Source organism: Ochotona curzoniae, unplaced genomic scaffold (assembly GCF_017591425.1).
Source record: "Ochotona curzoniae isolate NIBS_2020 unplaced genomic scaffold, NIBS_Ocur_1.0 contig_4093, whole genome shotgun sequence".
Classification (NCBI taxonomy): Eukaryota; Metazoa; Chordata; class Mammalia; order Lagomorpha; family Ochotonidae; genus Ochotona; species Ochotona curzoniae.
Window position 1 is genome coordinate 266,406 of NW_024466124.1, and position 144,179 is coordinate 410,584.

General features: G+C 42.1%; 3 protein-coding genes across 3 annotated transcripts; 1 reads left to right on the forward strand and 2 right to left on the reverse strand.

Moving 5' to 3' along the window:
- The first annotated feature begins 1,009 nt into the window (after positions 1–1,009).
- B4GALT4 (beta-1,4-galactosyltransferase 4) lies at positions 1,010–37,561 on the forward strand. The gene is made up of 7 exons (XM_040984198.1): positions 1,010–1,066; positions 14,638–14,995; positions 24,563–24,795; positions 27,085–27,272; positions 34,048–34,170; positions 35,668–35,772; positions 36,559–37,561. The coding sequence occupies exons 2-7, from the start codon at positions 14,755–14,757 to the stop codon at positions 36,689–36,691; spliced, it is 1,023 nt and encodes a 340-aa protein (XP_040840132.1). The 5' UTR covers positions 1,010–1,066; positions 14,638–14,754; the 3' UTR covers positions 36,692–37,561.
- Positions 37,562–46,650: 9,089 nt separating this feature from the next.
- On the reverse strand, positions 46,651–64,160 carry UPK1B (uroplakin 1B). The gene is made up of 7 exons (XM_040984183.1): positions 64,065–64,160; positions 62,629–62,829; positions 57,092–57,166; positions 56,005–56,127; positions 51,978–52,157; positions 48,750–48,833; positions 46,651–46,865 (listed from the first exon to the last, which is right to left on the reverse strand). Exons 1-7 carry the CDS (start codon positions 64,131–64,133, stop codon positions 46,815–46,817), a joined length of 783 nt encoding a protein of 260 aa, XP_040840117.1. The 5' UTR covers positions 64,134–64,160; the 3' UTR covers positions 46,651–46,814.
- A 24,354-nt stretch (positions 64,161–88,514) lies between these two features.
- On the reverse strand, positions 88,515–101,241 carry TEX55 (testis expressed 55). Its single transcript, XM_040984188.1, has 4 exons — positions 99,754–101,241; positions 99,101–99,217; positions 97,412–97,474; positions 88,515–88,645 (listed from the first exon to the last, which is right to left on the reverse strand). Exons 1-4 carry the CDS (start codon positions 101,221–101,223, stop codon positions 88,610–88,612), a joined length of 1,686 nt encoding a protein of 561 aa, XP_040840122.1. The 5' UTR covers positions 101,224–101,241; the 3' UTR covers positions 88,515–88,609.
- Between the last annotated feature and the right edge of the window lie 42,938 nt (positions 101,242–144,179).

Here is a 144,179-nt window from a genome sequence, read left to right on the forward strand (position 1 = left end):
GTCTCCCACGCGGGTGCAGGGTCCCAAAGCAACTTTCTCTTACTTTTTAAGTGAGTTCCTACAATGCCTCCCACAGGTCAAAATGGTCAACAACCAAAATTGGCACTAATCTTGAAATAGACCCAAATAAGCTGTTTTCCACCAGGGGAAAATTCCACTGGAGCTCCGCGGGCTCACTTTTGGCAGCAGTGGGTGCCAGTGACAGTTGCCATAATTGAGAACCTCTGGTACTTGTGGCCAACCAGACCTCTCCAGGGTTTAGGCAGGTGGAAGTCGCCTTGTGAAAGGTGGGTGATAAAACATGTTCAACAAAACACGCAGCTTCTGATGGCTGTTTCGCCTTTGGGTGTGGTGCTCAGTTGAACCGAATGCTGTACGCAGTTTTCGACTGACTTTACTACCACAGAAAGCTTAATTTAAAAAGTGGTCAAAGGAGCCGGTGGGGAGGGGGGGGATTGGTCAAGTCTACCTTTTATTTAGACACTGCCACCAAACGGATTAAGGCAATTTCTCAAGTGAGAGAATACGTGATGCTTTAGTTGGGGCAGCTAACAGTTGTCTTTGCAGTCATCCTAAATGGTGAATGGCATGCTTTGTTCTCTTAGGTTTTCTAAGCTTTTCCTATAGTAGCTCTACACATTATTATGATTTGTATTGCCTGGCTGATAAACTTGGATACCCCATTCTGTGTGAATGATGATCCCTTATTGTGGAGTGCCCAGTACCTAGCCCACCCCCTCCAGGGTCCCTGCACCTTCCAGCCCCGCCTGGGGTCTACCCAGCCAGGGGTGGAGCCAGGCCCACGGAGAGCTGGCAGGCCCGCCCCGACGGCCCCGGAGGAGCGGGAGGCGGAGCCCGCAGTCCGGAGCCTCCTCCCCGGCGGCTGGGGCGGTCTCCGGGGCCGCTTCACACAGACACCGGGTTTCCCTCGGCGGTGTTCGATCGCCGCCGCCGCTGCGTCTGGGCTGAGTTGAGTACGCGCACCGCCTCGGCTCCACCGGCTCCGGGGAGCGACGTTCCTGGGATGCGCAAGGTCTTATCGGGGAGCGCCGGCAGGCTGGCCGAGGTGGGTCGTGGGCCGGGACTGGTCGGCCTGGGGTTGGCGCGGCCTGGTCGTGCTGGCGCCGTCCTGCACAGCCGGAGCGGCGGCCGGGCCGGGGGCCTGCGGAGGCCGAGGCTGGAGGGAGGCACCGGCTCAGGTGCGGGCGTCCACCGCGGTGCTGCCACTGCTGGGAGCCCCGGGACTCTGGCAAGATGCTGCCAGGTGGGAAGGAGTCACGGCTTATTTCGCAAGGTCGCCCCCCGAATGCCTCCCCAGCAGAGCGCATCACCCCTCCCCGAAAAAGCCCCTTTCTCCTGGGAGCTTTCTTTCCCAGCGTTACACCTACTAGTGGGAAACGTATCAGCGCAGACACCTGCGGGTTCTAATGCTCAACGAAAGGGTTAGTCACTTGAATTTTAAAGCTTGTGGTAAAGAGATGCCCCTGGTCGGCCCCTGAGGCCATCCAGTGTCTGTTGGTCCTGTTTCTTGATATTCTTTTATTAAGCGAAAGGTATTACTTCTTGGCCTTAGGGGGAAAGTCCTGGGGGACATGGACCGAGAAAACGCCCTTGAGGGTGGTAGCTTAATAGAGAAAACTATTAGCGCAGTGGGTGTGCACCAGCTGCAAAGTGTTCCGGAGTGGATAAGGGAAAAGGATCTGGAGGCGGCCAGGTCACAGGTGGACTCCAACCCGCTGAGGAGAGAAAAAGGAAGAAGTTGGTAGGTTGGGGGTTGAGACAAGGAGGATTTTTTTTTTTTCAAACCCTTAAAGGAAAGGGTGGGCGTTGTGGCTCAACAGGTTAAGCCACCACGTGGGACACCCTTTGCTTCTCATATTCTTGAGGCTGAGTTGCTGGTCCCAGCTACTCTGGGGTTCCTATCCAGCTCCCTGCTAATCTCGCTGGAGAGGTAGTAGTGGATGGCCCAAGTACTGGGTCTCTGCCATCCATGTGGGGGACCCAAGTTCCTGGTTTGGGGCTGGCCCAACCCGAACTGAGGGGTGTATTTGGGGAGTGAACTAGCTGACCAAATAAGTCTTTTTTAATTTTTTTAAAGATTCATTTATCAGTCAGATAAATATATAAACATATATACATTGAGAGAAAGGAGGATAGACACAGAGCAATATCTTCCCTCTGATGATTCACTTCCCAAGTGACATTCACAACGGCCGGTGCTGCACCAATCCGAAGCCGGGTTCTATCCGGGTCTCCCGTGTTGGTGCAGGGACCCAAGGCTTTGGGCCATCCTCCACTTCTTTCCCAGGCCACAAGCAGGGATTAGAAGTGGCCCCCATATGGGATGCCGGAGCTTTAAAGGACTTTAGCTGCTAGGTCACCGTTCCAGTCCCCCAATATAAATCTTTTAAAAAACTAAGTAAGTTAAGGATGAATGGGATTCAAGCTGGGTTGGAAACTTGGGATTTAAGGAAGGGCTGGGCTGGAAATCCTGGAATGGCCTCAGGAGTGGAGATAATGTTTAGCTAGAATTTATGTTTCCGGAATTTTATCAATAGAGCCAGTATGATCTTTATGGAGTTCATAACTCCCAGGAAATTGAAAACGCTTTCCTAGACCTGTATTTTTGAGAGAGAAGGTCCTTAGTTTTAATGAGGTTACAAAGCACCTGTTAAAAAGTGTGCAGCCCATCAACCTCATCTGCAAATACCTGCAAAATAGGTCTTGCCTTCAGGTGTGTCCGTATGAGCAGGTGATCATGCGAATAGAGGACTGCATCATTGGCTTTGATGAATTCATGAGGTGCAGAAGATTCATTCTAAAAGTCAAGAAAACTGAGTTGATCATGTTAAAAGGAGATAATGTTTGCTACAAAGTGTCTCCAACTAGAAATGGCCAATGAAGTGAGAAATTATTGAGAGGGCAATGCAGTGTTTTCTGTTAATTCTGAAACACTTGTTCAATGTTTTGATTGCTCTTACGTTATTATCAGAAGCCAATAAATACTGTGGGATTTTATTAAAAATTTTATGCCATGGGGTGGGGGGAGCAGCAGCATTTGTGGGACTTGCTGTGGCTTGATGGGCCAATCCTCCCCTTGCAGGTGCTGGCAACCCATATGGATGCCGGTTTGTGTTTGGCTGCCCCACTTCCCATCCAGTTACATGCTTGTGTCCTGGGAAGGCAGTGGAGGATGGCCCAGGACCTTGGGACCCTGCGTATGCATGGGAGGCCTGGAGGAGCCTCCTGGCTTCTGGCTGCGGATTGGGTCAACTCAGGGCATTGCAGCCGTTTGGGAAGTGAACCAGCGAGCAATGATCTGTCTCTCTCTGTAGATCTGCTTTTCCATTAAAGATAAATGATTAACTTTTTTTAAGGAAGAGAGAAATGCCTAAGTGTAGGAGCACTTATGTTTGGCAACATAATGTGAGGGCATGTGGGTAGGAGGGTAACAAGATCGGCTATGTTACTATATTGTATGCTACTTCATGTATGTATTGGGTATGTATCTTAGCTGAGTTAAATAATCTGTGTTTTATCCAGAGATGCATTGAAATGATTTGAGGGTTTATCCATGTGTTTGAGTATGGTTTTTAAAATGTGCATTTATTTAAAAGGGATAGAGTGAGAAGCACATGCACCATGGCTTGCTGCCTCTCAGCCTGTTTGTTAGCGTGAAGCTGGCTGGGAAGGGAGCAACCAGGACTGAAACTTCCACTTTCGTATGGGATGCAGGTGTGGCAAGCTGAAGCTGCTGGGCCATAGCACAAGCCTCTGAAGCTCTTTCAGTGATCAGAGGTGACTCCCTTTCTTCCTTTCTCTTTCTCCTTTCCTTTGGTGTAGATGAATAATGACTTTTTTTTTTTTAAGTCTGGTTGTGTTGCTCAAAATTATCTGTGTTCTATTTAAAAATATGGATTTCTTACTGTCTTTCCCTTCAAATAAAAATGTTTCTACATGGAGCCTAGAAATGTATATTTCAAGCAAAGAGCACAGGATTCAGTTTCTGACAGCGCCTGAGATTTTTCTTCTTGTGATTTAAAAAAAATATTATTTTATTTGGAAGTCAGAGTTAGAGATGGAAAGTCTTTCATCTGTTGGTTCACTCCCCAGATAGCTACAGTGACCGACTCAGGTGGAATCCAGGAGCTTGGGCTTTTAGGTGTCCTGTGTAGATGGCAGGTGCCTAAGCACTTGGGTCATCGCTTGCTTTCTTAGGCCATTAACAGGGAGCTGGATCAGAAGTGAAGAAGCTGGGACTAGAACCAGCATCCACATGTGATACCTTTAGTTGCTGCACCACAACATCAGCCCCCTTTTTATTTTTAAGGTTTAGTTGTATTCATTTGAAAGGCAGAGAGACAGAAGTAGAGATCTTCCATGGAGCAGGAGCTTGAACCCAGGCCCTCATGTGAGATGTGGGTGTTGTAGCATTACACCCAAATTTTGCCACAAATGCATCATTTTTAAACTTTAACATATTTTTAAGAGATTTGTTTTATTTTTATTGGAAAGGCAGATATACAGAGAGGAGAAGAGACAGAGAGGAAGATCTTCCACCCGATGGTTCACTCCCCAAGTGGCTACAATGGCCAGAGCTGAGGCAATCTGAAGCCAGGAGCATCTTCCAGGTTTTCCACGTGGGTACAGGGTCCCAAGGCTTTGGGCCATCCTCGACTGCTTTCCCAGGCCACAAGCAGGGAGCTGGATGGGAAACAGGGTTGCTGGGATTAGAACTGGCGCCCATATGGGATCCTGGCAGCATTTTCAAGGTGAGGACTTTGGCTACTAGGCTACTGTGAAGGGTCTACTTTAATATATTAAAAAAAAAAAAAACTGTGTAATTATCTAATCAGAAAACAAACATGATCATAAAATGCTTATTTGTGCGTTCGTGTGTTCATTTGTTGTGTGTGCCGATTGCAGTGGCAGTTCCCGTTTTTCTAGGCCCTTGAGATTCCTCGTCATTTTAGTGTTGCTACAGGGCGGCAACAGGTGCCGGTTCTAATCCTGGCAGCCCTTCTTCCCATCCAGCTCCCTGAATGTGGCCTGGGAAAGCAGTCTAGGATGGCCCAAAGCCTTGGGACCCTGAACCTATGTGGGAGATCCGGAAGAAGCTCCTGGCTCCTGGTTTTAAATTCCTCAGTTCAGCTGTTACAGCCACTTGGAGAGTAAACCAGTGGATTGAAGATTGTTGTCTCTCCTCCTCTCTCTCTGACCTTCCATTAAAAAAAAAATAATAAATCTTGAAAGATACAAGAAAGAGAGATCGATGTTCTGTTTGCTGGTTCATTCTCCAAGGGCCAGGATGAAGCCCACCTGCGGCCTGGAACTCAATCTTGGTCTTGTATGGTTGGTGGCAGGACGGAAGTACGTTAGCCATCATTGCTCTTCCCATCTTCTGTGTTAGTAGGAAGCTCGGTTCAAAGTGGAGCTGGGACCTCAAACTAGGTACTTAGAAACGGCATGCAGAGGTCCTGGGTGATGTCTTCATTGCTGTGCAAAATATCTGCACCTATATATCTTACTGATTTTTTAATAGAAGGAAAATGATGATTTCTAAAAGATACATGCTATTCTATGATTTTAATGGTTCTCAAACTGGTTTTTTTTTTTTTAATTGGCAAGTTAGATATAAAGAGGAGGAGATACAGAGAGGAAGATCTTCTGTCCTTTGATTCATTCCCCAAGCAGCTACTATGGCCAGAGCCACACTGATCTGAAACCAGGAACCTTTTCAAGATCTCTCACATGGGTGCAGGGTTCTAAGGCTTTGGGCTATCCTCGGCTGCTTTCCAAAGCTACAGGCAGGGAGCTGGATGGGAAGCGGGGTCGTCTGAATTAGAACCCATATGGGATTCTTGTGCATGCAAGGCAAGGACTTTAGCTACTAAGCTAATGCACTGAGCATGATTCTCAAACTTTTAATCACTATAAAAAATACCCACTGGTAACCCCAAAGTCTATGGAACTATATCATAAAACAAGTTAAAAATTATCCTTGCGGGTATGTTAAAATTTCATATTTCAGGATCAGTGTGGTAGCCTAGTGCTATATGGGTATTGGTTCCAATCCTGGCTGCACCATTTTTCATCCAGCTCCCTGCTTGTGGCCTGGGGTAGCAGTCAAGGACAGGCCAAAGCATTGGGCCCTTGCACTCACATGGGAGACCCGGAAGAGGCTCCTGGCTTCAGATTGCCTCAGCTCTGACCATTGAGGCCACTTGGGGAGTGAATCAACGGATGGAGGATCTTTCTCTCTGTTTCTCCTCCTCTCTGTATATCTGAATTTCCAATAAAAAAAATCTTAACAAATCCATATTTCTTTTTTTTAAAGATTTATTTTTATTGAAAAGGCGGATATACAGAGAGGAGAGACAGAGAGGAAGATCTTCCGTCCAACAATTCACTCCCCAGGTGAGCGCAACAGTTGATGCTATGCTGATCCAAAGCCAGGAGCCTCTTCTGGGTCTCCCATGCGGGTGCAGGGTCCCAAAGCTTTGGGCCGTCATCGACTGCTTTCCCGGACCACAGGCAGGGAGCTGGATGGGAAGTGGAGCTGCCGGGATTAGAACTGGCGCCCATATGGGATCCCGGGCGTGCAAGGCAAGGACTTTAGCCACTACGCCATCGGGCCAGGCCCACAAATCCATATTTCTAAGTTGTAGACCCAGCTGTTTGAACCCACTAATTCTGGAGTGAGACCTTCAAATTTACAGTTTTTGTGCACTTCTCTTTGTATTTGATAAAGACATTGTTGTGATCACACTTTGAGAAATGCTTTTTAAAATCAACGATAAATAGAAAGTTTAGATTACTTGTCCAAAAAGTATTCATAAGTCTGACAAGATTTTGAAATTAGCTCTTTGTGTCTTCTGGGTCCTTGTTTTCTTTATTATTTCAGAACTTCTCAAATTTCTCATTGATGTGTCCCTGATGGTGGTAGGAAGTGAATCCTGCTTACTTGACTGCAAGCTTTTCATGAGTGGCTGAGAATAACACGGAGAACTTCTTTTTAAGCATCCCATCAGATATTATGAATGACATTGCACAACATGTATGATCCATGACAACTTCAATCGTTTTCTAGCTCAATTTGCTTCTTTGTTTCCTGACATTCTTGCTGTGAGATGGGTATCCCAGGGCCATCTGAGGTATTGGCATTCTGCTGCTCTCTGGTGTATTGCTCACATAGGGGTACTCTTTGGGGTCCTGGAAAATGGGACTGGCCATGTATAACTGCTTTTTTGAGTCTCGGAGGAGAAGCATCACTTTGAATACTCAGTGTGAAGGAGCAAGTGAGCATGACCAAAATACAATACCATTGAGTCTCACTGTTCTGAGAAAAGTATTGGAATTGGTTTTAGTGTGAGCCTTTACCTCAGATACGTGAAGGAAACAATGTGGAGATGATGGTCTTACCCACTTTCCTGTACCCTAATTAACTATGTAAAGATTGTCAAAAATATAATAAAAAATAGAAAAATAAAAAAAAATCCCTATTAAATGAAATTTAATGCCCATTTAATTTTTTTCTCTACTAATCCTTATCCCTCCCCCCTTTTTCCTGTCACGTCCCTTTTTAGTAGTGGCATATCTTTATGGGGTGCTCCTAATGTGTTTGAATTGTAGATAATAAAAAGCTTTTCATTACTTACCAAACTGAACACCTGCTATGTGTCAGGCTGGTATAAGGCATTAGGTATACAAAGCAAGAGGTAATTTTTTTGAGAATTAATTTACTGCCACATATTTGTTTGGATTATATTCTGTCTGTTTTTAAAAGTTTTATTATTTGTTTGAAAGGCCAACTGACAGAGTGGGACAGAGATAAAGAGACATCTCCCATCTCCGGATTACTTCTCAAATGCCCACAATAGCTGCAGCTGGGCCGGGGCAAACTCGGCAGCCTGGATCTCCATCTGGCCTCTCATGGGTTGCAAGGACCCAACTACTTGGACAATCCTCTGCTGCCTCCTGAGTGCATTAGCAAAAATACCTAATGAGAAAACAGGTAGCTGGGACTCCATTCCCCAGCATTCTAGTAGTGCATATAGGTACCGCAAATAACAGGTTGGCCTAATGCATCACAATACTACCTCCTGACTTTTTTTTTTTTTAATTAAACTGATTTTAGGTTGATAGGAAAGTTATAAACATGTTAGCGAGTCAATTGGCTTTCCTTAAGTTGCATTTTGTACAGCATGAGCTGGGTTGGAGAAGGAGGTAATGTGCAGTTGGGAAAATGAGAGATGCAGTAGACACAAGATAAAGATTATAAAAGCACGGGGAGGGGAGATAGATAGATGATAGAAACATAGATAAATCTTGCTACCATTGGTTCACTACCCAGGTGGCCAATTTAAAGTCAAGAACCAGAATCTTCTGCTCTGTCTTCTATAAGGGTCAAGGGCCCAAGCACTTGGTTGATCTGCTGCTGATTTCTCAGGTACTTATTTCTCATTAGCTGGAAACGGGATTGGAAGTGGGGCAATCAGGACTTGATGCAGGTGCTATACTACCATCTGGTGCCCAAACTGTCCTTTGATTCCCATTCATGTTTTTTTTTTTCCTTGATGATTTATGTCAGTGCAGACGCATGGATATTCATTTTAATTATAGATTACTATACAATGCCAGCATTATTTGCTTAGTTGCTCAAATGTTCTTGTTTGGGCTATTAGATTAGTTTTTTAGTTTAAATGACTTACACATGTAAAAGGCAGACATATTTCTTTTCTTTTAAAGAAATCATATAGGGCCTGGTACAATAGCATAGTGGCTAAAACCTTGTCTTTCATCCCCTGGGCTCCCATATGGGTGCTGGTTCATGTCCTGGCTGTTCCACTTCCTGTCAAGCTCCCTGCTTGTGGCCCGGTAAAGCAGTGGAGGATGGCCCAAAGTTTTTTTTTTTTTTTTTTGTTAATATTTATTGTATTATGTGACACAGTTCAATATAGGCACTGGGATTCCCCTCACCCCTCTCCCAACCCTCCCCCATGGTGGGTGCCTCCCCCTGCCCCCATTGCATAACCACAGTTCAGGTTTAGTTGAGATTCCTTCATTGTAAGCATATACCAAGCAAAGAGTCCAGCATCTCATTGTCCGGTCAAGTTCTAATCCCAGAAGCTCAACTTCCCATCCAGCTCCCTGCTTGTAGCTTAGGAAAGCAGTCGAAGATGGCCCAAAGCCCTGGGACCCTATACCCATGTGAGAGACCTGGAGAGGGTTCCTGGCTCCTGGCTTTGGATCAGCATGGTATTGGCCGTCACAGTCACTTGGGAAGTGAACCATCAGGTGGAAGATCTTCCTCTCTATCCTCCAATCTGTATATCTGCCTTTCCAATAAAAATAAATAAATCTTTATGTATGTGTGTGTGTGTGTGTGTGTGTGTGTGTATTAACTTGAAAGGCAGAGTGATGGAAGAGACAGAACAGAGAGAGAAAAGAGGGTGAGAACAATTGTCTGTTTAATGGTTCATTCTCCAAATGGCCTCATCAGCTAGGTCGGCCAGACTGATGCCAGTAGCCAGCCAGGAACTCCAACTGGGTCTCCTGTTTGGGTTCCGGGGCTCAGTACTTGGATCATCCGCTGATTTCCCAGGCACATGAGCAGGCTGGATCTAAAGTGGAGTAATCTGATCTTGAAACAGTACTCAGAGGATGCCTTAACCTGCTGCCATATAGCTGGCTCTTCCCCTCGTACTTTAAGGAAATCTTGTTAGAAAAGAAGTAACGCTGGAACTGTTGTGAGAGTGCAGGGTCTCTAAACTATTTAAATGTTAATATAAGTAAGTCCAAAGCCAGGAGACAGGTGCTTCCTCTGGGTTTTCCATGAGGGTGTAGGAGCTGGAGCCATCCCTTTCCCTAGCCCTAGTAACCACTGTTTTATTCTTTACTCATGTAAGATCAACTTTTTTAGATTCCCCATGTGAGAAGTGAGATTATAAGGTACCGTTTTATGTTTGTCTTCTTTCGCTTAACATAATCACCTCCAGTTTCAACCACATTGTTGCCAATGACAAAATTTCATCTTTTTTTTTAATGACTGAACAGACTTCCACTGTGTATTGGTACACATTTTCTTAATGTGTGCTTCAGTAAATGGACACTTCGATTATTTTCACTTCTTGGCTGTTGTGCATAGAGGTGCATTAAATATAGGAGTACAGATAACTGCTTCAGCCGACTGATTTCAGTTCCCTGGGAAATAAACCCAGTAGTAGGACTTCTGGATCAATGGGAATTCTGTTTTGAAAATTTCTGAAGAACTCTGATGCTGGTTTCCCCAATGGCTATAGTAATTCACATTCTCATTGTGTCGGTTTTGAAATCTCTAGCTGGATGTGTGTTCGTTAAGGTCTTTGTCCTTCCTTAAATTGTTTGTAGAAAAGCAAAGTCCCCAGTATCATTTTTTAAAGATTTATTTTTATTGGAAAGACAGTTTTACAGAGAGAAAGAGACCTAGAGAGAAAGATCTTCTGTCCATTGGCTCACTCCCTAAGTGGTTACAACAGCTGGAGCTGAGCTGATCTGAAGCCAAGAGCCAAGGAGCCTTTTCTGGGTCTCCCACCTAGGTGTAGGGTTCTAAGGCCCTGGGCAGTTCTCTACTGCTTCCCCAGGCCACAAGCAGAGAGCTGGATGGGAAATGGAGTGGTCTAGACATGAACTGATACCCACTTGTGATCTTGGCACTTGAAAGGTGAGGATTTAGTTACTGGGCTATTGGGCTAGACTCAATATGAATTCAAGAGAAATTTATTTTAAAAAATCAGCATTTAAGTCTCTTGTGTTAAATCCATAAGAGCTGGTGGGAATGGTCCTCGGAAACTGATGCCTCTGTCACCCTGAAGGAAGAGACCAGACCTACAGGTTGACATTTGAATGCAACAAAGCAGGAGCCTCCTAAAGGGAACCTGCACAGTTTAGGGGATCATGCTGGGCGTATCCAGGCACCACGGAAGGTAAAGAGAAAGTGTCCTGGGGAAGATTGTGGAGCTGGCTGCCTGAGGCTCAGACCCTAGCTGTTTCACTTACTGGTAGATGCAGGGTGTTGGGCAAGGATAGTCACTGTTAGGGTAGAGATGAGAAATCAGTTCATAGAAGTGACTTAAGATCAGTGCATGATACATAGTAAATCCCCAAATAAATTGCTTTCCTTCATGGCTAGTGTTAACTGTATCAGCATCTACTTCCAGTAGCCCTTCCTAGGAGTCCAACATAGGCCATCCTGTTGGATTGCATTTTGGGTCAACATTCTTTTCTGTGGTCTAACCCAAGGACATAACCTCCATTGAGATTTGTATCATTGAGCTTAGAGAGAAATGTGTTCTAGATTTCCTTCAAATTAACCTAAAATACGTGTTTAAAAAAATATATTTTATAGGACCTGGTGGGGTGGCCTAGCGGCTAAAGTCCTCGCCTTGAACACGTCGGGATCCTATATGGGCACCAGTTCTAATCCTGGCAGCTCATCTTCCCATCCAGCTCCCTGCTTGTGGCCTGGAAAGCAGTCGAGAATGGCCCAGTGCTTTGGGACCTTGCACCCATGTGGGAGACCTGGAAGAAGTTCCTGGATCCTGGCTTCAGATCGGCATAGCATCGGCCATTGCACTCACTTGGGGAGTGAATCTTCGGACGGAAGATCATCCTCTCTATCTCTCCTCCTATCTGTATAACTGACTTTGTAGTAAAAATAAATAAATTCAAAAACATATATATATTTTAAAGTACAGCTCCATAGGCTCTGGGAATTTCCCTCCTCACTCCAAATCCTTTTCTTCCACAGATTCCCTATATTATTACAATAGTATAGTCCTCAGGCAATTGGAGTGCCTTCGTAGGCCGAGAACTCCAAGGTCAACCATTCCCTTTCGGATCTCCAACACGGAATGGAAGAAGCCCATATTCTTTCTCACAGGATCTGATGACATTGGAACAACAGCCAGGAGCCCAGAACAGTCTGAAGAAATAGAACAGTAAACTCCCCTCGGGACTAGGGAGAGAAACTTTCTCTGATCCTAACTTAGTTCCAACTTTGGCTCCCCACCCTCTCTTGCAGTGACCATCAGGGTTGCTCCAGAGCCACCAAAGAAAAAAAAAAAAGAAAAAAGAAACAAAAATAGATAAAATAGACAGAGACCAATAAGGAAGGGGAAAGGTTAGAACAGACAGAAAACAGCTTGGACTCTCATATGCCTTACTAGGTAGGACACAAAGTTACTCCTCACTAAGGAGTTGAAGATTTCTCTGCACACCCCTCCTAAAACTGTTCTGCTCCCCAATTGTTAACATATGACTTGTTAGAGTTATAAGCCTGTTTGGACTATCCAAAATTCGTGTAGTTCTGTAGAAATCACGCTTGAATACTCTAAGCTCCTAAATATAAAAATGAAAATAGACATGAGACAGCTGAATGGTACCCTATAGCCATTTTAAGGTATATATCAGCCAGTTGTGTATAAACTAAAATCGAGATGTCAATGAAGTAGTCACAGGATGTGGTTAAGAACTTGCATACTCTAACATATTGGTCACTCAATACCATGTTAATTAACTTCATGGTGTTGTAAATTGTTGTTGAAGTTGTGTAGTGACTTTTCATTGGAGGGGATGATACACTGCCAGCTCTACTTTCAGACCAGGGATGGTTTCCCAATGAAACTGTTGAATATATCTGGACAATGAGATGCTGGACTCTCTGCATGGTCCATGCCCGCAATGAAGGAATCATGACTGGTTATGATCTGTACTACTGTAACAGTATGGAGGAATTCAATATGGGGGGGGGGGAGGGTTTGGGGAGGAGTTGGGGGAATCCCAGAGCCTATGAAACTGTGTCATAAAATGAAAAAAAAAAAAACATCAAAAAAGCAAAGCAAACAAACCAACAAAAACAACAGTATATTCCTTCCAAAGCAGTCGTAAGTTTATCATTCTGTTGTTTAAGAGTATCCTGACGCTGTAGGTATGGACAGTGGCAGAGTCCAGCATCCTATTGTCAAGATGTAGTTAACAGTTCCATTGGGAGTCCATCTTTGATTTGGAAGTAGAGATGTATACTGCATTACATCTCCTAGAAGTACATTTTTGAAATAGAACTTGTGAGTGATGCTGAAACTCTTGAGAGCTGCCAAATTGTTTTGGTGTTCTTTGTTACACCTCCCCGCTTTTTCATTTAAAAAGCAACTTTTTTTTTCACTATAAAATGTTTATATTACAGGGCCTGGCACAGTAACCTAGTGGCTAAAATCCTCACATTGCATGTGCCGGGATCCCATATGGGTGCCAGTTCTAATCCTGGCAGCCCTGCTTCCCATTCAGCTCCCTGAATGTGGCCTGGGAAAGCAGTGGAGGACAGCCCAAAGCCTTGGGACCCTGCACCACATGGGAGACCTGGAAGAAGCTCCTGGCTTCGAATTGGCACAGCTACGGCCATTGTAGCTGCTTGGGGAGTGAGTCAGCGGGTAGAGGATCTTCCTATCTCTCCTCTTCTCTGTGTATCTGACTTTCCAATAAAAATAAACCTTTAAAAATGTTTATATTACAAACTATATATGTAAAACTGTACATAAATATCAAACTGTATAAGTAAGTACCACAGTATTATAAACTGTAATCAGATTTCAATGTTTTAAATTATAAATAGGTTCTACTTGCTACTCCTATCTTTAGACTGTCAATCTCTTTTGTTGGGATTTTCTTGACCTCTCCAACACCCTCCCACTGTTCTCCCAATGCTCAGATGTGCCCGTGGCATTGTCTCTTGGAGAATGTCTTATTAATTCCTGCTGTCCAGGGCTGTTCGTTTTAGCTCTTGGAGAACAAGAGCATTTAGCTCTTCCCTTTTCTTTTCTTTAGGTCAAAATATACTTCCATGAAAGGTTTCACATTTTGCTAACCTTCTCTTCAAGCTATTCCCAAAAGGAACAAAAGGAAAGAGAAGTATAAGGGGTGTTTTACGGTTCACCAAGTTCACTCTTGGGACATTGATCATGCCTCTTCCACACACAATGATTTTTACTTAATTTTACTTTGTTTTTTTTTTTTAAAGATTTATTTTTATTATTTTTTCATTGGAAAGGCAGATATACAGAGAGGAGAGACAGAGAGGAAGATCTTCCGTCCGATGATTCACTCCCCAAGTGAGCGCAACAGGCTGATACTATGCCGATCCAAAGCCAGGAGCCTCTTCCAGGTCTCCCACGCGGGTGCAGAGTCCCAAAGCTTTGGGCCGTCCTCGACTGCTCTCCCAGGCCACAGGCAGGGAGCTGGAAGGGAAGCAGGGCTGCCGGGATTAGAACTGGCGCCCATATGGGATCCCGGGCGTGCAAGGAGAGGACCTTTAACCACTGTGCCACCGCGCCGGGCCCAATTTTACTTTGTTTTTGTGCATCTGGGAAATGACTTTCATTCTTGGGTGACAGACAGCCTGGATGATAACACACAGGAAGTTTCTGTGATGTGGCAGTGACTGGAAGCTTCTACCTGTGAAGTCATCTTTTTCTGATCTTGGAGGTGGGAAAATGGCCGTTACTGCTAGTCAAAGTTTGATAGGGATAGGTTTTCAGTTTGTGCTAAAGTGAATTATTTCATGTTTCTGTTTGAAGCAACATGTCTTTTGTAATTGCCTTTTAGAGATCATTGGAGCAGAACTGCTGAAGGAAGGCAAACATTGCACCCTCAGTTGGCATCAAGTTTGCAGCCAGATTGGAAAAGTTGAACTGGAAGCTTCCTTTCTCTGTACTGGAAAACATGGGCTTCAACTTGACTTTCCACCTTTCCTACAGATTGAGATTGCTGCTGCTTTTCATCTTGTGCCTCATGGTGGTTGGGTGGGCCACCAGTAACTACTTCGTGGGTGCCTTTCAAGAGATTCCCAAAGCAGTGGATTTCACTATTGCCAAAGCTTTGGGGAAACAAAAAACTCTGACTACTGAAGCATCTGTGAAAAAAGTTGAACTTGAAAACTGTCCTTCTGTGTCACCATACCTCAGTAAGTATTTCCTTCTTTTAAGTCCTGTATACATTTTCTTTCTTTCTTTTTTTTTTTTTTATTTTGGACAATCTTTACATAGTTAATTAGGGTAAAAAGGTTTAAGGGCTATGGGAAAGTGGGTAAGACTATTTTTTCCATATTGTTTCCTTCATGTTTAAAGGGGGATATTAAGGAAGAAGCCCCACCCAGTTTTCTACCCCAGGTTCTGGATGTGGGCCATGCTCTGAGGTTCTTGCTCAAGTGGTTTTGATAGTTCAACATTTATGAATTGCTGCCAGTCTTGCCACTCCAAGCACAATGAGGTCACTGAAGAATCCACTGATTGACATAGTCCATCATACAGTCTCTGTTTGCCCTGTATTTCGCTGCAAACATATAGCTGGGATGGTTGATTGGCCTGTTCTGTCTTCTCTCTTTTCTTGGTTAGGGTTCTGAGTCCAGCATTTTGATGGAGAGATCTCCAAAGAAACTTTGTCTGAGGTGTTCTCAGACCGAGGTGTTCTCAGACCAGATTCTTGTATGTACTAGCAAGAACAGGTCCTGGCACAGTCCATCGCCCTGACCAGCTGGTGGTTGTAATTGCTGGGTTGGTTCTGTTTTCAGCCTGACTTCCACTGGAACCAATGGGTGTTGCAGTCCAGCCTGGTGCTGCCCAGCACATTCTCGGCCCTCACATAAACCAGTGGGAGCTTCAGCCTAGTCAGAGTGACCCACAATAACCCCCACCAGGCCCGCCCCCTACCCTGGTTTGCCAGTATGTGTAGCAGTAGTCTAGTCTATCCCACACCCCATTCGGCTCTCATACATGTCAATGGGTATTAATACTTTGTTCCCTCTAACCAGTTCCACTATGCAGCCCACACAGATGCTATTGGGTGTCTGTCTAGCCACCCCAGCCCCTGTCCTAGTTTTCGTACCCTCCCGTGGAATGGTAACCCAAGAGGGAGGAGCCCATTATTTCCCTCCCATGCCTCTCCCACTCCCAGATTATGCACTCTCCAGGTAGTTCTGTGGTTTAACTTGACAGACTTCAGTGCCAACTTCTGCCAGCTGATGCTGTGGCTAAGCCCCAACAACCCTCACCCACTCTAATTTTGTTTGCACCAGTAGGAATAGTCAATCCAGCCTGGCTTTTCCCTGATCAAGTCCACATGAGGTGCACAGGTGCTGTAACGCTGCTTAGTCTGGTCTGCCCCCATCCCAGCTCATGCTCTCCAGTGGGAGTAGCTATCCAGCAGGGAACACCCCCATATTCCCCCTGCTGGTTACACCCTCTCCCTTCCTGGTTCACACGTGTGCTGGTTGGGTGCTGTGGTCACATCCGGTACAGGCAACCTCACTTTGGCATTCCGTATTGTGCACAAGTTTTTGTTTCTACCGAACCCGGCTCAACCTACACTCTGTTCTGGTGCTTGGATTTGTCAGTGCATGACGTGAACTGATATAGCCTGGTCTTCCCAGGACCCCTGCCAAATGTATGCCAGTGGGTAATTTTCCATGGCCTGTTCTGGGCTGTTTTATATCATGTTTCTTGTGCTTACCTGCCAGGTCTGTGTCTTGCCAGAGGAGTTGCCCAGACTCCTCCATCAGAACCTCTCCCAATGGCAGATTTTGTGCATACCCCGGGGTCCATGAGCCAGCCCTACTCAGTTGACCTCCTGTCCTAGCAGGAACAGTGGCTTTTCCTGACTGGCCTTCAACCCAAACTGGTCCTTGCAGTTGGATCTTTCAGCCCAGCCATGTCTTGTCCATACCCACATATTGCTCACACATGGATCAGTAGGGGTTGAGACCTTGCGTAGTCCATCCCTCATCTACCCTGGTCCTCCAGGATACCAGAAGGTGTTAGAGTCTGGCCTGTCTCGGTGCATCAAATCCCAGTCCACACTTGTGCCAAGGGAGACTACAACTGTTTCCTTGATCAGAACACAGCCCTCATTCCAGCTCCTGTGCCCCTGGTAGGAACCTCTACCCAGCTAGGGTCGTCGCCTTAGCTCCCCAACCGGGCCTGTTCCCAGCCATAGATCATGTGCGTGCCAGTGGTTGCTCTGACTCAGCTTGGCTCAGCCCCTCACCTGTCCCCACCTCTGCCTTAGACACTGTGGCTTAGCGTTCCTGGCTTACACAGACCAGTAGATACAAGAGCCTTGCTCAGCATGACCTGTGCTCCTTGCTGGTTACTAGTTTTGCTTGTGGGCTAAGGTTTGCTCAGTCCTGCCCAGTCTACCCTATTCCATTACCAGTTGACACATTAGCCAGCTGTTGGAGCTACTTTGCCCAGCTTGTTCGACCCCCAGGTCTGGACCACATGTTCACCAGCAGGAGCTATGACTAGCCAGGGGAGTTTCCCAAGTTCTTCCACTTAATCCACTCCCAGACCCAGTTCTAATACATGCCATTGGGTTTTATGCCAGGTTTCGGTAAAGTCTGGCCTTCCATTTGGCCTTATATGAGCTGGTGAACCTTGCAGCCCGGCCCACCCCACACCCTATTCAGGATGCACAGTTGGGTGCTGCTGCCTTGATCAGTCCAGACTGTTGCGGTTCCTTTACTTGTGATTGATGGCAGGCTCCTTGGTCACACCTAGCTTAGTCCATCACCATCCCAACTTTTGAGCTAACCAGTGGGGCTAGAATTTCTACAATGTTTGCCCCACACATCCCCCACAGAATCTACTCCTGGATACGGATCTTGAGTGCTAGTTAATGTAGTGGCCCTGCTTAATGTGACCCTTCTCCTGATCCATCATCATGTCAGGTAACAAGATAAGATTCTGCTGGACAAGCCCCGCGCTATAGCTTTAGCATGGAGTGGTGTTTGATGGTCAACATTGTTCAGTGATTACAAGTTCTTCAAAGGAAGTGTTACTGTCATTGGGAATCTTTAGGATAGATTCACGTCCTAGAAACAGAGCGAGTGCAACCTGGAGCTCCCTAAGCAGCGATTCAAAGGAGCAATACCGCAGATGTCCAGGCTGGGCAGCCAGCAGGCAGAGCCTGGCACCAAAAGGCACACTGGCCACCTTGGGACAGCATGCCACGTGCACGTGGTGGCCAGCATCTGGGATCCAGGCATGAGACGCCCCGTCCTGAGACCCACCAGCAGCTGGGAGGCTGCTGGAAGTTTAAACTCCCAGGCCCAAGGTCGCACCCCTCCCCAATCCCATTCACTACCCAATGAATTTGGCGGGTGGGTCCTGGACCTGCCCAGTCACAGAGACCTACCCCCTCGGTGTACTCACCCTGAAGGGAGCAGCCCTGGAGCCCAGACAGGCCCGGGGACAGCTCACCACGTGCACCCTCATTTTCAATTTTTTTTTATAAAAGATTTATTTATTTTTATTGGAAAATCAGATATACAGAGAGGAGGAGAGACAGTGAGACAGATCTTCCGTCTGATGATTCACTCCCCAAGTGAGTGCAACGGCCAGTGCTGTGCCAATCCGAAGACAGGAACCAGGAACTTCTTCCAGGTCTCCCACATGGGTGCAGGGTCCCAAGGCTTTGGGCCGTCCTCAACGGCTTTCCCAGGCCACAGGCAGGGAGCTGGATGGGTTGTGGAGCTGCTGGGAATAGAACTGGCACCCATATGGGATCCCGGGTGTGTTCAAGGCGAGGACTTTAGCCGCTAGGCCACGCCGCTGGCCCCCTCAATTTCAATTCAAAGTAACATTTTTTATAGAAAAGCAAAAACGTCAGAAGTATATAGCTTACTTAAGTTTCACAAAAACATGGCCCATAACTAGCATGTCATTGAAGAAATGGAATCCTTTTAAGTTCCCATTTATCTTTCTGGTACCACCATCTCTTCAAGATTATAACACCAAGGGCCCATGTTGTGATTCAGTGAGTTCAACTTCTGCCTCCAATGTTGGCATCCTGTATGGTACAAGTTCTGGTCTCAGCTGCACCTCTTCTCATCTAGCTTCTTGCTATTGTGCTTGGGAAAGCAGTGGAACATGGCCTAAGTGCCTAGCCTCCAGCCACTCATGTGGGAGACTAGAATGGAGCTCTTGAATCCTGGCTTTAGCTTCATTCAGCCCTGGCTATTATGGCCATCTGGGGAATGAACAAGCTGATGGAAGATCTCTGTCTCTCTCTCTCTCTCTCTTACACACTCCTCCCTCCCTCCTTCTCTTATTCTCATTCTGTTGTTTCTCTCGGTCTCTAGATCTCTATTACTCTGCCTTTCAAATAAAAAAATAAACAGATTAGTACAGCTTTAAAAAAGATTGCAACACCAGGAGTAGCAGTGATTCAGGAGCAGCTATTGCATTCCATATTGGATTGTGTTGTTTGAATTCTAGCTTCTCTGCTTCCTGTTCTGTGTGCTGATTATCCATAGCTTGGAAGCAGCAGATGATGGCTGAAGCAGTTGGGTCCTCACTGTCTATGTACAGAACCCAAATTGGGTTCTAGGATCTTGGTTTCAGTGGTTTCAGGGCCAGCCTTGGCCCTGGGGAATGAATCAATGAATGTGAGACCTTACCATCTGTTTTCGTCTTTTGAATACAATCAAAAGAAAGATAAAGCAGAATTTAATTATGTATTGTTTCTGTTGAAGATTGTTAATACTGTAAAATAGATTCTTCCTGTCTTGGAACTTCATAAATGGGAAACATTACCATGTCTTCTATTTTGTGTTTAACGTTGGTGGTTCAGCAGTTTTGTGACGTGTTCACATGACTATATGTGGTTATGATTTGTTGCTGTTCATGTGTAATATTCTATTACGTGAATGTATCTATGTAACAGTATCAGGAAGAAGTCTCAGCATCATACAGTAGCTGAATGGTTGATGCTGGCTCTGTTTTATGTGTCTCTTGTCCTGGGACAAGTGGGTAAAAGAGCACAAGTGGAGAAATTCGAGTGTGTTCACACTTCTACTTGTGTCATATCTGTTAATAATGTCTTGGCATAGAGTGTGGAGTCAAGGATCAGGAAATGAGTTTTTAAATGTTATCTTTAGTGTTTATTTTTTAAAATATATTAGGTATTTTGATTCCCCTTTGTTGTCTTGCCTTTTAGCCCAACAGCAGATCAGTTTCAATGTACATGATAAAATTGGAAGACTCTGTGTTAGTTTTTACATATGAATGAATTTCAGCATTTTTTCAGTATTTATTTATTTGAAAGAGAGAATTACAGAAAGAGAGGGAGAGACAGAGAGAAAGAGATCTTCCATCTGGTTCATGCTGGAAGACCAAAAATCTGAGACTTGGTCAGGCCAAAGCTAGGAGCCAGGAACTTCTTCCAGGTCTTCCATGTGGGTAGCAGGGGCCCAAGCACTCAGGCTGTCCTCCGCTGCTTTTTCCAGGACATCTGCAGGGAACTGGGTAAGAGGTGGAGCAGCTGGGTCAGTGGTTCAGTGAAGTATGAACCAGCACCCAGATTTCAAAATCTTTTTACCCCAAATTAGTTTATCTTTTAATTCCATTTTGCATGAACTTTTTGAAATAAACCTGATTATCTTGACTCTCCAGGAGATCAACACACCTGTAGTTCTGCCGACACTTCTGAGCCTTTACCTGTGTTATTCCCTCTTACTAGCATGTCTTTCTTCAAGCCGTGTCTGCCTGGTACATTTTTCTTTTGTTGCTGAAAGGTTTCTGGGATTGGATTAGCTATGGCTAATCTTTTGTTCATGTGTGCAGGTGTACCAGTATTCCTTTTGTTTTTGCTAACCACAGACTGTTGCTCGTGTATTTGCCTTTGTTCCCTAGGAGACAGTGAACAAGCAGGGTGTAGGCTGGTAATCCTTCCCAACTCTCTTCCCAACCTGGGCATTTATCAAAAGAGCTCTTTGTCAGGATTGTGGGGAGTGGGTCAGAGTTGGGGTTTGGGTATCTATTTATTCTTATTCTCATCACAGGCTTGTTACTCTTTTTTTTTTCTTTTAAAAATAGACTTATTTATTTGAAAAGGGGAGAGAGAGAGAAAGCAAGTACATACGAATGTTTCTATCAGTTGGTTCACCTCCAAAATGTCTGCATCACCTAGGGTGGGCCAGGCTGAAGTCAGGAGCCAGGACTTTCATCCAGTTAGCCCACGTGGGTGTCAGGAACCTGAGCATTTGAGCCATTCTGTGCTGCTTTCCAGCATTGGAAAGGAGCTCAGTCAGAAGCCAAAACTTGCACAGGCACTGTGAAATGGGATGTGGATACCAAGAAGTGGTTTAACATGCTGTGCCACCGTGTTCACACCTCCCTTTCTCTCTCTGAGAAACATTTGACATCTGCTGATTCATTCCACAGATGCCTACAGCAACTAGCACTGGTCCAGGATGAATCCAGGAACCTAGAACTCAGTCTGGCCTTCTCCCCTGTGGGTAGTAGGAATATAACCATTTGAATCATCACTTGCTGCTGCACAGGCTGTGCATTTGCGCAAAACTAGAAACAGAAGCCAAGTTGTGACTTGAACTAAGAACTCCAATATAGAATGTTCGTGTCCCAAGCTGCATTTAATGCTGTGTCAAATGCTCACTTCCTCCCTGCAACCCCACTATTTTTCTAAATTACTGCCTTTTGCAGCTGCAGACACTCTTAGTCTGTTTGGGGTGCTGTAACAAAATAATGTATATTTATTGCTTACTGTTTTGGAGGCTCTCTGAAAGTCCAAGGTAGATCCCAACATTGCCAGGCTCATAGTGAGGACTCTGTTACTGATTATGTACTCACAGAGCATTTTCTTGGTGTGCCTAGCCTAAGTCCCAAGGCTGAAAAAGCCAATTTTTTTTTGTTGTTGCTTAGGTTTATTTATTTTTATTGCCAAGTCAGATATACAGAGAGGAGGAGAGACAGAGAGGAAGATCTGTCTGATGATTCATTCACCAAGTGACCTCAATGGCTGAAGCTGAGCCGATCCAAAGCCAGGAGCCAGGAAATTCCTCCAGGTCTCCCATGCTGGTGCAAGGTCCTTGACTGCTTTGGGCTGTCTTCGACTGCTTTCCCAGGTCACAAGCAGGGAGCTGGATGGGAAGCAGGGCCATAGGAATTAAAACGGTGCCCATATGGGATCCTGGCATGTTCAAGGCAAGGACTTTAGCTTCTAGGCCACCGTATCAGGCCTGAAATCTCACTTTTATAAGGCCAGTTACCTTGTCATGGAGGTTCCACTCTTGTGAGATTGTCTAAATCTAATTGTCTTTTCCAAATTTCTACCATCACACTGGGGAGGAGGATCTCAACAATAGGAATTTAGAGAGGCACAAATATTCAGTCCATGTATCCTGTTTTTCTGATTAGAAAGCAGTCTTGTTCTGTATTTATTTTGGCATACTACTTTTGAATTAGCCATGGAAAAGCCAAAATATTGTTCCTGATTATGTGTTCTGTTCACAGATGATCTAAATTGGGGTATGAAGCTGAATTATTAAAATGCAAATCTGACTGTTGATCCCTGTTTAAAATCCTTATAGTATATTTAAGTAGTATATTCTTTCATAAAAAATAGATATAAACTGGGGATGGCATAGTGGTGTAGCTAGTTAACCCTAGATCTGAAACATCAGCATCTCATGTAGGCACCAGTTCAAGTCCCTGCTGCTCCACTTCTGGTCCAGCTCCCTTCCATAACCTGGTAACAGCAGCAGAAGATGGCCCTAGTGTTTGGACTCTTGCCACCCATGTGGGAGACCTGGAGGAAGCTCTTTGCTCCTGGCTTTGGCTTGACTCTCCCTGTCTCTGCAACTCTTTCAAAACAATAATTTTATTAACTTCTTTTCTTTTCTTTTCTTTTCTTTTCTTTTCTTTTCTTTTCTTTTCTTTTCTTTTCTTTTCTTTTCTTTTCTTTTCTTTTCTTTTCTTTTCTTTTCTTTTCTTTTCTCTCTCTCTCCTTCCCTTCCTCCCTCTTCCTCTTCTTCTCCCTCCCTTCCCCTCCTCCATCCCTCTATCCCTCTCTCCCTCCTTCCCTTCCATCTCATCTCTTCTCTCTCTCTCTCTCTCTCTCTCTTTTAATAGGGTGGACAAAGGGCACGTGTTTCACGTAGTGGGCAAGATGGCCATATCCCATATCAGAGTTCATGGGTTTGAGTCACAGTTCTATTCTTGATTCCATATTTAGCTAACCTTGAGAGGCAGCAGGTGATGAAACAGTTACTTGAGTTCCAGCAACCCATGTGAGAGACCTGGATTGAGTTCTAGATGATGGCTTCAGCCTGGCCATGCTCCCAGGAGATAGAGGATCACTGTCCTTCGTTCTCTCTCTACCTTGCAAATAAATAAACTTAAGAAGATCTTAGTGACCCAAGGAGAAGGTACTGTGGGTGGGGGGTGTGTAGCAGAGAGACAAAGAGTAAATGGAAGTAGATACTGAAAGGTTAAGGCATATGCAAATTTATGATGTTCAGAGGGTGAGCAAGTGGGCTAGTTTTGTCAGACCTGATGAAGGGGGGCTGTTTTAGAATACAAGAACAGTGACATAGGTTAATGACGGGAACTGTTTCCTGGACACGCAGAAAACCATCTAATTGGCTACTCTAGCATCTCCCATCATTGCCTGGCAGCAGCTCTGTGAATATGTCTTCAATATACCTCCATTTTTCAATGTTTTGTATTGGATCATTACTTATTGCTGTTTCACCTGTGGACCCTTTTCCAAAGACAGTTGCTTTTCATGTCTTTAAACAGATGCTTGAGACTGTTGTAACCAGGGTAGGGGGGATAGTCAACATGGAACAAGGCATGGGATCTGAAGGGGAATTCACATATGCCAATACCTTGAAATTTTACAATTGAACTAGTGTGTGTGGCAGTATGGGGAGAGGAGCTTCAGAAAGTCTGTATAAAAATAGAACTAAAAGATAATGTGCATCTCCCATAAATGGAATACTCCTTGTATGAAGCTCCCCAGCTGGAACCTTGCTCCCCCTCTCACCAGTTAGCATGCTCTGATAGTTCAAGTTAGGAGAGAAGGATCAGATGCTCAGTTTGACATTTGAAGCCTTGAACAGAATTAGTTGCCATGGATGGCTTTGGGTTTCACCTGGTCAGGTTGCTTCCAGACTAGTGAAACAAATGCTGTGGACAAGTGGAAATGTCTGTTGAATAAGTCCTGTGAGAGGACTGCTGGACTGTTGCACTCTCTTGTGTCGCTGAGTTAGAGACTGAGGCTGGTTTCCTCTTTTCAGTGCTTTACTTTCAGGGATGTAGAATAGCTCCTGCATTTAGGAAAGGGGTAGGAAAAGGACATGATTTCATGGAATGCTCTCGATTTTTTCAGATTCCAACTTCCTTGTGTTCTGAGCAGAAAAAGAGGGTAGAGACTACATTGTCGGGGTCACCAGCTCATTGCACGTTTCCCACATAAGGACAGATTGCAGAGCAATAATTGATCAGGCAGAAGGAAAATTTATCAGTCGCTGGTTTTGTAGCCAGGAACCTTAGCCACCTGGCTCTTTGGTAACAGTTTATGACTAAGTGACACTTAAATTAATAGAGTGCTCACTGTTTGTGCTCACTGTTTGCCAGGCAGTGTGAATTGCTGTACAGCATGCTGACTCATAGGAGCCTCTAGACTCTGGAAGGTGGCTCCTGCTATTACCTGTACCCTATGTTTATTATAGGAGGTCAGAGCAAGCTCATTTTCAAACCCAATCTCACTATGGAAGAAGTACAGACTGAAAATCCCCAAGTGTACAGAGGTCGGTATCAACCAGAGGAATGTAAAGCTTTGCAGAAGGTCGCCATCCTCATTCCTCACCGGAACAGAGAGAAACATCTGATGTACCTGCTAGAACATCTCCATCCTTTCCTGCAGAGGCAGCAGCTCGAGTATGGCATCTACATCATCCACCAGGTGAGAGCTGTGTACTAATGGCCATGGAGTTCTGCGGCCATCTCTCCTTTTTTTTAAAATCACTTCCCTACTACTTATTAAACCATGCATTCTATGTTTAACTCTTACTTTTTCCCCCTATTTTTAAAAGATTTATATTTATCTGAAAGAGTTAGAGAAATAGAGACACTTGACATCTTCTGGTTCATTCCTGAGACAGAAACAGAGAGATCTTCCATCTGCTGGTTCATTCCCAAATGGCTACAAAGGGAAGGCCATGCTGAAGTCAGGTGTGTGGAATTCCGTCCTAGTCTCTTACCTGGGTGGCAGGAGCCCAAGTACTTGGTCCATCTGCTGCTGCCTTTTAGACACATTAGCAGGGAGCTACTTGGAAGTGGAGCAGCAGGAACTATGCATATGGGATGTAGACTTGCAAGAGGTGACTTAATCTGGTTTACCACAACACTGACTCCTTAGGTTTTTTTTTTTTTAAGACGAGTTTAGGTCTAGGGGCCAACATGATGGCTAATCTACCTGCAAGTACTGGCATACAATATGGGCACTGGTTCTAATCCTGGCTGCTCCACTTCCAATCCAGCTCACTGCTTATGACCTGGGAAGGCCATGGAGGATGGCCTAAAGCATTGGGACCCTGCACCAGTGTTGAAGACTCAGAAGATGCTTCTGGCTCCTGGCTTTGGTTTGGCTCAGCTCTGGCTGTTACAGCCTTTTGGGGAATGAGGCAGTGGATAGAAGATGTTTCTTTCTGTCTCTCCTTCTCTCTGTATATCTGCCTTTCCAACAGAAATAAATAATTCTTTAAAAAAAATTTAGCTCTAAGTCTAATGGAGTAGATGACTAAAGATGTCTCTTTGTTATCAGAAATTATTGTATGAAAATAGGCATCAGTTTCAACAGCCATGTTTGTCCTTTGAGAATTATCCCAAGCCATCCAAATAATTTCCTCTCTAAGACTGCAAGCAAAATCATTAACTACTTGCTACTGGTTGTAACTGGTATTTGTTTTTCATAGAATTTTTGATAATGTTTGATTGCAGCATATGCTTTATAGGAAACTGAGCTGAAAAATCTGTGTTCTACAATATTTCTGTATACATTTTTAAAGGATTTGAAACAAAATCTTACTATTAATGTTGTTTATAACTGTTTTTGTTTTTAGCATTGTTGACCATAGCTATGATTAACTAGATTCTGAGTTGACTCAGGACAGCAACTCCCCAAAGTACAGTGCTGTTTTTATGAGTAGAAAAATATCTCTGCATATTGTTATTCTTTTCAGGAAAACATTGTGGTAACTTTTGAGAGCTTTTCCTTGGATTATAATAAGCCATTCATTGCTGAGAATTTATTCTTATGGAATTTGATCTAAGCAGCAATGGAAGCCATTAATACCACAAATGTTTTCATACTCTAATGTTGATCATTTTACTTTATTCTTTCTTACCTAAAGACAGGTCTCTTTGAGGCCCCCGTGAGGATTAACCTCTGCTATCAGTGTTACAACAGGGTTTTCAGTGATTTCCAAGAAGCTTTCAAGTAATTTAGAATATTAGCAATAGTTTTCTCTGCTTACAAGGTCAAGACATCTTGATCCTTTTGTCAGCCTCGTTAGCTAAATCTCTTGGAAGCATAGTGTCCATTTGTGATGGAGGGTAGGTCTGGGATCAGCCAAGAGCCAAACAGTGATGACATGATACTGCCTGGTTTGAGTAGTACCAGGGAGAGGCTTTGTAGTTTTACATGGAATGAAAGAACTTTATGAGTTTTTAGAAAGTTTTAGAGAGGGGTGTTTGTTTTGTGATAAAAGATCTTCACTCTAATAGATTTTAAGCAAGTAATATACTGTTACTTGTTTTTTCTTTTTTTAACTATTTAAGAATTTTTAATTATGTGAGATAGTCATAGCATATAAAGTTTCCCATCCTGGCCATTTTTTCACTTTTGCTTATTTTTGTGATTTCAACCATTTTTAAGTGCATTACTTAGTGGTGTTAAGAACATTCACTCTTTTGTGCCACCAATTTCCTGAACGTGTTAATCTTGTGATTTGAAATGATACCATTCAACAACAGCTCTCCAGAGATAAAGGACTGTTTTTTTTTAAGTTACAGAACACGTATGTGAGGCATAAGGAAGACGTCAAAAGGGTCTAATGTTTTTATTATGCCTTCAAAGATCTTATGGATTTCACAAGTAGCATCTTGTGCAGGAATAATGTCAGCTCCTGCATGGAATAGAGGAGGGAAATGCTCTGGAATGTTATCCAAGTTTTCATTTCCATACCTACAGGCTGGAAGTAAAAAGTTTAATCGAGCCAAACTCTTGAATGTGGGCTATCTAGAGGCTCTCAAAGAAGAAAATTGGGATTGCTTTATATTCCATGACGTGGACCTTGTGCCTGAGAATGATTTTAACCTTTACACATGTGAGGATCAGCCCAAGCATTTGGTGGTGGGCAGGAACAGCACTGGGTACAGGTAAGGTGCTGCCGATGGGTGGCTTGGGTTGAGAAAAGCTTGGTTGTGTCAAGTCTGTGTGAACTGTTTTGGCAAGAGTGTCTCAGGCAAATGGCACATAAGGGAAATGACCAAAATGAGAATTAGAGAATGTAGTAAGGGAAAAATATTCCACAACAGCTTTCACAAAGGATCATAAAGATTAAAGGGACAGAACAGCCAAGAGAATATAATTCGAGTGTTGCATGTGGTAGGCAGCCTCACCTTGCAGTGCTTGGCTGGTGGGATTTTTCAAATTTCTTCATACAGTGTAGAACTCAAATAACCCATTTCCCAATCACTGCTTTCCCAGGGGACCCAGGACAGTTCATCTCTGTTTGTCACACTAGAAGTGCCAGGTCCCCTGATCTTTTTTTTTTTAGATCATGAGTAGAATTTCAACCGTATTCTACAGCAGCTCCTGTGCTCACACAGCCAAGATAAAGTTGTGAGCCAGAAAGCTTCCCTACAAATAAAATTTTTATTGGTTTATGTGTGTGCACTCTTACCTGTTGGTTTTTGCCCAGCTCTGCCACTAACAGGTGCTGGTATCCATGATGGTTTCTTTGCTGGGAGCCACAAAGCCAATCAGAATGAGATTGATCTGCCCTCAGCTCCTTCCTGAGTGCTAATGCCAAGAGACAGACAATAGAGTCACATTGGTATTGCATTTTTGCAAATACAGCCATAAGCACTTGGAAGTAAAGGGGAGGAACAGACACCCAGCGGGAGATCCATAAAGATTACTATGAAAAATAAAATAGAGTCAACCAGGATTTGCTGGTTGAAACTGAATCACCAATACCTTCCTTGTTCTTGGCTTCTGTCTTGTCCTTCCAATGTAGGACTTTGACTTGGGCTGTTGAATAGAGTTCCTGAGTCGCGTTAACTCTGGTCTTACTTTGTCTTGTGTACTGGCATTAAACCCAGTCTCTGAGTAAGTCATAGGTGAGAGCTGTGTCAGTATTTAGCATCTAGACAAGAGAGTGAAGCTGTTTCCAAGGTGGTGGAATCTCGATCTTTTGCAATCAACAGGAGCTTCCAAGCAGAATTCTAAGACATACCCAAGAACATACTCCAGTTTTGGAGGAAATACACAGTAGTTCCCTGTTCTTCTAGAACAGCTGTGTGGGAGAAGAGGCAAATAATGAAGCCAAATTGTACAGAGTGTTTAGTTGGATGAGGAGTTTGAATTTCCTAGGGAAGGGGAGAGGGAATTGTGGGATGGAATGAAGAAGTTCAGTGCAGCTGGCATTGATATATAGAGCAGGTGGGAAGGGAGAAGCTAGGGAGACAACTGTTGCATGCTTAAGTTAGGGTAGAATGTAGGGACAGAAAGTAAAACAAAAGAATAATGAAATTCTTGTCTTGGGGAAATTTGATCTCAGAAGTTTTGTTTTCTGTTTTTATTTCTATTTTAGCTTTGAAAAAGTATTTATTTAAAATGCAAAGTGACAGAAAGAGGAGAAATTGGAAGAAATTTTGGGGCCAGCATTGTGGGGGTAAGGTCGCCCCCAGTGATACCCATATGGAATGCTGATTCCTGCCCTGACTGCTCAGCTTCTGCAGTAGCTTGCTACTAATCACCTAGGAAAGACAGTGGAGGTTGACCCAAGTAGCTGTGTGCTCTCTACCAATGTGGGATACCCAGATGAAGCTCCTTGCTACTGGTTTCAGCCTATCTCAGCCCTTGCCATTGCTGCTGTCTGGGAAGCTAACCAGTGGATGGGACATTTCTCTTCCTTTCTGTAACTCTTTCAAATAAATAAATTAATTAATAATTATAGTAAGAGCAATCTTCACCCACTAGTTTATTCCCTAAATGACTACAATGGCCAGGTTTGGGCCAGTGGGAGCCAGGATCCTGGAACTCCATCTGAGAGTGGGAGGCAGGGACTGAAGCACTTGAACCATCTTCCACTGCTTTCCCAGGCAAATTAGCAGTGACCTGGATTGGAAATGGAACAACTGGGACTTGAACTGGTGCTCTGAGATGCTGGTGTCTCAGGTGGCAGCTTAATCTGTTACAGCATAAACACTGGAGTTACTTCTGCATTGAAAACGGCATATCATGATTGAATCTTGGCTTTTTCAAAAGGTGCACCACTATCTGTTATTGCTTAAAATTAATATGCGATCATGGTCTTCATACAGAGCACTTGTACCTCAAATACTTGTATTTACCATAAATGATGACCTTAAATTTACCACTGCCTGGTTTTAAGTTAAATCTGAATCATCACACAAAATTGTTTGTGTTGGGATTCTTGGTTTTATCTTTGTGTCAAGTTGGACAATGGGTGTTCCTGCTAGCAATAGATGTTGACTGCAGCATTCATAGTCATTTCTTCATCAGATGCTGTTCATTGCAATTGTCCGAGTATGGATCTTGCTGTTTTAACTTATTGTAGCTGGTCACATATTTCTTTTACAATTAGGTTCTCAGAAAACCATTTGTTTCCCTGCAATAACTTACAGATTTTTTTAAAAAGCAGTTTAAGGTAGGTGAGTGTGTCTTGCTTTTTGATCTGGATTCAACAACTCTCAAGACAAGTCTTTAGGAATAAACAAGAATCTTATTTGAAAGTTATCTCTGTTGTGGTTTCAATTTTTCTCTGGTCCTGGTCATTGATACTGTTTTGTTGCATTATGTGTATCATGTAAATTCCCTCATTTTCTGTAGCCAGAAGGCTGGCACAAATAATGTGAGAACTGCCCTTTTTGCTTTGCTGCTTCCCAGTTGTGGGCAAAGGCCGAGGTTGCATTGTACCTAGGCAAGTAAGTGTTACACTGCTGGGAAAGAAGCAGCTAATAGCTGGCAGGCATTCTGGGCTAGTCAATGCCAAAATTGTGTTAGCTATACCAGTGTGCCATCACAGTTGCCAATTTTTTTTTTTCTTAGCTCTGCTGCTCTAGGTAAACTCCCTAAAAGGTTTGACAGATTCCAATTCGGGTAGAATATGTGCCCCTGCTGATGACTGTGTGTCACTACTCTGTGTGTCACAGAACTTATCTTTTTTTTATGGTTAAATTTTTTTTATTGCATTTCATTTTATAACATTGTTTCATAGGCTCTGATGTTCCCCCATCCCCTCCTCTTGGCCCGCCCCCCCATGGTGGATTGCTCCACCTTATTGCAGTATTACAGTTCAAATCCAGTCTTGTTTCTTTCATTGCAAGCATGTGCCATGCATAGAGTCCAGCATCTTATTGTCCAGCTCAATTCAACAGTTTCTTGGGGAGACCAACTCTGGACTAAAGGCATAGCTAGCAGAATATCGTTCCGACCAATTAAAAGCCATAACGCAACATCAACAACAGTTTGCAACATTATGGGATTAATTGACATTATATTGAGTGGCTGATATGTTAGAAAATGCAGGTTCTTAACCGCATCCTGTGACTACTTCATTAACATTTCAATTTTAGTTTGTATACAACTGGCTTCTATCTACCTTAAAATGGTTATGGGATACTATTCAGCTGTCTCATGTCTATTTTCATTTTAGTATTGAGCAGTTTATTGTGTTGAAGCATAATTTTTACTGAACTTGGCAGATTTTAGGGTGGTCTAAACTGGCTTATAGCTTTAACAAGGCATATGTTACCAGTTGAGGCACAGAACACTGTTGGGAGAGGTGTGCAGAGAAATCCTCCATACCCTAGTTAGGAGTAATTTATTTTCGTGTCCTACCTAGTAAGGTATGTGTGAGTCCCCACTGATAGTTTCCTGTATAATTCTAAGCTTTCCTTGTTGTTCTCTGTCTATTCTAATTTTTTGTTGTTGTTTGTTTTGTTTGGGGGGGGATGGTCATTGCAAGAGAGGGTGGGAATCCAGACTTGGAACTAAGTAAGGACCAGAGAAAGCTCCTCTCCCTAGTCCCGAAGGGAGTTTATTGTTCTGTTTCTGTAGACCACTCAGGGCTCCTGGCTGTTGTTCTGGTGACATTGGGCCCTGCAAGGAAGGATCTGGACTTCTTCTATCCCATGTGGGAGACTCAAATTGGAGTGGATGACCTCAGAGTTCTCGGCCTACAAAGGCACTCCAATTCCCCATGGTCTCCTTGGTAGTTGGGATGTAGTCCTTGGTGCCCATACTGATAGTCCTTGGTGAGGATCTGGGAGTCTCCAGGGTTGGGATATGAGCCTCCTCTTGTCCACCTGCTCTACTCTGGGATCCCCCCTGCTCTCTGTGTGTCACAGAGCTTAAATTGCCACAATACACCACCCTTCTCAAAACAGCCTTGTGAATATAGGAGTCGATCTCAGAAATGTTTCAGTGAAACGCATGTGGAGGAAAGAAGTGAGCATTACTTGCCCCAGGTGTCTCAGACTCTGTGGAAGCCTTACATAAACCTGTGGGTTGGTGGGAGAATTCTGGATAAAGCTGCAATAATTTTTACAGTCAAGAATCTCTTTGGTACTTACCTGCTTTCTATCAATGTTCTTTGCTATTTTATGGCTGCATGTTTCTCACCCTTGGGCTTTACAGGTTTTTATAAAACAAACAAACAAACAAACAAACAAACAAAATGTTTCTAGAGCCAAGTACATTTGATCTTTTTCCAGTAAGAGGAAAAACCCTAAGCAGAAATCAGTGAATGCAGAGACAGTTGCCATCCGCAGGCACCAGGAAACCACAATTTTTTTTTTAAGATTTATTTATTTTTATTGCAAAGTCAGATATACAGAGAAGACGAGAGACAGAGAGGGAGACCTTCCGTCCAATGATTCACTCACAGGCCACAAGCAGGGAGCTGGATGGGAAGTGGAGCTGCCGGGATTAGAACCGGCACCCATATGGGATCCCGGTGTGTTCAAGGCGAGGACTTTAGCTGCTAAGCCATGCCACTAGACCCCTGAAACCAGGAATTTTTAACCTTTCTTTCCCCTGGAGCTCCACATTCCACCTGACTTACCCAGTCTACACTTTCCTCCCTGTTCTTTTCCTCGAGATGTCTGACTGCAGGGAGATCCCATTTCCTGCCTGTCTGAGCCCTTGGAGGTTCCTTCTTCCTGATGTAGCAGCATCTCCCTGAGCAAAACTCTCATGACACTCACTTCTCTTGTTAGATACTGAAGCTCTTGGAAGTGGAAATGTTGTTAGAACATGATGGTGTAACTCCAAAGTCTTGTATGTGTTGAATGGGGTGGAGGTCAGGTGACTACCAAACCACTGGTGCTGATTCGCTTTATGGAGCTGCAGTGGGGGCTCGACAGTGGTTCCTCCCAGGCTCCTAATGAAGACTGGCTGGTCTTTTAGGGCAGTTGAGATCCCCTCCCCGAACCTTGCAACTGCTGGTACATGTCTTAAGAAGAGCCTCCTTTTGTGTACTTTATTTCCTTTTATTGCTCTCACTTGCAAAAACTATATATATATATATATCATTTCTTAGAATTTTAGGTTGGGACTGCATAAATAAATCTATTCTGTTTGGGCTGCATAGGGTTCCCAGTCTATTCTCAGAACAGAAAAATAAGCAGTTTTTGAGATACCTGTATTAGATGGCAAGTATCCATATTTTCTTTGGCTTTGCCCTTTGGTTTGCTGCCTTCTCTGGAAAAGCACACATGTTTAACTTGTCCTTCCTGGAACACTTTAAACGGAAGCTAGTTGAATATCCTCCATTTATATCTTTATGTAGCCACACCCAAATTACTAAGCTACCAGTGTTTGCACATCTGAGTTGTTATATTTAGGGATCATCATTGTGTCTCCGGTTTGTTCGTTTGTCTTCTGATATATATGTCAGAACTCTAGATACAGGGAGATGCTTCCTGATTGTTGTCTCTGGATCTTTTCCTTGTTTCTCCTTTTTACCTCTCACTTATTGATTTCCTCTCAGTTCCTTCCAGAGACTAACCCCACAGCTTGTTGTGGTTAGTGTTTCTGTTCTCATCTGCTGCACTGTCTTTGTGCGATTTCTCCTGCACTTGTGCCTTCATATTCTACTGGTTGACAACCTATTTTTAAAGCATATCTGTTGCTCTTAGGAGCTCTGGTACAGTGTCCATTTGTCTGCTGGCGAAACTCCCAGGGCTGTTTCAAACTCAGTTTATCTAAAGCACAATTCGTTATCTTCATCCCCAAACCAAATTAGTGACTGTATACCATGTGTTTAGAGAGACACTGTCATTTTCCTAGTGCTGAAGTCACTTCTTATGGGTGTTGAGTGTGTTGGGTTTTCCAGGAAACAGACCCTGAAGTGGAGATTTCCGCGCAGGCGGTGGAGATCCTCATACAGAGTTTGCACGGGAGTTGTGTGTTCGTCTCTACTCCTCTCCCCTGCAATGAGAGAAAGTGAAAGTACAAAAGAAGTAGATGAATTGTCATCTCATCCATGCTGAACTTCGATATGTAACCTTAGGCTTCTCTTTAACCCATTGCCCTTGGCAGTCATTTTCACTTACGGGATTGGCCCATGAGAAGAAATCTATCTTCCGGTTATGGTGTTGCTTGCATATTTATAGGTGTTTTTAAGATCTCTAAACATAATAATCAACAGTGAGGGGTGGCTGGTACCTTGCTTTGTGTTTGGACATGAGCTCCTGTCCAGGTGGAGGAAGGAAGGAAGGTAAGACAGGGTAGGCCAGGGACATTGGGAAGGCACGTGAGCAGGAATGGTTGCATGGAAGTGCCAGGTCTGCAGAGTGTTCCTAGAATGCCAGGCTTGGGAACAGAGGCCTCTGCAGTCCCTAGAGAACAGAAGGGTCTTATACTAATGTTCTTAACTTTTCTTCCCCTCTTCTGTTCCAGGTTGCGTTACAGTGGATATTTTGGGGGTGTTACTGCTCTAAGCAGAGAACAGTTTTTCAAGGTGAATGGATTCTCTAACAACTACTGGGGATGGGGAGGCGAAGACGATGACCTCAGACTCAGGTGAACAATGGAGAAAGGTCCCCTTCACGGGGCTCTGCTATCAATGGCTTCTGTATACTTCCTGTAGATGCCAATCCAGCTGCTCTTGGGGCTATGTTGGATGGGGTAGAGGGAGGGCAAGGTGGCCTGAACTGCTCTTTACTGGTGTCAGCTTAGAACTGATGGAAAGAGGTCTGTTCACTGCTCATGGCTGTTCAGAGCTGGGAAGTGGTGGCTGTGGTTTCTGAGGACTGGTCAGTAGGAGGTACCAACACAAGGGAGGTTGCATCAGTGAATACAGAACTACACTTGGGAGAAGTCCCTAGTACAAACCTCATGGTTTCTCTCAGACCCCAAGGGATCCTAACACAGTTTCTGCTGTCAGTGTTGGCAATGCTTGCAGCCTCTGAGGTGCAGCTGTTTCCTCGCCCTGTGTTAACTAGCCTTGCCATGCTGGGCTGCTGACATTACCTGTGGGTTCCCTTGGGCCATTCACTGCTCCCAAGGACTCCAGGAGAATACAAACATACTTTACAAAAATTCATGAAAAGTGGAATTAAGGATAACCTTGTTTTGGTACCAGAAAAATTCTGCAGTCCATGCCTCCAAAGGGTCCTTGAAAAATTCCTGGAGAATGAGTATTACGAAAAAATTGCACCTGTAGTGTCGTGGTCCAGTTCTTGCTGGCCATTGCTTATGAACTAGGCACAGGGTGTGTGTGTCTACTGGATTTTAGGGCAAAAGTAGCAAAGATTAGAGGTAGACAAGTCTTATCCTCCCCAGAGCCATCTCATTACTGACTGGGAATATGTATCTTCACTATTGTTTTTTATGCTTCCCCTTAATTTTAAGGTAGAGGGGGGCACCCAATTTTGATAAAAGAACATCTTAGCTTTCAGAATGGTTATCAATTAATACTATGAAAAACCTAAAATGATTTGAGTATAAAACTTGTTTGGGATTTATTTGCTGATTTTTAAATGTATTCATTATGTAGCAGATACTACCCTGTTTGCCTTCTTCATATATCACATTATAGCTTGTTGACCATGTCCCATGTGAATTATGTCCTTTGAGTCTTTGAATAATTTTATGTTACCAATGGATATGTACATGCAAATATGTATGAAAGCTGAGACCAGATTAGTGAACTGACTTATCAGGAATGACAGAGGTTAGATTTGAACTGAAGTTTGTGGCTTTAAAGCTGTGATTTTAAGCTATCGTTCCTTCATTAAAAGTAGCCATAAATTAGGGACCCTTAAAAAATTGATGCTTCTATTTTTCAGGATGCATTAAAATAAAAATGTTGTGTTTTTTGAAAACACGTAATTATACGTTGGCATATTGCCTGAGCTTTCCCCAATTTAGGGAAATCTGAAATGTTGGAAGTTTTTCTTTTTCCTTTACTGTGCATTCAGTAATCAAACTAATTGTGACTGTGTGTGTGTGAATTAATTTTTGCAAGTGATTCATGAAGGAAATAGATCTTATCTGTTTTTTTTTTCGTTTGTTTAGGGTTGAGCTCCATAAAATGAAAGTATCCCGGCCAAAGCCTGAAGTGGGTAAATATACAATGATTTTCCACACTAGAGACAGAGGCAACGAGGTGAACGTAGAACGGTAAGTCCTGGATTCACTGCTGGCCTGTTGCCTTCTGCCGGTAAGGGCTGTGCCAAGTTCAGTTACATCGGTCAGTTAGTTTTGTTGAAAACTTTATTAAGGAAGTTTTCAAGCAGACACAGAGGGAGAGAGAATGGTTCATGGAGCCGTGACTTCATGGTCTCTCTTATTTCCTCAGTTTCTTCTCTGTCTCAGCATTATTTAGAGGCAAAGCACGTATGTCATGGTGTGTCATGTGTACACGCTTCTTAAACTGAGTAGTCTCTAAATACAAAATTAATACTCCTTTAATATCAGCAAATTCTAGTTTGATTTTCTTGATTATTTCATGAGTGTTCAGTAGCTAGACAACTTTGCCTTGCATTTGGTGAGCCCTTTTTTTTTGTTTTCCTTACAGTTTATTTGTTGAACATATCATTTGTCCTCGATTTCATGCATTACAGATTTTTTCAATTGCATAGCTATGCTATAGCTTTTTTTTTTTTTTAATTAAGAGGCAAATAGGCCACATGTGTGGAAGACTTACCTATTTGTTCACTTTCCAAATACTGGGAGAACCAGGAACTCGATGTAGTTTTCCATGTGGGTGGTGGGGACCCACGTACTTGAGCCATCGCTTCTGCTTTTCAGGGTTTTGAATTGTTCTTGTTCCCGGGAACAGAATTGAGCTCTGATTGAATGCAGGCATCCCAAACAGTGTCTTGTCTGTTTTTTTTTTTTTAAAGATTTATTTGTTTGTTTGAATGTTTGTGTTGTTACTCACATTTGTTTTTTTTTTGTCTCCAGCATGAAGCTGTTACAGCAAGTAGCACGAGTCTGGAAGACTGATGGATTGACTACTTGTACTTACAAGTTACTGTCTGTGAAATACAATCCTTTATATATCAACATCACAGTGGATTTCTGGTCTGGTGCATGACCCTGGATCTTTTGGTGATGTTTGGAAGAACTGATTATTTGATCGCAATAATTTTGGCCTAGAGACTTCCCCTAGTAGCAGCACACATTGAAACTGTATTGAAGCCCATTACTGGGCTGCATTTTTCCATTTGTATTTTCTTAGCAGAGCTCCTGGTGATGCAGAAAGTCAACTATTAACATGACAGTTGTCTCAGTTTAGATCATGAAGGGTGAATATTGTAATACAGGTACTTGAAAGACTAAACATAAAATGGTGACTCAAAGGGTATAATGAAGGTTTCTTGAGCACTCTGGTTGAATGTAATATGGCATAGAATGCCACAAATAAGGCTGCTGGGGATCCTCGAGAACCAGCATTTCTCTCCAGCAATGGAAAAAGGTACAAAACTGTATTTGCATTCATCATTTCTCCTGCATAGTCATCTGTGAAGCAGTGCACCCAGGCGTGAAGAAGGCCACATGAAGGGGAAGCATCAGGATGCAGTGAGCTGGGATGCAGAGGTCCAGGAAGAAAGAGGCAGTGGCAGCTGTGCTGAATGCTGCCACCGAAGCACCTGCCCGGATATGCCTTCCAGGAACAATCCAGCAGAGATATGTTATCTACTAGTTTTTAAAGCATTTTTTTGTAAAAGAATTTTGTACATCTAGAATATGAATGAGCAGTTTACAAATGACATTAACTAATAATACATCTATAAAGTACCTCTGGCAAAATGTGAAAAAGCTTTGGGTGTTTCATCTTGCTGTTGCAGTTGAGAGAGGCCTACAGATGTATTCTTTTCAGGATCTGTAATTCTAAATAGCTTATAAACAGAAAATGAAGCACAACCCTCCACTGTCTCATCCTTCTGCATCCACTCCCTCTTCTTTTGAGCAAGCCTCTTGTGGGTGGCCAGCTACAGTGCTGTGGGGCATGTTTGTGTCTTCTCCCCTCCCAGGTTTTTATTCTGTTCATTCTCATGTGTTTGGTCTTCTTGCATAATCAAGAGCAGAAGTAGCAGGGCTGGCCTTGGGGGCACACCTGTTGGCTATAGGAAGGGCAGGGGTGGAGCTGGCCCAGTTTGGAAGCCTTAGACTTGGAAGGATAGTGACAGAGGCTGTGGTTTGGGAGAGGTGTAGAGCCAAGGTTACAGCAACCATCACAGTGCCTGGATTGATAGGTCAATAATATTTTGTTTGCTTATGTGAATAAATGGACACATAAATAATAAAGATATGAGTGTTCATAAGCAAGCATTGTGCAACTGTGCTCCAGGGATTCAATCCATCATTGTAATGTGACACCTTAATTGTTAAACTTTAACGTCATTGCATGCCAACCAAAAAGTGTAAAAAATATTGAATGCTTTTCCAAGCAGAGAGGAGGAAGAAGAGAATTTAGAGCTCCTTGGAAGGTCAGGGGGAGTCACAACTCAAGTGGGCAAGGAAAATGAGGAAAAAAGGTACAAGTAATAGTCAAAGCAGGTTTGGATAGGGCAGCCTGATTTGGTTTTAACTAATTCAATGCCATGAATAAAATCTTTGTTTTCTTTATTTACTAAAGAAATGCTCATGGCATTTCAAATGTGTTGCCTAAAGAATTTCATTCCTGGAATTTTTGCTAATGGGTCTGCAGTGAATTGAATGTCTTCCCCTTTTCACTCTCTTGGTTTTTATCTCAGTTTTCCTAATTATGAATGTGTGAATGGGCTGCAGCCTGGAGACAGGAGTCCCTTGTCATGGTGGGGAAAGTAATCGAGCACAGTGGCATGTGCAGGGAGCTTGAGGATCCGCATTTGACAGTTCAGTGGAAGCAGACATAACCATCACCATGTAGGTGCTTCAGGTATTTTTTTCCTCTACTGATAAGGTATCTGCATTTTTTTCTAACGGTTGGAAGTGACTGGCCTGTGCCTTTACTTTTCTTCATGTAATTCTTTCAACCAAAAGAAAACTTCTTGTGAAATTTCTTGATGTTAAGGTAGTTCTGTTTTGTTTTACAAGGTGCTTTAAGAAAATAAAAAAGGTCAAACAACTGCCTAATAGAATCATTCTTGAAATCTTAAAAAAAATAATACATGAAGGGATTTACCTGTGAACAAGGTAAAGGAAGGACTGACCTTGTGTCTTGCCAATTTAGGTTGAGATTAAAGTAACTAATTTTAAAAATGTAAACGCTTCTGATGTGCAAGCTAGATTCAGTGTTTTAAGCAGGTACTCTTCCATAATGTCTGTAATAACTGACATCTAAGAGATTTTTTTTTTATTGTAACAAACCTCAGAAGCACAGAAAACAAAAGTAAAAAGAGACAAATGGGGTTACACCAAACTAAAACTTTTTTCCCATAGAAAGACAATAATCCATAGAGTAAGAAGACACCCTGAAACATGGCAGGATGGGGGATTAATATCCAACATATTTAAACAACTCAATATCAAAAATATTTTTTTCAAAAATATTTTTAAATGGAAAATGATATGAATAGCATTTATCCAAGAAGATACTCTAAAGATCAATGAATACTCAAATAATGATCAGGGAAATGCAAATTAAAGCTTCAACATGATGGTATGTCAGAATAAACATTTTCAAGGATGTAGACAAAGAAACTCTTATAAACTGCTGATGGGAATGTAACTTAGTACAGGATTTATGGGAAACAGTATGGAGTTTCCTGAGAAAACTAAAAACTGCCATGATTTACCTCTTCTACTACTGGACACTAATCCAAAGGAAAATCAGTGTGCAGAAGAGATACCTGTGCACTCAAAAAAAAATTATTTTTAATGGAAAGGCAGATTAAAAGAAGGAGAGCGAGAGCCTTCATCTGCTGGTTCACTCCTCAAATAACCACAATGGTCAGAGCTGAACTGATCTGAAGCCAGGAGCCAGAAGCGGGTCTCCCATGTGAGTGCAGGATCCCAAGGGTTTGGGCTGTCCTCAACTGCTTTCTCAGGCCACAAGCAGGGAGCTGGATAAGAAATAGAGCAACTGGGACACAAACCAGTATGCATATGGGATGCTGCACCTGTTGGTGAAGGATTAACCAGTTGAATCATTGTGCTAGTCTCTACAAAGGGCTTTTTTTTTTTTTTTAAAGATTTATTTTTATTTATTGGAAAGGCAGATATACAGAGGAGGAGAAATAGAGAGGAAGATCTTCCATCTGTTGATTCACTCCTCAAATGACCACAACGGCTGGAGCTGAGTTAATCCAGGAGCTTAGAATCTCTTCCCGGGTCTTGCACTGGTGCAGGGTCCCAAGGCTTTGGTGCGTCCTCAACTGCTTTCCCAGGCCACAAGCAGAGAGGTGGATGGGAAGCAGGGCTGCTGGGATTCGAAATGGCACCCATATGGGATCCTGAAGAAAATGCTTTTTAAAATATTTATTTTGAAAGGCAGAGAAGGAGAGTGAGAGGCAGAGAAGGAGAGCCGTTCCGACTACTGGCTTAGGCTGCAGTTGTCTGCACAGGCCAGCACTGGGCTGTATGGCTGGGAGGTGGGAATTCAAGGTGTGTGGCCAGAGCTCAGTTACTTGAACCATCATCTGCTGTCTTCCAAGGTGCACATCAGCAGGAGGCTGAGTGGAGCTGGAATGAATTTAGGTACTCAGGTATTGGACATAGGTGTCTTAATTGATATCTATCTAAAACCTAGGGCTAGGAAGGTAATTAAAAAAAACTTATTTGAAAAGCAAGGGTTGTATGGATAAAGATTATTTGTATGTCATAGCTGCCTGATTCAGAGTGTTAGCCTTTATTGATATTTTTCCCTCACATGTCCTTCATTTTTATGAAGTAAAACAAAGTAATTTTGTGATGTTTGTACACACACACACACACATTTCATTGGTGCTTCTGAATTTTTAAAGATTTATTCAAAAGGCAGTTTTGTAAGGAAAGAGAGACAGAAAAATCTTCCACTGGTTCACTCCCCAAGTAGCCGCAATGGCCAGAGCTGAGCCAATCCAAAGCCAGGAGCCAAGAACTTCTTCTAGGTCTCTCATAGGGGTGCGGGGTCCTAAGGACTTAAGCCATTTTTTGCTGCTTTTCTCGGGTCATAAGCAGGAAGCTGCATGGGAAGTGGAGCACCTGGGACGTGAAGTGGTGCCCTTTTGGGATCCCATTTGTTGCAAGTTGAGGATTTAGCCACTGAGCCGCCTTCTGGGCCTGGTGCTGATGAAACTTAAGAGAGGCAGATAAAGAAATTGCACAACTTGAAAATAGCAGAGTTGGGTAAATCTCAGGTCTTGTGGCTACAAGACCATTATACTATGTGGCTCTCATTAGGCTCCTGTCATTCTTTGAGGTATTTTACCTGAATCTATACCCCTGTCCCAGCACATGGAGATTGTATTTAGTGAGTCCTAGCACATAGATTTCCGTTCTCATCTGTCCTGTGTACTTCTGTCCGATTCCCTCCCTACATTTTTGCCCTCATCCCCATCCCTTACTCAAGTACGTTTGGCTGGGTTTCCTGGGAACCCCCAAAATGCTAAGTGAATGGACTCGAGGAAGGTGAAAGACAGTTTCTTCCAGACTATCCATATAAACAGTGCCTGCCAGAAGCCATCAACACATCCTTGAAGATGGAACATATGCAGGTCTATTTCATAAGTTATGTTTTGGGGCTGGCACTGTGGCTTAATGGATTAAACTGTCACCTACATCAGTGGTGGTTTGAATCCTGGCTGATCCATTTCCAATCCAGTTTCCTGGGAAGGCAGCAGAAGACGGCCTAATTCCTTGGGCCCCTCCACGCATGTGCAAGACTGAACAAGTTCTCGACTCCTGGCTTTGGTCTGGTCTAACAGGAAAATTGTGGCTATTTTAGCTGATAGAAAATCGCTTTTTCTCCCTTCCTCTTTGTGACTCTGTCTTTTAAATGCTCTTTAAGTACTTTTTAAAAATTATTATTTTCAAAACTTCAAAAATGCCTATTCCTTAGTACCTTGTATATTTCAAGTGATTGTCTTCTTCATTGTTTTTAAGATAACTTGTAAGAGGATTTAGTGGATCTCAAAGTACATACAAAGGAGTGGCCAAGAGGGAGCACACTCCATAGATAATGGCTCCATTTTTTTTTTACAGCTGTTGAAAATTCAAATATGGAATCTTTTGTGCAAATATGGTGTGCAGGTTCTGGGGACTTGGAGGAGAAAAAGGCAAAAGGCATATTAGTCATGGCATATTAGTCACTTTCCCTGGGGCTAATTTAACATTTAAATAGCCATGCAGCTAAATCATGCAAAGGGAAGACAAACTTCTGTTTCCTATCTTCCCAAAACTGCTTAGAGGAGGAAATAAGGTGTAAGTTCAGGCTGAGTCCAATGTGGTGCCTTTCTTAGCTCCACTACGGAATCTCACAATGTCAGGAAAGCACTGGCTAGCATTCTGGAAATAATACCAGGAGCTCAAGGTGTATGCATCATCTTGGTGACCTTAGTACCACCTTTGGCTTTTGAGTTTCACAGCAAAGGTATTACACATAGTTGTTATTTGGTGACCAGTACATTTGGACTACTGTAAGAAATTGAAGCAGCATGACTTGGTGTGTTCCTAGGGATTAAAAGCCAGGTGGAGATCTTCAGAGTAGATTTATGATAGAATTTCTTGTTAGGTACCTCTTAGAGACAGTTACCCGTTTTGATGCATATTTTACGTTTCTTACCTAGACCTCTGTCCTGTGATAATAGGCCTATTTTTCTGAGGCGCACTCCTAGAAGCTGAGTGATTTGTGAAAGTCATGTAGAACTGGGGATTAAGAGGTAAGGATTTGACTCTGAACATTATGCTTGTAGTGACTTTGTGGCGGCAAATCAGCTAATGGACAGAGGAAATATGGATAGGCAGTGTTATTTGTGAGGTGTCAATGGATTTCAACAACAGCAAAATCCCCCCAAACCTCTGAAACTCATCTATAGATAAATGTTTCCTTGTGGGATCCCGATGCATGCAAGGCGAGAACTTTAGCCACTAGGTCACAGCGCCTGGCCTGCTTTCCCTCGTTTTATGATGGTCTCAGAGTGACCCCGTATGTGTGATTGATTTTCTGTGAGATTGTTTGCATCTAACAAGAGCAGAGCCTTGTGCTGATGCCAAGCTTCTTTGTGAAGTCAGGGTTGTTCTGTTTATGTTTCTCTGGAGGAAAAAAGTAGGGTCAGCCAGCACCATTTCTCCTTAGGTGCAGATTTGACTATGTCCCCTGAAGATTTTGTTGTACCCCTGCAAGATAATACAGAGGAGCACCACACACTGATTAAAATATGAAAGTCCTTTATTGCCAGCATTGAAGAGGGGGCTCAGGCCCTAAAGACCTTTCAAACCCAAATTATAGAACTGTGGGGTTTATAAAGGCAAATCCATTAACCCAAAGGACTTCAGGGGAACTGAGCTAATGCAGAACTACCTTAGGGATAAAACAATGACCAACTTTGAAGCCTTTGTTGCTATGTCAGGTGATATTTCTTCTTGGCTCTCTTCCTTGTCTTGCCTCATTCAGATTCTTATCAGCTCCTGTAAGTACTAAATCAAACAAGCCCCCAGGAAGCTGCTGTGGGTTATTGAGTTGATTTTACATGTTTTATCAGATTCAGGTAGCCACATCCAAAGAGGAAATTCAGAAACATTGTGGAGGGAGGAGCAATACTGAAACACACACGGTCTCCACCCTAACATACACTCCATGTCCTCATATGCAAATTGAAATAATAGGCCTGCCACTAGGGACTCCATCTTAAGCTGTACTCCATCTTAGGTAAGGTAACCCACATACACGTATGAGACTATATAAGCCAGTAAGAAAAGACTGCATCTCACTTAACAAGAATGCTTGAACTTGTTAACTAAACTATTTAAGCATAACTAAGAGAAAAATGAAGCAAGGAGTCCAGAGCCTCTTCCAGGTTTCCTGCGCAGGTGCAGGGTCCCAAGGCTTTGGGCCATCCTTGACTGGTTTTCCAGGCCACAAGCATGGAGCTGGATGGAAAGTGGAGCAGCTGGGATATGTACTGGCATCCATATGGGATCCCAGGAACATGCAAGGCAAGGACTTTAGCCACTAGGCTACTATGTGGAACCGAAGATTGGAGTTTGCATCACATGACTATTTTCTTAATGAGAAGCCAGAATGAATGACTCCATTGTTTGAAACAACAGCAACTCCTTTTTGTTCAGCTGAAATAGGGGGTTGAAAAAAAAGCAACAGGGCTGATGAGCAGGAGCAGCAGGGGCTGTCCAGTGTTCAGGTGAGTTGCTTGCTAGGGCCCTGTGCAGACATGTGGGAGGGAAATGGCCAATCCAGAGAGCATGACACTCTGTTGACATTGCAGTCAAGTAAAACTTAGTCCTGAGTCAACAGAGCACATCTGTAGGTAGAAGTTAGGTAAGAGTTGTTCTTTGTCCAATGCATGAGCAAGCTGACTGTTGAAGAGGGAGGTTGTACAAGGTGGCATTGTCTGGGCCCATCTCAAGCTCAGAAAACTGCCAGCTGCCCAGGTCATGCTTCCCCGCCATCCTCTTCCTCTCTGTTGTGGGGGCATTGGGCCAGAGCGTGAGGCCACTGGGTGCCTACAGTGAGCAGGAGCTGGAAGGATGAAGGGAAGGCTAGGCCTCCAGAGGAGGCAGAAAGGGATGGAAACAGGAAACAGTCATTGGGCAGAACAGAAATTCCGCTGAGTTTATATGGATCTTAAGTGCAAAAGTCCTGCATGCTGCTTGGGGTTCACAGGTGTCTCTTTTCTCAGCTGCAAAGTGTTTTCCTTCTCAAGAGTTGTGGTGTGGGGCCTGGCGCGGTGGCGCAGTGGTTAAGGTCCTCGCCTTGCACGCCCGGGATCCCATATGGGTGCCGGTTCTATCCCGGCAGCTTCCCTTCCAGCTCCCTGTCTGTGGCCCGGGAAAGCAGTCGAGGATGGCCCAGGCTTTGGGACCCTGCATCCGCGTGGGAGACCTGGAAGAGGCTCCTGGCTTTGGATCGGCATAGCGTCGGCCCAGTTGCGCACACTTGGGGAGTGAATCATCGGACGGAAGATCTTCCTCTCTGTCTCTCCTCTCTGTATATCCGCCTTTCCAATAAAAAAATAATAAAAATAAATCTTAAAAAAAAAAAGAGTTGTGGTGTAGATTTCAAAGGTTACTGAATCCAGGACAATATTTGGCTTTGGGAGAACAGATTATCTCCATTCAGAGAGGGGTTTGTACTTTTGAGGCTGAACGAGGCTGAGTCTCCAGTGGGAAGCTAACTGGAGGTGGTGGAGAGGACGGTGGTTAGCTAAATGCCCTTTCTCTGCCTAGTTGATGCTTGGGAAAGAGATCAGGTGATAGGATTTGAAGAGCGGTGGAGGTGGGGGAAATGGGGATAGCACCTATTCCTGTTGCTGCACTGGGTTCCACCAACTAGAGATCAGTTCCAGTGATCAGGAAAACATTGGCAGAGATTGAGATGGGGACTGGTTTTTCACTCACTGCTTCATATGAATTCGTTTCCCAAAAGACCTTGCTTTGACCTGAGGTTTGTCATATGGAAAACGGAATTTTGTAAGGAGCATTTGAGAGCAAGAGGCCCTGGTGGAAAGCCAGGTCAGGGTGTAGGGTGGGAATTCTCAAGCAGCAGAGAGCATGAGGGCACAAGGAGTCCTAGAGAATGGGAGAAGCCAAAGGCACCTGGATACAGCAGAGTGCAGCAAAGGAGATTAAACCTTTGCCCACAGGAACCTCCATTGAAAGACCACAGAGAGAAGAACATCAGCCAAACCCAGCTGTCATGTCTTGTTACCCTGAGACTGTTGCCCTGGGAAGGAGACAGGGAGATTGGTGAGGGGTCAGCCTTTGGCCCCCTAGCCTGAGGATGCAGAATTAGGCTCCTGACCTGGCTTTACCAGCAGATGTACCTGAATGCTCTGTGTGTCACTGTCTCCTTTGCTATCCTTTGCTCTAGTGCCCAGCCTGACTCAGGATCCGTGCAGCAGTGTGGGGTTGTGGTGCTCCCTCTGAGTTGGCTGAGAATGGGATTCCAGACATGTGTTTTAGTAAGACGTGCGGTTTCGCAGTTGGAGTTGGCAATGTTTCCATGGCTTCCAAGTTGAGAAGAAGAGATTCCGAAGCACATGACTCCATCACAACTTCTGGTGTGAAGTCTAGCAGGCGCAGTGGCGCAAGGTTCCACTGGAGAGCAGGGGCCGGTAGCCAGCAGGAAATCACACACCTGTGTGCAGTTATCATCTCCTCCACTTATTCCCATGAATTAGGTCCTTCTGTTGGAAAATTCATTTTGGTACTCAGATGTGGCTAAATTATGCCATTGGTAGAAATAAAAGGAAGTGGCCATATTTCACAACTTTTTTGTTTATAAGATCACACACAAAAATGTTGTTTTATAAGAACTTCCTTTAGGGCTGCAAATGGAAGCTGTTCAGAGAAGAAATTGTGACAGAAACAAAGATCCCCATAAGCCACTCTTGCCAAGAGGCAGCTTGCCTTTCTTCTGTTTGAAAGGTGTGTGAGTTGGGACCATTGAGAGCAAAGTTTTGGTAAACATGCAACAGGCCTCCCCTTTGTGTTTCACAGTCCTCTTTTGGAGAATTGAAATTACTATACACATGTCACTCTGCAACGTATGGGAGGAAATTTGAACTGTTGTTAGCTCAAGGTGGGGGGATTGTTCTAGAGAATTAAAGAATGTGAAGGTGACATCAAGAGATGTGGTCAGGTCTCTAGAGACAGCAGCCACCACAGAACAAGGGGCAAAGGATACATCTCAACTGTCATTTCCTTACTTATCTCACCTGCTCAGGGCTGAAATCAAGAGAAGCCTTGGAAGGTTCATTTTAGAAAACAGAAATACAGGACGATGTGCTACCTAAATATACACCTGCCTGACTATAACAACACAGATTCCTTTGATTGTATTTACATCTCTACCATAACCTGGGATGGGAGTTGACATCTACTTTACACATCAGTCTAGAAGATTGTAACTGAATCCTAGATCAGGGTGAAAAACATTAGTTAGGAGAATTTCAGGAGACTGAGCACCTAAGACACTCTTTACCCTCAACTGGGAAGGCTGAGTCCTGCTCAGGTTACTGTGAAGTCCAGTTGTGGAATAGAGCTGGTTCCAGTCCCTAATCCGGAGTCAAGTGTTCTTAATATTCAATTCTGCTCCAGTAGAACATGGTACCCAGAAGGACCCAAAACTAGAAAAAAAAAAAGATACAAACTTGTTTCAGAAACATTTCATATTACATGTAAAACCAAGTTAGGGTCATTTATGTTTGAGCACCCTGGATTTTTAAGAGTAGTCTTGCCTGGACCAATATCACCAAGCCAGATGTGACACTGAGCTCACTCTACTCTGAAGCATCACTTACACCCTGCCCCTCCAAGGCAACTTCCCTGCTCCACATCCTCTGACCCTGATACCCAAGGGGACTTTCTGTCTTCTAGGGCTGCTCTGCTCATTTGTGTGCTAAGTGAACTTCCTGGGGGAATTCTTCTCCCTCGAGGCTAATTATCCCCCAGTGTGTAACAGGCAGGGTTTCTAGCTGGCTGCTTCTTGCTAATGGAATTTTTTTTTAAAGATTTATTTTTATTATTTTTTCATTGGAAAGGCGGATATACAGAGAGGAGAGACAGAGAGGAAGATCTTCCGTCCGATGATTCACTCCCCAAGTGAGCGCAACTGGGCCGATACTATGCCGATCCGAAGCCAGGAGCCTCTTCCGGGTCTCCCACGCGGGTGCAGGTTCCCAAAGCTTTGGGCCGTCCTCGACTGCTTTCCCAGGCCACAGGCAGGGAGCTGGAAGGGAAGCGGGGCTGCCGGGATTAGAACCGGCGCCCATATGGGATCCCGGGCGACTTGCGCCACCGCGCCGGGCCCGCTAATGGAATTTAACCTCTGCTGTTAGGTGATTTTCCCTTTCTCTTTAAATGTAGTCCTGAATGGCTCCCTCCAAAGAACGCCACAGAACTCAAGGTAATAGAACATGGGGGAAAAAAATCATCAACATAGTATTGGAACTCATACTGTGACTAATCTTTAAGTAAGAGTCATTTGTAAAGTTAGGTGTGGTAGCGATAGAAAATTCATAAGTAGTTTCAGTCAAGTCTATCAAAACACCCCTGTTTTTAATCAACTAATCTATGTGAAAGATGTATGTCTTCAAACTAGGAAACATAGTGCAACAAATTGAATAAAGGAGCAAATAAAATGCAGGCATTTTCTACTAAGCAAATAATGAAGGGTTTTGTAAAAGCAGAAAACAATGCTAATTTTATCAATGTCTTTTTGGTTGTAAGAGATTCTTCCATATAATATTACTTCAAAAATGAATTAGTATTTACAAGTTCTAAGTTTATTTTTTTCAATGAGGCAAATATGAGTGGAAACAGGTCACATACACAGACATTTTCCAAGTCTTCTTTATTTTTAAGAATGTAAAATGGTTCTTGAAATCAAAACTTTGGAACCATTTCTATAGAGCAAATTAAGCAATGCACAGGGGAGATTACCTGAATTAGGATCTCAGAAGTTGGAGCCCAAATAATTTTTATGTTTTTTTGTTTGTCTTTTTATATATAGCCCTTCTAGGAGGTTTTCGTGTGCTTCCAGAGCTGGGAACCACTGTTTTAAAGTCTTGCTATGTGTGCATTAGATAAAGCAAGTGGTAAGAAAGAATGAGACTGTGAAGGTAGCTCTTTGGAAGGGGTTAGGAAAAATAATGTTGGGCAGGTGCTAACAAGAAAGGTGGCAGTCTTTGCAACTAACTGTGATAAAGTAATGAGATCTAGAGACTGGGTGGAGTTCATTAAGAAGGCAGGGCAAAAGAAGGAAGTTCTCCATCTTCCTAGGGTGAGTGCCTTCTTTCAGCCAAAGAGTTCAGATACAGGGGCACATCCACTCCCTCACTTCTCAAAGGAATTGACTGTCCCTGCTCTCGTGGTAGAGGTTTCCTGAATGGCCTTCAGGTTGGAGTTTATTTCTAGACTTTCTAATGTGGTAATGTTAACCAGCAGCAATCTCAAAATTTTTCCTTATCCTCATCTTCTGAGAAATGAAATACGTGTTAAAGAATACTCACTGTCCAGCAGAGAATAGCAAATCCAAACCAGGCAACTCCCCAGGCATGTCGGTTCATTGGTCCGGAAATCAGGTTGTAGCAGCCCTGGAGCAGAATGATTCCCGGTTGGTGTGAGGAGAATGAGAGAAAAAAAGAGCAAAAGGTCAGCAGGAAAACAGGTTCCTATTTGAATCAAAGCTTTCCTAAGTCCTAGCACCAGCTACTGGCGGTGTGTTGCTGAGCATAAATAATACTGATAAGTTTCTGTTCTATCTCACATTTACTTGTACCTTTATCCTCAACCACACCAAACAAAAATAGTGTTAACAGGACATTTCTCACAGTTAATAAGTGAATAATGCATTGTTTTAAAATTTGAAATCTTTTTCCTTCTCAAGTCTGTTATTGGCAATTTCAGGGCAGAATTACTTTTTGATTTGATTCTCTTAAAATAGTAATGCTACCATTTATGAAATCCGAAGACTTCAGCTGCTATTTTTTATGATCACTTAAGGAAACACATGGTGTGCTTCCTAAATTCTTATTTGACAATGTATTTTAATGCACTGCTATTGGATCCTACTGCTATTTTGAAGGGTCATAGTATGCATGCAAATGTGCAATTAACTTTATTCTCTGACGCATTTACTCATGCATGTCATAAACTAGCAAGCACTGGTATGCGACATGCTCTGTTTAAGTCATTAAGCAGTAATGGCAATACATTTGTGCATTATCGACCATGGAAGGCTGCAACATGGATGTGGAAAAGAAAGCCAGTCACTTCTTTATTCATACACCCATGATTTATTGAGTGCCTGGCATGATACTAAGTGTTAAACCTACATATTTGAATAATGCATGTTTCTTAGAGAGACTGGAAAAACAGATGTGTAGGGAGTGGACATTTGATCCAATGGTTAACACATTCACATCCCACATCAGAGTGCTTGGGTTCAATTCCCAGCTCCAGCTCCTAACTTTAGCTTTTTGCCAATGTGGACTCTGAAAAGCAGTGGCCATTGCTCAAATCGGGTTTCTGTTACCTGTGTGGGGGACTTGGATTACATTCTTGGTTTCTGACTCTGGCTCTGGACTGTCTCCTGCCCAGTCCCAGCTATTGCAGGTATTTAAGGAGTGAACCAATGGATGGGAACTTTCTCTGCATCTCTTTTATATCTCTTTACCTCTCTCTTTCTAAAAAAATCCACTTAAGAGACATGTCAGAAGATATTTTATAGCTCAAGGTAGTAGATGCAATCATAGAAGTAGAGAATGTTAGGTATTAGAATGGCACATTTTGTTTTGTAGTGACGTATTGCTATAGGCAGATTGGTAGAACCTGTTGTCAGGGGGAATAGTAGTTTATGGGGACCTAAGGGACTAGGATAAAGAGAATCAGAAAGGATTAATAAGCGACTGATGAGGATGAGGAATGAGATAGAGAAAGAGGTGCATAGGGAATTGGGGCTGAATGATGACAATTTGTAGATATGGCAAAGGGGTAGGTAGTATGTATGGAGATATTAGGCAAATTCAAGGCCAAGGAACTATAAGGAAGAAATTAAAGTGTTGTCAACAGAGGCTGGAGCAGTGGCTCAATGGACTAATCTAATGCTTTGTGGCACCGGCATTCCATATGTGTGTCAGTTCTAGTCTTAGCTGCAATTCAGCTCTCTGCTTATAGCCTGGAAAAGCAAGACAGAATGGGTCCCTGCACCCATGTGGGAGACCTGGAAGAAATGCATGGGTCCTGGCTCAAACTGGCTCAGTTTTGGTTGTTGCAACCATTTGAGGATTAAACCAACAGATGGAAGATCTCTCTCTCTCTCCTATCTGTAAATCTATCTTTCAAATGAAAAACAGTCTTTAAAAAAGTGTTGTCAAAATAGCAGGAGGGAAGAATCCATCTTTTCCTCCTCTGTGGTTTCATGCCTGTTCTCATGCATGCTGCCTGTGCTAGGGAAGAATGTGCTGCTATGAAAGAAACTGGTTCTCTGAGGACAAATGTCCTTTCTAATCCTTTCAAAGAGGCGACACAGTGTGGACATTATGATGATCCAATCAGGATTTGTTCACATGAGGCAGTTCCTAGGCTGAAATATTGAATGCATGTTACTGATTCTGAGAATAATAACAGTTAGATTATATGCTGTGATTATAAGCAATATGCTTAAGTTTTAGAGAAGTCTGAATATAACTGATTTTAAACATATCAGAGCAAAGTTGCTGTGAAGCTTATGACAGTTGCTTTGGTGACTATTGCAAAAAAAAAAAAATCCATATCACTTCCTTATCCTTTTCTGGATTAATTTGCCAGATCTAGTATCATGATCAGCACTATGGTGTCAGAATTTCTGCTGAACATACAGGTTGTCAAAAAATTTCTCCAAAACTAAAAAGCCTGCCATTTTTTCTTATTTAAAGATCTGACACACAACAAACCCTTTCCAAAAGGGTAACCCCCAAAGCAGAGTGTGGCACTCCAGCACACAGTGCCTGTGGAAGCTGACTCCTGGAACAGGGGAGCCCTCATTAGGGCTCTTGAGAAGTCTTATCAAGTCTTTATTGGCTTACAGATTGCGCTCTGGTAAGTATTTCTGCTTCTTAGTTTCGTTTCTATAAAATAAGGAATATATTGCTACTAACTTCTTGGCATCAAAGGATTAGTATCTGCATTCAGCAAGTACTCAATAAATGCTTCATGAACATTTATCATCTCTAGCAGCCTGAAAACACTTTTCTCCAAAACCAGCCATACGTGAACTTCCTAAATTACCAACAAAATGCTCATTTTTAGAAGACTGATCTACACTGCCACTTTAGAAGGACCATGAATATGTGATGACCCTTAGCCTCGGCTCCTGCTGTGGAGCTGGCCAAACATGGTGCTTGTATATCATCCCTTCCTAGCTACATGTTACAGAGTGAAGCTTTGTTTAATGAAACATTCAAAGCACCAATTCAAAGCCAATTCTATACACTGTAAAGTCATCATTAAAACAACGTTGGATTTTACTATTGCAAAACTCTTGTTCTGTTAATTTCATGACATGTAAATTTGCCCACATGAGCTATAGATGGGCATTCACAGCTCACCCAGAGAGAATCATGAAATGGTTAAAATTGGTTGAGGTGAAAAAGGTGGAGTGTTCCCTTCTGAGAGACTATTTTCTACAGCTGATCAATGCTTTCTTCTACAGAGCCATGAGAATGTTCTGGCAGGTGTTGGCAGGAGAGAGGACTCACCTGATTGTGATAATAACCAGGCACTCCTAGTTTGCAAGCTTCCAGGTTGAGAGGTTCTTTAAGATTGTTCATGACACAGCACTGGCGAGGCCAGGGATAGTCGGCGTCATTGTTCTCTGTCCGGAAGGCTGATGTGTATTTCTGCCAGTCTGATGGGCCGTGGACACCACAGCAGTTATCCTGTCAGTGGATGAGAGGTACACAATTCTCTTTCATTATCTTTATTCAAGCCATCCATACAGCAAGGGAAATCGTAAAGTAAGAAGGGCCAACATTGCTGTGCAGCACGTGAAGCTTCTGCTTATCTTGCCAGCATCCCAAGCTACTTTGCCTTCATTCAGCTCCATGCTAATGCTCCTGAGGAATGTGGACAATGAGGAAGATGGCCTGACTTGGGCCAGTTCAACCTACGTGAGAGACCCGGATGGTTCTGGCGTTGGCCTCACCTAGTCCTGGCTGTTGTGGTCATTTGGGGTTTGAATCAAGGGATGCATGTTTTCTTTCTATCACTCATCCTGTTTAATAAGTGAACAAATCTTAAAAAAAAAAAAAAAAAGAAATGGAAAGTATACTACATTATATTTTTACTAAAAATTAGAAGTGCAGAATCAATTGCTTATATTTTAGAGTCTATGAAATATTTTTTTATACTTTTATCTGCCAATAATGAACTTGGGGCTTTTGACATGTTACTTAAACTCTCTGAACTTCATTTTCTTTTAATTACATAATTAGGATAAGTATACCTGTAATGTCTATCCTATAAAATTAAGAGAATTCAATAAATTAACATACAGGTATGTTACATACATACATACATACAATAAATTAACATAAATTAACATAATATGTTTATTCCAGTGCTTGGCTTGTAGTAAATCCTTAAGAAACATTAGTTATTATTAAGACCAGTATTTTGATACATCGATGCAAAAGCAATATAACTATGCCAATATTACAAATGAGTAAATTGAGAATCAGAAAATGTAAGTTTACAAATAAAGGAATTATGAATATTTCTTGCTTTGTTTTTCTATATTTTTAACATCTTTTTCCAGAGTAATTATGTATTTCTTGTAAAATGGAAGAACAGAAACTAGAAAAACTAACCCAAACCATGTGCTGTTTATAGGAAAGAAACTTTAATCAATACATAACTGATATTTGTGCACTCTAAATATGATTCAGGTTGGAGAGTAAAAGTTCATATCACTTCCCTTCCTTCTTCAAAATAAATTGTACTAAAATATTTCAAGGAAGGAAGTTAAAACTGCAGGTGTATTTTAGAATACATGCAATTAAACAAACATGATGGTAAATCAATTATTTTTAAAGGATGTCCATTTTTGCCATTGTATTATAGGAAAAAAGTAGGCACCCGAAATAGTAATTTTTTTAAAGAAATTGTTCGAGAGAGAGTAAGGGAGGGAGGAAATGAGAGTGAGGGAGAGACTGTTCTCCACCAGCTCAGTTTTTGATGTAAAGGACTCAGGAGCGTGATCTAGGTCTACCATGTTGCTGTTGGAGACCCGAATACCTGAGCCATCATCTGCTGCCTTTGCAGTGTGTGCATTAGCAGGAAGCTGGAGACAGGGGCAAGAGGTGGGAGCCAAACCACCCCGGGACTCTGACAAGGGATGCAGGTATTCCAAACAGGATCTTGACTGCTGTAAACCACTGCTCTCATTCTGTATTTTAACCTGAGAATTCTAGGGGAAAAATTTTAGGTTTGAATTAGTTTTATTTTAGGTTAGGATTTAGGCAGAGATGAAAAAGAGTTAAGGCTAAAGAATTGAGCTTTGAGGTACTCCAACATTTAGAGTTGGGGAAAAGTGAAAAATCCAGCAAAACAGACTAAGGAGAATGACCATAGTGACAAATGCTGGTGACAATGTCTATTAAGATTAGGACAGAAATTTGGCCATTACATTTGACAGGATGGATATAATTGGTAATTGTGATAAAGGTCCATTTCAGTGAAGTGATGAAGTCGGAAACCAATTATAGTTGCACAAAAGCAGATGAAAAATGTGAAATGGAGACAGCAAGTGTAGATACCTCTTTCCAGATTTGTTGTGATATAAAGCCTATTTGTTTTGTTGATTGGCTGTGGGGCAAGAGAGCTTTTTGAAAAGACGGACGATTTAAGATTTTCTTTTAGTTTGCTGAAAGGGTGCAATTGATGGGACAGATCTGAACAGGGGAGATTTTCAGAGCATAGGCAAAATAATCCAGAATTGAAACAAACAAAGTTGAAAAAAAAAGCACAGTACACAAGTGCAGGTAAACATAGATGGATATATTTGATGGTAGAAAGATGAGATAGTTCTTGTGTGATTGCTTCTATTCCCTCAGTAAAACTTGACATCAGATCACAGCTGAGAGTGATGTGAGGAGAGGATATTGGATGTATAAAAATAGGGAACAAGATATAAAAATAGAAGCAAGCAAATTTTCTTCAAAACACAGAAGGAAATATTGAGTGTACATTTGAGTTCCGTGGTCATATATTTGAATTGAAGCTAGCACGAGTATGTGACTTTTTTCCAGCAATGTTAATCTCTTACAGGTTAGAGTGAGCCAAAAATTATATTCAATTGCAGTAGGGACTGTTTTGGAAAGGCCAGTGAACACAGACAGGAGGAGAAGTAAAAATGACCAGTACAGGAATTGCTATAGGGCTGGACCTGAAATAGAAGTTAGGTAAAAAGAGCAGAGAAAACATGAGAAAGCTGATAGAAACTGAAGTCAATTAGAGCAGATGTAATGGGAGCAAAATGATGGAAATGGGGGTATTAGGGTAAAAAAAACCCATAGCACAGAGTGGGATTCTCTAAGCTGATATAGTTATTGGCGATGGCTCTTTATGGTCATAGAAGAGGGAGAATATAATGTTTGGAAGGGAGTAGGACATGGATTTGAAGATCAAACATTGAATGAATCTTTCATATAGATATTTAATTCTCCAGATAGAAGTATGAGGGAAGAGGTAAATAATGAGCTACTAAAATCTTTAATGAAGGCAAGAGAACAGGCTTGGTGTAGAGATGCTGCTAAATAATATCAATAAGAGTCATGGATGATGTGGATTGAGGACAGGACTTTAAATATTTGATGGAGGAAGAAACGAATGAAGAAAATAGCATGGCAGCCAAGGGGAGCCAATGTATAGGCTACATGGTGTGCAAGGTAGGAGAAAAAATGGGAGTGTTTCCCACAGGACACAGCTAGGTTACTGGTGAGGTAACCAGTGAAAAGAGAGCTTGAAGAAGGAATGGAGGCTATCAGAGTGGTTGCTGATGATATGCTGTGGAAAGTTGGTGTTGGAGTGGGGGCCATTGTGAGAGTTGGGTTGATCAGGGTTGTGAAGAAGATAACAATTTGTATACATAGGGTAATATCGGAGTAAGGATTGGTATTTCCAACTGTTTAAGTTTTTGGTGGCATTTGAGATAAACATATGTGATTGCCAGTTGGAGAAAATTGAGTAACCAAATAAAATAATAGACCTTGTTCTTAGGATGAGATTATAGGAGGTGTGACAAGATAGCAAAAAATCAAACACCAAAAACCAAAAAACAAAAACCCCCCAAAACCAGGTGATAATGGTCTTTTGAGTTCACAGTGGGGACAGAAAAGACAACATTTTTCTTTTATTGTAAATGATACTCGAGTTGTAAGAGGTAGAACAAGTGAGTGGTGTAAATGTTTTAACAGTTATTTCTTATCCGTATAACTAAGCTTGTCAGCATCCTAGCTTGAAACAAAAGACAGATGTGGGGGTCCCACTGAGTCATGAGCATAACACTCCTTCCCGCCCTCCCTCCTTTCCCCATTCCTATCCACCTACCTCCATCCTTTCCTTGCTCTCATCAATCAGAGGAATAGAGGATTTTGTCTATAAGAAGCTTTTCCAAGAAGGGCTGGGGGAGGTCACAGTCCTCACACATTTAGTTCATTCCTAACTCCATCCCTTAGTTATTGGTTTAGATGCATAGTGGTATCTTACCTGAATTGCAGGCCTTACCTGGAGCATTAGCCTATCCCAGGTTTTGGTGACTCCGTTGTTTTTCCATTGGTCATCATTGTTTGGAGGGCTGTTATTCTGGTACCTCTCCAGCATCTGTTTCAGGAAGAGGTTCGGTGTGAACTGCAGGGGGAAGGTGTAACACAAGAGAAAGAGTTATAGTCCCCAGAGCAGAGGATACTCTCAGCTAGTTGCTAGGAACACAGAACTATCTCTCCTGGAGAAAAATTGTTCATAGAGGCACCAAGTGCAGTCAGCTAAGGCTGCTTCCAATTGGCTGAATTCCCCCACCTTGAAAGAAATCCTTGAGACCAATGGGTAGACATTGTAGGGGACCTGAGGCCAGGGACTCAGGGGGAAAAGTAGGAGAGATGCTGAATTGGCAAGCAGTGTTTGTTGTGGTACTATATTGATCATGGCATTGGGAGGCCAATGGCCATGCAGAAAGATGAGGAACACAGGGGTTACAGGCTTGGGCCCTGGGAGTCAGCCTGCACAGGCTCAGAATTCTGGCGTGGCAGCTGAGCATCTTTAAACAAGTTACTTTACCTTTGTTTTTGTTTGTGAAACAAGGATAGTGACCATGTCTGTCACAGATTGCAATGATTCAGTAAAATTAAACATGTATACCTATGTCATTTATATGCACATTTGACTATCTGACACATAGTTTAGGGCTTGATGCATGTCAGCTATAAAATTATTGTGCTAAATATGGCTGTTTTTAAAAAAGCTTTATTTACTGGCTTGAAAGGCACTGATGAAGTCAGAGAATGATCTGCTGGTTCATTCCCTAAATGCTGAGGCAGCAGGTGTGGGGAGAGGGGATTAGACAAGGATGAAGCCAGGAATAACAGGTAGGTCTCTTCTGTATATTTCAGGGACCCAAGCCATTGGGTCATTACCTGCCACTTGCCAAGTGGTTAGCAGAAAATTAGGAGGAAAACTGTTGGGAATTCAAACCCAGTTACTGTTATATAGGTTGCTGCCATCCCAATGGGTGCATTAACTGCTATGACAGATGCCTGCCCTAGAAATGACAACTCTGTTATCATTGTTGCTCTGTGCGTGACGATTCTGTACTCACAAAGTCTCGTTGTGTTGCTGCGGTGATACAAGATGCCACTTCAAAGCCGTATACTATAAACATCAGAATGAAATACTGAAGGGAAGCAAACAAGAGAGAAGAATTACATTACCCTCCAAGAGAGACTTCCCCAAATGGTTGTTATCATCTTTCAGCATATTTCCCTGGATAAAAATCATCCAATCCTTTACAGAGTTATTCCACAAGTGCTCACTGAAGAGCAGTTTGGCATGGGCTGTGTGAGAAAAACGCTTGGTGCAAGTCAGATCAGTTCTCCCCTTTTCTCCAGAGAATGAATGGTCACTGAACACACAGTTTCTCAGATAAGCATCCTGAATTTCTATTTTAACTGGGAGAACCAAGTGCAAGAGAATGAACTGGTGTGTGTGTGTGTGTGTGTGTGTGTGTGTGTGTGTGTGTGTGCGCGCGTGCGCATGCAGGCTCAGTGGTTACTTACGAGTTTGGTATCTCACACACCATGTAGAACCTCATAAATCACCTTTATTTGGGAGGATGTGTTTTCAATGGTTTGCTAAAAACGTAGAATCACAGAAGGCAGAAAGAGATGATTCAAATCCTGCTTAACAGTCCGTGTCCCTCCTAACCAGCACCTGTTCTCTTCAGAGCAAAGCAGGCAGTTTCTCACAGACTTGCTGGCCTTCTTGTGTCACCCTTCTCCCTCTAATGACCAGACAGGTGAGTGAGAGAGCATAGGGGTGGAGTGGGTATGTCCCTAATGGTTTCATAGGTCACAGACTCCTTTGGCTTGAGGTTAGCTGAACTGTAAATGACTTCTGAATCTGGAATGGAAACGCTTGGCGAGGTTTGTCTTTTCCTGCTTTTACTTGTGCTTTCCTGGTCTTTGTGTCCCTGGGAAGGGACACTGTGGTCAGTGCCAGTGGGGGAGGGTGAGAAATTATTCTTTGCTATCCTCACTGTCTGGCCCAGAGAAAGTTCTAGCTGAGAGTCACCAGTGGGAGACTGTGAGAGGCACAGAATGCTTTTCCTGTATTAGCTCCACACTTGTTCCTTGTCAAGGGCTTTGAGGCTCTTCTTACAGATCCGCTTAGCAACCCTCCAGGGAAGAGGCCCCGGGGGCAGGTGTGTCTCCTTTCAGTCCCTTTGATGGAAGGGAGAACTGGATCAAAGGAAGGCTGGAACACAAGTATAGGTTGTCACTAGGGACACCCATCTCTTCTCTGCCTTTTTCCCCTCTAACATTGCTTTCCTCACATTTTCCAAGCAGGTCCTTTTGTCCTAGACCTTACACACACCAAGGAACTACGGAATGTAATTGTGCTGCATTCTTGGGGTACCCAGATGGTGGTTAGCTCAAAGGGAAAGTAAATAAAAAAGAACTTCAAGTTGCTGGACTTGTTCTGTAAGGTATAACTCCAATCCTGCAGCATTTGGGGAGGGGATTATTTCAGGGATTGAAAGTCCTATGTGTTTGCCAGAATGTCTGACACAATGTAAGAACTGTTGCCTTGAGAGCAAGAGGGCAGGAGGCTGGGAGCCGGCATCAAGGCCAAACTCAGCTTTCTCAGACAGGCTGGCTGCATCTTTTCTTGCATCTGCAAAGGCAATGTGTGATCTTGTTGGCTGTAGTTTGTGGCAGAAACCATTCTGGGGGTACACCTAATCAGAACCTCCAGAGACAGATGTGCATTGCACATATTCTCTCCAGAGTTGATTATCAAGGGCTCTAGAGGACTTTAAAAACAAAGCAAATAAAAATGTGGGAAATGCAGAGCATCACACAAAATTAAACTGAAAAATATTTTCAAAAAGACTTATGCTTTCTCGGGTGGGTCTCAGGACGGGGCGTCTCATGCCTGGATTCCGGACGGCCGCCATGGGCACATGGTGAGCCGTGTCCGGGCCTGCTGGGTTCCAGAGGCTGCTTCCTTTGGGGTGAGTAGACCGAGGGGGGAGGCCTCTGGGACCGGGCAGGTCCGGCACCCAGCCACCGCCCTCATTGGGCGGTGAAGGGGATTTGGGAGGGGCGCGACCTTAGGCCTGGGAATTTAAACCTCCAGCTGCCTCCTGGCAGCTGGTGGGTCTCAGGACGGGGCGTCTCATGCCTGGATTCCGGACGGCCGCCATGGGCACATGGTGAGCCGTGTCCGGGCCTGCTGGGTTCCAGAGGCTGCTTCCTTTGGGGTGAGTAGACCGAGGGGGGAGGCCTCTGGGACCGGGCAGGTCCGGCACTCAGCCACCACCCTCACTGGGCGGTGAAGGGGATTTGGGAGGGGCGCGACCTTAGGCCTGGGAATTTAAACCTCCAGCTGCCTCCTGGCAGCTGGTGGGTCTCAGGACGGGGCGTCTCATGCCTGGATTCCGGACGGCCGCCATGGGCACATGGTGAGCCGTGTCCGGGCCTGCTGGGTTCCAGAGGCTGCTTCCTTTGGGGTGAGTAGACCGAGGGGGGAGGCCTCTGGGACCGGGCAGGTCCGGCACCCAGCCACCGCCCTCATTGGGCGGTGAAGGGGATTTGGGAGGGGCGCGACCTTAGGCCTGGGAATTTAAACCTCCAGCTGCCTCCTGGCAGCTGGTGGGTCTCAGGACGGGGCGTCTCATGCCTGGATTCCGGACGGCCGCCATGGGCACATGGTGAGCCGTGTCCGGGCCTGCTGGGTTCCAGAGGCTGCTTCCTTTGGGGTGAGTAGACCGAGGGGGGAGGCCTCTGGGACCGGGCAGGTCCGGCACCCAGCCACCGCCCTCATTGGGCGGTGAAGGGGATTTGGGAGGGGCGCGACCTTAGGCCTGGGAATTTAAACCTCCAGCTGCCTCCTGGCAGCTGGTGGGTGTCAGGACGGGGCCGTCTCATGCCTGGATCCCAGACGGCCACCATGGGAACATGGTGAGTCATATCCGGGCGGCCAGTGTGCCATTGGTGCCAGGCTCCGCCTACTGGCCGCCCGGCTGGGAGCTCTGGGGATTTTGTTCTTTCAGTGGCTGCTTAATTAGCTCCAGGTTGAACACATTGTGATTCTCGGACCTGAAACAGGCAGTAACTCTTTCTTTGTAAAAGTTATAATCACTAATAATGCTGGGCACCAAATACCAGTCCATGCAGAAGCCTGGGCTTGGGGCTTGTCCTGCAAAAGTAGCTCCAACGGCTGGCTAATGTGTCAACTGGTGGGGAACAGAGTAGATCTGGTACGAAGGAGCAAACCTTAGCCCACAAGCAAAACTAGAAACCAGGAGGGAGCAAAGGTCATGCCAAGCTAGGCTCTTGTACCTACTGGTCTGCAGGAGCCAGGGACACAAAGCCACAGTGTCTAAGGCAGAGGTCGGGACAGGTGAGGAGCTGTGCTAAGCTGAGTCAGAGCAACCACTGGCATGCGAGTGATTTATCGCTGGGAACAGACCCGGTTGGGGAGCAAAGGGGACAACCCTAGCTGGGCTGAGGTTCCCACAAAGAGGCACGTGGCCTGGAAGGGGGGCTGCGTTCTGATCTGGATACAGTTGTAGTCTCCCTTGGCACAAGTGTGGACTGGGATTGGATGCACCGAACCGGGCTGGACCCCGACTCCCCCTGGTGTTCTGGAGGACCAGGGCAGATGTGTGATAGACTAGGCAAGGTCTCAAACCCCTACTGAGCCATGTGTGAGCCATACGTAGGTATGGACAAGCCATGGCTGGGCTGGAACATCCAACAGCAAGAACCAGATTGGGTGGAAGGCCAGTCAGGAAAAGCCACAGTTCCTGCTATGACAGGAGGTGGACTGAGTAGGATTGGCTCATGGACCCACTGGTAAGCGTGTAACCTGGCATTGGGAGAGGTTCTGATGGAGGAGCCTGGGCAACTCCTCTGGCAGGACACAGACCCGGCAGGTCAGCGCAAGAAACATGATAGGAAACAGCCCAGAACAGGCCATGGAAAGCTACCCACTGGCATACACTTGGCAGACGTAGGGGCAAGACCAGGCTGAATCTGTCCACGTCATCCACTGGCAAATCCAGGCACCAGTGTGGGTCGACCTAGGTTCGGTTGCAACAAAGACTAGTGCACAATATGGAATGCCGAGGTGAGGTTGCCTGTACCGGAGGGGACCGCAGCGCCCAACCAGCCTGAGAACAAGAAAGGAAGTAGGCAGAGCCAGCAGGGGAATAAGGGAGGGTTCCTTTGCTGGACAGCTACTCCCGCTGGAGAGCATGGGCTGGGATGGGGGCAGACCAGACTAGGCAGAGCTACCACACCTGTGCGCCTCATGTGGACTAGATCAGGGAAAAGCCGGGCTCGGTGGATTATTCCTACTGGTGCAAACAGAATTAAAGTGGGCGAGGTTTGTTTTGGGCAGCTGGAATCTGGGAGTGGGAGAGGCCTGGGAGGGTAATAGTGGGCTCATCCCTCTTGGGTTACCACTTCCACGGGAGGACATAAAACTAAACAGTGGCTGGGGTGGAATGGGGTGTGGGGCAGACTGGATTACTGCTACACTTACTGGCAAACCAGGGTAGGGGCGGTCCTGGTGGGGGTTATTGTGGGTCGCTCCAACTAGGCTGCAGCTCCCACTGGTTTAGGTGAGGGCCAAATATGTGCGGGGCAGAACCAGGCTGGACTGCAACACCCATTGGTTCCAGTGGAAGTCGGGAGTGAAAACAGAACCAACCCAGCAATTACAACCACCAGCTGATTGGAGCGATGGACGGTGCCTGGCCCTGTACTTGTTAGCACATACAAGAAGTTTCTTTGGAGATCTTCCTAATCTAAATGCTGGACTCAGAACCCTAACGAAGAAAAGAGAGAAGACAGAACAGGTCAACCAACCATCTCAGCTATGATGGACTATGTCAATCAGTGGATTTTTCAAAGACCTCATAGTGCTTGGAGTGGCGAGATTGACAGCGATTCATAACTGTTGCAACATCAAAACCACTCGAGCAAGAACCTCAGAGCATGCCCTACACCCGGGACTTGGGGAGGGTGGGAAATTGGGTTGGCCTTCTCCCTTAATACCCCCCTTTTAAACATGAAGGTAACAATATGGAAAACATACTAGTATTATCCACTTTCCTGTAGCCCTTGAACCTTCTTACTCTAACTAAGTATGTAAAGAATATAAAAATAAATTATATTTAAAAAAAAAAGACTTATGCTTTCTCTTAAAAATTTATTCCTATTTGTATTTTATATCAATACATGAGTAACAGTGAAGTAGTATTTTAGATTGCTTATGGTAAAACAAAATCTCATAAACAAGTTCTCCTGTATATTTCCCTGGTTATACCTGTTGTCTTTGTTGATACATGTAGATATCATTTGGAAAAGCCAGATCTGGGAAACACTCAGCAAGTGATCTCAGGTGTCTCCCCTTGGCATTCTTTGTACAGGAATTGTCTGGATTTGCAATAGTGGAGGGTGTCCTTTCCCCACAGGAGCAATCTTTGCTGAGGTTAAGTCTTAACTATCTTCTGGCACTCTGTTCCCACCTGCCCCATTGAAAGCTTAAAGTTCTTCTCAGCAAAGCACAAGCAATCCTTTAGACTTTTCTCCAAGAAAACCACTGTCGAGAGTTTGAAGATCTTACCGCCAGAAGGATTTTCTTGTTGGACTTCATGATGCCCACGATGCCTAGAATGCACAGGCAGAAAAGGCAGATACCAACAAACATGCCAATCCAGGCAGCCCCAAAGATGTCATCATTGTTGGTGGCTTCCAGCAGTGGATAGAGGCTGTGCTGGTCAGATACAAAGAAGATGCACTCTGCTGTCAGGGCAATGCCGCACATCTGGGGGCAGAGTGGGTTCCGTCAGCTGGTGGCCAGGACAGCATCGTTGGGAAAAGGGACAAAGGCAGCCTGGGAAGAGAGACTCACTCCCTCCCCTGCAACTCTAGGATATCAGACAACTCTTTCCATCTGCTGATTGCTTGCTCACCTTGTGCTGATATCTGGGGAAAAGACTAAGACCATTTTACATCATTCTTTAAGTCTCTGCGGCATGACACATCTAGACCCGATGCCTACTTACATGAAGATAATTCTTGCCACTTGGGTGTCCCCTCACTTTCTCCCAATTCCTAGGCTGTAGTACTTAAAGAGTTCTCAGTCCTATTTATTAGTGAGAGCTTGAAGGAACCTTGGTGATTATTCTGTCCAAATCCCTCTTTTCTAGATGAGGGATATTGGCCTTGAAAAGTAATGACTTGCACTGCAGGCTCACCCTATCAGGACCATACAATTCTGCCTCTGAGTTGTTTTCACATCCTGGTTTGGATTATATCAAGAAGAGAAAAAAATCTACTCCCACCCCAACCACGTTTAACATTATAGTCCCATAAAAATTCAAACCAAAGAAAAAGAGGAAAGAAATACCAAAGTGTGTGTGTATCAAACTGATGGAAATGTTTGGACACTGATCATGATTTCCGTTAGATTGTTTTAAAGTTGGGAGGGAGGGGTTGGCATTATGGTCAAATAGGTTAAGTTACCACCTACCACTCCAGCATTCCATATGGGTACTTGTTTGAGTCCTGGCTGCTCCACTTCCAGTCTGACTTCTTTCTAATGAGCCTGGGAAAGCAGTGGAAGAGGCCCATATGTTTAGGCCTCTGGTCCCACGTGGCAGACCTAGATGGAATTCCAGGCTCCTGGCTTTAGCATGGCTTAGCCCTGGCTGTTGCAGCCATTTGAGGAGTAAACTAGTGGATTTTCTCTATCTTTCTCTGTATCTCTGCCTTTCAAATAATAAATAAACAAACAAACAAATAAATAAAATCTTAAAAAGTAAAGGGAAATACCTATTTTTCAACTGTAGGCATCTGTTGTATTACATGGTTGCATTTAATTATATAATTAAACTCTAGCTAACATATTTACTAACAAATTTTTTAAAATAAAAGAAATACAACAAATATAGTAAGCTGGTAATTATGCCATTTATTTCCTTTAAACTCTCACTTCTGATGAATCTAAAATCACGGTTAAAGGAAGTGCAGAATCTCCTGAAAATCCTGGTTACTTACACCAATAATCACATTTCCAAAAATCAGCAAGCCCTGGAAGCAACGGACAGTGGAGTCATCTTTGGCCATCTTCAGGATTTTTCCTAAGTTGAAGACATAGTTGAGAACTTTATGACTTAATAAAAGCACATGACAAATAATTCTATTTTTCAAAATTGAATCTCCTTTTTTTGTGTATTACCTTCTTGTGTTTCAAACCAAAGAAATGGAATCTTTTGGCAAAAGGTGAAATTTTGTTATCAACCTCAGAAATCACAATAGTTTAATAAAGAAGATAATGAAGATTTTCAGAGTCCAAGCCAATGTTTTTTGGGAGCTCTCTAAGATGTAGTGGCTAGCGCGTGATCTATGGCTGGGAATAGGCCTGGTTGGGGAGCCAAGGGGACACCCTTGCTCGGTTGAGATTCCCACCGAGGAGCATGGGGGCTGGAACGGGGGCTGCATTCTGATCTGGACACGGCTGTAGTCTCCCTTGGCACAACTGTGGGCTGAGACTGGACGTTTGAAGCCAGGCTATACTCCAACACCATCTGGTGCTCTGGAGGACCAGGGTAGATGTGGGACAGACTAGGCTAGGTCTCAGTCCCTACTGAGCCTTGTGTGAGCTGTATGTGGATATGGACAAGTCATGGCTGGGCTGAAAGATCCAACAGCAAAAACCAGACTGGGTTGAAGGTCAGTCAGGAAAGGCCACTGTTCCTGCTAGGACAGTAGGTGAACTGAATAGGGCTGGCTTATGGACCCCCTGGTATGCACAAAATCTGGCACTGGGAGATGTTCTGATGGAGGAGCCTGGACAACTCCTCTGGCAGGACACAGTCCCTGCAAGCAAGTGCAAGAAGCATGATAGGAAACAGCCCAGAATAGGCCATGGAAAGTTACCCATTGGCATACATTTGGCAGGGGTTGGGGGCAGACCATGCTGAACCAGTTCACATCACCCACTGGCAAATCTGAGCACCAGAACAGAGTGTGGTTTGAACCGGGTTCGGTAGCAACCAAAACCAGTGCACATCACGGAACGCCAAGGTGAGGTGACCTGTACCAAATGTGGCCGCAGCACCCAACCAGCACAGGTGAGAACCAGGGAGGGAGGGGCCAGGGTAGGCAGGGGGAATGTGGAGGGCTCTCCTGCTGGACAGCCACTCCGCTGGAGAGTGTGGATTGGGATGGGGGCAGACCAAACTAAGCAGGGTTACAATACCCATGAGCCTCATGTGAACTATTTCAGGGAAAAGCCAGGTTGGACTGACTGTTCTGACTGGTCCAAGCATAAATTAGAGTGGGTGAGGGATGCTTGGGCTTTGCCACGGCATCAGCTGGCAGAGGCTGGCACTGGTGGCTAAATCTGTCAAGTGGAATTCCAGAACCACCTGGAGAGTACATAATCTGGGAGTGGGAGTGGCCTAGAAGGGAAATAGTGGACTCCTCCTTCTTGGGTTACCACTGTCCCTGGAGAGCATGAAAACCAGGACAGGGACTGGGTGGCTAGACATAAAGGCACATAACATCTGTGGGTAGTGGAGCTGGTTAGGTTGAACTAGGCTTCAGTGCCCATGTATGAGAGCTGAATGGGCTGTGGGACAGACTGGACTAGTCTGCTGCACATAATGGCAAGCATGGGAACCAGAATAGGGGCCGGGCCTGATGGGGGTTATTGTGGGCCACTCTGACTAGGCTGAAGCTCCCACTGGTTTATGTGAAGGCCGTGTGTGAGCTGGGCAGAACCAGGCTGGACTGCAACACCCATTGGTTCCAGTGATGAAAGATAGCACTGGAAACAGAAACGATCCAGCAATTACAACCACCAGCTGATTGGGGTGATAGACTGTACTGAGCCCTGTACTTGCCAATTACACACAAGAATCTGGTCTGGGATCACCTCAGACAAATTTTCTTTGGAGATCTCCCCAGTTGAACTGCTGGACTCAGAACCCTAACCATGAAAAGACAGAGGACAGAACAAATCAATCATCTACCCCAGCCATATGTTGGCAGTGAAAAAGTGGGCAAACAGAGACTCTATGATGGACTATGTCAATCAGTGGATTCTTCAGCAACTTCATTGTGCTTGGAATGGTGAGACTGGCAGCAATTCAGAACTGTTGAACTATCAAAATCACTTGAGCAAGACCCTTGGAGCATGGCCCCACATCAGGGACCTGGGGTGGGAAACTGGGTGGGGCTTCTCTCTTTATCTCCTCCTTTACTCCAGATACAGGAAAAAAAATGTGGAAATAATAGTTCTACCCACTTTCCTGTAGCCCTTAAACCTTTTTGCCCTAATTAACTATATAAAGATTGTCAAAAATAAAGAAAAATGGAAAAAAATGATGTAGTGGCTAAAGAAAGCTTACTTGTACAGGAAGAACTGAGGCCCCACATGATCCACCAGGGCCTAAGAGCAGATCTCTGGTGGTGCTAACTTGGTATGGCTGAAGCTTGCAGGAGATTCTCTCATTGCCCCTGCCACTCTTGGTCTGGGCATACTGAAACTCGAAGAGGAACCTCGAAACCAGAGTTAGTGATTGGTTCTCATTGACATAGTTGCTGTTAAAAAACCCGACAATTATGTTCTCTTCAAAAAACCAAACCAAACCAAACCAAACCAAACCAAAAATCAATTGGCAAATATGAAAGCTCCTTGAGCTGTAAGAGAGGAACTTGAGGGAACAGACAGACTTAACCTCAGTCCCTCATGTATTTCACTCTACCAGGCACTTCACATGCATGCATCTCATTCAAATAATCCAAGTAGAGAAAAAAAGGAAAAGGTGAGAAGGCTCTATATCTGTGGTTCCATAAAGGAACAGTAAAGGAACCTCAACCTGAAAGTGATAAATAAGTTCACACGAATCAGCCAGTAATGGCAGAGTTGGGCTCGGGAGCTTTGTCTGCATGTTTCTGGGGCCCCAACACTTTCATATAGGCCACACAGGCCACCAGAGACTTGTCACAGATTCAATGCCACACAGCTGAATATGGGCCTCTCATCTCTCTGGGAATTCTCTGGAAGGAATCTGAGGTAAGTGTTTGGATCAATTCTGCTGGCCTCTGTGCTGAGAAAAGCTGTCCACATCTCTCATATTATTCATTAAATTGATTAACCCATTGATTCATGTTTTAGGCTGTAAATCAATATGTATTGATACAGTCTGTGTTTAAAGGTATACAAAAATATACAAAGGAGATTGTTGTATTCCCAAATTTTATGCTTTGTAGGTAAGCTAAGATACAGTTGCAATATATGTGATGCAGAACATGTAGTATATATATTACACATGTAATGTATGTGCTGTAAGCACTCTCAGGAGAGCAGTTATAAGTTTTGTAGGATGTATCTGGCTTTTTTTCACATTTTATTATTATTGCTATCATTTTACGATATAGTTCCATATTCCCTTATCCCCTCCCCAATTCCCTCCCCACCCCAGTTACTTTATATCATTACTAACATATAGTTCTTCATACTCAGTCATATGTTCATCATTGCGGGCATGGACAATGGCAGAGAGTCCAGAATCCTATTGTCAAAATATAATATAAACGAAAGAAAGCTTTGTAGGATATGTTATCCTAGGCCGACAATTTTTTTCTTTTAGAATCTGGAATATGTCACTCCATTCTCTTCTTGCCTGTAGAGTTTCCTGTGAGAGATCTCCTGTGAGCTTAATTGGCCTTCCTTTATATGTCAATTGATGTTTTTCACGTGCACATTTAAGGATCTTTTCCTTATGTTCAATTGAAGAGAGCTTGATAATCATATGTCTTGGTGAAGATCGCTTTTGATCAAGCCTGTTGGGAGTTCTGTGTCCCTTCTGGATCTTGTTTCCCAATTCTTTCTCCAGATTAGGGAAATTTTCCTTGATTATTTCATTAAATACATTTGCAAACTCAGCTTCTCTTTCTGCACCTTCCGGGACTCCCAGCACTCTTATATTTGGCCTCTTAGTAGTGTCTTTCAATTCTTGAATACTTTTTTTTGGCCTGATCCAGCTCTGCTTCCAGCTTTTTGTTGGCTTCCCCCTGGTTCAGGAGATTTCTGCCAATTCTGATATTTTTTCTTCTGCTTGCTTCATTCTATTTTGGAGACTCTCCATTGTACTTGTAATTTGCTCTCCTGTGTTCTTAATTTCTGATATTCCAGTCTTGATTTGCTTTACTGCTTCCTTAAATTCTTTGAACTCTTGCATTAACTTCTCATTTTTGACCAGAATCTTTAAAATGAGTCTTATGGATTCTGTGTCCCCCATTTTCTCAATGTCTTCCTCAGTGAACTCTGAGGTTGGCATAGGGTTTTGCTCCTTTGCAGGGGAGATTTAGTAATATTCATTGTGCCTTTGTCTCTTCTTTTGCTCTTGATCATTGTACTTAGCAGATCATTGTACTACTCATTGGTTAGCAGAGTCTTCTTCTTGGGGCAGGTTTCTAAGCAGTGTGACCCACAGGTCTACAATGCGATTTTACTTATTGCAGTTGGTACACAACTTTTTGCTTGCAGCCACTTGTGCCACACCCTCCAGCGAGTTCCAGGTCTGGCTTCTTATGTCAGATATCCACCGTGGTCTCCACAGTCCCAGCTCTTGGCTCACCACTCTCCACCTCCTGTGATACTGTGCTGAGGGTGCACTGTTGTCTCTGCAACCTTTCTCCCTCTTCTGGTTGGAATGGGTTCCAGGATTAAAGAGACACCAGGTGTACAGCCTAGTTAGGTTGTTGGTGGCGCTGATCTTGTCGGAACTTGTTGGACGTTAGGTCTGGGTGCCACACGGACCTGTTTTGACTGGTACAATGCCACAGTTGGTATTATTTTCCTGCGGGACCTCAGCGAGTTCTCGCGAGCTCAGCACATGCACAGTTCACTGTTGTCCCCTGCAGTCCCAAAGCTATTGCCACAGTGCGCAAAATGGCACCCAACGTGCTACCACCACAGTTCTTGATCTGCTGGCCATCAGGTCCGAGGGCTACCCAGACCTGCCCCGGATGGAACCCGGAGAATGCCACGTTGTTGCAGTTCACCGAGTCAGAAATGAGCTCACTGCCCGCTCAGAGTATGCTCAGTCCTTTCCCTTGCCCTTTCCTCCTTAGGCAAAATGGCAAACAATTCAGCTCTAGGGGGCTGACTGGGCTATGAAATCCTCACTGTTCTCGCACTGCCCGCCTGGGACCTGCTGCTCTGCCGCTGCTCCTGGTCAAATCAAACGGACCAGCAGGACAGACAGTTCCCCGTCTGGGTGCACCTCCTAAGCTCCCAGTGAAAGTCCCTTCCCACTTGGTTGCTGGTGGCGTTTAGATCGCCGTGCTGGAATATCATTCACTGCAACACCACACTGCTGTGCCCGCTGCTTTTCTGTGTCTGTCAGTCTCCAGGTACCCCTCTGCTGTTGTTCTGTCCTTTCGTATTTCCTGAAATATGTCCTCTCTGCTTCATTCTGGTTAAATGCTTCTCCATCCGTTTAAACGTGTCCTTACCCTATTCCGCCACCTCGATTCCTGGATGTATCTGGCTTTGATCAGGGGAGTTGGGTATGTGCAGGAGGATGGTGGGGCATAGATGACATTTCAGGAAAATGGGAAAATCAGGGAGTAGAGACATAAATGGGCAAGCTGCCCACAAGAGCATAAGTTCATCAATCTGGCAGAGATTTTTGTTTGTGGAGCAGGTCAGTGGGAGGCAGCCTTCAATAGGACTCAGACCTGACAGGTTTTAACTTCATCATTACACTTGAATGTATGGATCAGCAACCTCCCAAGAAGTCTTTCTGTTTCCCTTTTGTGGTTAAATGAGTAGTTCGGGAATTTAAAAAGTTAAAATTTGGGCCTGGCACAGTAGCCTAGTGGCTAAAGTCCTTGCCTAGTACATGCCGGGATCCCATGTGGACATTGATTTGTGTCCCAGTGGCCCCACTTCCCATCCAGCTCCCTGCTTGTGGCCTGGGAAATCAGTTGAGGACAGCCCAAAGCCTTGAAACCCTGCACCTGTGCAGGAGACCTGAAAGGGGCTCCTGGCTCATGGCTTCGGATCGGTTCAGCACCAGCCATTGTGGCTGCTTGGGAGTGAGTCAGCGGATGGAAGATCTTTCTGTCTCTATGTCTCCTCCTATCTGTATATCTGACTTTACAATAAAAATAAATAAAAATCTTTTAAAAAGACTTAAAATCTGTGAGTATTTTTGACATAGAAGTTGATACCTGGTAGAAAGTCCATCAATGTTTAGGGAAGGAATGGAAGAATCAGTCCATTGTCTCAATATTTCCACATGTGGTTTCTGCTTGGAGATACTAGTCATTTCTTTCCAGTGATGGTTACACATTACACTGAGTGGAGTCTCAGCACCTTGCAAGGTTTAATGTACCACCCCCACTTTTCCCACCTTACCACCCAAGGAAAAATCTAACTCACAGAGCCAGACCAGTCACATCATAAATTTCAGTGTATGTACGTATTTCACCCCCTGTCATTTGGGTTGCAATTTAAACTCGAGCCTCAGATAAAGAGAGAAGTTCCGATAATGAAAATAAAGTGTGTAAAGGGCAAAAATCTGGACAGGCTAAGTTCAGTATCATTCTTGATCAGTATTGTACTGATAAGGCACCGTTTGATAAGAAGCAGTCTATTGGAGGTGAGCAGTTGGGCTTACAGACGTTAGCAATGTGGACTCAAAGCAGGAGTGACTGGACACTGGATAAAAGATAGAAGAAGGAGTATAGAAAAAAGAAGAGGTAAAGTAGGCCACAAAAAAACAGCCTTTATTTGTCTAGAAAGGAACTGAACAGATCTTGAACAAGGGATTTAGCTCTGTGACGCAATGTTTCGTAAGATGCATGATTTTTTTTTTTTCAAGCAACACAGGAACACTCTGTGGGAGAGTGGCAAGAGTCAGGACCAGGGTGGAAAAAATGTAGGCAAGAGTGGGAGGAAAGCAATAAGGAGGCAGATAAAAGGCAAGGGTCAAAAGGGTTGAAGTCCTAGGGAGTGGTACAATAGAAATGCCAGGGGTCAGCCCAGCTGCAGCTTGGTTTACAGCAGGCACAGGTATGTGAATGGGCAAGAAATTCTGGACTTGTAGACTATTGCAGTCTCTGTTTTACTGTATGTTCTCTTTTCCCTCCTGTGGCATCAGTGGCACACAGTAACTCAAAAACGACTTCTGCCTCACAAAACATCCACTTGTATTTTAGACTAGGCTAATGATTTTGGCTGCATTCCCCGAACAGCCAGAAGTGCCAAGAGGGAGCCAAATGTAAGCTCCTGGAAGTCTGTAGTGTAGTCTGATGGCTGTAGTCTCATGCTGAGTGCACTGGGCTTGGTATCAGCATGCTTAGGGTTCAAGCACCAGTTTTGCTCTGGCATTACTGTGTCACTTTGGGCGATGTCCTTACTTCATTGTTTAAATAATGGTTAGGTCACAACTTACTTAAGGGGGTGTTTTCATCACAAACTAAAAGATGCAGAGCTGGTTGGAAAACACTCAGGCTGGTTACAAACACAAGAAGTGATCAGTAGTATCCAGGGGGATATTTAGATTCTGTTTTTCCTTTGTCTGCCTGTGGCCATTGGTGATGAGAATGAGGCTTTAATGGTGACTGGTCCTGCAGCCAATGGCTCCCAGGTTGAGGGGAAGTAGCCTCTGTTTTACTTTCTCTCCATCCCCTGCTCAGGGACTCCTCTGCCAGAGGGGCTTACAGATCTTACACAAAATTACCCATTTGGGAAAAAGATTTCTCTTTTCAGTTGTATTTGGGGTGAGGCCAGAGTCAGACACCAAGTAGCACGTCTTTCAGGGAGTGGTCCTTGGAACATTCCAGCAGCATTCCTAAGCAGTGAACAACCTCTACTGGGTGCCATTCCTCAGGTTTTGGCCAGCTGAGAGGCACCTATTCCAGACTGAGTTGAGGGAGGGATGACCCCTGGGCTGTCCTCTATGCTGGGGTTGCTTTTGTCTGCACACAGACGTGACTGTGAGTGGACTCAGCTCCTCTGTTGCATTCTTTCCTCCTCGTGTCAACTTGTGTGAGGCTTCCTGTATTTTTCACAAACATAAGGCATTAGGATCCTTTCTAGTTTCAAAGTGCTATAGTACTTGACACATGATAGACACTCAATTATTTTGCTAAATGAAAAGATAAATAAGTAAATGCTTAAATGAAGGAATAAATACACAAATTGGTGATTTGCCTGGTGCTTTACTGCAACCCAGCTAGAGAAGATGGCACAATAGAGGAGATATGGACTTTGGACAGATCTCAACTGGGATCTTAGATTTACCACTGAGTAATTGTGTGATCCCGGAAAATGACTTAATCTTATTAGTCTTTATCTCTAAATGGATTACTAAGACCTAACTTCAAGGGCTGCTGTGAAAATTAAATGTGGATATATGTACTATTTTAGTACAATGCTAGTTTATTTAGCCAAAATTAATTTTCCTTACTTCTGCTTCATTTTCTTAAATTTCTTGAAACATACAAACCAGAGAAAATAAGCTAATGAGTGGTGAAAGAGTGTGATGCACCAGGTTATTTATTTTTTACACACAGAGTCCCATTTTCAGGAGAAACAGGGACATATGGTTTCAATAGGGACCCTACTATACTGAAGCAGATCAAAACCAATGCTTGTTTGGCTGATAGAGGAGCGCAGAAGTGTGCTCAGAGAGTGTTTGTCACCAGTTCTAAACCTCCAAACTACATGATTAGTTATAGAGTGGTCAAGAACCACTGTTCTAGACGTAATGGAAAAGAAAAGACAGGTCTGGAGAAATGGCAACAGTGAGGGGCAAGTGGGCACTCTCCTACCTACAGAATACAAACTGTGGTGTTCCTGATGCCCTGGCAGGTGTATGTGCCTGGGCCAACCACTCCGCGAACTTTGTCTCTGCCTGTTTCTCAGGAGGTGCTGAAGGGAAAACATTGTCAGCTAATTCTCTGTATCAACCTGGCTAGGCTATGACACCCAGTGGCCTGAGTCAAAATGCAGGTGTAGATACAACTGTTCAGATATTCTTTAAATGTGATTATCATTAAGAGAGGTAGATGATGCTCCATCTTGCTTGGGACCTCCTTCAGTCAGTGGAAGGCCCCTTATAAGAGCAAACCCTGACAGAGTTTAAAACAGCATTAGTTCTGTCTCAAGTTGCAAGGCAGGAATACTGTCTGCATTTTCTCTCTTGCAGGTCCCAGACTTCAGACTGCATTTCCAATCTTCCCTAAATTTACAGGCTGCCAATTTGCTTTACAGACCTCAGCCCTGCCATTGCCGTTAACATTGTGAGCCAGTTCCTGAAAAATAAATCTCTTTCTCTCTAGATACATACACCTCTTATTAGTTCCATTTCTGTACAGAAGGCTAACTGATATACCTTCTTGATTTGGAATGACTTATATTTTTGATAAAAGAAAAAAAATAGTCATTTTTTTGACATCTTCTGAGTAAAAATGACACTTCATTTTTACTCTTTTATTCTAATGTACACTGCCAGCGCCTAGCTCCTGGCTCAGATGAATTCTACAGTTTATGTTTGTTTCCTGCACAGTGCTTCCTGGGTGAACTTTCTGGAGCAAAGGTTTTCAAGCGATCCTGTGGAACACAGATGTTCCATCTGCAGAGCTACAGGTCTGTGCATAAAGGCAGAATAATGAACTCTTCTGTTTTAAAAAAGGGGAATCTTTGACAACATCCTGGAGCAATATGTATTTTTTATAAGAAATGATGAATGTATGAACCTTTCTAGAGGGGACAGGCATGGAGAAAGGGCAAAAGTGAGGGGCAAGTGGGCAGCAGCTACAAGCTTAGAAAGTAGGCTGTATTGAGCATGCGTTGACCTGGACAGCACCTAAGACTCCTGGTACTGTCAATGTAAGGAGGCCATTGAAATGGAAAGGACCTGGAGGGCCTCTAAAAACGACTTATTTTGGGTCAGGTGTGATTGATAGCTCAGTGGCTAAATCCTTGTGTTGCACATCAGGATCCAATATGCATGTTGGGTCATATCCCAGCTGCTCCATTTTACATCTAATTATCTGCTTACAGCCTTGGAAAGCAAGAGAGGGTGATCCAAAGTCTTGGGACCCTGCACTCATGTGGGAGACCCAGAAGAAGCTTCTGACTCCTGGCACTGGGTTGGTTTAAATCAGGCCATTGTGGCCACTTGGGAAGTGAACCAGTGAGTGGAAGATCTTTCTGTCTCTCCTGTCTGTAAATTTGCTTTACAAATAACTATAAATCAATAATTTAAAAATCAATCAATAAAAATTACTTACTCCATTAATAATTGTCAGTGCACATGGTTATTCCAGTATTTATAAAGCATGCATTCTGATATGAGTTTGTCAACATTGTAAAAATCCCTCTTCCCAATTTTTAGTTTTTAAATATAAAAATTTGTGTTTAGAAGGCTAGGAACTTGCACCATCATCTGCTGCTTTTCCAGGAGGAACATTAGTATTGAGCTGGATCAGAAGTGGATCAGCTGGGACAGTAACTGATACCCAAGTGGGACACTGGCAGTAGCTTAACTGGCTAGCCCCCATCCTCAATTTTCAAAGGGAAAGGGAGGTTATCATAACAAGAAATGAAACCCAACAAGAAGGTAGAGACTAAGAAGACAAACTTGCTTTTGAGGCTTGGCTCTGTCTCTGTGATTGGAGACTGATGCCAATGTCAAGATGAGTTTTCCCTGCCCACCCTCCAATGGCATATAAGGAGCTTGTTGGAATGTGTGATCTTCTGAAGGTTTCCATGTCAGGCAAGTGCTTTCCTTGTGGATACCAGGTTTCTTTACTTGGCGGGGTTAGCCAGAAAGCAACAGTGGGAGCAGAGGGCTGGTTAGTTACATCTGCTTTAGGAACGATGTTGCTGCATACTCACCTCAAAATTAACCCCATCTTGAGAAAAAGCTTCCTAGAAACATGATGTTTTTAGTGAAACTGCTCAACACTGTGTGAGTTCTGTTGGTTGAGATTTTTACAAGTCCAGATTTACATTTCTCCTCTCTTCACCCCTAAACTTTCATCCTATTTGCTTTGTTTTAAAATTATTCATACACATAGTTTTCATGTTTCCAGACACATTGAATAGGTCTGAGAATAACTGCTTGCAAACAAATTTTCAAAGCGGGGAACTGCGGTGCAAAACATAAGATCATTTTTTTCAAATTCATTGCCTCATTTTCTCTCCCAAGCTTGCACCAGAAAATACACAAACCATACTGCAAAATTCAGCTCATGCTAGAGAAATCTGGATAAGAAGAGGAGAAAAAAAGAGGTAGAAACCCAAGAAACACGATATGTCATTGCCTTAGCCTTGAAACTCAGGAGTGCAGCTGTTGATTTGAGAGTCAGGAGTAAAGATGAGTGAGACTTAGGATGCGAACAATTGCTGTTCTGCCTGAGTTTGGGATGGTTTGCATCCCTAGCAATGATGATCCCACAGCTAATGGCACCCATCCATTTCTCTTGCTTTAAAGTTTGAATCTTGCATTGACTAATACAGGAGCTAGCAGCTGTGTGCAGTGACGTAAAGTCAAACAAACCCAATTCAAAAGTAAAAATTCAATTATTTGTTTGCATTACATTTCAGGCTTTTCCAGAGCCACTGAGGTTGGTGGCTATTGTCTGGAACATTTCAGTTATCACAGAGAATTTGGGCAGCACCGCTCTAGATTTCTGGTGCTCCTTAGGACGCAGTCATCCACACCTGAAGTCAATGACTGAGTTACAAGCAGGTGCCCAGGTCCTCTCAGCTGCAGGCCATGCCAACAGCATGCCCAGTCCCCCAGGGAGGGAATACAATGGAAGGTCCCTGGGAGAGGTGAGGTGCTGGTCACTCCTCTCAAATACAGTCCATGTGTCAGCTAGGGGATGGCAGCCCCTCAGTGGTGTGGGCAGCCTGTATGACCGTCAGGCGGCTTCCAGACCAGGGTGCAGCTTGTTCTAAAGCTGACTGATGGTTTCTCTGGTTAAGAATGTGACTAGGCGAGGTCAGAAGAAATTTTGTTTTGTTAATTAAATGTTGTTTAAAATCCCCTTTTCTACAAGTCTGTGATTTCCCCAGGTAATTTAAAAAGGTAGAATGATTTTTTAAGTATATTGTAACAGAAAGTAAAATAGTTTTAGCAGAAAGCAAAATAAGAAATTGTTCTCCTCACTGAGAAGACTGATGAAAAGAAAAATAATTTCTTCCTAAAATCTGAGAACTACATAACCTAAGTTTTATATATAACTGACATATGAATATTAAAAAACTCAATTGTGCCTAATAATTCTAAGGCTAGCAATAGTAAATAAATACTATCTTTACTGAAAAACAATGTCAAAATTAATAAAGTTCTCATATGTCAAAAATCTTTAAATCATAAGTGTTTTTTAAGCTTAAGAGCATAGACAAGATATAAACAAAGTATTAGAATTATTTGAACAATGCATATTTTATATAAAGTATTGCAACAAAAATATATTTAGGACTTGTGGATTCTGATGGCTCAACTGATGGGCGAAGAGTGAAAATAAAGTATGTAAAGGCCACATGTTAGGTAAAACAGAGCTGCTGGATTATTTTAACTGACACATTTATTGAGGAGAACTGCATGTGGAAAAGAACCAGGAGTAAACTTCCTTACAAATCTCACTCTGAGTTGGCAAGACCAAGTGATTTCTGCCAAGACTACTAGGATACTTTCTGCTAAGTTAGGAGGCAGATTATTAAGAAAGAACATGACCAGTTTCTTTAATTTTTTTTTTCCTGACTCAAGGAAATTGGAGATCACTGAAGGTGCATTTTTTTCCCCTATCTGATCGAATCAAGAGACACAGGGTTTCTCAGAGTTCTTAGATTTTTCTTAGTCCTTTTATTTTGCTATTGGGAGCAGGATGGCTAAATAACTCCCTCTGAAATTTAATCTCAGTTCTGAGAACAGGATAATGGTATCCAAAGTTTTAAGAAAACAATTTGTACAATTCAGGGTAAAAGAGAACAGAACAACTACTGTGTCCTGAATTAAAAAATGATAAATTCTGTTCATCAAAAAGGTAGCCAGCTTCTTCCCTGTTCCCCACCCAGACTATGAGTATCTGACCTGGAAAACAGCACAAATGCTGAAAAGGCAGAGTAAAACCAGTCTACTCACAGAATCTTTTCCTTCGGTTGCGCCGATGCACTCGGCTGTCCGTACCAGTCTCGGGCTCTGTTCTATGCTGCAGCAAGTCTTTAAACTTCCAAGACTAGAGGAAAGTAGCTTGTGACTGAGGAGGCACCTCCTGGGGGCTGGGCCAGATGCCGCCTTAGCCTGTCAGGCAGGAGCAGGGAGTAGCAGGAAGCCCTGAGAGCAGATGGCTGCCGCTTTGGCATGTGTAAAAATGATAGAGGGAAGGAAGTACCTGCCCAGGGGTTTGCTCATTTCTCTGTGCCTCTCCTACATCATCAGGACTTTACTCACTACAGACTTAGAGATTTTGTTTTTGTTTCTATTTGGTTTTTATTAGGGTGAATGAATCTTTACTTCTGTTTTTTTTTGTGTGTGTGTTAGAAAGAGCTGTTTGTCCTGATTACTCATAATGATGCTGATCTGCATTTACCTGTACAGGTTTAGTTTTATAACTTGCATGCATCGTTACTTACAGTGGGAGATTTGGAGCAGGTTAGCAGACATTCAGCAAAGGGAGTGGGCTCAAGTGATTATCTCTAATGATGCGCAGTCTCCCTCCCTTTCTCCTCCCTTTGCTCCCTATCCTTTCCAGTCCACTCCTCCTCCCTCCTCCCTCCTCCCTTTCCTAACTCTTTCCTTCCCTTGCCTCACCACTCTTCCCTCTCCTTCTTCCTTTGCCTTTCTGCCTCTTTCCTTCCTTTATCTCTTACATAACTATGTGCCTATTTTTATTTATTTATTTTATTGGAAACGCAGATTTGCAGAGAAGAGGAGAAAGACAGTGAGTGAGCGAGAGAGACAAAGATCTTCCATCCACTGGTTCACTCCCCAAGTGGCTACAATGACTGGAGCTAATCCAACTCAATGCCAGGGGCTTCCTCTGGGTCTCCGATATGAGTGACAGGGTCCCAAGGCCTTGGGCCATCCTTCACAGCTTTCCAAGGTCACAAGTACAGCTGGATGGTAAGTAGAGCAGGCAGAACATGAACTGGCACCCAAATGGGATCCCAGCACATGCAGTAGAAGATTTACCCACTGAACCATTGTGGTGGGCCCAATCATTGTACTACACAACAAAAGAACATGATTGCTCATGGCTTTATAGCACATTGTGGAATATATGCAGCAAATCTTATTTAACCTGGTGTTAGGGATGGGGAATGGCAGTAATGTTAGAATTTATTTTAATCAATCTTCAGGAGTTCCTGAAGAATCTGGACCATCTTTGTCACATGTTAGGTTCTTCAGGTGCTCTGAGATGGAGTTCAATCTGCAGTGTGTTTATTAGGAATAACCTTGAGATGAACACCTGTGGAAGTGTGAAGGGGAGAAACAGGGTTGAGCAGAGACAAGTAGAGCTTTTATATATGAGAACACACTTGGACACCTCCAGTGAATGCTGGAGGAGATGCTCCTTTAGAGTTGTCCTGGACCCCCACATAATCTGCCTTTAGATATGGGTTACCCTGGAAAAGCCAGGTTTATGTAACAGTGGTGATTCCTGAAGGGGGATGACCTGGAAAGGCAGCTTTATGAGCAGAGGTGGTTCCTTATGGGAGCTGATCACTGGAGACAGGAGACCTTCTGTAGCCCCAGGTGTTGGGCAACAAGTGCTCCCTTGGAATGGGTCTGCCTGGGTCCCTCTCAGTTCACCACAATGCCTTATTTCTTTGCAGCCTTCAGGGCCTGATTAAACTCTCGCCATTAAAACAATAGAATATTATACAGTTATTAAAAATGAGGTCACAGGAAAAAAAGAGATTTGAGCTATGGAAATAATTTCATTTATTCAACAAATATTTATTGAAAACCCATGATGTGCCAGATATCTTCATACATGCTGAAAATGATAAAAACAGTTTATGGAGCTGGGCAGGTCTGAAGCCAGGAGCCAGGAATTTCATGTAGTTCTTCCACATAGGTGGAGAGGCCCAAGCATCTGGGCCATCTGCTGCTGCTTTCTCAGGCACATTATCAGGGAGCTGGTTCAGAAGTGGAGCAGCTGGACCTTGAACCGGCATCATGGATGATGGTTTTATATTCTCTGCCACAACATCAGCCTCTGGGACCCATCATTTAAGGGTTGGGAAAGAGGTTGCGGGGGTGGGGGAGAGGCAGCTAGTAGGAAAGAAGCCTTTTGGCTGGAAGTTCCTTGAGTTAGGAACGTGGGCTATTAATCATCTTTTTGTCTTCTTGGTCACTGAGTTCAGAAAAGAATCCTCAGACCACAATGTGATCTAGCATATTTGCAGTATTTATTAAAAACCCCAAGTGGTAGTGCAGTTACTCTTTACAATGTACCTGAGAATTGTATATTACTCCCCCCCAACCCCTCAAACCCCCATCTTACCAACAGGAGAGCTGAAAGCTGAGAATGTTAATTGCCATGGTTATAGCCTTTTAGAGTAAGGATTCTGGTCCTCAAAGCCTTTGTTTCTACTGTTTCAGTTAGATGATCAAAGTAGCTTTCAAAATGGTCTTAAAATATTAAATTACTAATGTGAATTTTAAAAATATTTCTACATTATTTTTATGCATCTTGAGAAATGCTTGTTGATGTCTCTCTTGGAGATATTATTCCTTGAAATGTGATTCTGTGGTTTTCTGGAATGTCTGCCCCTTCAGTAGATGTATGTGCTTTGTGAGGTGAGGGGACTCAAACCAGAGCTTGAGGGTGGAGCATCAGTCCACAGTGACACTCATGTTGAGGATGGTAGATCTCCTCTATCAACAGCAGGAGTAGGATCATGGTCATGCAGACTGATATGTTCACAGCCCCAGCCCCTGTCTACCAAGGTGAACATCTGCCCAGCTTGTACCCACAGAGCAGATGCACCTCGTTTAGCCAGGTACATGAACCAGACAATGGGTCTGTGTGAGCACAAAGCTCTCCATGGTGACCTTCCCCAGCATTCAGGCTGCTCCAGCTTTCTAGAGTTGGACACAGTGATTGCTGAACAATGAAGGCACACTCTCACATTCTTTTCATTTTCTTGGCCTATCACACAGTCATAGGATTCCCACCGTCACAGGGTGAAGGGCTCCCATAGTCACAGGGTGAAGAGGATCCACTCTGTCTGCCTTGCAGCCCTGTTCATTTGTGTAGAGCTGCCTGTCCAACAGAAGTCCATCAGGTGAGAGGAGGGGGCGATATGCTTTTCCTCCATGGGACTGTGTGAGCATCCTGCCCCCACCTCATTAACACTCAAGTGGAGAGTGCAGATTTTCCCCTCAGATTATATCCATCAGTGGTGTGTGGGTCACAGCAGCCTCTACTTGCTTTATTCTCAGAAGATGGCCTTTTTCCTGCTGTTTACTGGTGCCTTGGTAAGAAGAGAGGAAATCGGTGTGCCCTTCTTGATGGACTTATGTGGGCACTAACACTTTACCTCCTCTTTGGCCTGGGCTCAATGAGGTCCTCACTGAGTTAAAACAAACACACAAGCACACAGGCTACTGCAGGTTCCTCATATCTCATTCTGAAAAGATGCAATCCCTCCATCTGCTGCAGGAATTGCTGCTGTCCAATAGTACAGTTCTTGCTGTTCCATGGAGTCTCTTCTTTCTGTAGAATTTCTACTGAACATTTGTCTCTAGCTCTCCCCTGGGAACATGGTTCTTCCCCTGCTCTGGTATTTTCTTGTAGTCAAAGTAAGTTTATCTTTTCCCTATTGATCTGTCTTTTACAACAAGATTTGTTAAGCATATCTAGAACTCTTCTTGGAAATGGATATTTCAGTATTAACAGATTCTTAGAAACGCAAGGTATTTAAGCTCATTTTAGTCATTTGTAGGGGCTGCTAGGCGCAGTGGTGCCAGCATAATATATGGATGCCAATTTGGCTCTCCATTGTGTTGCTGTGCTTCCAATGGCCTGGAGAGGCAGTGGAGGATGGTCCAAATATTTGGGCTCCTGCAGCCACGTGGAACTCAGAAGCAGCTTCTGGTTGAAATTGGAAATGTTGCTAGGATTCACACCCAGGCATTTGGCTATCAGGTATGGGTATTCCAAATGTCTTAAGTGTTGCACCTAAAGTCTTGCCCTAACAATTTGATTATAGTGAAAACTATGTAACATAAATTTACCATCATAATCATTTTAAATGTACCATTTAATGTTAAGAAGATTGATACTATTATGCAACAGTTCTTCGTAACGTTTTTATATTGCAAAAGGAATAGTCTACTATTAAATAATCTAGAGTTTTACTACTTTATATACTTAATATGTGAAGTTATACAATATTCATATCTTTGTCATTGACTTATTTAGCATAATGTCCTCAAGGTTAAAGGCTGAATGATGTTCATTATTATGTATATACAACATTTAAAAATCCACTTACTCATGAGTTCATAGACATTTGAGCTATCTACACTTTTGAGTTATTATGAGTGGTGTTATGAACATTGGTGTGAAAGTTTTAGTATGAATATATGTTTCTTTCTGCTTGTCACTATAGTAAGATAAAGATTTTTCCATCTGCTGGTTGCTCTCCAAATGGTTTTAACAGCCAGGTCTGATCTAGGCCAAATACAGGACCCTGAAACTTCATCCAGATCCCCTATGTGGATAAGCCTAACTACATGGGCCATCCTCTGCTGCCTTCCCAAGCACTTAAACAAGGAGCTCATTTGGAGGCAGACCAGCTGGGACACAAACCTGCTCTTTCATTTAGGATGCCAGTGTTGTAGGCAGTGGCTTACCCCCCTGTGCCACAATGCCAGCCTCAGGAAATATGTTTTCAATTCTCTTGAGTATACCTACTACATAAAGAGATGTGGAATTACTAGGTCATAATGAAACAATGTCTAGCCTTTGAGGAATTTCCAAATTGTCTTCTAAAGCAACCACACTATTTTACACTCCTATCAGCAGTGAATATAAAATCTAATTTCACTAGATCCATGCCAATACTTATTAATGTCTATCTCTTGATTGCAACCATTCTATTGAATATGAAATAATATCATTATAGTTTCAATTTACATTTGCATAATGACCAATGGTGTTCTGTTTATTCTATTGAGATATGCTATCTCAATAATTAGAAATTAAATTTATGTTATAGTCAAAGACTTGTTGCTCCACTAAATTAAAAAGTTCAACAAATAAAAAAGCCCATAGCTCAGCAAGAAGAAAGGCTTCTAAATAATTAAATGAAAATAAAAATATGTCAATTTCACTCATATTCAGTTAATATATTTATTGATCTTTAAAAATTCTAATTTATTTGAAAGGCAGAGAGATGGAGCAGAAAGTTCTAGTTCCCATTTGCTGGTTCAGTTCCCAAATGCCTGCAGCAACTGGGCCTGGGCCAGAATCTGGAACAGGATCTGGATTTCTCACAAGGGAAGTAGAGATCTATCTCCTTGAGCTGTCATGTGTTGCCTGCCTGGGTGTGCATTCACAAGCAGCCAGCAGTTTCAGTAGAGCTGGAACTGGAACTCAGGAACACCAATATAGGATGTGGGCATTCAAGCAGCATCTTAGCCACATTCCAAATGCCTGTGCCACATGTATCCTTTCAATGGAAGAGGAAAGGGGATAGACCCAGGGGAGACCACTCTGCAGCTTTACTTTTGTTATTGTGAGAAAACCGGAGTGGCTGCTGGTGAACAGAATGAAGGAAAGGAATCAGGATTGCTTAGCTAAAATTCATTACTGCTGTGGATAGTGCTACTACTAAAGTAATGAGAGCTAGGGGCACCAAGCATTATTTTAAGTACTTTCAGATATAGTTACCTCTTGCAATAGTGTGAGCCACATACATATTATATTGCATAATACACCTAAAACATAAATGCCTGTGTAAGACCTTTTTTTTAAGATAAAAAATTATTTGAAAGGTACAATTACACACACACACACACACACACACACACACACACACACACACACACACACACACAGAGTGGCCATTCACAGGTTCACTCCCTAAATAGCGACAATGGTCAGGTCTGGCCCAGGTTGAAGTCAGGAGCCAGGAGTTTCATCTGGGTCCTCCATGTGGGTGGCAGGATGGCAAAGACTTGGCCATCTTTTACTGCTTTTTTCTAGGCCATTAAGTCGGGAGCTGGATTGGAGGTGGAGCAATAGGGACTCAAACCAGCACCTATATGAGATGCTGATGCTGCAGGCAGAATCTTTACCAATGGTTGTCAGAATATGTCCTTCTTTATGAGCATCTTGATTCCTTCAAGCAAATTCATGCCTTTTTATCAGTTATTATTCTAACATTGAAATTGTTCTTCCACATATCCTTCCATGGCCTCTGTCATTTTTATTTGGAAAGGACCAGTTCTAAGGCTCTTTCTTCTTTCGTATGACAGTGGTTTCTCACCAGTAGTGTTTATTTCTGGACTGGGACTATTCCCTACCTACCACCATTCAGGAACTAAGAACTGGATGCTGTATACTTTCATCTCCTTGTTCTTCCATACTAGACAGCCTTTGTTTTTAGCAAGGAGAAGACAGTACTACAAGGTTGCTATTTTTTTTCCTGTTCCTTACTTAAATAAACATGCTTAGATAGAACCAATGGACCATGATAAGTCCATCTCCTCTCAACCACTATCTCAATATCATGCTTAGATAGAACCAATGGACCATGACAAGTCCATCTCCTCTCATCCACTATCTCAATATGAAAAGTAAAAAGTGACAGCTATGGCAGATATCATAGAAAGTGGCAACTGTGGCAAAGTCTGAAGTGACTAGTGTGGTCAGATTTAAGGGATTCTGCTTTAACAAATGTGCAAAAGCTAACTGGTATTAGAGCTGCAAACCAGTGCACTAAATTCAGTGCTTCAGGTGTCATTGGTAATATTTAAGATTTGGAAGCCTGTGATGTGACTAGCCCCTCAATCTTTGCGCGATTGTGTTCAACCAAATGATTAATGATAATTCTAGCCACATCACTCTATTCTATAACATAATTTTTCATTTATCATCTCATTTTAAAATTCCTGAGATGCAGACATCTCAAATATCTGTATGAATAAATCCTTCTTCATAAGCATTCTTGAAGGATTTCTTCTTTTGTAGGTTCAGTGAAATTTATCTGCTTTCACCTGGTTTTGTCAGTCCACAATCAACAGACAAGGGGCTTAGCTACTGAGAACATTTACTGAGTCAGCTCACACACACTTAGATAACTGACTTGTAAAAGAATCTGTATCATCACAGGGTTATAAGGTGACCTTTTTGAATAATTATAAAAATGAAAGAGGATATAAAAAACCAAGATTCATCTGCAATTGTTCAAACAGAAGCTTAATTGATAGTTACACCATTAGCAGCTAAACAATGCGAAGAATCAAATCTGCGTCATTTAAATAGAAATGAAAGGTTCAACTCACTGAAGTAATATCAGATGATCATTACAGTTACATTTTCTGTGCAGATATTCTCATTCCAGACAGACCAAGGTTTGTCTTTTTTTGGCTTTGAAATACCAGTTGGACTGGTTACACATTCCACAAGATATAGCTACTCCTCAGGGGGATAAAGGCGAGGAGGAAGTGGCATTTTTCCTTGCCCACAGCTGTGTACAGGTAGCATAATATGTTTGAGCTTTGCTACAGGTTAAACATTAGAAGTGCTTTCCTAGAGGAAGATTAAATCACATCCATTAATGGCATAACATGAAGTGAAAAACAGTAAAGATATGTCAGAGGTATTTAGAAATATTAAAGAGATGTTATAACAATCCTCCATAAAGTCAATAAAAACTGCTCTTACAAATTGTTTTTTACACATTTTCTTATAGTTTTATAAGCAACTTAGACATGATAGATTTTTGTTTCATGAGCAGCACATATAGATTACTGTTTTTTTTTTAAATTATGTATTTGAAAGGCAGAGTTAACAGAGAGAAAAGGGTGAGACAGAGTTTCTATCCACTGGCTCATTCCCCAAATGGCTGTATCGGCTGGAGCTGAGTTAGACCTAAGCCAGGAACCTGGAGCTTCTTCTTAGTCTACTATGTAGATACAGGGGTCCAAGTATTTGGATTATCTTCTGCTACTTTCTCAGGCACATTAATAGAGGAAAGGGAAGTAAGTGGAGGAGATGGGACTCCAACCTGTGCACATAGGGTTTGCGGGTCTTGCAGGTAGAAGGTTAACCCATTACGCCACAATGCTGATGCCAACTAGTAGTGTGGCATCATCATTAAGCTTTGTGTAATTGTTATTGTTCAGGACTTTAAGGGGATGAGTACTGAAATAGCAATTTATGGGGAAAGTATACTGTGTATATATTTTTTCATTTTAAAATTCTTTTATGATAGAATTCCATAGGTTCTGGGATTCCCTCCCTTACCCCCTCCTCAAATCCCCTCTCTATGACAGTGATTTCCCTTCTATTGTTACAATAATATAGTTCTTCATTAACAGTCATAAGTCCATCCTTTTGCTATTTAAGTGTATCTTGACAATGCAGGTATAGACAATGGTAGAGAATCCAGCACTCTATTATAAAGATATATTTAATAGTTTCATTGGGAGTCCATCTTAGATCTGGAAAAAGAGATGTACATCTCATCATATCCTCACATCTGGATATGATCATCTCTATTATATAATTACTATACATTCCCTTAAATGAAAAGCCGCAAAGCAAAATCAACAACAGAAAGAAAAAATAGGAATTTACAATGCCATGAAGCTAGATAACATGCTGCTGAATGACTAAATGTGTCACTAAAGAAATGAAAATCAAGAATATTCTTGAAGGAAAGAATGCTACTGTATGTCCTATGAGTTAGTGAAGATTTTAATATGAGAAAAAAACTGTTTTGAAGAAATGCAAACAAAAACATCAAAATCCATGAGATATAGTTCCCACTGATCTTTATTGATGAGATCTCTCTCCTGTAGACAAGAGATAGATGGGTTAGTTCTTTGATCCAGTGTACTAATCTATGATGTTTGATTGATAGGTTTAAGCCATTTACACTCAGGGTTAATACGGATAGGTGGTAATTTCATCCTGTCATTTTAACAATGGGTTGTTCATTATTTGATTTAGTCTTCTGCTGTTATTTTACTGGGATGTTCTTCTTCATATATCCTTTGGTCTTGGTAGGTGCTATTCCAATTTTCTGTCAAGAGAACTTCAAGTATGATTTGTAGGGCAGGTCTGGAAAAGGCATAGTCATTGAGCTTTACTGTGGAAGAATTTCATTTCCTTTTCAAAGACAAAGAATAGCTTTGTTGGGTACTTTATTCTGGGCCAACAATTTGCTTTTAGAATCTGGAATATGTTGCTTCATTCTCTTCTGGCATGTTGAGTTTCCTGTGAGAGGTCAGCTGTGAGTCTGACTGAAGTTCCTTTGTATGTCAATTGATTTTTTTCATGTGCATGTATAAGGATCTTTTCCTTATGTTTAACTGAAGAGAGATTTTAGTCAATCTTAATGGGAGTTCTGTGTTCCTACTGTATGTTGTTTCCCAACTCATTCTGCAGATTAGGAAAATTTTCATTTATTGCTTCATTTAATATATCTATAAACCCCAGCTTCTCTTTCTGTGCCTTCTGGAACTTCCATAATTTTTACAGTTGGCCTTTTAATCATGTCTCTTAATTCTTAATATATATATACATATATATACATATACATATATATATGTATATATACATATATATACATATATATATATAGGCCTGACCCACCTCTGCTTCCAGCTTTTTGATTGTCTCCTTATTGTGGCAAAAAATATTGTGATTTTTCTGCCTTATTCATTCTATTGTTGAGGCTTTCCTCTGACTTTTTAATTTGCTTCATTTCTAATATTTCATCTTGATTTTGTTTCAGTGTTGCTATTTCTGTGTAATGTATTCCTTAAATTCCTGTAGTGCTTCTTGTTGTTGATAAGAATCTTTATAACAAGCTTCCAAATCCTCCATTTCCTTGATATATTCCTCAGTTAACTCTGAGGTTGGTAGAACGTGGAGGTTTACTCCTTTTTAGGGGAATCTTCAGTGATATTCATTGTGCTTTGTCTCTTCTTTTGCTCTCGGTCATTGCACTTCTGGTTAGCAAATTCTTCTCCTTAGGGCAGGTTTCTAAGCTGTGTCACTCACAGGTAGACAGTTTGATTTTATTTATTGTGGTTGGTACCCAGTTCTTTGTAGTCTCTTGTGCCACTCTATCCAGCAAGACAGGCCTGGGTTCTTATGTTAGGCTTCCTCCATGCTCTCTGTAGCCCCAGCTTCTGGCTTACCAATCTACCTCTTGTGATCTTGTGCTGAGACTGCACTGTTGTCCGTACAATCTTTCTCCCAGTTCCATTTCAAGTAGTTCTCAGGATTAGGGAGACACCAGTTGTCCTAAATAGTTGGGTTGTTGGTGGTGCTGATCTTGCCAGAACCTGCTGGCCATTAGGTCTGAGGACCACCCACACCTATTTTGGGTGATACCTGTAGAATGAGTCAGTGCTGTTTTTGATGTAGGACCAAAGCAATGTGTTGAGCTGGAAGTGAGTGCATTCCTAGCTCAGCATATGCACAGATCACTGTTGTCCCTCCAGTCCCAAAGCCTTTGACACAATGTACAAAATAGTGCCTGCCATGGTACTGGGATTGTTCTGGATCTACAGGCCATTATGTCTGGGGGTTTTGGTGGAACTTGTAGGATGCTATGTTGGTACTATTATTCCCGTAGAACCAGTGCAATGCATTGAGCTGGAAATGCATTTGCTCCCAGCTAGCACATGTGCAGCTTGTTGTTGTCGTGCTTCCAGTCCTACAACCTTTGCCATCCTCACAAAATGGTGCCCAATGTGGTACGGGCAGAGTTCTGGGCTGTGACATCTACCCTGTTCCTGCACTGCCTGTTTCTGTTGCTGCTCTGTCTCTTCTGGTCAGATCAAATAAATCAGCGGAATTGGCAGTTATTTGTGTGGATGCACCTCCTGAGCTCCTGGTGAACTCCCTTTCCCACCTGGCTGCTGGTGGAGCTCTGGCCATTGGTGGAGCTTGGATTGCCACTTGCTGACTGTTGCTGGGTTATCTTGTCACTGCAACACCACACCATTGTTTCTGCTGCTTCCTTGTGTCCACCAATCTGCCGCTGGCCTGTCCTCTCCTATTTTCTGGAATCTGCCCTGTCTACTTCACCCTGATTCTCTGTCTGTTTAAACATGTTCTTACTCTATTTCACTATCTTGATTCTCTACTGTGTATATTTTTGTGTTATTAACTAACGGCACCTGTAATTGCTTATGTGATTTTAAAAAAATTCCTATGAGCTTTTATTTAAAAACTAAGAACTTATTTAGGCAGAGTCACCACCAATGCTTATTCAGAAACCATTTTACAGAATGGGAAACACAGCATATTGTTGACACTTATGGTTGTAGACCACATTGAAAAGAGATTCATTCTTTGTAGTTTCATATTTTGCCTCTGTTTTTCATCATTTCCTGTACCTAAGCAGATTGGAAAAAAAAAACCATTTTTTCACTTGCAATTTTGGGTCTACTTGGAATCAACATTTCTGTGAGGTTATAATGAATATAAATTTAACATACAGAAATCCTTAAACCTAGCTGGAATAGGTAATTTGGACTTTGATAATTCCAGGATAATATGTTGCAATCTCTAGGAAAATCATCATCATATTAAAAGTGTTATTAGAAAAATGGCTTGTTTTGCATCATAATATCATGGCAGACAAATTGTCACATGTATTTTTCAAAACCCATAGTGTCACCATTCTGAAGAGAGAACACTAACTTAAACCTGGGACTTTGCAAGGATGTGTCCATATTGGCTCATCAATTGAAATAAGTGCTCTACACTAAAATGAGGTATTAATAATAAGGGCAATTGCATGTGAGAAAGACAAGGAGGTAAATGGAACACACTGTGCTTCCTGATCAAAATTTCTACAAATCTAAAAATGCCCTAAAAAGTCCTTTATTGAAAAAAATCCCAATAAGTAATAAAAATAATAGAAAACTATATCATATTAACTTTTACTTTTAGGCTAACAGAAGGAAAAAATATGGACTAATGAAAAAAGTTAAAATGCAAAACAAGACAAAAGGAACAGGTGTGATAAATAGCATAGGGTAAAATAAGATATTTTAAATTGATATTTAATTATATTAAATGTAAACACAAGTTTACTATATTTGAAAAATAATGATACAAAGCACAACATTTAAGTACCTACTATTTGTAAGAAATGTATTTAGAGTTTAAGGACTGATAAAGGTTAAAATGAAAGGAAATATGGGACATATCAGAAAAGAAATAGAAAACAGAAGAACTAAATAGAATCTTAATCATTAAAAAGATAAAATATATTCTACTTTATGGCTCAATAGCAGAATAGATGCTGGAAGAGTCAATGAACTTAAAACTGAAGCCAGAGAATGATTTTATCTAAACAAGAAAGAACGAACTTGATAAAAACAAGGATTAGAGATTGGTGGGAAAATATGAAAAATTGAGCTTTTTGAAAACATGTCTGCTATGATTTCTGCTACTAGTTTTATTTTTATTCTTTTTATTTATATAAAGGGAACATATTTCATGCAAACAGTTTTAGGAACACATTACTCTCTATTCCTGCCTCACTCCCACATTTCTTTTTCTTCCTTTACTCATTTTTCTTTTTTTCCCAATAATAGAATTTCAATTTGCCATACAGTCATAAGCTTAGCCTTCCACTAAATAAAGAATTCAACATGTAGTAAACAGAAAAGCTACTGTTCTCAAGTGTATAGACAAATGCTAGAAAGAAAAATTAAGTCTCAAAAGGTCAATTTCATTAACATACATTACATTTTATTTGTACTCTGTATATTAATTAACACAAATCAGGGAAAATATAGGACTTTTTTTTTTTAGAACTAGCTCATTTCACCAAGCATAATGTTCTCTAGTTCCATCCATTTTGTTGTGAAAGACAGGATTCATTTTTTAAATAGCTGAGTAGTATTCCATCATTAATAAATACCACAATTTCTTTATTCAGTCACTGTTGGATATCTGGGTTGATTTTGTATGTATAGATACTGTGAATTGAACTGCTAAGAGCATGACAAACATATGCTGGTTTCAGTTCTTTAGGGAAAATTCCCAGGAGAGAAATGGCTGGAATAGACAGGAAGCTCAATTAATCGATAAAAGGTAAATTTCATAAAGTATCATAATCCAAACACTTGGAAGTAAAGATTTAAAAAGTTATGATCCAGCCAGAGGAAATGAAATATGTATTGAACAGCAACAATTTGGATAGATATGGATGTCTATAAAATTATTAAAGCCGGAAGATAGTGACACCATATTTTTTAGAAGAGTTATTTTTTGAAAAAGACATTTTTATTTGAAAGATTTTACAGAGAAAAGGAGAGACAGAGAGAAATACCTTCCATCTGATATTGACTCCCCAAGTTGCCACAATGGTTGGAGCTTCTTTCAGGTCTTCCACATGGGTGCAGGGTTCCAAGGCCTTTGGGCTGTCCTCCACTGCTTTTCCAGACCACAAGCAGGGAGCTGGATGGCAAGCAGGGCAGGGCAGCTGGGATTATAATTAGTGCTCACATGGGATCTTGGTATATGCAAGGCAAGGACGTTAGCCACTTAGGCTACTGAGCCGGCTCCAACACCACATTTTTAAAAAGCTGATAAAGAACTCAATTCTTCTTCAGCAAAAATATCTTACATGAGCGAAAGTGAAATAGGTAGAAAACCTGGAGTGTTCAATGTCAGCTGTCCTGCAACATACCACACTATTGAATTCTGTCAAATACTACTTCTTCTTAAATTATTTCCAAAGAACAGAAGCAGAGGGAATCCTTTCAAAACTGTTCTGTGTGGCCATCATCACCTGGATACCAACACAGCAAAAACAGAAATCTACAGGCCAAGCAATGTCCTTGATGAAGACAAATGCAAACATTTTCAACAAAAATAATAGCAAACTGAATCCTATTAGACGGTAAAATGTTTATCCATCATGATCAAGTTGGATTTATATCAGCTATGCAATGAGAGTTCAAGATAAGCAAATCAAGAAATGAAATGTATACTACACAGAAACAGAATTAAGGACAAAAACCAAGTAATATCATTAGAAAGGGCATTTGGAAAAATTCAATTCTCTTCATGATGAAATGTTGAACAAGTTAGGTTAGAAGGAACATATCTCAACAAAATAAAGACCATATATGAGAAGCCAACAGCTAACATATTTAATGAGGAAAAACTGAAGGCTTTGTCTCTAATATATGAAGCAAGACAGGGATGCCTACATTCATCACTTTGTTGGTCTACTTTTCACCACTGTACTGGCTGTCCAAGAGTGATTAGGCTTAGAAAAAAATGTACAGGAAATTCAGAAAGAGGAAGTTAAACTACCACTGTTTGTAAATGACATGATTGTATATAAGGAAAACCCTGAAGAGTCCACCAAAAATCTGTTAGGAAAAATAAAGAAATTCAGCAAATCTTCAAAATAAAAAGTTAGCATATAAAAATTAGTAACATCACATACCAACCAGAAATGATCTGACAAAGGAAGCAATTTCATTTCTCGTAACTACAAAACAACACCAACAAAAAATACCTGAAAACAAATTTAAAGAAGTGAAAAATCTCTGCAACAGAAACTATAAATAATTGATAAGAGACATTGAAGACGACACAAAGAAATACACTATATACATTTATGGATTTGAAGAAATATTGTCAGAATGTTCATGATTCCCATAGTGATTTAGATTCAATGTAATCTTTGCCAACATGGAACTAGCAAAGACACTGCTGAGATTTTTGTGAGACTACAAAAGACCCTGGAGAGCCAAGAAATAGAACAAAAACAATGAAGTAGGAGGCTCGACACTTTCTCACTTTAACAAAGATTACAGGGTGGCTATTCAGCTTAGTGATTAAGACACCTCCACATCAGAGAAGTTCCTAGATCCAGCTCCTGATATCAGCTTCTTACTAATGCAATCACTGGGAAATAGAAGTAATGATTCAAGTAACTGCATCCCTTCTACTCATGTAGTTGATCTGTCTTAAATTCCCAGTGCCTTTTTAAAAATAATTTATTTTTATTGTGAAGTCAGATATACAGAAAGAAGGAGAGACAGAGAGGAAGATCTTCTGTCCACTGATTCACTCCCCAAATGGCTGCAATGGTTGAAGCTGATCCAAAGCCAGGAGCTAGGAACTTCTTCCAGGTCTCCCATGCGTGTGAAGGGTCCCAAGGCTGTGGGCCATCCTCGACTGCTTTCCCAGGCCACAAGCAGGGAGTTGGGTGGGAAGCAGGACTGCCATGACAAGGACCGGTATCCACATGCAAGGTGAGCACTTTAGTCACTAGGTGACCCTGCTGGTTTACCAGCTCCTGGTTTTAGCCAAGGTATAGTCTTCACTGTTGCAGGCATATGGGGACTAAGCCAGCAGACACGAGCTCTGTTCCTCTGTCTTGGAATAAATAAATATAACTAGCAAGACTACTGTAACTAAAATAACATAAAATGGCATAAAAATGAAAACACAGACCAATGGAATAGAGAGGAGACCGTAAAATTGAAACCAGACTTCTACAGCTAATTGATCTTTGACAAAGGTGCTGAAAACATTCAATAGAAAATGGAAAGTTTTTTTTTTTTAATAAATTCTGTTGGTAAAATTGGAAGTCCACATGAAAAATAAACAACAGATCTATTCTTCACCATGTTAAAAATTAATTCAAAATGGATTAAATACCTAGTGAAACTCTGAAATTTCTAGATGGAAAAATATAGAAGAAACTTTAGGATATTAACACAAGTAAGGATTTTTTGTTTTGTATTTTTGGACCAGATCCTGAAGATATGGCAAGCAAATGAAAATAGATAAGTAGAATTTTGCCCATGTAACAATCTTCTACATAGCGAAAGGAAAAAAAAAATCAAAGAAACAATATAGTATGGTAGAAAATATTTGCAAAATAGACATTGTAACAGGGGTTTGTAGCATAGAAGAATATTTAAGGCACTCCAGCAACTCAATAACAAAAAACAAATAAGCTGATTAACTAAAGACTGGAGATCTAGACAGGAAGACAAATGGATAGGATACTTTTTAAAAAATGCCCGATTGACAGCAATTCAAAACTGTTGAACTATCAAAACTGCTTGAGCAGGACCCTCAGAGCGTGCCTCACATTGGGGACCTGGGATGGGTGGGAGGCAGGGTGGGGCTTTTCCCTTTGTTTCTCCCCTGACCCCAGATACAGGGGGAAAAACTGATGATATTAGTGTGGAAACAATGGTATTACCCACTTTCCTGTAGCCTTTGACCCTTTGTACCCTAATCAACTAAGTAAGATTATTAAAAAATAGATAAATTTAAAAAATGAAAAAAAAAGCCCAACATTTCTAATCATCAGGGAACTGCAAATCAACACCACATTTAGATATCACTTCATTCCAGTAAGACAAAATGACAAAAGATAGCAAATGAGGAAATGAATCCTGTGCACACTGTGGGTAGAAATGTAAATTAGTGCAGATACTGTGGAAAACTATAGAGGTTCCTCAAAAACTAAAAACAGAGCTTTCATTTGATCTAGCACTTCCCCTTGTAGTTATTTGTCCAAGGAAAATGAAATCAATCTAACAGAAGCACCTGCATTCCCGTGTTCAGTGCTGCATTATACTCACAACAGCAAAGAAAGGCAAACAGCCCAAGTGTCCCTCCACTGATTAATGGATTAAGAAAATGTGGCATACAAACACAATGGGATATTACTCAGCCGTAGTATGAGGAAATCTTGTCAAATGGAACAACATGAAATGGAGCCAGAGGTCACCATGTTTAGTGAAATAAGCCAAGTATAAAAAGCACCCAATGAACTTACTTACATATGATATCTAGGAAGTTAAAATCATAAGGGTGGTAACCAGAAGCTGGGAAATGGGGGGTAGGGAAGGCTCATTAATCAGCACTAAGTTGTAGTTAGAGTAAAAGTTCTGGTGTTGTGTTGCACAATAGGGTAATGCTAGGTAATGGTAACTTACTGTATGTTTCTTTATAAAAAGAGAAGATTGAATTTCTGTTGTTTTCACCACTAAGAAATATCAAATGTGTGAGAAGACAGATGTATTTGCCCTAATTGGGTAATACACAATGTATATGTATGTATTAGAACATCAGATGGCATGGAGGAGGGATCTTTGTGGTATGGTGAGTTAAGCCACTGCATGTAATGCCAGCATCCTATGTTTCAGTGCTGGTTCAAGTCTTGGCTATTATGCTTCTGATCTAACTTCCTATTAGAGTGCCTGGGAAGCTCTGCCATTCACGTGGGAGGCCAGAAAAGAGTTCCTGGCTCCTGTCTTTAGCCTGGCCTGGATCTGCCTATTGTGACCATCTGAGGAAAGAACAAGATAAAATATCTCTGTTTTTCTCCTCTCTTTGTCACTGTGCCAGTGATAGGGTGTAGCAGGCTGATGGCTAGCACTTGCTTGTCGGGTTGACAGCAGACAGCCCAGAAGATCGGATTCCACACCCTACCCTTCCTACCTTCTCCAGTGCCATTCAAGTTAATTCTTTGTGTGAAATTGGCTCAGGAGGCACCTAGTGTGTGTCCCGCTCCTCCTGCCTCCCACTCCATTTAACTGACAGTGCTAAAATGGCTCTGGAGGCTCCTCTAGATTCTTCTTGTCTCCTACTGCAGGTTAGTTAACTACAGAAGGACTTTGGGCCCTGGAAGCTGCCATCTTGCTTCATGTAGTTAATAACTGAATGCATAAAACTTTGTTCTGTAGGGCTCTCACTCTTTTTGAAGGATGAGAGCTTAAAAACCCCTGACTTGTGTTTGACTGCGCAATGACTCCTGGAGTGTGGGAGCCGCTGTTACCAAGCAATAAAGATTCTCTTGCACTCTGAAACATGCCTTTGCAATAGAGAATACACCTTTAAAATAATAATACTTGTACCATGTAATTCTAAGTTGCTAAAAGTGGATTCTCAATGTTCTTGTCACAAAGAAGTAGGTATGTGAGGTACGGAAAAAGTTAATTAGCTTGATTTGATCATGCCATAATGTATACATGGATTGAAAAGTCATGTTGTGCTCCATAAACATGTATAATTATTATTTGTCAATTAAACAGTTAAAAATTACTAAGCATACAAAGAAGCAGGAAAATAATATAATGAGGAGGATCAACTAATGGAAATAAATCTAGAACTGATAAGTGTTAGAGTTAGCAAGCAAGAACATGGAAACAGTTAATATGATTAAATTTCTTATGTTCAAAAAGAAAAGTAGAGGTTAGTACATTGGGGCACAGCAAATTAATCACCTGCCTGCAGTGCTGGCACCTCATATAGGCAGTGGTTCATGTCCTGGCTGCTCCACTTCTGCTCCTGCTCCCTGGTTATAACTTGGAAAAGCAGCTGAGATGGTTTAAGTTCTTGGGTCCCTGCAGCCATGTGGGAGACCTGGAAAAATCTCCTGGTGCCTTCGTTTGGAACTAGCTGGCTCAGCTTTGGCCATTGTAGCCAATTGGGGATTGAAGCAGTGTATGAAAGATCTCTTTCTCTGTGACTCTCTTTCAAGTAAAATTTAAATAGATCTCAAGTAAAAGTTAAGGAAAAACATAAAGTAAAAGTAAAAGGTATCAAGGCTGTAAAAAAGCAAATTAAGCTTCTGGGAATAAAAATTATGATATGTGATGGAAAAGACACTGACACTTTGTTCCTAGAAGAAATTTATATATATATTGCAGAACTAGTAAACACCTATCAATAGCAAAAGGAAGTTTTCAAGAAGGTATATATGGACAGAGAGTTTAATTTTTATTTATTTGTTTTAAAGGTTTATTTATTTTTATTGGAAAAACAAATCCACACAGAAAAGGAGAGATAGAAAGATCTTCCCTCTGCTAATTCACTCCCTAAGTTGCTACAATGGCTAGAGGTGAGCTGAGCTGCAGCCAGAAGCCAGGAGCTTCCCCCAGGTCTCTCATGCTGGTGCAGGTTCCCAAGGCTTTGTGATGTCATTGACTGCTTTCCTAAGACATAAGCAAGGAGTTGGATGGGAAGTGGGGCAGCCGGGACATGAACTGGTGCTCATGTGGGATCCTGGTGCACGCAAGGTGAGGACTTTAGCCACTAAGCTACCGTGCTAGGCCCTGAACTTTTAACTTTTAAATAGAGCATCAAAGAAAACTGGGACAACTTCATATGGTCCTCACTATACCTACATAAAATCCCCAGGGGAGGAGGCTGGGATGGAAATGGTGTGTGAAAAACCAGCCATGAGCATGAGTTAATATGGAAAACTGATCATATTGAAGTAAAAGAATTCTATTTCTTAGAAAACACATTTAAGAGAAAGGGAAGAGAAGGCGATGAGTGGGAAGATAACTATGACAAACAGAATCGAATGAATGAATGAATGAATGAAATGAAACCAGAATCTAAAGAAATATTTTCAATAAAGAGAAAAATACAAACCACATAACAGGAAAATAATTATTTATGAATGAAAATATATTCAATTGACTTCTTAACCAGGGAAAAGAAAAAACCAAGGTGTAGTTCTTATTATATGCTTATCAAAATGGCTAATGCTAAAAATACTGATAATAGTAAGTATTGGTAGATGTAGAAAACTGAAACTCTTACGTCCTGCTAGTTGATTAAACTGGCACAATTACTTGAGCAATGTATAACCAAGAAACATGTATAGGAAGGCTCATAACAAAAGTTTTTATAAAATCTCCAAGCTATGAATAACTTGGATAACTTCAAAAATAGCATAAATTGTGTTCTACACAATGAATATTATACAGCAATGAGAAAAAATAGCTACAGCCATATGGATCAATCTTATAGAGGTATAGTTTTGAACAAGCAAAACCCGATATAAATGAATGTATGTTTTATATACATCTCCAAAAGCTGATAAGTCTTAACAAAAGTGTTTCACGATTCATCTTTACTGAAATTATAAGCAAAAATAGGTAAGTCAGAGGTAGGTCTCTGTGTGGGGAGTAACAAGTCAGAGACAGGAACGGGGTTTCTGGAATGGTATTTACCATTATATGTACTTCATTATATTTTGGAGTTACATACTTTTTAAAAAAATATCAGAGTTACATTTTTTTTTAAATCAGTGCTTTAGATTACATTTTATAATGCTTAGAATAAAAATATTGTTCTTTTTCTACATTCCATACCTGGCACAGCATGAAATTCAAAGGGTCTTCTGGTTTCTCATAGACTAAGTTTTCAGTGATTTTCTGAGAAAGAGAATAAGACATCAGATTATGATTTTGAGTGAAGTTTATACAGTTCAAGGTATTTCTGACATCTTTAACAGCATCTTAAAATTCATTTATCCATGTAAAGTTAAAAACGTTTTTTTTTTTTTGCTACTACTGATAAAATTAAGTCAAGTTAAAGTAAAACGGAGGAATCAAAATTTAGTAATAGATAGCAATAGATATTTTTCCTAATTTCTGGGGTCAAAGATGTAATGAGAAAGGTTTGGATAATATCTTTGTTTTGAGAGTTATGATCCTGATAGACTGATATTAATCTATTATTTGCTCTGAAAGATAGTCAATAAAACGTCTATTGAATAAAAAAGTAAAATGTATGACTTTACCTAAAAATCTTCTGTAGTATCTGATACTAAAAGGTGAAAATGATGTTCAGTTTTAATATAGATAAACAAGATGTAGGGGTGTACTTCCAAAAGTTCATGGAAATTTACTTTGGTACAAAAATTTTTGAGGTCCAGAAACTTTTTTGAAGCCTCCTCATATCAAACTTCAGAGATTCATTTTCATGTTTTTTGTTCTTTGACTAGCAAAAATGTTAATAAATACAATTGTAATTTTCAGGAATTAACATTTGGGCAATTTTAAGTATAAAATATTTAGGTCTAATACACAAGCTCAATTATTTTATACATTTTTCTATGTAGTACACTTCTGTGTTTTCTTGACAAAGTATATAATGACCAAAATTCTATTTCCTTCAACAGGTTTCTTCTTTTGGATTAATTCTACTAGTTCTTTAAGTCAGAAGCCTAGCCATTAGTACTTTCCAAAAAAGCAGGGAAAGGTATGCAACAAGGTAATGAAGGGGTTATCTTTTGTCCTTTTTTATTTGAGGAATCTGAGGTTCACAGAATTTAATTCTCTCAGAATCACAAAGAAATGTTAGTTAGGAATTTAAACTCTGGATTGCAACTTTTCCAACTTAAATGGTTTCATTTGATGGAGTTATTCTTATTTTACACCTTTCTAATCACAAATTTACTTCACATGCATATGTTATGTGTGTGTTGCTGGTTAAATAATATTAAGATAACAATCATGCCAGGCAAACAAGAGCACCATCCAAATACTGAAAAACAAATGATAAATATGAATATGTGTTAAAATTCCATATTAGCCAAGGATTGTCATGCTTCAAAGAAGATTCCAGCAACAGCCTAAGGTAAAAGAGATTTATAAATTTTAAGAATTAAAATGTTACTTATTTCCTTTTCTTTTTAATAAAATTGGATTCTTAGATAATAATCACAAGTTCTGTCATCTTTTAAGAGTATTAGGCTCCTTCCTAGAAGCCTTTTTGTTTTTCAGTTGCTGATGTTTTATCCTTTCCTGCTGTGTGGCTAAAACTAACTTGTGGCCAAAATTGTCTCTTATCAACAAATCTTCCTACTCTGTAATCCTTTTGAAGGACTTCATATCACAATATCACTTATTTAGTGTTCATCATTTAACTGTCTTTGATAAATTCAACTTCATACAACTAACTTCTCAACTAGAATATCTTTTTTTTTTAAAAAAGCAAAAACCCTTTCTTGTATCCCTTGAAAAACTCATAATAAAAAGAGAGATTTAGAAGTTTACCTGGAATATTTGTAGAATGTGATGTTTCTCCATGTATTGGAGTGAAACTTCATAAGGATCTTCATATGCTATAGGAGGAAATTTCCTCTTGGGAGTTTGTTTTGCATAAAAATCATCCTGAAATCAAAATATCCCCCGGAGTTCTTAATAAATCTGAAATCTAAATCTGATGTGGATGTGATCTTAACACTAAGAACTGGAGAAGTGATGCATGTTTATGGAGATATGGCTTCTTGTTCCAGCACTATAATGCACCTGAAGGCCTAGGAGGTACTGTAGGCGTATCTAATTTACTTCAAACATTTTTTCCTTCAAAGGCTCTTCAGTAGACCCTAGACTTCTTGGCCTCAGTAGAACTCCAGAGTAAGGAAATGTTTATTGTCATGGAATTAGAAACAAAACTAGGACTTAAAACCCAGGTTTCCTAAATTCTGGTTCTCCTTTCTTCCTGAATGGCCTTTAGGGTCATAGAGAAAGTACCACCCTTCTTCTGCCCTTCCTGAAGTATATGGGTCACACACACCAAAACCATGTATAGGTTTATTATTCATTCTAACAATAGCCCTCCCATCTCTTTCTCCTTCCCCTATTCCCATCCCTATAGATCCTGTTTTGGTCTCCCAAGCAGGAAATTGAATACCCTTTGAACCTACAGCATTGATGTCTATGGATTGAACGTTTTCTTGGCTGGTGCTATCATCATATTTGGATGAGGCAGAGGGGTATGTTTGGTCAAAGTCTTCATCTTTTGCTGGGAAATTACTGGTAAACATGATATCTGTTAAGTCTTGAGCTTGGACGGTGCTTTCAGTTTCTGTTTCATCGGAAGTATTGGAATGGAGTTTTGTTTGGCTATCCTCAAATATGCAGGGTTGTATTCTGTCCTCAGTGTCGGTGTAATGCTTGCCATCACTGAACTGGGGCAATACTTTGTCATCATATTGGCCAAACGATCTAGGGGAAGATAGATAGTCTTCTTGGTCACCAGACTGCTTGTCCATTAAATAGTCAACCTGGTCAAATTCCGTGTAGTCAACCTTGTCAACAGTAAGATCAGTGTAGCTGTCAGCTTGGTCAGTAGCCTGTTGCTCATCAAGTTCAGTGGCTCCATCATTCACCTGGTGGTGAGATGGTTTGTGATCATCTTGGTCAGATATTGCCTGGTCAATGTGCTCAGAAGTTCTCTGTAATGGAGTCAACAAATTTTCATCAGTTTGTTCAGATATTTCTTGGTCATTCAGGTTAGAAAATTTGTGCTCAGAATGCTCAAAAGTTCTTTCAGCCTGGTCAGGTGAACTGCTGTCAATTTGTTCAAAGTTTCTTTGGTCAGATTGCATGAAAGATCTGGTTTCATCATGTTCAGAAGTTCTTCTCTCTGCTACGATGGACAATCTATGCTCAGACTGTTCAGAGAACTTTGTCTCCACCTGGCTGGACAACCTGTGCTCAGCTTCTTCAGAGGCTCTTCTCTCAGTCTGGCTGGATGACCTGCGTTCTTCCTGTTCAGAGGTTCTTCTCCCAGCTTGGCTGGACAGCCTGCGGTCAGTCTGCTCCGAGGTTCTTCTCCCAGCTTGGCTGGACAGTCTGCGGTCAGTCTGCTCTGAGAATCTTCTCTCAGTCTGGTGGGACAACTTGCGGTCAGTCTGTTCAGAGGCCCTTCGGTCAGATGACACTGACATCCTGTGGTCAGTCTGCCCAGAAGGACTTGGGTCAGCCAACTTGGACATCCTGCGCTCAGTCTGCTCATAAGGCCTTCCGTCAGAAGACATGGACATCCTGTGATCAGTCTGTTCAGAGGTTCTTCTCTCAGCCTGTTTAGACAATTTTCGTTCCGCCTGTTGAGAAGTCTTTCTATTAGCCAGGCCAGACACCTGGTGTTCAATCTGTCCATACTCATCAATATCATCTTGATTGGGTACCATTTCGTGGCCGGTCTGTTGAGTTGATCCTGGGTCGTCAGCCTGATGGTATGTTGTGGAATTAGCTGAATAAGCAGCATCATTATCCGCCTGGTTTTCCTGATTTTCTTCTGCCTGGTCATTAGTGGGGTCAACATTTGGGGGTGCGGCTATGTTTCCATGTCCTACAGATTCGACCAGAGCTGTTTCCTCAGACTCGTCCATTTTCCTGCCGCGTCCCTGACCGGTCTCGGGTGGCTCGCGCTGTGGGTGGGGCAGGGCCCGTCGTCTAAGCGACTGTCCGAGAGCGCATGCGCCACGCCCGTTTCCTCAGGCTTTGTGGCTTTGTTCTCGAGTGTGGGTGGGCCGTGCCCTTCTCTGTGACCTGAAAGCAGCGGCCCGAGTGGGGAAGGGCCGTCCTTCGGCTGGCGCTGCCGTGTGGATGCCAGTGCTGGGCCACGCTTTCTCCTGACAGGAAGTAATTTCCACACCGGACAACCCCGGCGTCTTTCCGGCGGCCTAGTGGGGGACTGGGTGAGTGGAGGCCCTGTGGCCGGCGCTCCTGGTTTCACGGAGGGTCACTGTGCAGTGCGGTGAACCAACTATTAGGGCCATCACTCCTTCAGGAACAACCTCTAGAATGGCCTCAGGCGAACGTGAGGCCAGTCAGCTGAAGTCTCCTAGTAGCAGGGGCGCTTATTGAATTCACGTTTCATTTGGTCCTGGCTTTTGAGCTCCCCAGTGTATTATTTAGTGTTTGGTACTGCCAGCCAATGGGATTGATGTTACTCTTGTTTAGCCTCTAAATGCAAGTGTGGGGATGCGGCCAAATTATGTGCTTTCGCTGTTTTGGTAGCTGTTTTTCAGGGCTAGACTTACCTGTTAGAGACAGTATCGGTGCTGCTCTTGTCAGTGGGAGCCCAGCGTGGTGATCTCTGAGGTTGAATACTGGGGTTCTCCGAGTCACCCCATTCTCCCAGCCCTCCTCACCCCTCTTGGTAGTTCACGCCCGAGGGAATATTCTCTTTAGTGTCTCAGAGGCTGGGTGAGCAGCTCTTTTTCTGTCCCCTCTGGGAAGAGCTGTCCTGAGTGTGGAAACTGAAGCCCTAAGCTGTTTGCTTGCAGAATTAGACATATGATGGTTGGTTTGACTGCCAGAGGAAGGGAAATCTGAGCAGAATGGGGTCTAAAATCACACTCTGTGGTGGTCTTAGAACAGAAGGAAGGTTAGGGGAGGACACCAAACCAGAATCCCAGAAAGACAGAGAGTGAGCAAAGCAGAAATACTGAGCGAGTGGAGAATTTCCACTTGGTGGTGGGGCCTAGGGACTGGGTTTTGGATTTGGCTCTCTGTTTTGGAAATGAACCTTAAGAATGCACTTCAGAGTCAGCAGACAGGCAGCAGTAGGACGGTCCAAAGCTGTTGAGTGATGAAATATTTTATATTAATTTTCTGATGCATAAACATCACTGATGTAGGTTGAAGGTTGATAGTCTGGTGCCAGGTACTCCAGTGCTAAGGGTTTCATGGACGTGACTCGAAGTCCAAATACAAACAGTTGTGCTCCAGGTTTGACAGGGAGAATGGATCCCTTTGGGGCCATGCTTATGAGCAGAAAGGGGAACACAGGAACCCTAAAACAAAATCATTCGTGCAAGAATGTCTGGCATAATGGTGCTGAAGAATATAGATTTATAGGTGTTCAGCCTCTGTTTATTTGTAAATGCTTAGAATAAGTGAACGTTTAAGTGAGATAGGTAATAGGCTGTGAGTTGCAGTTTTGAATGAGCACTGGCTTATTGGATTTGTTCTTCCATGTTGTAAGTTAAATGCAATTACTATAGGAAAATTAGGAAAAACAAGTGAAGGAAAATTATTTCTCCCAAATGTTCAAGGAAAAAAATGACTATTAACATTTTAATTTTTGTTCTTATGGAATTCTGTCATGCAAATCTGTGCCTTTATCTACAATCCTGCATGTTTTACAAAATGGCTATTTATGGATTTGAGATCTTTTTATTTCAATTTTTAAAAATATATTAAGATTGGCTTGGCAGGTAAACATACGGTCTATCTAAGAATCTATTCCATGAAAGAATGTTTATTTGATATTATTGGGTGGAATATTCTTTATGTCTGTTGTTGGCTTGTGGGGTTGTGTTTTTTATTGATTTTCTCTCTAGGTGTTCTACCCATTATTAAAATCAAAGCTCTGAAGTTTGTAACTATTATGGCAAATCTTTCTCCCTTAAATCTGTCAGTGTTTGCTTCACATATTTTGGAGTTCTCCATTTTAGTACAAGTAGATTTATAGTTAGCATATCCTGTTGTTTACTTGAAACTTTTAATTCATATATAGGGTAGTTATTCAGCCTGTCTCTTACAACAGTTTACAGCTTTTTTTGTATGTTGTTGGTATGGCTTTGTCAGTTCTCTTTTGATTGCTCTATGTTATATAGCACTTTTGTGCCGGAGTCCAGCTCCAGCTGAGTTCGGAGCTCGGGAAGGGTGCGTGGAGTCAGCGATAAAGACACAGACACAGACACTTGGAGCATTCTCACAACAACTCAAGAAAAAACTGCCCTTTTTATTTACTCAAAACCCTTCTCAAGCTTCTGCACAAGCAACTATTCTATTTTTTTTTCTTTTCAAAATTAAGGGGGCATGTACAGACATTTGGTCACTGTGCACTTCAAGGCTAAGCAGGTACCTCTAAAGATAATTCTGCAAAATACTGTATTCATATTCTTCAAAGCAAGCCATTATTTATTCTTCAACAGTAGCCATGGAGCAACAACCAGGACTCCAAGGCCAAGGCACATGCGATTACCTGCTAATCAGTAGTACATTCCTACCACATTTTAATTTTTGCAATTTACCTATTATTTAATGGGGAAGTAGGGTACAAGGGAAAAACTTAAAATCTAAAACAGAAACTTCAAATGTTAAAATCCCCCTACAACTATAGTCTCCTACAACCCCATAAACAATAAGACAATAATCAAAAGCATTTTTTGTTAATAAACCATCCTTAATTCCTCTAGCTAAAAATTATAAAAGTGGCTAAAACAGTTACATTTTCTATGTTCCAAAAAAATTTACAAAGACAGGCTAGCCTTTAAGATAACAATAACTATATTTATTGCCATAGCAATTTCAGCTCTCACTCCCATCACTTGCATTAGTATTTAGGATGTTTTCAAGCCCCTTCCCAGAAGATGTGCTGCATGTCTGGGCCCAATCAGGGCAATGGGTAGGTACACAATAAGGTGTCCAGAAATGGCATGGGTTTAATTGTACTCCTGTGCACAGTTAAAGGCCCACTCACCAAGATATTATCAATAACATTAACTCTCAAGCTTACGTTGGTGATAAAAGCCATCCCACAGGGGCAAACAATGCCTCAATAGATTACAGAATTCTTAGTGGGGTGCTTGAGTGTCCATGCAAAAAGGTGGCGAAACTGTGTCAAGGTGGTCAGAGAGAAATCCTCTGGGCCTTGCCTAACAGCTGGAATCTCCTCCGGGGCCTTGCCACACAGCAGAGCTGTTCTCTTCACACCTTCATGTCATCCACACCCACTGCACAGACCCCAGCACTTTTGATACTATACTTTGGTATATCTTTTTCTGTTCTTTTACTTTCAGCTTATTTGTGCCTGAAAGTAAGAAAAATTTCAGGTAGTATGTTGTTGGATCATTGAGAAATACATGTATATCATGTTTTTCTTCGTTAATTCTTCTGTTACTCTATTACTTGGTGCTAAATTCACCTTTTAAAATTTTTGGGAATAGTTTTTAGCTTATGTATATATTTTCTAGTTATTTTTTCTTAAGAGTTTCTTAGTATTTTTTAGTAGTTATCATTTTCTTAGTAGTTGTCTGGGGAGTATAATTAATATCTTAAATTTATAGGAACCTATTTTGAATTAAAGCCATCTTAGTTTCAGTATTATACTACATTCTTTGGCTTTATACGTCTGTCTCCTTTTATGTTGTCACAAACCACATATTCCTAAGTTTTCTGCCTGTTATTATGGATCTATAATTATTTTATTCAGCTGTAATTTCAGTTATAAGAAAAAGTTGAAAGTAAAAATACAGCAGTTTAGGCTTTCACTATCAACCTAGATAAGAGCCCAACGCTGTATTTGTTATGTTTTCATATAGCTTCAAGTCACTATCTTGTCTTTTTGTTTTTACTTGAAGGGGCTTTAGAGTTTCTGGTATCGCATGCCTGCTATAGATGAACTTTCTCAGACTTTTCTGCAAAAGTCTTAACTTCTTCTTGATTTATGAATGATAGTTTTGTTAGCTGTATATCTATCGGCTGATAGTATTTTTGTTTTAGTATTATAAAGCTGTCATTTCACTGCCTTCTTGCTTGCAAGAGTTTTGCTGAACAGTTGGCTGGTGAGCTTGAAATTCCTTCTGTGTGGAGTTGCTTTTCTTATGCTGCTTTTGGGATACTCTCTTTCAAAAATTCTGTCTTTTCACAGTTTGATTTTAACGTATTAATGTGAACTTTTGTGTTTACTCTTCTTTTTAAAGTTTTATTTATTTTTTGACATAGAGAAAAAGAGAGGGTGAGATCTTCTGTTCATTGATTCACTTCTAAATGCCTGTAGGTTAAAGAACCAGAAACTCTACCTATATCTCCTACCTTGGTCCTAGGAACCCAAGTAACAGGGATGTCATTATTAAGTTGGATTGGAAGCAGAGAGTGGTGCCGAATCATAAATACATCAGTATGGGATATGGATGTACCAAACAATGATGCTGTAATGCCTGCCTTATTTTGGGGTTTTAAAGATTTATTTTTATTATTTTTTCATTGGAAAGGCGGATATACAGAGAGGAGAGACAGAGAGGAAGATCTTCCGTCCGATGATTCACTCCCCAAGTGAGCGCAACGGGCCGATGCTATGCCGATCCGAAGCCAGGAGCCTCTTCCGGGTCTCCCACGCGGGTGCAGGTTCCCAAAGCTTTGGGCCGTCCTCGACTGCTTTCCCAGGCCACAGGCAGGGAGCTGGAAGGGAAGCGGGGCTGCCGGGATTAGAACTGGTGCCCATATGGGATCCCGGGCGTGCAAGGCGAGGACCTTTAACCACTTGCGCCACCGCGCCGGGCCCTATTTTGGGGTTTTAAAAAGTCTATTAGATGAGTAAATTCCTTCATTTTACCAATTGGAAATTTTTTGGTCATTATGTTTTTAAAAGATTTATTTTTATTTTTATTCGAAAGGTAGAGTAACAAATAGAAGGTGGTAGGAAGAGAGTGTGTGAGAGAAAGTCTTTCATCACTGGTTCACTCCCCAAGTCACTGCAGTGGCTGCAATGGCTAGAGTTCAGAAGTCTGAAGCCAGGTATGAGGAGTTTCTTCCAGGTTTCCCATGTGGGTTCAGGGGCTTAAAGCTTGTGCTGTATTTGCAGGCTATAAGCAGGGAGCTGGATTGGAAGTAGAACAGTCAGGACATGAACTGATGCCCATCAAGTATGCTGGTACCATAGGTGAAGCCTTAGGCTACTACCCCATGGCACCGGCCCTAGCCATTATGTGTTCAAATGTTCTGCCCTTCTTCCTCTCCTTTCTAATATTTCAATATGCATGTAGAGTATACTTGATGGTATCTCATAGATCCCTAAAGCTTAATTAATTTATCTTCGTTGCATTTGTCAGACTGAATAATTTTGATTGACCATTTTTTAAGTTTGCTAATTCACTCTTTTACACAGAGAGAAAGAGAGGTCTTCCTATAGCTGATCTACTCCCCAGATGGCCACAAAAGCTGGAGCTGAGCTAATGTGGAGCTAGGAGCCAGGAACTTCTTCTAGATGTCTCACATGGGTGCAGGGTCCCAAGGACTTGGGACATCCTCTGCTGCTTTCCTACTTGGTAAGCAGAGCTGGATTAAAAGTGGGGCATCTGGGCCATGAATCAGATGTCAGGGTGGAGGATTAACCTGTCTGTATTTTTAAGCTTTGGAATTTTAATTGATTTCTTTTCATAGTTTCTTTCTGTTTGGTTCTGTTCTTTAAAAAGAGAGTAAGAGAGAGAGAGAGATTTAAAAAGAGAGAGGGAGTGAGAGAGAAAACACACCCACCCACCTGCCCACTGATCCACATATACATCCCTTTTAATTTCCAGTTCACTTTCCAAATGCCCACAATAGCTAGGGCTTGGTCAGGGTGAATCTGGGAGTCTTTGGCATGGGCAGCAGGGACCCAGGAAATTGACTCAGAGCAGAGTAGGTGAAAATAAAACCAGATATTTTAATATGGGATTCAGGCATCCAAAATGGCATCTTACCTGTTGCACCAGATGCCTGCTCCTATTTTTGTTTTCTTGATACACCATTGTGACTTTCTTTAATTCTTTGTCCATAATTACTGCTAGTGTTTGAAGAAATTTAATGGTTGCTTTAAAGTTTTTGTTTGTCATGTTTAGTAGAAGTTCAGTGAAAATTTCTGTTAACTTTTCCTAAGAATGAGCCATACATTTTGGTTATTTGTAAACTTCATAAAAAAAACAAAAAACAAAGTTGAAATTGGAATCTTTGGGGCTGGCATGGTGGCTCAAAGGGCTAATCCTCCACCTTGCAGCAATGGCATCCCATGTGGGTTCTGGTTCATGTCTTTGCTGCTCTGCTTTCTCATTCAGATTACAAATTATGGCCTGGGAAGGCAGTGGAGAATTGTTCAGGTCTGGGTGCCTGCACCCACGTGGGAAAACCAGAAGTTCTGGCTCCTGGGTTCTGATTGGCTCAGCTTCTGCTGTTGTTCATCTGGGGAATGAACCAGCAAATGGAAGATCGTCTCTCTTTGTCTCTCCTCTCTCTATATGTGCCTTTCAAAATAAAGAAAAAAATCTGCAAGTTTTGTATTTGTAATGAGATAAGTTTACAGATCATTATTTGTTCCTTTGTTTTAGTTTCTTTCTGTTGCTTGGTGTGAGCTACAAGTTTTTGCTCAATGACTTTCCTAATTTTTTTTCCATGATACGTAGTTCTATAGGCTCAGGGATTTCCCCTTCTACACTTCCCCTTCCCACCTGGTTTTCCCTATATTATTATAATAGTACAGACTTTCCTATATTTTAAAAAAGATTTATTTACTTTCATTTAAAAGGCAGGTTTACATAGAGAAGTAAAGACACAGAGACACACACAGAGCTTGTTCACTCCCCAACTAGCCTCAACAACTGGAGCTAAGCTGATCTGAAGCCAAGAGCCAGGAGCTTCTTCCAGAAGGCTGCAGGGACCTAAGGATTTAGGCCATCCTTTCCTGCTTTCCCAGGCCATAAGCAGGGAACTGGACCAGAGGCAGAGCAGCTGGAACTCAAACATGGTACCCATGTGGGATGCCAGCACTTGCAGGTTGAAGATTAGCTGTTGAGTCACTGCACCATGCTCTCTCCCCACCCCCCCATATTTTTTTGGTTAAGTCATATTTCTCACATGTAATCTCTGAAACTTTAGCTTGTATTAGCTTGGTGTATTCACAAAAAATGCCTGTAGTAAAAAAGATTTTAAAAAGTGAAAGATTGATTTTTTTCTCAGATTTTTTCTAGTATCCAGTGTATTCAGGAACTTTTAAGGGCACTAATAATTTAAAAAATCAAAGTTTTTCCCTAAGCATTCAGACTGTCTACTGTTTACCTTGGTTGTAATCTTTGGACCCATGTTTCAGCATGCTACTGTCAATATTTTTGAAGAATATCTTCTTTATAATCTTTTTCTCACTATGAGAGAATTCTGAATTAGGTGAAGAAAGACAAGCACCCATGTCAGTCCTTCGGCAGCCTGCAAACAGGCAAAGCAAGATAGACACAGTTTCTTGCAAGCATGACCTATACTGCTTCTGGAGCCAAGGAGTGTGGTTCCGCATTGTCAGCGGAAGCTATCATGTCCTAATCTGTTGCCAACTCAGGGAAGGGACAGCAAGAACAAATAATCATGCTGTGACCCCTTTTTCTGTCTCTCCCATTTCTTCCCTTTCCCTCTTCACTCCTTCCCACCCCACCCTAATTTTCTTTTTTATTGGTTATTATAAACCTTTGTTAATTTTCATAGTTCTGAAAAAAATTTCAGATGTTTTTGTTCATTTTTTCATTATTTCTGTAAAGCTACCTACTCCACCTTTTCCACAAAATTTTATAAAAGATTTGTTTATTTTTATTGGAAAGTCAGACTTACAGAGAGAGAAGGAGAGACAGAAAGAAAGATCTTCTATGCTCTGGTTCACTCCCATACTGGCTGAAATGGCCAGCTGAGTCAATCTGAAGCCAGGAGCCAAGAGCTTCTTCCAGGTCTTCCAAGTGGGTGCAGGGTCCCAAGGATTTGGGCCGTCCTCCACTGTTTTCCCAGGCCACAGGCAGGGGGCTGGATGGGAAGTGGAGTAGCTGGGATACAAACTGGTGCTCATTAGGGATCCCAGGCGCATGCAAGGTGAAGACTTTAGCTACTAGGCTACAGCCGTGGGCCCCATTTTCACCAATCTTATACACTTTCCCCCTTAAAGTTTTCAAAATAGAGCATCATATATCTGTATCTAGATTTCCAGCTTCTTTGGGAGATTTGGAGAATTGTCGCTATTGAGCCTGTAACTCTACACAGCAATAGTTGCTGAATGAGTTGTTCAGATTAAGCATTCATGCGTTTTTCAGTTTGCACATTTTCCCTCCTTTTCCTAAATTATTTAAGTTATCTGCTTTCTTATTTTTAAATTTTATTATTTTTCTATTTTTTATTTTTTAAAAATCTATTTTTATTTATTTGTGAGGTAGAGTTACAGAAAGATAAAATGGAGAGATAGACAGATCTTCTAGTCACTCATTCACTCATTCATTCCCCAAATGGCTGCAACAAGCTGGGACTGGACAAGGTCAAAACCAGAAGCTAGGAGCTTCATCCAGGTCGCACCTATGTGCAGGGGTCCAAGGACTGTTGATTTCCAAAGCACATTAGCAGGGAATGGATTGGAAGTAAAGGAGCTGGCACTGGAACCAGCTGCCTTATGGGATGCTGGCATTCCAGGTGGGTTATCCTGCTATACCACAATGCTTGTTCCTCAATTTAAATTTATTTTTTATAAACTTAATTTTATTATTTTCATTTAATGATACAGTTCCATAGGCCTTGGGATTTCCATCACTCCCACCCCAAATCCCCTGCCACCCAGTGAGTTCCCCTGTTTTATTGCTATAGTTTAGTTCTTCACAAGCAGTCATATGTCTATCATTGTGGGCTTGGAATATGGCAGAAAGTCCTGCATCCTATTGTCAAGATATAGTAAACAGTTTCATTGGTAGTCTATCTTTGATTTGGAATTAGAGATGCCTACTGCATTGTATTCTCACATATGGATATTTAAATTTCAACTGCTTTTATTTACATACTAATTATAAACTTGGACCTTGAGTCAGACAAAACTCTTTGAATTTTGTTATTGTTGTTAAGCAGGAGAGGGACATCTGGTCTGTGAAGTCATTTGTTCTGACTGTGCCAAGACAACTGCAAGTGGAACTCAAATCCAGTAAATCTGGAGCAGGCTAATCTTCAGTCAGCAATTTTGTATGGCCTGTGAATATTGTAAATTCCCAAATGGTCCTTCAGAGACAAAAGCTTCCCCACCGCTGTGGACTTTATGTCCTTAGATGAGTTACCTGGTTTCTGTTTCTTTCAGGTTATCTACTTATAAAAGAGAGACAAATATAATACTTAATTGGATTATTGAAATGGTTTTATGATGTGATGCTTATAAAGAATGTACTTCATGGCCCAATATTCAGCAAGGAAATAATTGGAATGGGTCTTAATGTAAATTTATGAAAGTAATATTTTATGTTTATTGGTAATATTAGAATTTTTTCTATGTTGAGCACATTTGTTATAAAAGTAATTATATAATTTATGAGTCCTATTATTGTGAATTGAATTTTCCTAATATATTTCTAAATAGTTAATGCTAACGTGGGAGAAAGATAACTGTTTTTTATCTTGACATCATTTTTAATACTTTTTTATTGGATTTAAAAGTTTTTCAGAAAATTAATTTTTCTTAATAGACAATGGTTATGATTGTTTTTCCTCTTATAATAGGTATACATTTTGTTTTTTATTTTGTAATAGTAAGTATGACTACCAAACACTATTTAATAATTATGAAGATTGCAAACCTTTATTTTTGAATATGATTGAACTATTTCATTAACTTTGCAATGCTTTATTTTGGTTCCTGATATATGTGTATATATAGCCATTTATTTCTATTGCTGCTTTATAAAAGGCTTTAATTGGCTTTAAATGATCAAATACTTTATAGTATCTGTTGAAATAATCATATAATTGTTTCCATTAATTTAGTCATATAGTTATATATAAAGAAATTAAATGTTAAGACAGTTACCTAATCTGGAATGGATTTTATTTAGTCATTGTGTTTAGTTTTATACAATTATGTGTTATTTTTTTTTAAAGTTTATTTTATTTTTATTGGAAAGTCAGATATACGGAGAGGAGGAGAGACAAACAGGAAGATTTTCATGCATTGATTCACTCCCCAAGTGGCCACAATGGCCGGAGCCAGGCCAATCTGAGCCGGGAGGCTGGAGCCTCTTCCAGGTCTCCCATGCAGGTGCAGGGTCCCAAGGCTTTGGGCTATCCTCAGTTGCTTTCCCAGGCCACAAGCAGGGAGCTGGATGGGAGGTGGGGCTGCCAGGATTGGAATCAACACCCATATAGAATCCTGGTGTGTGCAAGGCAAGAACTTTAGCCACTAGGCTACCGTGCCACGTCCTAGTTTTGTACAATTACATATTCTTTTGCTAATATTGTGTTTAGGATATTGCATTTTATTACTAGTGAGATTGGCTAATTCTATATTTCTGTATTTCTACATTTCTATAAGTTATGGTATCAGGATTATGCTAGTCTTACAAAATAAAAAAACAAAATTTCTTTTTTGGTTAAATGAACTTTTTTTCAAAGATTTAAAAAAAAATTTATTATTTCATTTTAAAGACAGCAAGAGAGAGACAGAGAGAGAGAGAGCACGCACCATCTGCTGCTACCTCCCAGGAGCATTAACAGGAAGCTTTTTTTTTTTTTTAGTAGGATTTAATTGAAACATGAAGCTGCACTGTGATATGAGATGTAGGTTCTCTAAGTAGTGGTGGCTTAATCTGCTCCATGGTGCCTGCACCTTCAATAGCTTAAAAATAATTGTTGGGCCCGGCGCGGTGGCACAGTGGTTAAGGTCCTCGCCTTGCATGCCCGGGATCCCATATGGGCGCCAGTTCTATCCCAGCAATCCTGCTTCCCTTCCAGCTCCCTGCCTGTGGCCTGGGAAAGCAGTCGAGGACAGCCCAAAGCTTTGGGACCCTGCACCCGTGTGGGAGACCCGGAAGAGGCTCCTGGCTTCGGATCGGCATAGCATCGGCCCATTGTGCTCAGTTGGGGAGTGAATCATCGGACAGAAGATCTTCCTCTCTGTCTCTCCTCTCTGTATATCCGTCTTTCCAATAAAAAAATAATAAAAATAAATCTTTAAAAAAACCAAAAATAATTGTTAACTCCTCAAATTTAGCTAAAACTCATGTATAAAATAAAAAATTAGTCTGGCCTATCTCTGGAATCTGGAGACTCCAGATGATAAGCCACTGATTTTTCTTTTTTTAAAGATTTATTTTTATTATTTTTTCATTGGAAAGGCGGATATACAGAGAGGAGATACAGAGAGGAAGATCTTCCATCCGATGATTCACTCCCCAAGTGAGCCGCAACGGGTCGATACTACCGATCCGAAGCCAGGAGCCTCTTCCGGGTCTCCCACGCGGGTGCAGGGTCCCAAAGCCTTGGGCCGTCCTCAACTGCCTTCCCAGGCCACAGGCAGGGAGCTGGAAGGGAAGCGGGGCTGCCGGGATTAGAACCGGCGCCCATATGGGATCCCGGGCGTGCAAGGCGAGGACTTAACCACTTGCGCCACCGCGCCGGGCCCAAAGCCACTGATTTTTCTTGTTTGCTCCATTTTATAAGCTTGTATAGATTATGCATTTACTTGTTCATAGTTCTCTAATTAAATTTGTGTAAATTTTCTTCCAAAATATTTCCTTATTTCCAGTCATATTTTTAAAAATAAATATTTATTTACTTTCATGTGCTAGAAAAATAGAGAGATGGAGACAGAGAAAGAGATGGGGATATATAGATATCTATCTATCTGTCTAATATGGAGAGAGAAAACAGAGAAACAGAGCTTTCATTTGCTGGTTTATTTCCCAAGTGTCTGCAATAGCTAAGGCTAGGTCAGGTCAAAGCCAGAAGCCAAGAACTCCTTCTAGCGTTTGAGCCATCATCCATTTCTTCCCAGATGCATACATAGGAAGCTACATGGAATAGCTGGGACTGGAACTGGCACACCAACATGAGATGTGAGTGGCTTAACCCACTGCACTACGACGCTTTCCTCTCAGTCAGATCCTCATAGGGTTCTGAATAATTTCTGAGTGCCACCTATTCATTTCCAGACTAGAGAGAGGGATGGGAGAAAATGCAGACTAGTATGGCAAGCATACCTACTAAATGTACAATCTCTTGGTTCTATGTTTATTTTGCATTAGGTATGATTAGAATTATGACAGATAAATATGTCTTGATTCTGTGTTTCCTGAGAGTGATCCAAAAATCTTATTGCTTGGGGTTCAAGGAAAACATAGAAAAATGGTATAATTATATTTTTTTGGACTAGGAAAAGACAAAAAAGGAACCTAAAACTAAACTGTAGGTTTATGGTTGTAGGCTGAAAAAAAGTAGGTGGATAAAAATTAGCCATGGGCCTTGGGGATGCTTGTGTCACCTGGGGAAGGAAACCAGTGAATGCCATCTTCTAAGCTGAAGCACTCAGTGTCTTCAAAGTCCTAATTCAAAGGAGTTTCTGACTTAGCTCCTTAGTGTTTATTGCTAAGGTGCTATTTAATTTACTAAGGAGAACTGGGTAAGTGTGTTTGTATTCTGACAACCTGTTGCAACTAATGCTGATGACCCACTACCACTGAGTGATATGGAGAGAAAGAATGTCACAAACCTTGGATGTGGCATATATGATAGGTTAGTAGTATCTACCCTATTTCTCTGATCTGTCTTGGTCCTTCTGTGGGTGGGCCTAGATAGACATAAAATGGTTAATCTGGTTTCCTATTAAGGTTTCTGTGTGATTAAGTATTCTGATGAAATGGTCTCCATCCTAATATTTTATTATGCTTCTAAACCTTGTGTCCAGGAAAGATACTCAAGAAACTATTTTTAATTTTTCAAATGTGAAATTCATGTGGTTATCATAACATAGACTCCTTCCCTCCTTTCCTCTCCCCTAATACACACACACACACACACACACACACACACACACACCCTTAACCTTTCTCAGATAAGAAGAAAGATACCTTTGCAGGGATATTTGTCCTGGTGGGACTTCTTTTCTGAACCTGGTAAGTGCAAGTGCTTTGACATTGATAATGTTTTATAATAATTGGCAATTGTTATCATTGATGGTTCGGTTTGGTGAAAGTTTTTTTGTGATATTAACCTCCTCACATGGTCTTCTATTTCAAAGCAGCCTGAACTTCCTTTCAGTTTTAATCTTGGGGGTCCTTTTTCATTAAAAAAATATTGATTACTCACTGGGTCATGTGGATGCAGTAGAAAACAAGATAGACACAACTGTTAACCTCAAGAATCTCATATTCTAGAGAGAATCTCTATTAAGCAATTGCTGAAATAAGTGGCTGTCATACACTGTGTTAAGAGCCATGGCAGAGAAGTACAGATAGTTATTGGTGCACATAAAAGAGGCATTAGCCTAAAGTTGAAGGGAGAGGAGAAGGGACATGGAAGATGTAAAATGCCTACTCAGTTCTCTGTTGTGGGGACTTTGGATTGCTGGAGTCCAGCTGAAGCTCTGATTCCCAGTAGCTCTGTTGATTTTGATAGTTTTTTTTTTTTTAACGTTCTTAAGCTTCAGTTTTCTCATAGTCAAAACACTGACAATATTAGTACTCACCTCATTGATTTTCTGTAAAAATAAATGAGTTAATACATATAAATTGCTTAGCACAGCACTTTAGTAAACAATAAAAATAGTAGCTCATCACTATTTTGCAGAGAGCTGAAGGGCTATTAATAGTTAAGAAGTGAATAGGTGACCGGTGTCAGCAGAGTATTTCAGGCAGTGAAAAGCACATATTGAATGCTTGGAGGCAGAACAGATCTTGAGGCATCTGAATAACCAACACAAATTTAATATGCTGTAATACTGAGAATAAAGGGGCTAGATAATACTGGATGAAGCAGAAGAGTAGACAGGGGTCATATTATAAAGACATTTGGCACTTAAGAAGATGCAAAATCATCAAAGAATTTCTTTAGGGTACTGACATGATCAGACTCAGGTTTTAGGTCATTCTGGCTATAACTGAGAAATTAGATTGAAAGAATAGAAAATTGGATAAAGGGAGACTAAAAAAAACCCTATTATAGAAAATTTCATTTTTAAAATAGCCAAATTAAGATGACATTATCTCCTTATCCTGAAAATCAACCCAAGGCAAGAAAAACTAGAAATGCAACTCCATCTCTGAAAAAACTAGATGAAGGCTGTCACCCTGGGTCAGGGTGTATGAGTGTATCAGGAAGTGTTATCTAGAGCAGTTATGGCTAGGGGAGCTTGGGCAGGTGCAGAGGAATGCTGCTCATATCTGTGTATTTCAGGCAGAACAGGCAGAAACAAGTTCCCTTAGAGAAAAATATCCAGTGATTACTTCTTGGAATAATATGAATATGGTAGTTGAGCATTCTGAGACCTAATTACTACCAGTGGGAAGCAGAATTATAATACTGCAGGCTTATTCTAATAACACACATCTGAGCTATATATTATTGGAGGAACAGGTTGAAGGAAGGTATTCTGTATCAGGCTATAGGAACTTTAACTTTACTGGTGGGGGAGAAATAAAACAACCCTTATAAACCTGACCGTGTGTCATAACAATCATAACTATGAATAAGAAAGAACTTATGCTAATCCAGCATATTCTTTTGGGTCCTTCCCCTTTATAAACCTGCCATCAAAGTAGTAAAGCATCACATCCTAACATGAGCAGCAATAAAAAAGGAATCAGCACAGGATCTATATAAATAGACCAGAAGAAAGGAATGAATAGGAAATAATTAAGTAGCAGAGGGGAACAAACAAACACTTATTATAGAAAGTTACCATGGATCACATAAGTTTTGATCAACCATGTTACCATTATTAGTGAAGAGATAAAATAAGCACAAAACTCAATTGGGTTCCATAAATGTGAATTCTAAAGAAAGAGTGCCTCACAGAAAATATACTAATTCCACAGACAGAATTGAAAACTGCTGAGGGAAGAAATGGAGGTCAGATTGGAAACTATTGTAGAAATGAGATTCTCATTGGAAGCAACACAAAGGAGGGCAGGCGTGCTGAAAACACGTTGTAAACATAGAGGATGTAGCTAAGAAAAACAACAAAATTGAAACAGAAATCCACAAAATCTTTGCAGCATTATGATAAAAATAATTGCTAGGAAATCCAAGAAGATCCAGTATATTCCAATGAGTATAGGTTGAATGTAAGAGAGGTAGTATTTAAGTATTTAATTTGGTAACTTTCTAGTATAAACAAGTCTTAGTTCTACAGTCCAACATATAGTAAGGGCATAGTATACCTTAGGAAAACTATATTGATTGGTCAGAACTGACATCATCATTTTTTTTTCAGAAGTATTAACCCTTAATGATTAAGACTCATATACAATCCTGCCATGATGGCTCAGGGACTAAATCCTCACCTCGCTAAGTACTAGCATCCTATTTGGGCGCTGGTTTGTGTCCCAGTTGCTCCACTTCCCAACCAGTTCCCTGCCTGTGGCCTGGGAAAGCAGTAGAGGATGGCCCAAAGCCTTGAGACCCTGCACCCGCATGGAAAACTAGAAGAAGCTCCTGGCTCCTGGCTTCAGACAGACTTAGCTCTGGCCATATTGGCCACTTGGGGAGTGAACCAGAGGATGGAAACTTTTCCTCTCTTAATCACCTTCTCTCTGTAAATCTGTCCTTCCAATAAAATTCATTTAACTTATTTAATTGAAAGATTTATAGAGGGTGAGGGAGACTTTAATACAACCAGATAGAAAAATTAAATTCTGTCTAAATCAAAAAGTGGCTCAGATTTCTTCAACATAGTAATCACTACTAGAAAATAATGAACAATGCTTAAAAATTCTTCCAGGAAAGACAAGTGTAGGCTCCAAAAATATACTCCCATCAGAAGAATTCTTCTAACATTAAAAAGCAGGTATCTTTTCCCTGGGGATTGTAATTTCTGAAAATCTTCCTTCCAATGATTCACTCCTCAAGTGACCGCAACGGCTGGAGCTGAGTTGATCTGAAGCCAGGAGCCAGGAGCCTCTCTTGGGTCTCCCACGTGAGTGCAGGGTCCCAAGGTTTTGGGTCATCCTCGACTGCTTTCCCAGGCCGTAAGCAGGGAGCTAGATGGGAAGCAGGGCCGCCGGGATTAAAACTGGCACTCATATGGAATCCTGGGTTGTGCAATGTGAGAACGTTAGCCACTAGGCTACTGCACTGGGCCTGGGATTATAATTTCCATGGTGTGTGTGTGTGTGTATGTGTGTGTGTGTGTTTAATATTTTATTTGTTTGGAAAGTCAGTTACAGAGAGGGTGAGACAGAGAAAAAGAGAGAGAGAGAGAGGCTTTTCATCTACTGATTCACTCCCGAAATGGCTACAACTTCCAGAACTGGGAGCCACAAGCTTCTTCAGGTCTTCCATGTGGGTGTGGGGGCCCAGGGACATGGGCCATTCTCTGCTGTTTTTCCATGCCGTAAACAGAGATCTGGATGGGAAGTGGAGCAGCTGGCGCGTGAACTAGCATCCATAAGTAATGCCAGCATCAGCAGCCTGCGGATTAGCCTGTTATACCACTACACTGAACCCTTTCATGAGTCTTTATAGTAGGTGGAAAATTACATAAACAGACGCTGGGAAAGAGCAGAAAAATAGGTGTTAATGTAAACACTTTTTATATTTAGAATGTAAACCTTACTTAAAGGTGATGAATGAAAAATAGGCATATATCTTTTAATAACAGGGATATGTTTACAGAAGTGTTTTATTAGGTGAGATCATGAAGTATACAATTATTTGTTAACAAGAAAGAGAGAAAAAAAATAAAGAAAAAGTGATACCCATAAACTGGAGATGGAAGAAGGAAGATTTTACATCCTTTGTTTTACTTCTCAAATGGTTGCCACAGCTAGGGCTAAGCCAGGGTAATGCAAGGAGCTAGGAACTCTATCCAGGTCTCCCACAAAGGTGGCAGAGAGCAAAGCATTTGGACTATAATCTATCTTCCTAGACATATTAGTAGGATCTGAAATGGAGGGGCTAGGACTTGAACCTGTACTTCCATTTGGAATGCTAGCATGGCATATGGTTCCTGAACCTACTACACCAAGAGAGGCCTCAGTGTATAGTGTTCTTTTTAAAATTGATTTGTTTTCCAAGAGATATAGGGAGACAGAGACGAAGAGCCAGGCTGCCTGTGTGGGTGACAGGGGCCTGAACACTTGGTCAATCCTTCATTGCTTTCCCAGGTCATTAGCAGGGAACTGGATCAGAAGTAAAACAGTCAGGACACAAACTGGCCCTGGAATGGGATGCTAGCATTTCAGGCCAGCCCCTTCAGTGTACAGTTGTTAGACAAAGCTAGATGGTGTAACCTACTGCACACCGAGGGTATGGAGGATACCGTATTGTGCCTAGGCTACAAATCTGTACAGCATTGTAGTCTACTGAATGCTGTAGCAATTGTAATTTGCTATTAAGAATTTATATATCTGAACATACAAAAGGCATAGCAATACTACAAGCAGTCAGAATTTTCAGTTAAAATCTGATGAGACTATTTTTGTGTTCATAGTCTGTCATTGACCTATACAGCAATTACCTTTTTTTTTTTTAAGATCTATTTATTTTTGTTGGAAAGGCAGATACACATTAGGAGGAGAGACAGAGGAAGATCCCAAGTGGCTGCAATGGCTAGTGCTGTGCTGATCCGAAGCCAGGAGCCAGGAACTTCCTCCAGGTCTCCCATGCGGGACAGGGTCCCAATGCTCTGGGCCGTCCTTGACTGTTTTCCAAGGCCACAAGCAGGAAGCTGGATTGGAAGTGGAGCAGCCAGGATTAGAACCAGTGCCCATATGGGATCCCAGTGAGTGCAAGGCGAGGATTTTAACCACTATGCTATCATGTTGGGCCCTATGCAGCAATTACTAATGGTGGTACACATACTTATTTTACAGGTAAGTAGTAAATCACTAAAATTAGGAAAGAAGAGGAAAGTAGAAATGAAATGGAAATATACTAATTTATTTAGTCATTGTTGACAGAATGGAACCAATACTGTCCAAAGAAATCAATGGTTAAAATATTTTAACTTTCTTTATACTATAGATATATTTAAAAGTGTGGGAAATAGTAAGGTATAAAGATGCTTGCAATAACATCATTTGTAAAAGGCTGGGAATAATGCAAATGTACAATAATTGGAGTTGATAAAATGCAATTTGTTTTTACAGTGCAGCTATTGTAAGGAAAAAAATCAGTCTCTATATATGTTTGTATGAAGTATAAGGTGTATTCTTGGGGCTGGTGTGGTGGCACTGCAGCTCAGCCTCTGCCTGGGGTGCTGGTATCTCACATGGGCTCTGGTTCAAGTTTTGGCTGTTCCACTTCTTATTTGGCTTCCTCCTATGGCCTGGGAGAACAGTGGAGGATGGCGCAGGTCCCTGGGCTTCTGCACCCACATTGAAGACCTGGAAGAAGGTCCTGGCTCTCGGCTTTGTCAACTTTACAACTATTTGAGGACCCTCTCTATCTCTCCTTCTCTCTGTTAAATATCTGCCCTTTAAATAAAAATACATAAATCTTTTTTCAAAAAAGATGTATTATTAAACAACAAAGTGCAGAGCAGTGGGAATGGAATGGAGACAGAAAATCAACATTTATACATATTTCTTTCATATCTATATATCTATATCTATGTCTAAATCTATCTTTTGAAGGACATGCAAACTTTGGTTAGTTTGATTTCCTCTCATGAGGGAATGTGAGAACTGGGTTCCGGGGAGGGTAGGGAAATGCTTTGCAGTATATCTTTCTGCAAGTTTTGAAGTTTCTACTGTGTACATAGGCATTTTTCATAAAAATGAAATTTAGTAAGTAATTTAGTAAGAGGTGATGGTCTTCCATGTTAGAAAGAGGACAGTGAAATAGAGAAAGTGGATGGGTTGGAAGCATTGTCAGGTGGGTTTGGTGTTATAATGCAGGCTAAAGAAAGAAGACATTGGTGTTTCTTCTGGCTTTGGAACTGGGTGTGTAAGGGTGCTGTTCCATAAATGGGCACATACTGTTTCCCCAAGGACTCATCCTGCGGCTTTACTCTCCTGTTCTTTGGGTAGGATTGTATTATCTCATTCCAACATGTCTTCGGCTTTCACCTCTTTTTGGACAGGTTCCATGCTTTTTGTAAGTGATAGACTACCTGAGTTATCAAGTGTGTCTAGTAGATCCAGTTAAACACATAACCTTAATTTATTCCAATAAAATTTAATTCTAAAATGGAAATGAGAAACTGACCACAGTCTAACTCCTTACCCTCCTATATTTTACTAATGAAGATCCTGTGACATAGGTCATTGTGAAATTTTAAAAAGTCAGAGTATGAAGATACATATTTTAACCTCTTTATTTTAGAGCATCACTAGGACAACTCTGACCATTTGTAGCAAATGGGCAACAAATGGGGACTAATGTTAAAGTGACTGTCTTCATGATGTCTGCCTCATTGGCCTTAACATTTCTCTTGCTGTCTAGATGGTTTCTGCTAAACCTCAGAGACCTCCTTGTTCTCTGTTGTTATTTGCTCTTATTCAATACCCTGCACCAGCCTATTTTTGAGTGACTGTAGTTCTTATGAAATACCCTTGCCTCTACCTTTTTCTGAAATACCATTATTAGGACTATGGTTCAGATTTCACATGCCTGAACTATGTCAGTGGCCTTCTTCATCTTAAGCTCTTTTCCAATTTATCTTCTGAAATATGGCAAAATTCTCCCTTACCATGTGGCCTATTTGTGACCTCTTGAAAATTTCCAAGGGGTTTTCAAAACCTTTTTCAGTTTCATCTCTTCAAAACTCTCATCAAATTCTTCACTGAATCATAGGTCAAACAGTAGCGTCATGTTCTTCAAGAAGTTTCCTGATTTTCCTTTTTTTTTTTTTTGTTTCCACATTCTCTTATTTTCTTCCTGCATCTGGGGCACACCCAGCCTCCCCACCATTTCTGGGTCCTTAAAGTGGGGCATGCACTGAAGGCACTGCTCAAGTGATTTTGATAGTTCAATAGTTCTGAATTGCTGCCAGTCTCGCCAAGCATGATGAAATCTCTCTGGAATCCACTGGTTGGCACAGTCCACCCTAGAGTCTGCATTTGCCCAGATTCACTGCTTACACTTGGCTGGGGTAGTTGATCAATTTCTCCTGTCCTCTGTCATAGTACCAGGTGTCCTCTGCAGGCTCCAATGTGTTGCCATATCCTCCATGTGCACCTGGATATGCTGTGCACTGCTTCATCTGAGCCACTGAGGAGGCTCAGCTTTGACATATGCACTCCATGGTCAGACCATGGAAGCTGCAATTCTCTTCATGAATGGGGTTCTCAATTCAGTAATTCAGTGGGGGATCACCAAAGAAACTTCATCTGAGGTGATCCCAGACTTGATTCTTGTGTGTGCATGCCAGTATAGGGTCTGGAACAGTTTGTCGACCCAGTCAGCCTATGCACACACTGGTCGTTACAATTACTGGGTCAGTTCTGTTTCCAGCCCTGTCTTCTGCACAAGCCAATGGGTGTTGGAGCCCAGCCTTGTCCTGCCCCTATATACTTGGCCCTCATGCAAACCAGTGGGAGCTGCAGCCTAGTAGGAGTGACCCGCAATAACACCCACCAATCTTGCCCCCTACACTGGTTCCCGTGTCTGACAGTATGTACAGCAGACTGGTCCAGTCTGTCTCACATCCCATTCACGTTTTTTTAAAACAGTTTTGAATAAGTTTAATCAATTAATGATTGATTATAAAAGCACACACAGTTGTGAAAGACAAGCCATTAACACTTTGTTACCAAATTTTCAAAATTAACTTCAGTCCAAGAAACATCCCATTCAGTTTTAACACATGTCAATGGGCATTGAAGCCTAGTTCAATCCACCCAGTTCCACTGTCCAGCCCACACACATGCTGGTTGGTGCTGTTCTGTCTAGCCATGCCTGCCACAGTTCTGGTTCTTATGCTCATCAGTCAGAGTGGCATCCCAGGATAGAGGTGCTCACTTTTCCCTAATGGGCCCACTCCAGCTCTGACCCTGCACCCTCCAGGTGGTTCTGCATTTTAACTTGACAGAATTAGCCTCCTCGCCCCCCATGCCAGCAACTGGCAGCTGCTGCTGTGGCATAGCCCAATCAACCCACACCCACTCTGGCTTATGCATGCACCAGTAGTAATAGTTAACCCAGCCTGGCTTTCCCTGATTCGACTAACATGAGACAACAGGTGTTTTAGCCCTGTTTGGTCTGGTCTGCCCACCTCCCAACTCATGCTCTCCAGTGTGAGTGGTGGTCAAGCATGGAAGCCCCACAAAACCCCCCATAGATTCGTCCCCTTCCCCTGGGTCTCATGTGTACTGGTTGGGTACTGTTGTCCAGTCTGGCATGGTTTGCCTCACCTCGGCATTTGCCAGTGGGTATTGTAGCCTGGCCTGGCCTGGCCTGGCCCTGCCTACCCCCTATTCCAGCTCACACTGGTGGAGATTACACCCTAGCCCAGCCCAGCCATTCCCCAGTCCCAACCCTCATGTGAACTGGTATGTGTTGTGACTGAACCTAGCCCAACCCACACTCCGTCCTGGTGCTCGGATTCACCAGTGGGTGATGTGAACTGGGTCAGCCTGGTTCATCCCTGATCTACGCCAAATGTATGCCAGTGAGTACTGTTCCCTGGCCTGGTCTGGGCTGCTCTCTATCGTTGTTCTTGTGTTCAACTGCAGGCACTGTGTCCCGACAGGGGAGTTGCCCAAGCACCTCCATCATAATCTCTCCCAGTGCCAGATATTGTGCCCATCAGTGGGTCCATGGGCCAGTCCTACTCAATGCACCTCCTATCCTATCAGGAACAGAGGTCTTTCCTGACTGGCATTCATTCCAGTTTTTATTGTTGGATGTTTCAGCCCAGCCAAGTCTGGTTCACACCCAGACACAGTTCATACCTGACTCAGCAGGAGCAAAGACCTAGCCTAGCTTGTCTTACACCTACTTTGATTCTCATGATCACCAGTGGGTGCTGGAGTCTAGCCCAGTGCAACACATCTCATCCCCAGTCCACCCTTGTGCCAAAGGACACTGTAGTTATGTCCAGACCAGAACACTGCCGCCACTAGACTGTGCGCTCACTAGTAGGAACCACAACCCAGCCAGGGTGTCCCCTTAGCTCTCCAACCTGGTCTGTTCCCAGCCATAGATCTTGCATATGCCAGTGGTTGCTCTGACCCAGCTTGGCAAAGTCCCTAGCCTTTGCCTTTGGATGCTGTAGCCTGGCCTGACCTGTCCTGCCCCCAATCCCAACTCTCACTGGCTATGCTGCAAGCTGGCCCTGCTCAGTCTGTTCCCATCCCTGGCTCACTCATACTAGTCAGTGTAAGAGCCTAGTTCAGCATGATCTGTGTCCCAGCCTGGTTTCTTGTACTCACCAGTGAGCTAAGGTTTGCTGAGCCCTGCCTGGTTCACCTCCTTCTGAAACCAACCCACACATTAGCCAACAGTTGGAGCTACCTTGCCCAGTTTACCCAACCCTCAGGCCTTGATCGTGTGCTCACCGGTGGGAGCTACGACCCCTTAGGGGAGGTTCCCACATTTCCCTGCTTGGCCCACTCATCGACCCAGATCTCATTCATGTCAGCAAGTGTTAGGCCCTTGCCTGGCATAGCCCATCTATCTTGGCTTTGTATGAGCTGGTAAATGTTATGACCTGGTCTGGCCCACACCCTGTTTTAGGATGCACATGTGGATGCTGCAGTATGGATCTGCCCAGGCTGTTTTTGGTCCCTGTACCAGTGAGTGATGGCAGGTTCCATGGTGTCCCAACCTGCAGGACAGAACGCTCAAACCTTGAGGGTGGACTGGGAATGCCGGGCTGCTAGCCCCTGGGCTGTTGGCCCAAGAAATACATGGACACATGTACTTGGTGGAAAAGAGTGCCTCATGCTCTTTATTTTACTCCTCATATATATATACACCTTCTTCCTGGGGGGAGGAGGGGAGGAGTTTCCTGGAAGTAATTATCTTCATTGAAACAGGGGAGGAACTAATCATCTATATTGAAACAGGGGAGGAACTAATCATCTATATTGAAACACGGAAGGAACTAATTATTTGAACAGGAACAAGGGTGGAGGTTCTATTCTGCTTGCTTTACACAGGATGTTCTGGTCTAATATCCTGCTTGCTGTGGCCCTGCTTTCCCAAGGTAGGCTTTGCAATGCAATAGGCTGTCAGGTAGGCCAAGTCAAAGGCCCATAAGTCTGTGGCTCCTAACACCATGGTCATACCTAGCTCAGCCCATCACCACCCCAACTCTTTAAGCTAACCAGGAGGGCTTGTATTTCCACAGGGTTATGCCCACATATCCTTCACAGACTCTATCCCCAAACTTGGTTCTTTTGTGTATTGGTTAGTGTCATGGCCCTGCCTAATGTGACCTGTTCCCTGTTCTGAAATTCAGTCTGGTACTGGGATCTAGCCCTGTTAGACAGGTCCACAGCCCTAGCTTTTGTGTGGACTGAATTGTGATGGTTAGCAATGTTCCATCTAACAAGCCCTACTCAGGACTCCCATATGGGCCAGTATATCAGTCTGACCCATACAGATCTTCCAGTTTCTTCCATCCAAACCACCAGGTCTCAGTCCCCTCATTTACCTGCAAGTACAGTGGCCCTGTAGTTGGAAGTCCCTCAAGATTCATTCCTCACTTACATGCACAGTGATCTTATCCATGGATGCCCCTAGGCAGTAATTCCACACTCTAAGTGGCCAGTGGGGGAGCCTGGTGCTTTTTGACATTCTGGCTGCCTGCAAGCCCAGGATGGTGGCAGTGGATGGAGCCAGGGACTGATCTGAGCTCTTGAGAGATCCCTTTACACTGTACTTACTGTGAAGGGAGAAAACTCTTGGGCCTAGGCAAGACTTGGACTTGCTCACCGCTTGGCAGCAGTGGCTGGGGCTAGGGTCCCAAGCATTTGGTCCGACCTGGCTTGGGTACCCCCAGCAGCCGCTACAGCTGCTGGGAGCATGCTCCACCTAAGCCAGAGGTCAGCTTCCATTGGCCTCTCCCACCAAGATAGCCTTAATTTTCATTTCTTCAGCGACACATTAGTCATTAAGTAGCATGATATTTAACTTCATGGCATTGTAAATTTCCACCATTCTTCCTGTTGCTGATTTTTTGGGTGACTTTTCATTTAAAGGTAATGTATAGTAACTGTGTAATGGAGACTATCATATTCAGATGTGAGGATACAATACAGTATGCATCTCTATTTCCAGACCACAGATGGACTCCTAATGAAACTGTTTACTGTATCTTGACAATAAAATGTTGGACTCTCTGCCATTATCCATGCCTGCTTTGATGGACTTCTGACTTTTTATGAAGAACTATACTATTGTAATAATATAGGGGAATTCACTGGGGAGGGGAGGGATTTTAGGTAGGGGTAAGGGAAATCCTAGGGCCCTTCAACTATATCATAAAATGATAATACTAATAGAAAAGGGGAAAAAAGAAACCAGAGAGTTTAACAGTAGAATGGGAATACTGTCAAAATGAGTGAAAGTTTTAAGAAATGAAAAACTGGTGACAGCTCTGTGGTGCATGAGGTTAAGCCCTTGCCTGCATCACAGGCATCCCTGATGGGCTCCAGTTCATGTTCTGGCTGTGCCGCTTCGGATCCATCCACCTGCTAATGCACTTGGGAGAGCTGTGGAAGATATCCCTCGTGCTTTGGCATACTACCATTATGGAAAGAAGCTCCTGGCTCCTGGATTTGGCCTGGCCCAGCTCCAGCCATTGTAGCCATTTAGAGTGAATCAGCTCTGGAAGATCTCTGTTCCTCTCTGTTTCTCTGCCTTTCAAATAAAGTAAATATTAAAAAAAATAGGTCATATGGTGGATTTACCAGATACTATATCGGGATTACAAAGATGTTTGCTATGTCAGAGGTTAGTGCGAATTTGGAATTTAAAAAAATGCATAGGAATATTTGGAAACAAAAATGAATACGTGAACTAAGTACAGCATCTCTATGCACATTACATATTCCTTCCACTAGGGAGCAGCAAAGATTCATGATTGAATCAGGCAATCATTGTGAACATTGCAGTTTTGAATATGGTTTCCAATGTAAAACTGGACATAATGCAGTTGCCCCTAATTAAAATATATAATTTGCTGATTTTCTAACTAGAGATGAAGCTCTAGGAATCGTTTTAAAGTTTATTAAAGCAGTTTGTGTTATATGGCAGGATAATTCTCTTAGGTTAGTTTTTAATGTCATTTCTTATTCCGTTTATTCCCACAGCATAAATGTATGACTTTTAATTTCTGTTGTATATTAGGCATTCTGCTCCTTTTAAGATGGAAAACTGGATAAGATGTAGTGTTTGCTTCAGGGAACTATATTTCATGAAAATATTAAGGACACTTCTATACTAATTACAGCAGTAGATCTGTATACAAGGGAACTTTAAGAACTTTGTGGACTGAAGAAACAACTAAAAAAGTGTAAATTTGATTTCTGAACATGAACTCCATCCAGATCAAGACATTTTTGCAAGCAATTCTATCAGCCATGTAGTCCATTGCTTAGGGTGCTGTACTTTTAACTGGATCTCTGTAGTTTTTTTCTCTCTCTCTTTTTTTAAATATACTAGTTTTAGAAGAAAAATAGTTATCAGTTATAGACTTAAAGATTAGGGGTGAAGGAAGAAGTCCAAATGAACCAAACCAGGACTATAAGGAGGATGCCTAATGATTTCCCATGAAGACTCCCACAGTTGCCTGTTGAATGAGAGGAATGAGCCAGAGCATTGTCATGGTGCAGGACACTGTATGGAAGCTTACCTACGTATTTTTCTGTAAAAGCTTTGACTCGGTGAACGCTGCTATCCCTCAGTGGCGCTTTGCTCTTGGCCCGTCCACTTTTGCTTAGAATGGGCATCTCGTTGCAGTCATTGCTCTGCCTGTGCTCTGACCTTATCATCTAACGACTGTGGCCATGTCTTATCTCCTGTTTCAATTTTCTTTTTTCATGAAATGGTTCAGTTACTTGATTACACTTGAAAAAAAGTTTTTTTTTTTTTTTTGTCTGCAGCTGATGTAGATGGAACAGTTTTTTTGGCACTCATGGAATAGAAAGATTGTTCCACTTTCAATTTTTGATCATAATTATTTAAGATTAAACACGCTGAGGTTGAGATGTTGATAATGTAGACTATTGATCTGAACATTTTTCTTTTGTTATGTATTATTTTGCACTTTAAGATATTGCATATTTATGTCAGATGTGGAGAATACTTATACTATTTCCCCTTCCTGAAAACAGAAGTAATGATCTTACAAAGTAACAGAATTCATGAAAATGATCCTAATGCATATGCTTGCTTCACTTAGCATAATTTCCAGTTGTATCAATTTTGTTACATATGTTACAATTTCATTTTTTATGGCTGAGTAATAGTCCATTATGCATCCTTAAATGTACATGTAAAAAAATCGATTGGTATTTATATTATGTATATATTCCCACCATATTCCGCCATATATATGTGTGTGTGTATGTGTATATGTATATCTATCTATTCAGGTCATCAGTTGGTGGATATGTAGGTTGATTTCACATCTTCATTATTGTGAATTAAGTGTTGTAAGCATGGGAGAGCAGTTGTCTCTTTTATATGTGAATTTTACTCCCTTTGGATATATTTTAGAGGTTCATATGGCATACTTATTTTTGGTTTTCTAAAGAATTTCTGTACTTCACCCATAGTGGTTGTATCTGTTGTATGCCCACCAACATTGTATTCAGGTATATTTTTCTTCAAACTCATTAGCATTTCTCTTTGGATTTTTGGATCATAGTATTCTGACTGGAGTGAGGTGAAAAATCATTGTGTTTTTCATTTGCATTTTCCAGGTGACCAGCAGTCATCAGCATTTTCTGAATGTGCATTGGCTATTTGTGTTTCATCCTTTGAAAAATGTATGTTCCTATCATTTTCTCATTTCTACACTGGCTTGTTTATTTTTGAATTGCTTGAGCTCCTCATGTATTTTGTTTTTGTTTTTTTTTTTATTATTATTGTTGCTTACATTGTATTATGTAGTACAGCTCCATAGGCGCTGGGGATTCCCCCCACCCCTCCCACACCCCTCCCCCCATGGTGGATTCCTCCACCTTGTTGCATAACCATAGATCAAGTTCAGTTGAGATTCATTGCTTGCAAACACATGCCTAGCATAAAGTTCCGTGTCCTATTGTCCAGATAAGTTCAGTGGCCTCTTGGGGAGACCTTCTATGGTCTGAAGATAGGTCTAACAGAGTAAAGATCCGGTCAGTTAAAAGCCCCAACAAGGCCTCAGTATCATTATACAACATTATGGAATTAATTGACATAGTATTGGGTAAACAATATGTTAAAAATAATGCAAGTTCCATTCTTCGAGACATCTGGGTTGAGACAGTATCAATGACAGGTTCAAAAAATAACAAACAACCAAACAAAAATTACACGTTAAATCAAGGCAAACATGTGGTATCTAATCTTTTGGGATTCACTCATTTCCCTTAGCATTATAGTTTCCAGTTGTGCCCATTTAGCCACAAAGAACTGCATTTTGTTTTTTTTAATAGCTGAGTAGTATTCCATGGAGTAGATGAACCAAAGCTTTCTTATCCAATCTTCTGCTGATGGGCATTTTGGTTGCTTCCATGTTTTTGCAATTACTGATTGTGCTGCAATGAACATAGGGATGCATGTTGGTTTGTCGTAAAACAGGTGTTTTGGATATATTCCTAGGAGTGCTATTGCTGGGTCATATGGTATGCAGATTTTGAGTTGTTTGAGTGTTCTCCAGACTGATTTCCATAGAGGCTGTACCAATTTGCAGCTCCACCAGCAGTGGAGTAGGGTTCCCTTTTCCCCGCATCCTCGCCAGCAGGCGTCGTTGGTGTTCTTGTTTATGTGGGCCAATCTTGCTGGTGTTAGGTGGTACCTCATCGATGTTTTAATTTGGATTTCCCTTATTGCTAGGGAGCTGGAACATTTTTTCATATGTTTGTTTGCCATTTGGATTTGTTCCTTTGTGAAATGTTTGCCCATTTCCCGTGCCCATTTCTTGAGTGGCTTGTTTGTTTTGGTTTTTTGGTTGTTTTGAAGTTCTTTGTATATCCTGGAAATTAGCCCCCTATCGCCTATATCGTGTGCAAAGATCTTCTCCCACTCTGTGGGTTGCTTTTTTACTTTGTTGATTGTTTCCCTTGCTGTACAGAAGCTTCTTAGTTTGATGAGGTCCCATTTGTTTATTCTGTTCTCAACTGCTATTGCTTTTGGTGTCCTTCTTAGAAAGTTGGGACCTACTCCTAGGTCTTGCAGGGTATTTCCTACATTTTCTTGCAAGAGTTTGAAGGTTTCTGGATGTAGGTTTAGGTCTTTTATCCATGTAGATTGGATCTTGGTGTATGGTGATAGATGTGGGTCTATCTTTTTGTTTCTACAGGCTATCAGCCAGTTGTCCCAACAACATTTACTAAAGAGGCCTTCCCACTTGCTTGAGTTGTCATTGGTCTTTTTGTCAAAGATTAATTGGTTGTATTTGTGTGGGTTCCCTTTTGGAGCTTCTATTCTATTCCATTGATCTTCCTTTCTGTCTTTGTGCCAGTACCAGGCTGTTTTGATAACCACTGCTCTATAGTATGTCCAGAGGTCCGGGATTGTGATTCCCCCTGCTAACTTCTTATTTTTCAGGATGGTTCTAGCTATTCGTGGTTTTTTGTGTTTCCAGATGAACTTTTGAATCATTGTATCCAGTTCCGTGAAGAATGTTTTGGGCAATTTGATTGGAATTGCATTGAAAATGTATATTGCTTGTGGCAGTATAGACATTTTAATGATATTGATTTTGCCTATCCAGGAGCACGGGATGTTGTTCCATCTTTTGAGGTTTTGTTCAATTTCCTTTTTAAATAGTTTGTAGTTTTCTTCGAATAGGTCTCCTACGCTTTTGGTTAGATTTATTCCCAAATACTTCATACTTCTCTCAGCTATTTTGAATGGTATCCTGTTGGTTAGATTTTCTTCCATCTTGGTGTTATTTGCGTACACTATGGCTGTTGATTTTCGTTCGTTAATTTTGTACCCCGCCACTCTGCCAAACTCTCGTATAAGTTCTAGCAGTTTCTGTATTGAGTCTCCTGGTTTTTCTATGTATAGGATTATGTCATCTGCATATAGTGAAAGCTTGACTTCTTCGTTTCCTATACGTATGCCTTTGATTTCTTTTTCTTGTCTTATGGCCTCTGCAAGTACCTCTAGGACTATGTTGAATAGCAGTGGTGATAGCGGGCACCCTTGTCTTGTTCCAGATCGCAGTGGGAAGGGTTCTAGCTTTTCTCCATTCAGTATGATACTGGCGTTGGGTTTTTCATAAATTGCTTTGATTATGTTGTGGATTTTCCCGTCTATGCCTACTTTGGCTAGAGTTTTTAGCATGAAGAGGTGTTGGATTTTGTCGAAGGCTTTTTCTGCATCTATTGAAACTATTATGTGGTTCTTGTTTTGCAGTTTTTGGATATGGTTTATAACATTTATGGATTTCCGAATATTGAACCATCCCTGCATTCCAGGGATGAATCCTACTTGATCCGGATGAATGATCTGTCTGATGATTTTTTGAATTCTATTGGCTAGGATTTTGTTGAGAATTTTAGCATCAATGTTCATCAGAGAAATAGGTCTGTAGTTTTCCTTCTCTGATGGTTCTCTGTCCGGTTTTGGGATTAAGGTGATGTTGGCTTCATAGAATGAGTTTGGGAGGGTTGCTTCCTCCTCTATTGTTTTGAAGAGCTTGTAGAGGATTGGGGTTAGTTCTGTTCGGAATGTTTTGTAGAATTCTGTAGTGAAGCCGTCTGGGCCTGGGCTTTTTTTCGTTGGGAGATCCTTGATGACTGTTTCAATCTCTACCTCGGTTATGGGTTTATTTAATTCTGCAGTTGCCTCCGGACTGAGTTTTGGTAGGTGGTGGGAGTCCAAGAACTTTTCTATTTCTTGGTGGTCCTCAAATTTGTGGGAGTACAGTTCTTTGTAGTAATTTCTAATTATTTTCTTAATGATTGCAGTGTCTGTTGTTATGTTGCCTTTTTCATCTTTAATGCTATTGATTCTCACTTTCTCTTGTTTTTTTTTGGTCAATCGGGCCAGTGGAGTGTCTATTTTGTTTATTTTCTCAAAAAACCAACTTTTTGATTTGTTGATTTTATGTATAGTTTTTTTGATTTCTATTTGGTTTATCTCCTCCCTTGTTTTGATGATTTCTTGTTTCCTATTGTGCGTGGGACTCTTCTGCTGCTGTTTTTCCAGATCCTGGAGGTGTGAGGTTAGTTCCTGTATTTGGCGTCTTTCTTGGGCCTTGACATGCGCTCCGATTGCGATGAATCTACCTCGTAGCACTGCTTTGGCAGTGTCCCACAAGTTTTGGAATGTTGTATCAGAGTTTTCATTGGTTTCCATAAATTTTTTGATCTCATCTTTAATTTCTTCTCTGACCCATTGTTCGTTTAATAGCATATTGTTCAATTTCCAAGAGTGCCTATACTTCCTGGGGAGTTTTGAGTTGTTGATTTCCAGTTTCATCCCATGGTGGTCTGAGAGGGTACATGGTATGATACTAATGTTTTGGAAGTTGTTTAGATTCGCTTTATGTCCTATCATGTGGTCGATTCTGGAGAAGGTGCCATGCACCGCTGAGAAGAAGGTATAGTCTGTGGCCTTAGGATAAAAAGTTCTATATATGTCTACTAAGTCCAGTTGTTCTATTGTTTGTGTGAGCTCTGTTGTTTCTTTGTTGAGTTTTTGTTTCGTAGACCGGTCCATTGTTGTTAGAGGTGTGTTGAGATCGCCTACAAGAATTGTGCGGGTGTCTATGTCTTCCCTTAAGTCTGTAAGTAATTGCTTTACGTAAGTAGGTGCATTAAGATTCGGTGCATAAACATTAATGATGGTGATTGCTTCTTGATGGATCTTTCCTTTCACCAGTATAAAATGGCCTTCCCTGTCTCTTTTGATGTTAGTTAGAATGAAATCTATCTCGTCTGAAATTAGGATAGCTACCCCAGCTTTTTTTTCTCGTCTATTGGCGTGAAATATCTTTTTCCATCCCTTCACTTTCAGTTTCTTTGCATCCTTTCTGGTTAGATGCGTTTCTTGTAGGCAACAGATGGTTGGGTCTTGTTTGATGATCCATTCTATTAATCTCTGTCTTTTGATTGGTGAATTTAGACCATTTGTGTTGAGAGTTAAAATTGAGAGGTTGCAATTTTGTCCTGCCATGTGATTGTGTTGTGTGTGTGTTGTTGCCTATGTAATTGTCTTGTTCGTGTGGCCTTTAGTTTGGAGACCTTCTTATTTGCCAACTTTGTTTGTGATTTGCCTCCTTTTTGTCCGGGACTAGCGCATTTCTAAGGAGACTTTGCAGAGCTGGTTTTGTGTAGACATATTCTTCTAGTTTTTCTTTGCTATTGAAGTATCTGATTTCGTTCTCATATACAAATGAGATCTTTGCTGGGTAGATTATTTTTGGTTGACAGTTGTTTTGTTTCAGGACTTGGAAGATCTTTGTCCATTCTCTCCTTGCTTGTAGGGTCTCTTCGGAGAAGTCAGCAGTGATTCTGATGGGTTTTCCCCTGTATGTGATCTTTTCTCTACTTCGTACTTGTCTCAGGATTCCTTCTTTGTCTTCATTGGAGTAGAACTTGAGCACCGTGTGTCTGGGTGAAGATCTCTTTGGATCATATCTGTTGGGAGTTCTCTGTCCATCCTGTATGCGGGGTGGATTCGTGTTCCAAGTGTTTTGGAAGTTTTCCTGTATAATTTCATCAAGCACTGCTTGCATCCCAGATTCTCTTTCTACTCCCTCGGGGAGGCCGATGATCCGAATATTCAATTTTCTAAGGTAATCTTTCATCTCTTGCATCATTTTATTAGTTTTGCTGAGGTTTGTCTCCAGCTGTTTAATTCGCTGGGCACCTTCATTTTGTGTGTCTTCTGTGTCAGAGATCCTTTCCTCTGCCGCATTTATTCTGTTGATGAGGCTTTCAATCTTATTATCTTGGGCATCCAGTTTGGTTTTGATTTGTTGTATTTCGGTGATTATGCGGTTCTGGAAGTCTTCCAGCTTTGTGTCCACGTCTCTGAGAAATTTTAGCATTATTTTCATCAATTCCTTTGCTGGTAACACTTCCATGTCTTCATCTCGTATCGTCGATATTGATAATGGCTTTTGGCCCTTGTTTGGTGGGGTGCTGGCTCTTTCATCTGGAGCACAACTCTTTCTGGTGGTTTTTCCCATTGTATTCTGGTGGGGCAAATGGACCCGTGTGTTGAGGGGCCGTCAGGTGCTTTCCTGTAGAGATTGGAGCCTGCAGGCGTGGTGTTGCCAGGCGTGGTAGTTTTCAAGGCACCGTTGGTGCGTTCTCAGGGCCCGGGGCTGTAGAGCACCACCTTGGGGGCCCAGTGGATTCCAGGCACACTCTGGGCACCTCTTCTACAGGTGTGACACCCCAGGGCGTGGAGGGATGGAGGCGCTCTCTGGGTGTGCCCCCTGCACGGGAATCCACAGGGCTTAGAAGGTTTTATGTGCTTTCTCCCTGCGTTCTCCGTGTCAGGGACTGCAGGGTCTTTCAGAGCCCACCTGGTGCGTCTCCCACACACGGGACTGTGGGTGAGGCACTTTCCAGGCGTGGCTCTTGTGCAGTGAATCCACCACTCGTGGTGTGTGGGTGTTCAGAGCCCCTGCTCCCGTGTGGCTCCCCCACACAGGCCCTTAGCGGAGGAGTGGCCCAGGCGCCCTGTTATAATGACTTCACGGCAGGTTCGCACCGTGTGAGTATGGTGCTGGAGTTTTCAGAGCTCTCCTGGTGGGTCGCCCACACTCAGAACTGCGGGATGGTAGGCGAGGAGTGAGCAGTTCACTCTATGGGAGTGGTACCTGCGTGTCAGGGACACACAGCGCTACACTTCCCAAATCTCAGAGGTCTCCTGACACCTGACACCTGCGCTGCGGAGGCGGCTGCTGCAGGCGGGGCCGCCCAGTCCGCTCGGTGCAGCGTTCAGAGTCCTCCCGGTCCTCCACCAGGCGGGGTGTGGGGGACTCCAGACCCTTGCCAGCTGTCTCTGCGCACCGAGCCGCACTGGCCCCCTCAGCGCAAGAACAACCGAGGCGCCTTCCCAGGGCCCCTTCAGCCACCAACACCACTGAGCGTAGTTCCCAAGGCCAAGACCCGACAGTTTCAGGCTGCCTGCCCCGCGATCTCAGAGGCTGTAACCTCAGCAGGGGTCGAGGAATGCGAAGGCTGCCACGTCAACCCCCCCCCCCCCTCACCAAACGTCCGGCCGCTGCAGTCTGCCTCCGCCGCTGTTGAGGGCCTCCCGCCGGGGACGATCCCCCTGATCTCCCCGCCTCCGAGCTGGCCGCGTCTCCCGTCAGGCCGTTTTCAAAAGTGACTCAGCAGGTCTGGCGTGGGATGTCGGTTTCTCTGCCTTTGCCCTGCTCCGTTCTCGTTGTTCTTCCGAGTTGTGTGGATCTTTTTGGCTCCACACTGTCCCAGGGAGCTTCACGGACCTCTCCCTGCGGTTCCCTGCTGTTCCTCTTTGCTGCTTCTGTAGCGTTCTATCCCTCTCTCACTAGACGCTCACTCACAGCCTTCCTCCTACGTCGGCCATCTTCCTCCCCCCCTCCTCATGTATTTTGAACACTAATCCTTTATCAGATGCATAGTGTGCAATTTTTTTTTTTTTACCATTTAGTCAGTTTTGTCTTCACAGTTGTTTCCTTTGCTGTGCAGAAGCTTTTAGCTTGACATAATCCTGTTTGTTAATTTTTACGTCTATTGCCTTTACTTCTAGAGTTTTATCCAGTAATTGTTTGCTAATTCCAATGTTCTGTTTTCCCCATGTTTTCCTGTAGTAATGTGATAGTTTCAAGCCCTAAGTTTGAACCCTTGGTATATTGTGAGTTTATTTTAATATAGGGTAGACGGTAGGGGTTTTGTTTTAGACTTCTGTATGTGGAAATCCAATTTTCCCACCACCAATTATTGAAGCAACTGTCCTTTTCCCAGGGAATGATCTTTGCGCATTTATCAAATATTAATTTTTATAGATGTGTAGGTTAATTTCTGGGATTTCTATTCTGTTCCATTGGTGTACATATCTATTTTTTTTGCGTGTGTGCAGGTACCAGCTGAAGCTGTTTTGATGATCAGAACCCATGGTATGTTTTAAAATCAGATATTGCTATATGCCTGGCCTTGGTTTTATTTTTTGATGTTTCTTTTGCTATTGAGGGTCTTCAGGTCTCTATATAAATTTTAGCATTATTTTTTCTAGTTCTATAGAGAATGCCTTGGGAATTTTGATTGCACTGAATCACAAATTACTTTGAGTAGAATGGACATTTTGGTGGTATTAATCCTTCCAATCGAAGACCATGTAAGATTTTCCAATATTTTGATGTCTTCTATTTATTTCAGTGATGTCTTACAATTTTTATTATATAAATATCTTCAGTCTTGGTTAAATTTATCCCAAGGTGTTTAATCACTTTTGTAGCTGTTGTGAATGGGAATGGATCTTATAAGTTCCTTCCCTGAAAAATATTGGTATAGAAAAATGCTATTGATTTTTGTATGTTAGTTTTCATATCTTGCAACTTTGGTGAATTCTCACTTGAGTTCTAATAGTCTCTTTCCAATTTTTCAATTATCATGAAAAGAACGGATTTTATATATTCCGTAAGTACAGTTCTGAGAAGAATCACGTATCCCTTGTTCCATCACTTCCTCCATCGTCCATCCCTCCATTCTCTCTTCAACAATATTTTGCAGTCATAATTTCTTTTTTTAAAAAAGGTTTATTTTTGTTTAAAATGCAGTTACACAGCGAGAAAAAGAGAGAGATGGCCTCCATCTTCTGGTTCAATCCCCAAATGGCCACAGTGGCCAGAGTTGGGCCTGGCTGAAGCCAGGAGCCAGGAGCCTCCTTGGTGTCTCTGAAATGGGCACTGGGGACCAAGTATTGAGCCATTCTCTGCTGCTTTCCCAGGCCCTCTTTTTTCATATATTTGAGGAATCTCCCTGATGTCTTCCTTATGAGTGTACTAGTTTGTATTCTCATCAACTGTGCATTAAGATGCTTCTTCCTCTTCATCTTCATCCAGTTTTTTTTCTTGATGATAGTCATTCTAATTGGTGTGAGGGGAAACCTCATTGTGGTTTTTATTTGCATTTCCCTGATGGGACTGTTGGCAATTTAAATTTCAAGAATACATGTTTATATCCTTTGCCTATTTTTTTAACCCGTTTGTTCTGTTGTTCTTGAGTTTGAGTTCTTTATAGATCCTGATATTAATCCTCTGTCAGTTGCATAGCTGGCAAATATTTCTTCAAATTCTGTTGGCTGCCTCATTTTCTGCATTGTTTTTGAATTACAAAGGCTTCTTAGCTTGATGTAATCCTTATTGTTTATTTTTGCTTCAGTTGCCTATGCTGCTGGGGAGTTCTCAAAGAATTCTTTGCTATACCCATGTGTTGCAGAATTTCCCTGATGTTTTTCTTCAGCAGTTTAATGTTATCAGATTTAAATCTTGATGTATTAGTTTTTTTTTCAGATGCAGGGTATTTATTTATTTATTTGTTTATGGATATTTACTTCTTCTTATTATTATTATCATTTTATGACACAGTTCCATAGGCCTTGGGATTTCCATTCCTTCCACCACCTAAGTCTACCACCCACCCACTGAATTTCCCTATATTTTAAAAAGACCTGTATCATAAATTCTCCTATATCATAAAAGTCATATGTCCATCATGGCGGGCATGGGGTTAGCTGAGAGTCCAGCATTGTGTTGTGAATATACAGTCAACAGTTTCATTAGGAGTCCATCTTTGATCTGGAAGTGGTGATGCATACTACATTGTATCCTCAATTCTGGGTATGCTAGTCTCCATTACACAGTTACTATACATTACCTTAAATGAAAAGCCACATAATAAAATTAACAATTGGAAGAAAAATGACATTAAAATTATCATGAAGTTAAGTATCATGCTACTGGATTACTAATGTGTCGCTGAAGAAATGAAAAAGAAAATAGAGAATATTCTTGAAGAAAATGATGCCACTATATGATCTATGATTCAGTGAGCAATTTAATGAGAAACAAAGTGTTTTGAAGAGAAGAAACAAAAAAAATCTGTGAGATATAGTTTTCAATGATCTTTGTTGGTGAAAAGTGTTTCCTATAAGCAACAGATAGATGGGTTTTGTGTTTTTATTTAATCCAGTCTACTAATCTATGCCATTAGATTCATGAGTTTAAGTCATTTACATTCAGGGTAAATAATGTACGGGTGGCAATTTATCCTGTCATTTTAGCAATGGGTTGTTCATTTTTTTAACATTTTGTTGTTACTTTTTTGGAATAATCTTCACATTTGCCTTTGGTTTTGGTGGTTGCTATTCCTCCTCTCTGTCAAGAGAACATCTTTAAGTACTATTTGTAGGGCAGGTCTGGAAGAGGTGTATTATTTGAGCTTTTCTTTACTGTGGAAGAATTGTATTTCCTTTTTCAAGACAAAGGAGAGCTTTGCTAGCTCCATTATCCTGGGCCAACAAGTTTTTGCCTTTAGAATCTGGAATATGTTGCTCCATTCTTTTCTGGCCTGTAGAGTTTCATGTGAGAGGTCAGCTGTAGGTCTGATTGCCATTCCTCTATATGCTAACTGAAATTTTTTATGAGCACATTTAAGAATCTTTTTCTTATGTTCGACAGAAGAGAGCTTGATGATCATGTGTCATGATGAAGATTGTTTTTGGTCAAGCCTGTTGGGAGTTTTGTGCCCCTCCTGGATATTGTTTCCCAGTTATTTCTCTAGATTAGGGAAATCGTCCCATATTATTTCATTAAATACATTTTTTTGCGTGTCATTAAAAAATTTTTTTTTAATTTTTCTTATTTTTTTTTTTTGACAGTCTTTACAGTTAGTTAGGGTAAAAAGGTTTAAGGGCTACAGGAAAGTGGGTAAGACTATTATTTCCATATTGTTTCCTTCATATTTAAAGGGGGGTATTAAAGGAGAGGGCCCACCCAATTTCCCACCCTCCCCAGGTCCCACGTGTAGGGTATGCTCTGAGATTCTTGCTCAAGTGGTTTTGATAGTTCACCAGTTATGAATCGCTGCCAGTCTTGCCACTCCAAGGACAATGAGGTCGCTGAAGAATCCACTGATTGACACAGTCCTTCATAGAGTCTCGGTTTGTCCTGTATTTCGCTGCCAACATATAGCTGAGATGGTTGATTGTCCTGTTTTGTCTTCTGTCTTTTCTTGGTTAGGGTTCTGAGTCCAGCATTTCGATTGGGGAGATCTCCAAAGAAACTTTGTCTGAGGTGTTTCCAGACCAGATTCTTGTATGTACTAGCAAGAACAGGTCCTGGCACAGTCCATCGCCCTGATCAGCTGGTGGTTGCAGTTGCTGCGTTGGTTCTGTTTTCAGCCCAACTTCCACTGGAATAAATGGGTGTTGCAGTCCAGCGTGGTTCTGCCCAGCACATTCTCGGCCCTCACATAAACCAGTGGGAGCTGCAGCCTAGTTGGTGTGACCCACAATAACCACCACCAGGCCCGCCCCCTAATCTGGTTTGCCAGTATGTGTGGCAGACTTGTCCAGTCTGTCCTTCACCCCATTCCACCCCAGCTCCTGTCCTGGTTTTTGTGCCCTCCCATGGAAGTGGTAACCCAAGAGGGAGGAGGCTACTATTTCCCTCCCAGGTCTCTCCCACTCCTGGATTATACACTCTCCAGGTAGTTCTGTGGTTTGACTTGATAGAACTAGCCCCCAGTGCCAGCTTCTGCCAGCTGATGCTGTGGGTAAGCCCCAACAACCCTCACCCACTCTAATTTTGTTTGCACCAGTAGGAATAATCAGCCCAGCCTGGCTTTTCCTGATCTAGTCTATATGAGGCATACAGGCATTGTAGCCCTGTTTAGTCTGGTCTGCCCCCATCCCAGCTCATGCTCTCCAGGGGCAGTAGCTATCCAGCAAAGGAACCACCCCTATTCCCCTGACTGTTCTGCCCTCTCCCTTGGCGCTGTGGTCACATCTGGTACAGGCAACCTCACCTTGGCATTCCGTATTGTGCACTAGTTTTTGTTGCAATTGAACCTGGCTCGACCCACACCCTGTTCTGGTGCTTGGATTTGCCAGTGGATGACATGAACAGATTCAGCCTGGTCTTCCCTCGACCCCTGCCATATGTATGCCAGTGGGTAACTTTCCATGGCCTGTTCTGGGCTGTTTCCTATCATGCTTCTTGTGCTTAACTGCCGGGTCTGTGTCCTGCCAGAGGAGTTGCCCAGGCTCCTCCATCAGAACATTTCCCAATGGCAGATTTTGTGCATACCCCGGGGTCCATGTGCCAGCCCTACTCAGTTGACCTCCTGTCCTAGCAGGAACAGTAGCCTTTCCTGACTGGCCTTCAACCCAAACTGGTTCTTGCTGTTGGATGTTTCAGCCCAGCCACGGCTTGTCCATACCCACTTACAGCTCACACATGGCTCAGTAGGGGTTGAGACATAGCCTAGTCTGTCCCACATCCACCCTGGTCCTCCAGAGCACCAGATGGTGTTGGAGTGTAGCCATTGGTTGCTCTGACTCAGCTTGGCTCAGCCCCTCACCTGTCCTGACCTCTGCCTTAGACACTGTGGCTTAGCGTCCCTGGCTCACTGGTTACTAGTTTTGCTTGTGGGCTAAGGTTAGCTCAGTCCTGCCTGGCCCACATTGTTCTATCACCAATTGACACATTAGCCAGCTGTTGGAGCTGCTTTGCCCAGCTTGTCCAACCTCCAGGTCAGGACTACATGTTCACCAGCGGGAGGTATGACTCACCAGGGGAGTTTCCCAAGTTCTTCCACTTAATCCACTCCCAGACCCAGTTCTAATACATGCCATTGAGTTTAGGCTAGGTTCTGGTGAAGTCTGGCTTTCCATTTGGCCTTGTATGAGCTGGTGAACTTTGCAGCCTGGTCCACCCCACACCCTATTCAGGATGCACAGTTGGGTGCTGCTTCCCTGATCAGACCAGACTGTTGCAGGTTCCTTTACTTGTGATTGATGGCAGGCTCCTTGGTCACACCTAGCTTGGTCCATCACCACCCCAACTCTTGAGCTAAGCAGTGGGGCTAGTATTTCCACAGGTTTCCCTCACAGAATCTACCCCTGGTTATGGTGCTAAAGTGCTAGTTAATGTAGTGGCCCTGCTAATGTGACCCGTCTGCTGATCCATCATCATGTCAGGTAACAGGCTATGATTCTGCTGGACAAGCCCCGAGCCATAGCTTTAGCATAGACTGGTGTTTGATGGTCAGCATTGTTCAGTGATTACAAGTTCTTCAAAGGAAAAGATACTGTCATTGGGAATCTTTAGGATAGATTAATGTCCTAGAAGCACAGTGGGTTCAATCTGGAGCTACTTAAGAATTGATTCAAAGAACCAAAATGTCAGAGCTCCTTGCTGGGCGGCCAACAGGCCAAGCCCTGCACCAAAAGGTGCACTGGCTGCCTGGGGACAGCTCACCATGTGCACATGGTGGCTGTGGTCTGGGATCCAGGCATGAGACATTCCGTTCTGAGACCCACCAGCAGCTGGGAGGCTACTGGAAGTTTAAACTCCCATTAAATACATTTTTAAACCCAGTTTCTCTTTCTGCATCTTCTGGGATTCCCATAACTCTTACATCTGGGCCTTTTAATAGTGTCAATTCTTGAATACTTTTTTTTTTTTTTTTAGCTAGACCCAGTTCTGCTTCCAGCTTTTTGTGTATTTCCCTCTCGTGAGAGGAGATAGCTTCCAATTCTGAGATTCTTTCTTCTGCTTCCTTCATTCAGTGTTGGAGACTCTCCACTGTGGTTTTAATTTGCTTCATTATATTCTTCATTTCTGATATATCAGATTTCATTTGATTCATTTCCAGTGTGACATATTTCTTAAATTCCTTGAACTCCTGTATTACATGCTTCTCATTGTTGATAAGAAACTTTGTAACCAGTGTTTTGAATTCTGTATTTCCCATTTTCTCCATGTCTTCCTAAGTTAACTTCTGAGGTTGGCCAAGCGTTTTGCTCTGTTGCAGGGGAGTCTTCAGTACTATTCTCTGTGCCTTTGTGTCTTCTTTTGCTCTTGGTCATTGTACTTCTGGTTATGAGATTCTTCTGGTTGGGGCAGGTTTCTAAGCTGTGTCACCCACAGGTTTACTTATTGTGGTTGGTACATGGCTCTTTATTTGCAGTCACTTGTGCCACTCCCTCCAGCAAGTTCTAGGTCTGGGTTCTTATGTTCGACTTCCACCATGAAGGATGATGCTACATTGGGGGATTTGGCTTTCTTGCTGATTTAGAGCCCCAGAATTATCAGGGTTTCTCCTAATCCTGCAGAAAGGAAGGTGCAGATTTGCAGTAATCCCAAACTTCCATCTAAGTGCTTGCTCCCAGCAGGATCAAAGTCCCCAAAGGAAAAGTAAGATAATTTGCTTCAGGTGCTATGAGAAGCTGTGAGTCAAACAAATCTAATTTGCCTTTTGCAGATTTACCAGTCAAATAAATCACTCCATCTGTCTAGCAGAGTGTAATCAGTAATTACAGTAACAGGATTCTTTTAGGAAGGAAATATCAGAAGTGAATGTGTATTCCTTTCAAATATTCTTTTCAATACTTACTTTTTTTGCTTGCTTGTTTGTTTTTGAGAAAGGCAGAGACTACATCTCAATCTCCAGAATACAGTCACATAACAAATGGGAGTTAAGGGTGAAGATAAAATCAAGTTTGCTAATAATTTATTCTTAGAGTGGGAGAACATCCTGGATGGATTATCTGCCTGAATGCTGGGTCTTCATTCCTAGAAGTGGAAAAGGGACATGGAAGAATCACAAAGATGACAGTATGAAAAGCACTTGTGCCTCCAAGTATGAAAAACAGCCTTGGTAACAAAACATCTTGTGCAGAAGGAATATTATTTTAAGAAGTAAGCAGCATCACCAAAAGAGTGAAGCTCAAGTGAATTCAAAGGCAGAAACTCCATGATCACTTTCCTCTCTGTAAGGCCCCAAGACCTAAATAAGGACAGTAAGACAGAAAGTTACAACTTTGTAAGCAAATTAAGGTCTGTGCTTCTGCCTGTTTACATGCCTTGGCTTCTGCTAAAGGCATATTTGATGGTCTATGTTACTGTGCTAGTGAATGTCAGGAAAAGCAATATATTCAAAGCATGGGATAGAGTTAAATGCAAAGTAGCACAGCTTTGCAACTGAAAGGCAAATATGGTGATGGCATTTATCTGCAAAAAGACCTGTTGAATACATAAGTATCTCCAATCAGGTAGTATAGTTCAATTGTTTTTCTCTATTTTGAAAATTATTGCCATTATTAAAGACTGCAATTCCCTTTAAGAGGTTACATTCACATGTCATCTTATGAAAAACTGCACCAAATAAGCTTACTATTTGCTTCTGTTTTCTTTGCATATTTTGAAATATCTTCATGTGTTGCATTTGGAGTCAGAGACAATTTCTCTTCTGTTACATATATGTTCGAGAGGCTAGAAGTGAAGGATGGGTCAGGTAATAAAGCCTTAAGGACAAGAGTGCCCACCCATGCAGGAAGCACAGTAGCACAGTTGGGAAAGACCAAATATGCCTTTAGTAGAAGCAACCCTTCCATGGACTGTAAACATTCGTACATGCTCCTTTGGGTACACCAAGAATGCTAGACTCTAAATTCTTTTATGTAGGTAATTCTAAGGCTGAGTTATCAGCAAGAATCCTTGAAGGATAATGTAATGTTTACCCTGACCTATGTCCCAACAAAGAATAGACTCATTGGTCACTATCAAAGTAGTAAATCTCCACATTTACTGTTCCTGTCCTATAGTGCAACCTACAACTTGTGCAGAAAATTATAGTTAACTCATTTCCTTTATGAGACTTTAAAAAAATTTTATTTTCTTTTTAATATTGTTTGCAAAGTTGAGAGGGATACATGTCCATGTGGGCCTCTGATTAGGGTGGGGAGTGTCTGGTATGGAGGAAGGTGGGTGGGACAAACATTTCAGTTTATTTCTTCTTCTGTGTCCATGCAGAGTGGGGGTAGGGGAGGCCACTGGTTACTGTCAAATTACGTCAGCATCTGGGGATGGGGGATGGTCATGATGTTTTAGAGATCCTGATGTGGGGAAGAGTGTTCCAAGGTGTTACTTGAATGATTTTGATAGCTCTAAGAAGTTAGTTTCATTGCTCCAGGGTTGTGAAAATTTTTCCAAGGACTATTAGTTGACAAAATCCACTGTAATGTATCCACAGACCTAGGTACATGCCACAGAGCTTGGCCAGCAGAGTGGTCCAACTTGTTCTGCTTTCCATCCTCTGATGAGGTAGTCAACATCTCCTTCTGGCCTGGATGAGGTGGCTGTCATGTGCCCTGTGGTGTCTGGGAATGCTGTCCACTACACAGGCAACTGAGGAAGCCCAATGTCAATACATGCACTCCAGGGTGGGCCACAAATCTTATGACTTTTCTCTGGGGGTCTGAGTCCAGCAATCCAGCTTGGGAGTCCCCAAAGAAACCTTATCTAGGGTGACTTCAG

Bases quoted from the DNA above. Each gene is read 5' to 3' on its own strand.
- TEX55 (XM_040984188.1), bottom strand. From the start codon at position 101,223: ATGGACGAGTCTGAGGAAACAGCTCTGGTCGAATCTGTAGGACATGGA. The intron at 99,218-99,753 runs GTAGGTTCAAAG...TTTTGATTTCAG, and splicing joins AATCCATAGACATCAATGCT to GATGATTTTTATGCAAAACA. The intron at 97,475-99,100 runs GTAAACTTCTAA...TCTCTTTCTCAG, and splicing joins ACATTCTACAAATATTCCAG to AAAATCACTGAAAACTTAGT.
- UPK1B (XM_040984183.1), bottom strand. From the start codon at position 64,133: ATGGCCAAAGATGACTCCACTGTCCGTTGCTTCCAGGGCTTGCTGATT. The intron at 57,167-62,628 runs GTAAGATCTTCA...GCTTCCCTTCAG, and splicing joins ACAAGAAAATCCTTCTGGCG to TATTTCATTCTGATGTTTAT. The intron at 46,866-48,749 runs GTGAGTATTCTT...TTTTTTTTCTAG, and splicing joins TTGCTATTCTCTGCTGGACA to TTTTGGGTCCTTCTGGGTAC.
- B4GALT4 (XM_040984198.1), top strand. From the start codon at position 14,755: ATGGGCTTCAACTTGACTTTCCACCTTTCCTACAGATTGAGATTGCTG. The intron at 14,996-24,562 runs GTAAGTATTTCC...TGTTTATTATAG, and splicing joins TTCTGTGTCACCATACCTCA to GAGGTCAGAGCAAGCTCATT. The intron at 34,171-35,667 runs GTGAACAATGGA...TCGTTTGTTTAG, and splicing joins GACGATGACCTCAGACTCAG to GGTTGAGCTCCATAAAATGA.